Source organism: Thermobia domestica, chromosome 17 (assembly GCF_964235325.1).
Source record: "Thermobia domestica chromosome 17, izTheDome1.hap1.1, whole genome shotgun sequence".
NCBI classification, from domain to species: Eukaryota; Metazoa; Arthropoda; class Insecta; order Zygentoma; family Lepismatidae; genus Thermobia; species Thermobia domestica.
In genome coordinates, this window is record NC_137470.1 from 92,635,052 (window position 1) to 92,762,219 (window position 127,168).

General features: G+C 36.8%; 1 protein-coding gene across 1 annotated transcript; it reads right to left on the minus strand.

Annotated features, from left to right (window-relative positions):
- Positions 1-45,272: 45,272 nt before the first annotated feature.
- Positions 45,273-121,363, minus strand: LOC145674580 (leucine-rich repeat-containing protein 51-like). The gene is made up of 3 exons (XM_081744769.1): positions 121,189-121,363; positions 85,465-85,676; positions 45,273-45,688 (listed from the first exon to the last, which is right to left on the minus strand). The coding sequence occupies exons 1-3, from the start codon at positions 121,280-121,282 to the stop codon at positions 45,353-45,355; spliced, it is 642 nt and encodes a 213-aa protein (XP_081600895.1). The 5' UTR covers positions 121,283-121,363; the 3' UTR covers positions 45,273-45,352.
- Positions 121,364-127,168: the final 5,805 nt, after the last annotated feature.

Here is a 127,168-nt window from a genome sequence, read left to right on the forward strand (position 1 = left end):
GCTGAAATATGATTGGATAACCTAACGAGGTTAATTAATCTTATTTTGTGTGGAAGAGTGCCTCAAGATATACGAAAATATTTCTTTGGAGCCACACTTTATGCACTCCGTAAGAAAGAAGGCGGAATTCGTCCCGTAGTTGTAGGTTGCACCTTAAGAAGATTGGCTTCTAAGCTCGCATGCTCCAGTGTTTATCAGCAATGCTGTTCCTATTTTCAGCCCAACCAATTAGGGTTCGCAACGAAAAGAGGGTGTGAAGCAATTATTCATTCAACTCGAACTTTTATCAAAAACCATGAAAATTCACAGCACGTCATTCTCAAAATAGACTATAAAAATGCCTTTAATACGGTGAAACGTGATATCATGTTAAGTGAAATAAAGCAACAGCTCCCTGCCACCTACCCCGTTTTCTGGCAAAGCTATGTTTGTCCATCAATGCTGTTTTTTGGAGAGAAAACAATACTGTCCCAGGTCGGTTACCAACAAGGAGATCCCGCTGGCCCAATGCTCTTCTTTATCAATTCATCCTATAGTTCGCAAATTATCATCTGAACTAAAAATCTTTGACTTTTACATCCCACGATGATGCCGGTTAGGCTAAAGGAGACGGTGATGATGAGTGATGAAAGAAATGGTGGAATGAAGAAAGTGGGAGGAAACGGGAGAACCCCGAGAAAACCCACGTACATGGTGTTTGTCCACTCATCTGAACTAAACTTATTTTATCTGGATGATGGTACTTTGGTTGGTTCCCCACAATCCGTCTTTCAGGATGTGAATATTTTATTAGCAGAGTCTAAACGCGTTGGTTTAGAAGTTAATCCTTCTAAATGTGAACTGTTTTTCACATCTGGACAAGTAGACCTCACTATTGTATCACAATTTCAACAGCTTCTTCCTGGTCTTCGAGCAGTTAATGCGAACTAGTTATTTCTTCTAGGTGCTCCACTGCATGAAACAGGTTACGAAATAGCTTTTAATGATCACCTAAATCAGCTTAAAACTGTTATTGGACGGTTAAAAATTTTACCATCTCACTTGACATATTTCCTTCTAAAAAATTGCATGGGTATATCAAAGTTACAATATTTTCTTCGAACTACTCCAACATGATATATGCCATCCAAATGGATGCCATACTTCTCAAAATGGATGCCTGCCTCAAAAGAGCATTAGAGTCTATCGTAAATATATCTATGAATCAAATAAATGGATACAAGCTAGTCTTCCAATTCGTTTCGGAGGTTTGAAGATCCGCAGAGTCTCCGACCTCAGTCTTCCAGCTTTTGTTTCCTCGTGTTATGGGGTGAGACCACTCATCTCCAACATTCTAACATTCCCGTTGATGATGTGGTCATTCATCATTTGATAGAGGCAATTGACTTATGGAAGTTCTTATTTGGACAAGATATACCATCCACATTGGAAGTGCAGAAAAGCTGGGACCAAATAATCTTAAAATCAATTATTGAACAAGAGTTATTTTTGGTTAATGTATTTGATATAGCTCGCTTTAAGGCTTTACAAGAAAAGAATCTGGCGCATGGTTGCAATCAATTCCATCGAGGAATACTGGAACTTACATGGATAACAATTCTTTTCGTCTTTGTGTTGCTCTGCGCCTTGGCATGAGCCATGAACATATGTAAAAATTTACAAGCATTTGTCGGGAGGAAGTCAATGAAAAGTGTTTGCATTCATTGAGCTGTCCCAAAAGCGCAAGCAGAGTGTAACGTCATATTGAATTAAATAATATCCTAAAGCGTGCTTTGGCCAGCATAGACGTGCCTTCAATTTTAGGACATCAGATTTATCAAAGGATGATGGGAAAAGACCAGATGGCATCACTTTAATCTACTGGGAAAGTGGGCAAAGTCTAGTATGGGATGTCACTTGTGTTTATACTTTTGCAGCTTCTCATATCATATCAACATCTAAGGAAGCTGGAAGTGCGGCAGAAACAGCGTGCAGACGAAAACATTTAAAATATAAATGCTTAAAAGAGGAACATTTTTCGTTCCCTTTGCTGTTGAAACAATGGGTGTTTTCAGCAGAGGCAAAGAATCTAGTGCAGCGTTTCCCAACCTTTTTCAACTTGCGGCACACTACGGGTGTAACTTGAATTCTCGCGGCACACTCATAGATATTATTATTATTTTATTTGCAAATATAAAATACCATGGTATTTTTTTTTTCTGTGATTACCGATATCCTTCTCACAGAGATGAATGCTCGATTACTGGTTTTCCCCTATGCTAATTCATTAACCTTATTTTTTTGTTCTAATTTTAAAATAAAAAAACAATTGCAATGAAATATAGGACTCAGATTTTTAAAAATACGCTTTCTTTTTCGAAAACTTTATCCAACCTTTCACTAAGAACGAAGATCACTAAATAACGAACGTACAAACAAATGTCTTGTACTTTTAACTTTGCTGTTTTAACCAAAACCGGTGTATATTGTTGCAATCACACAGTTTGCGATGCGTCGAAGTCAAAACACACCTGTTGAACAAAATGTTGTTCTATCATTCACGTGCGAATGAGTGTTCTACGAACGTTCACTTGACGCCTATCGTACAAGTGCTTCCAATTCTCGGTAGTATGACTCTCAATTGAAGCGTAACATAGCAGCTAACTGTGGAAATGTGTACGAACCGAAATACTGTCTGGTACACAGTAATAGATGTAGAATAATATGTTACAATTACAGTAATTTTTCTATAGTAGAAATTCATAGTATTGTCAAATACAAAAATATACATTTTTCCTATGTCTTGCAATTTGGTTGCTACAGAACTAATAATTTTGTTTCGATTTCCTCGCGGCACACCAGCGGTCCATTCGCGGCACACCAGTGTGCCGCGGCACACCGGTTGGGAAACGCTGATCTAGTGAAACAAATAGGTTCACAGCTGGTTGTGAAAACAGGAGATCCGCGGAGCAAACAATTTTTAATGCAGAGACTCAGTTGAGCAATTCAGCGGGGAAACACAGCTTGTTTTTTTAAATCATTCCCCTCTGCTCCTATTATGGAAGAAGTTTTTTTATCTTAAATAGTTAATCCGTTCCACGCTAGCCACATCTACCATCAAGTACTGTTATATGAAGGTTCAATTATATCACATTGCACAGCACAGTGTTGCCTGGAATCTCGTATATTATGTAATGCATTGATTCTTTGTACATCATTTTGTATATTTCGATTAACTCTTTATCTATGACAGGTTGAGGATATTTCTTTTAATGTTTTTCATGTCTAATTTATTTTATGTTCTTTGGTTTGTCATTTAATTTACATTTTTATATTATGTATGTCGTTTATAACTTAATGCATCTTTGTGTACTGGAAATTGTAAGTGGACAGATTGTCTGTTTCCTGATAATAATAATAATAATAATAATAATAATAATAATAATAATAATAATAATAATAATAATAATAATAATAATAATAAAAATTCTGGATATATTGTTTTTATAAGGAATAAAGAGGCTTCAAAATCTGAAAAATACATTGTTAATGTAAGCCTCTTAAAGAGCTGTATTATAAATAAACTCAAAATATATTTATGGTAAAAAAAACTTATAATGAGAACACATTTATGAGTGGAGTACCTGAAACCACATGTCTAAAATGAAATTTATTCATGTGGATTGTATTCATGAAAAATGGGCTCAGAGGATCGTAATTCACCTAGTTTATTCAGGGACTATGTGAATTCCTTCCTTAAAATTAAGCAGTAAGCCTCAGGTTTTCTTGCATCATGTAGAATTGAAGAAGACAAGGGGAGGTATGTAAACGAGTATCGTGCCCATGAAGGCATTCAATTAAAATATGATAATATTGAGACGAACCCGGTTTTGAGATATATCACTAAGATATTCTTCAATTCACTTTATTGAGTCAGCGTACGGATCTGCCGCAGTCAAAAATAGTTGATAATGCAGAGACGTTTCTGACGTTTCGGCGCGATAAAGTGTCTAGACTGTTACACGCATAGGTGAAACTCATTTGATCATCACATACAAAGACATCGAGGACGAAAATAAGCCGTGGATGTTCTCGAATGCTGTTTGCTGCGTTTATTACGTCATGGGCAAGGCTACGCGTTCATGATCTATTGACATCTACCGGACATGATAAGGTATTATACTGTGTCACGGACACAGTATCATCTTTGTCCAAGGACATAATGATAAACCCAGGGTTACAACCGGTTCATACTTGGGAGTATAAACTAATGAAGTTCCGGAAGGGTAGGAAAGCTATTGTTTATCGAGTTAGGTGCTAAAAATTACGCGTATAGATGGAAGGAAATTGGGACGGAAAAATCAGGTTATGTATATAAGATAAGGGGAATTACTTTGGACTCTAGAACGAGGGAAAAAATAATTTCGAATATTTTTATAAATTAGTAACCGTGAAAATTGGAAAGAAAGAGTTAGAATTCTCAGGTAGGATTGTGCGTGCGTAAGTGTGGGTTTACCATTGTGTCGAGACTTGAAACCAAGACACATCGAAAGGTTGACAAGGAGAGACTACTATCGTAGTATCTCCTACGATTATCAAAGTCATAGTCTTGCCTACTAATGCGTTGTGCAAATGTATGAGTGTGTATTTGTGTAGAATTGTAATGTGTGTATGCATATAATTAATTGTTTTCATTATCACATGAAACTATAGAACAAAAATATAAAGAAAATGAAATATAACATTAAATCATATTTAAGTATAATAATTTCTCATATGTAAATATAATAATATTGTAGGTATTGTAAATAATAGTGTGAATGGCTGGAATCATCTATGGAAAGCATACATTTACGTTGACATCACTTGTATATATCATATTAATATTCTGGACTATAGTTTTTCTTTTGAACTTCGTAATACCCGATTAATATAACATCCTCATTTAATATACAGTAGCAAATACATCTACTTACACCACCGACTGATATGAAAATATTACATTGTAAATAATGTATCTAATGCAAATATTGTATATTGTAAATAGATAGTTAAATACAATTACTTATGATAATTATTTAAATAGTTATACACGAATTTATATAAAAATCATATTAATATACATGTAAATGAAAAACGTCAATCAACACGCTACCATGTATTCCCTTTATATTTAAAGAAGAAAAGACGTTTTACGATAATAAAAATTAACTCACATATCAATTAAATATTTTATTTCCAATTAAAAATACCTATATACAAACAGTAATACTCATATCATATTGTAAAATTCTGTTCCTTACAGTTTATAGATAGAGCAAGGTTGAATAATTGAGTGTCCAGAATCGACTCCCACTACCAGTTCATTTACCAATTCTCAAATAGATTACAAAAGTATTCACAAAAACTCATATACAATTCTGTAATATAAGGTTCTGGCTAAATACAGGTACGAGGGCTATCCAGAAAGTAGATTACGTTTTGGAATAAAAAATCAACAAAGTATAGGAAACAAATTTTATTATATACAGATGAAAGCCACACACAAATACTACTTTTCGACATAGTCACCATTCAAATTAAGGCATTTATCGTAGCGATGTACGAGCTTGGAAATTCCTTCGTCGAAAAATTCGGCCGCCTGCGACTTCAACCACTTCGTTACCTCTTCTTGCAGCTGTTCGTCGTCATCAAAACGCTGCATAGCCAGCCACTTCTTCATTGCTGGGAATAGGTGGAAGTCGCTCGGTGCCAGGTCGGGACTGTACGGCGGATGAGGAAACAACTCCCACTGAAAAGATTCAAGAACTTCACGCGTGACATTTGCCGTGTGGGGCCGGGCGTTGTCGTGAATCAACAAGATCTTAGAGCTCAACATTCCTTTGCGCTTGTTTTGAATTGCTCTTCTGAGGTTTTGCAGAGTTTGGCAATACCTTTGAGCGTTTATTGTAGTGCCTCTTTCCAGGAAGTCCACCAAAATCACACCTTTTCTGTCCCAAAAAACAGTCGCCATCATCTTCCTTGCCGACATTGTTTGCATGCATTTCTTGGGTTTTTGGGGAGAACCTGTGTGCCCCCACTGCATTGATTGCAATTTCGTTTCACAGTTCACGTGTTTCACCCATGTTTCGTCACCAGTAACGATGCGATCGAGTAAAGAGTCACCATCCTTATTGTAGGCGTCCAAAAAGTGCAACGCTGCAGCCATTCGCTGATTTTTATGGTCCTCTGTCAAGATTTTTGGAATCCATCTTGCACAAAACTTGTGGTAACCAAGCTTTTCGCTGATGATTTCGTGCAACAAACTTCGCGAAATTTGTGGAAAACTCAAAGAAAGTTCCGTTATTGTGAACTTTCGATTTTCACGGACTTTAACATCGACTTTTTCGACAAGTTCGGCAGTCACTTTGCTGGGTCTCCCACTTCGATCTTCGTCGTGAACATTGGTTCGGCCATTTTTAAATCTTATGACCCACTGTCGCACTCCACCTTCAGTGATAATGTTGTCCCCATACACTTCACACAGCTGCCGATAGATTTCTATCGGTTTACAGTTTTTTGCTGTCAGAAACCTTATTACTGCACGCACCTCGCAGCTCGCGGGATTTTCAATTAACGCAGACATTTCAAACCGTCACAGTATCTTAACGGAGCACAGCACGAACCTCTCACTAGCACGGCTAGATGCCGACTGAGCTGCGCAACGCTCTGACCCCAAGATGGCCGCGCTAGCCCCGCCCCTAGCGGACACAGACGAAAACGTAATCTACTTTCTGGATAGCCCTCGTATCTGTCACCTGAGGCCTCATGAGGGGTTGTAGGGCACACTCTACTCCGCTGTAAGCCAGGATAGGTTGTGGTTAGGATTCTCCCGCTGCTCCACTATAAGCAGCAAAGAGAGGCAAAGTCTACGGACCCTTAGCTTGCAGCTGCAAGTCTATAGAGAGGAGACCAGAAAACTTGTGAAGATCTGCCGGCAGCGTCTTATTATAGAGGCGTCTTGGCGGCGGTGGCGCTACAGCTCCCACGTCGTCATGTGGTTTGTAGGAGGCGCTGGTGGTCTGTCGTCTGCTTCCTATAGTATGTAAATTCACGTGAAGTGTAGAAGTCTGTTGTAAATCCATGTGGATTATTTACAAACAAGAGCGTGAAGTATTGTTTATATACAGAAGCACGTGGTACATTACAATATAAATAAGTATGTGTATTATATAAAGGATAACGGAAGAATACATATACTTCGTACAGCATCCCATCAAGTAACGAACTATAAAATAAATTTAGTCCTGCGTTTAGTAATACTTTATGTGTCGCATTTACAGTTTTTATTCCTCTAATATACATACATATTAAATGAATCATAACATGCAAAGCATCATGGGAATACACGAATGCTGCTCTTCATGTGATATCATGCTATCTTCTACAGGGATGATTCAACTAAATACGTAAGTATGCGGTAAGTATTATGAAACAAGTGGTCACTTTCAATATATCGCCCATAATATTCATGTTCTCCAACATACAGCAGATCTTACCATACATCTATTACTAAACATTTTACCATTTATGCGGCCATTCACTCACGGAACGAGTGATTCCTTAGTTTTCTGTGTTGTTGAGCCCTGCGGTCGGCCATATTTCTTCCGGCTCTTATGCTTCTCCATGTTGCCCCCAGCCGCTATAAATTTGCGTATGTACCACTATGTTCAAAAAATGGCGCATATACTGTAAGTCACAATTTGTCGCATTTATTCCATTTTCCTTACATTTATGGATAAAATTCTGTAATTACTAAGTGGAGATAATAGAAACCAACCCATTTATGGATATATTTTCAAAATATATAATAAGATAATAAAAATATAAGCAAAAAACAAAATTATACTCGATTTCGTGTATCCTGGCAAACATTCTTTCGAGGGATTTTTGCAGTAGCAGAGCACGATTGCGAAGGGAAATTGACAATTACCAGTAAAAAAAGCTGGAGCGATCAACTAGAAAGTGGAGTAAAATATTGAATTTATTGGTTCAAACCTAGTGTCTAGATTTCTGCCAAATATAAATTAGCGTCTGTAACCAAGATTTCGCACGCAAATATAGAAACAAACAGGAAATCTTTTGTCTTGTGGTTCGAAGTGACACTCTCCATGCTTATACAAGACAGAAAAAACCTAAAATAGAAATTAAACCTACAGAACTCTCCGTCATTAGGTGCTTAGAGTGGCGGTCTAGAAGTTTTCTAGTATTTTGGCACCAGGTCGAATCCCATCCCATCTTCGTTTTTTTAACAAAGCGTCACAGGAAGTATAATTTTCATGTTAATAAGAAACGAATCAATATAATAAGGAAGCAACTTACTGATGTTTTCCTTTAATCGACGTAATTTAGTCAGGATTAGAGTACTATTGGTAACAGAAGTTGTTTTCCGTATATGGTCTTGTATGCTTACTACTCCCTTCCCCGTTCTTGCACAGCAGACCAACTTCAACTAACTGAAGGTTTATGTGAGTAAGGAACAGAAAATATTCGTAACATGCAGCCTTCCCAAACATAGCGCTAAACAACGAATGAAATAGAAAACTTTGTGGTCATGAAAAAAGGATAAGCTGAGGTAAAATTATTCTTCTGTTGTTTAGGTTATTGAAAATACTTTGCTTTGGTAAATATCATACATAGATGTGCAAGAAATGCCATTATATTCGTAAGTCCGTGCAATGAATAAAGAATGCTTTCTTTGAACACAAATAAATTAAATTATACAGATGTTAGTGCGTGGAACATGAATACGAACTGGAATACGAACGTGTGTATCAAAGATAATCATACCATTCGTCTAAAATATACACTAGCGTGAACAATTGATATTAAAAGCATACAACAAACATAAGCTACTTTAATCTAGCATGACTTCACATTAAACATAAGTTATTAAACTTTCCGAATGACAGATTATCACCTCATGTATCGGTGTAGTTCTATTCATTTTCACCTTTGTGGCCGCAGTGGCTCAGTGGTAGAGCGTTCACCTCTGGTTCATGGAGTCCTTGGTTCGATCCCAGATCGTGCCTATTCTACTTTCTGGTGGACAAACACTACGTGTGTGGGTTTTCTCGGGTTTCTTCCGTTTCCTCCCACTTTCTTCATTCCAACCTTTTCATTCATTTCCCATCATCATCGTCTCCTTAAGCCTAAACGTGGGACGTAAAACCTAAAGATTTCATTTCATTTCATTTTCACATTTGAGCGACGAAAGAAGAAATTGTAGTGATAGTAATAAAATTCGAATTCGAGATTTCAATGAATTTACGTATGTTGGCCCCCAACATATCGGTAAAATGTTTTTTCCATATCTGTCCATCTCTTCGTCACGCTCTTACATGCACTCAACTAGAGGCCATGGCAGTCAACGTATCTGGACTTATTCTAGACATAATGAAACGAACGCGCCATTAGTACTTAAAGGAATATCCCTATACCTCAACTTCCTTTTTACAGGTCGTTTCGCCAATAACGGACCACGGTAGAACATGGATATTTAGATAGAGCGCATACTAGTTCCTTTGTAATTCCTTAAACCGCTTGGGATCGGTCCTCTAGTTTCTAAGGCAGAGCGTTTCGAAACGTGAATTTTCGAATTTTCGGCGGCTCATAACTCTGAAAGGAGACGTTTTTCGTCCCATGTTTATTAGAACTTTTTTCTTTCATTTCATATATGGAATCACCTCCCAAAGTTTGTCCGTGGAGTTACCTACCACCCTATATATATATATATATATACAGAGTGCTAATGAACTATACCATCAAACTTTAAGAGGTGATTCCTCACATCAAAATAAGTCAAAAAGTTCCCACGGACCTATGGGGAAAAGTGCATAGTTTCAGAGCTAGGGCTGTCCAAAATCGCGAAAGGGCCAAATTTCAAGAAGTCTTAGTTCTAATTTGAGAAACAGTGGATGCTGATCCTTATCAGCGTAAAGGAAGTCATGCATACGCAGTCCAAAAATGCACATTTCATTAATGTTCAATTTGTGTGCAAGGCACACCTTGCCGTAATTCTTATAGATTTGTGTATGCTAGTAACAAATAATTAGTAGATTAAGACGTACCAGGCCTGGTTAATAGTTTAGTAGTGTATATATTGTGTATATATGTACTTATCCATATTCATATTTTTTATTCTTGTAAATTTCTTGTATTCAATTTAGCGAGATTACTATAGTTGGAAACAGATAAGAACTGAAAGAGGTCTTTTTTTGCACTTTTCGTAAAACCAATTGATTTATTTTTGGCCTGACAAAGTGTAAATTCATTGAACTAATTCCACTGAAAAAAATTAATAAATGTTCGAAACGTGCCTATATTAATTATTCTTATTTGATCTTGCATCGTTCGGCCTAATCCTCGTTTCGCCTAACCAATTACCTGACACTTTTATGGCAGATAAAAAATAAGCTTTATGTCCGCCAGTTCAGGCGAAATAAGGATACTCGTTTGGCCTAATCCTCGTTTTGCCTAAAATGATTGGGCTATAAAAAAACGTGGAGATAAAACTGGAGGGAATTTTTTTCGAAAAAAAATATTCCCCACTATGTGAACAACTGAGATATACAAATTAGTTTTCCCATAACTAATTTGTGATAGGACTATTTGCTTTCGGAAAAATGTTTCGACAATTGTACAGTTACTTTTCCGTTCCATTTTGAGAATATTAATGCCCCCACAGGGTGTATAGTGACTATATTTGAGACGAGAGAAACACAAAAATTTACAGCTGTTATTAATTTTGTTTGAAGGTGAGTGCTGTTCAAAAGTAACTTTTAGTTTGCAGTTTGTTTCAAATATCTGATATTGTCAAATTGTACTGCTAATGGGTACGTTAAAGGAAATATAGTTTGTGTGTTTCTTCTTATGTAGGCGCAAAAGTTATTTTATTGTAGGTTTTGCTGATCTTTCAGATGATTTCATTCCAGTTTTAACGTTGTTTTGAAACTGTTAATGCATTATAAGAGATCCGATTGTGATTCTATTGTAATTACAATTCGTATGAAATTTGTAACTATTTCGAGCTAGATCTGACAAAAGATCCCTAAATATGCTCATAACTTAACAATGGACAATTGTGATCGCAATGAGTGATTTGTGACAAATCGCTCCGCTGACAAATTGCTCTTTGGATAATTCCACAATTCAAACATCTCAATGTGTTACTGACAAAGAAAGAAGAAAAATATATTTCATTTCTTATTATTACTTTTGAAATTACAACTTTTGAGTTGAATTTCCACTCCGTTTCACATACTACCGGGAATGTCCGTAGCATAAGTATCTGAGATGCACAATGAAATTGAAATCCGGGCTTCTCGGTGGTTGTTTCAGCAGGAAGAAGTTGAATGTTCCTCCAAACAGATGGTGGCCAACCGGGATCCGTTATGAGGATGGTTGTCCTGCTGCTACACTCCATTTCCACTCATATGACAGAAATAAAGATATAGTTGACTCTGGTGATCTTCGTACTTCGATACAATACAGGTGAATAGTAGGTACCAAAGGTCCAAAACATTGCTTACAGAAAAACATTATAAATCAACATGGTCTCCTTATCTTGTACAATTCCAATCTGACATGATTTCGTTGGGCTGGCACCAAATTATACATCACTATAATTTGACATTGATGACATTGAAATCGAGACTCATCGCATCAGGGTTTGCTGGTTTAAACCAGCTGTTAAAAAAATGGTTTAAACCAAAAAACGAAAAATGTTCGTAAAAGTGTAAGTGTTCGTAAAATCTTGATGAACACACAGTTACGGGTTATCACGTTTCACTCCCGTATATTATTCGTATTATATTCAGACCTAAATTTCCCATTCATTACTCAAAAAGATTATACTACAAAAGCAATTTTGTATTTTTTTATAAGTTTATGAATGCTTCTTTTGTGATTTTTTTATAGTTTGTTATTATTGTTATGCAATTTCAATCAAAGAAAAATTCTAAATATTGTTTCGTTTTAATAATGTTTACTATTGATAAAATACATCGAAATCCTGTAGTTTTCTGGGAAGAGGAGGGTTCATACAAATCCCACGAGAGGCATCTATTGAAATCATAAGTATATTTGGTATTTATTTATGAATAAATGGGTCAGAGCCAAAGTGGACTCAAATAATTCGTATCTTTATTCACTTTTCTTACAGATATGCAAATTAAGTCTATTTCTTCTTCTTCTCGTTGTATTTCTCTATCTTGGACTAATAAAAGTCGTATTGAACTAACTTGGACTAAATTAGTTCTTCTGTACTCTGCAGCATTTTGAAATTGTCCATATGTAATTCTGTATAATGGTTTCACTTGTGCAACTGGTTATCTTTTTGTTCTTCTGAAATGACTCTTGACAGTTACATTAACAAGTACCTAAAGACCAGCACAACGTATTTTTACCAAGAGTCCTTCATGAGTGAGTCGGCAGACATATCGCATTTGTGGTCAATTAGTCCCGGTTTCGAGTTCAAATGGAGGACAATTTCTCTCGGATGTAAGCCGAGAAGCGGTTTGATTCCGCTTTAAGCTTATGTGACCTCTTCCAGCATAACCCGGTTGTTGCATAATAACACCAAGATGAAACAAACTTATTTCTCTCCATATGTGATATAAATACATACAGCAAATTATTTAAACAAAAAACCTGGTTTAAACTAAAAAAAATGCCGTATTTAAAAAAACGGTTTTTTTAAAGCATGTTTTTTGCAAACCCTGCATCGCACCATGCTACTCGTTTTTATGATCCAGTCACGGCATTCTGTTGCCAGTGTAAAACATTAACCGTAGTGACATATAATGACAAGTAGTAGACTCATGGGTTATCGGTTTCTGAAGTCCATACGATGAAGCGAACGTTGTCTACTAACTATCCGGCTGAACCCCTTATTCAGTTGGGTGTCCGTCTTGGCTAAGGTTTACTGGTGCTCGGTGCAGTAAGCAAAGTTATGAAAACATTTATACCTTGTTCTCTTACATGTGAGTTTCTTTTTACCTTGTTAAATTATGCAGATTCAATATTGATACCGGAAATATATCTATAACTTACGGCAGGAATAGAGTGATAATGTGAGACATGCAACCTGTTTATTGGAAACTGAATTCTCATCAAACACGTTTTCACATTATCTCTTACGATTTTTAATATTTAGGAATCAATATTGAAACCGAAAGTTGTACTAGTTCTTACTTTAATAGAAGACTGAAGCTGAGATGAAATCTATTCTTAAGATTTGGAATCCATACCATAAATCGTTTGGGTCGTTAGAGAACGTGTTGATATATATACGATATATGAGTAGGCCAATGGCAAAACCCGTTAAATTCACTTTTTTTTTTTTCAAAAAATGAGATAGTGGTTGCTCTGGAAACCTTAGTTGGAAAGCTGTTATTTCCAAATAGTATTCAGTAGAAAAAGCCATTTTAACTAGTTGAAAATTCAGATTGAAATATGTGCCAATTACCAAAACTTGTTAAATCCATCATGGCAAACCCAGTAGATGCAAAACCAGTTAAATCCCTCTTCCATATTCAGTTTCATAAACTGTTAAATCCCAAACCTGCAAATAACCTCATGAGAAAAGCAGAATCAAACCCGGTTAATGCCATATTTCAAACAATTTGAGGTTTCGTACTGTATAGGATTAGTTTAGTAATCTGAATATTGATTGCAACTTTTCGTAAATCATTCGAAATTTTATTTGGCAGAATTTGAAGAGTGCGCTTTCATTATTTTTTTTAATTTTTGGACTGAAAATTGAAAAAAAAAAAGAAAATGAAATCTTTAGTTTTACGTCCCACGATTATGCCGGTTAGGCTAAAGGAGACGGTGATGATGAGAAATGAATGAAATGGTGGAATGAAGAAAGTGGGAGAAAACGGGAGAACGCCGAGAAAACCCACGAGCACGGTGTTTGTCCACCACAAAGTCCACATGGCGCGAGCTGGGATCGAACCAGGGACCCCAAGCACCGGAGTTGAACGCTCTACTACTGACTCGTGAGCCACCGCGCACCCTGGACTGAAAGTGGAGACACTATACGTCTTAACCTAACTGTTCGTGAAACTTTTCCGTGCTTATTTGCTTTTTTTTTAATAATTACTAGACAAATGCACGCAAAATCGAAAGAAAACGATACTCTAAGCAGCGATGATCATAATTTTGTTATCAGACAACACCAAAATTGTCTAGAAAACATACAAGACACATGAAAAACTGGAAACGAAATGTAGCCAAAAAGACAAGGTGAGGGGGCTATCTATGGTTAAAAGTCGTTTGTTTTGTATTTCAAGGTAACTCTTTACTTTGAACAGAACATTGTTGGATTAGGTTCTTCTCTAAACGGTCTCTTCAGCTTCAGCAGAACCTCTTTCTTAAAATGTCTCGTGTCAATTATCATTCAAAATTATAACATGCTTCTGGTACAACATGTTAAAAAATGTTGCCACTTATTTACCATTTCTGATTCTCTTTCTACCACTGTTTTGCTCAAACTCAACATTTGCACATTTTGTTTTGCTATATTTCAAATTCATATATTGGGATAATTGGCAAATTAATATTCTCCCTATGTTAGTCCATAAAAGGTTACAAACTCTTCCAAAATATAGTCATTCAGTTTAGAAATGTATACGGATAGGTATAATTAACTCCGCTTGTAGTTACGAAGGGTTTAACGATTGAAAGGAGTTCAAAGCTCACGTTTTACAAAGAGGTTTTTGAGGAATAGAAAACCGAGAAAATGGTGATGCACCAGAGGACGACGACGATATGGATATCCATTTAGTAGATGATGATGGAGAGGATTTTACATAATTCAATTTTTTGTACATTTGGATCCATTGTTTTCAATTTAGAACAAAATTAATGTAGCATTTATGTATCCATATTTGTTTGTGCCAATCTTGTGCAATGATAGTTGATAATACACCCCCCCCCCCAATATTTTAGTAGGCATAATACTGATTTCTGACTCTGACTCCCTTTCTTTTTGATAGGTTTAGTATCTTGAGCCTCAACAAAAATGGCCGCTCGTCCAGATGCAAAAGCTGTTATTTCCATTTACATACGCAAAACCTGTTAAATCTAAACTATTTTCTTCAATAACGCAATTCACAGACTAGTGTGATTATACAGCTTTCGACAGACCAACACTCACATTATTCTTAATTTTTAAATGTTCTCTAGTTTCTAATGTTATTTTACAATTATGACGTGTTTAAACAGGTTTTCTCGATTTGTCACAAATTTTAAAATGTGATTTTAACGGGTTTTGATATTTGCCTACTCATATATATTCGTATATATCCATGGTCCTAGTAAATAAATAAAGGAGTTTTGGTAATCCTAACTCCTCGAAAATAGTTAATATAATATTAATCTATACATTTTGCATTTCTTAATTCTTTATATACTAGGGAATTTTCTCATATAATTTCCCTTTAGTTGAATTTCCACGATTTTTTCTAATTGTCCTCCATTTTAGGCATAACGGGGATTAGGCCAAACGAGGATCCTTTTTTGCTTAAAATGGCGGACACAAATCTTATCATTTATCTGTCATAAAAGTCTCAGATAATTGGTTAGGCGAAAAAACGAGGATTAGGCCAAACGTGGTGACACGTTCTTATTTGACTCGTGTTCGTGGGTTTTCTCTGGGTTTTCCCGTTTCCTCCCACTTCCTTCACTCCACCAATCATCCCATGATCGTCTATAGGGCTGCCAAGTCCATCCCTGAGCTGCCAAGTCAAACTTGCCAACATTAATCTTGCATCGAAATGGCACCCCCTACATAGGCCTACTCTCAATCAGCTGCGCCCAAGTGAGCTTTGTGGTGGACAAACACCGTGTGCGTGGGTTTTCTCGGGGTTCTCCCGTTTCCTCCCACTTTCTTCATTCCACCATTCTTCATTCATTACTCATCATCACCGTCTCCTTTAGCCTAACCGGTATAACCGTGGGACGTAAAACTCAAAGATTTCATTTCATTTCATTTCAATCAGCTGCGCCCCGGGGCAAATGCGCCGAATTGCGCCCCCATCCATAGATCCGGCCCTGCCTATAGTTCCCGAAAACTCACTGTCCGTCGAAAGGATTGGACACAAACATATGAACATCCACATGCATGTAAACGTATGCAAACATATAAGCTTTTCTTGACCAGAAACATATAAACCTAACTTTTTAATATATAGATATATGATCTATTAAAATGTTAACAATGTTTACAACAGTAAATATACGAATTTAAATTAGTTTAATAAGTACGTTGTTATTGTTCGTTCTGCATTCATTCAGATTTTTTTTATATATATATAATGGCAAATATACGTGTTTTCTGTGTAAACATGTCTAACCACTTTATGCAGATCAACGCAAAATTTGTACATGAATGGAAGAGTCCATCTCCAATTCACGTGGGAAGAAAGCTAGCTAGCGCATATACCTATTGCCCGGAAGGAATGGAAGAAAAGTGTTTAAAAAGTGACACGCTTCTGCTAGAAACAACAATCTCGTACTGTTAACGCACAGGTGTCCTCTGTCTCCACATAGGCTTCTACTCAACTCTGCCCTGCGGCTAGTTACTCTTACCCCTCGCTCCAGTGCACGAGCAATGTATCCAACTTGTAATATGAATTAGTACTGGACACTGTTTAAACCGCTTCCTGTTTAGACGGATAGGCCCCGACTTTTTTAACTTTTCCAATGGGTGCTCACGCTTCGGTGCTTCTAAAATAAATCACATCTCGATTCTCATATTCTATTTCTTTCAATAGATTCAATAGACCAGTGGCTTTGAAAGTAAAGGGGGTTCTGATATGCATCAACAATCATCAAGGCGGCACAGGCTGCTGCAACGACATGAAAGGCGTAAGATTTTTTTTACATTAATTTAATATATTATTTATTTAGGTCTATGTATTTATTTTTACCACGGTTACCTAAACTTCGTATTGTACAGAACTCAAACATTGAAATTTTGTTTTTCTACCGCAAATATATTTAGCAATATTGGACAAAGGAAGATAAAAAAATCCAGTGGGTACAAGGCCGGCGCGAGGGGGGGTCGAGCCGTGCCTCCGCCCAGGGTGGCAAGTCTAATGGGCGGCAAAATTTGAAAAAGAAAACAATTCTATCAAAATATAATCTTTCGTAATGGGCCCACATGGAAAAATAAAATTGTGTTCATCTGAGAATGAATTGAACTTACTTCACTCACGTTCAATATTTCCCTTGCAGCGGAGTAGATAAGATTTTCAGCTAGGATAGATAAGATTATGGTGTCCTTTATACTTTTTCTATTGAGCAATGTTCTAACGCTCCACTCTAAGTATGCAAAAGGTACAATCCCACTTGAGACCCATAGGAGGATAAAATAAATACCACCATTATTTAGGAAAATATGTCCAAAATGGAATTATTCAGATTCTTAGTGAACAAATAAAAAGTAAAATACTGTTTTTGTTGAGAGCTGCAAAATATTATAGTATAATACTAGATTGTATGCCAGATATTTCTGTACAGAGCAAATAACAACAATCATTCGTTTTGTACAAATTATATACAGTAATGGAGAACGCCTTCAAAAATTTGCGAACAAGTTCTTGGTTTCGTAGCGGTAACAGGCACCACTAATCTAGGATTGACAGAAGTAATAATTAAACAGCTAAAGGAAATTAACATTCCTATCGAAAACATAAGGGGCCAGGGATATGACAATGATTCCAATATGAAAGGCAAACATTCAGGTATTCAGAATAGAATTTTTGAAATGAATTCCAGAGCCTTCTATGTTCCTTGTAGTAGTCATTCACGAAACGGTAACCTTGTCGTCATTGATGCAGCCACATCATTTGAGTACGCTGTTCCATGTTTTTATGTGTGAGTGTGTAGCTAAAAGAGTTCGAACGGTGATTTTAGAGAGTTGCCAACGGTTTAAAGCATTAGGAAACTAAATGTGCTAGAGACAAAACCAGAAAGTAATCGGGAGGGAGAGGCAGTGTCGATAGCAGATAACACATGTTGTTCGTGCTCGGTACAGTGATTTATCCAGAATTTTGAACTTAGGGGAGTGTTCAAAAAATCTGGGGGGTGGAATCTTGCATTTTTTTTTTTTTTTTTTTTTTTTTGCAAATTTTAAAATTCGTTGATGTAACGAACGATTGCATTGGATTTCCTTCCTCAGCCAGAGACAATTAGCGTCGACTTTCTATGCTTGGTGTGACGTCGAAATTAAATCGTTGGCAATCCATTTATCAAATGTTGTTGTGACAATCACAGCCGTGTAAAGGTTGATTTCCATTCAATCTTGCGTTGCGTGCTTTGCTTGAAAATTTATCTTGTCGAAGGTAAGTTGTTTTATTCTATTGGCACTTAAAAACAAGAACTCAAAATTTTAAAACAAGAATATAAACCAAAATATCAAGATTTTTGATGGGTCTTCTCGTTCTGCCTGAAGACCCTCCAGCACTTTGTAGAAAATATTTTAAATGATTTTATTTTTAGACAGAACGGAAATTCCCGTTATTTTTAGTCTCTCGAGACAAGGAATTATGTCCAGGGAGGGATTTCTTCAAGAAAATGTTTCTTTAGTAATTGTAACATATTCTGTAAGAAGAATAACTATTTCTTAATGTTTTCTCACAAATTTAGATGTTATTCTTCTCGGAAAAATGACTAGATACAGTTCTGTTATTAACAGTGTTATTCACATCTATTTCAGTAAAAATGAACGTGATTTAAAAATGCTACCTGCATAGAAATGAAAAATTGATTGACTCAGTTGCAAGAAAGCCGTTTGACATTTTAGCTGAAACGAAGATAAAACAAACTTACTTCGGTATAATATCAAGTCATTTCACAACAAAATTTTATTCAGTTTTCCAGTAGTTCACCTCCAACATGCTAAGGCTCGCAGTCAGGGGCGGCTTTAGGATTTTAATTTTGGGTAAGCCCGCACCCTCGCGTATGGATACATATGCACATTTGATTGATTAATGACAATAGGAAATTACTTTTACAGCAGTGGTTGATGCTGTTTATTAAATAATTATTTACCATTAATATAAAAAGTGGAAAATATATTTACTCTTTATTGTATCTTTTAGTGTTTATATATTTTTCAAAATTTTTTGGGTAGGCCTGTATCTACCCTGCCTACCCGCTAAAACCGACACTGCTCGCAGTACGTGAAAGGTGCCATAGTTCATATCCTTAAGACATGGTTGGCCATATATTAAGCAAACAATTCAAAGGGATGCGTAAGACGGCCCTTATCCCCGATTATCTGACCTTGTGATTTGATTGAAACTACAATTTCGATATTCATATTGATATTTTGTATTGCTGCTATTTACATTGACAATATAAATATGAAAATAGAAGTATATATGATTCTATTGCATATAGCATATAATTATGTCTATAAGACAAATCAGCTAATAAGGTGATGCCGGAAAAGGAGTTGTGATGTAGAACACTAACATTCTTTCTTAAAAGTCGTCTTATGCATCATCTTGCATTATTTGCTTAATATATGGCCAAACATGTCTTAAGGATGTGAACTGTGGCACCTTTTACGTACTGCGACTCTTAGCATGTTAGAGATGAACTACTGAAAAAGTGCAGAAAATCTTGATGTGAAATAATTTGATATTATACTGAATTAAGTTTATTTTATGTTTGTTTCAGTTATAATGTCAAAGGGCTTTCTTGCAACTGAGTCAATCAATTTTCTATTTGCCCGCGGGTATTTTTAAAAAATTACATCCATATTTACCAAAGTAGATGTGAATAACACTGCTGATAAAGGACTGTATCCTCGTCATTTTTCCGAGAAGAACAAGAAGAATAACATCTAAAATTTATGATCAAACTTTAAAAAATAGTTATTCTTCTTACAGCCTCTGTTAGAATTACCAAAGTGATTACTACGAATGCAGGACAAAATTCAAGAGGAGAAACCCAAAGGAACATTAGACAAAACTGACTAAATTCAAGCGACAGAATCATAGGCACAGATTAATAAAATAATGTTTATTTTTTTCTTCAACTATTATGCATCTAAAATGTTATCTGAAATGGTTTACTTCAAGGAAATAGCATTTTTTAAAAATGCTGAAAAACCAATAAAAGACGTATGATTGTTATAGTAAGTATATATTTCACATTTTGATCTTTGTTAAAAACAAAATATTGATCAGTATTTCAGAATTAAGATAAATATTTATACATTACTCAATATATAAGACTGCTATATGCTACCACACAAGAACGACTTTTTAAAAATCATATAGCATGACAATTACTTTTAGTAATTAAAATGAATGGTCTTACTATAACATGCTAAACGTATTTCAAATGTATTAAAGGTATAATAAATAGGAATACCCAGTACTTTTCATATTGGTATGTGTGAAAGTAATAATCTGCCCTTTTATTTAAAATTTTTACGCATTTTAAGAGGCTTCTGTATTTTCAAAGAAAGAAAAAGTTATTTCAGTTAAAAAATACAGATAAAATTTTAGAATATATGACAATTGAAGGGAAAAAATAATTATATAGGGTGTGCATTGATACATCCATATATATATATTAATATGATTTTGTCCTTTGGATTTTGCCCTCGTCAGAATTTTCCTTGCATTTTGACCGCTTGGATTTGGTTCCCGCTCTCGTTAGTACAGCCATTTTATACATGAGTTCCAATCTGTATACAAACACAGTAATAGTTAAGCTTCTCGGTGCTGCATCGCCCTAAAAATTTCCTCCTCGCATAGAATTCCGTCTCCAAAGATTAGACAGAACGGAAATTCCCGTTCTGCCTACAGGTAAGATCATTTAAAACATATTTTACAAAGTCCTGGAGGGCTTTCGGCAGAACGAGAATGAATCTTGTTAATATTGCACCCCCTAGTTCCGAAAATTTTAGGAGGGTGTCCGAAAATTTTTTGGGGGCGCTGGAGGGTGTTAGGGGGTGTAGATAAATCACTGGCTCGGTATCTCATCTTTCTTAAACGATAAGCATAAGAACTGCAGAAAGAATGATAATTTCATAAATAATAAAAACTTGTGCTTTCTTCTAATATTAAACAACACGGCATGACCATTTGAAAATAATAAAATAATTTATTATTAATAATAAAATTTAATAGTTATAATGCATTTGTTGTGTCAGTGGCGTCGCAAGCGGTGGGTGATGAGAGATGGGAGCCCTACGCTTTTAGAGCCCTCACAAAGCCAAAGAATGTATATACAATTTGACATTAATTTTATAAAGATCCATCGATTCAATGTAAGTACAAATAATTATGAATTGGGATTTGTTTACATAAAACGTTACATTATGGTGGCTTGAAACAAACTTATAATCTATTCTAGTAATATTAGGCCACTAACATAGGCGACACGCAGTGAGCTTACTTTAACTTTGCAATTATGAAAGCAAACAAATCTTTCATTTGTTTACCACTAATAACATCGTTGAGATTAACACATTCGAGTCTCAGCACGTCACATAGCCGTGGACGGATAACGTCTTCCCGTTGTGCTGAAATTTCCGTTAATTTGAACATTGGATAGCTATCCGTAGACAACTTTCGACTTCTCAGATATAATTTGTGATGCTTTTAGTACTTGTAAAGAATCCAGGTAGCAGTACATCTGGTGCAGAGCGAGTTAGAGCGATAACAGCATACGTTTCCCGCGTGTTTAGTATGTAACGAACCTAGAACCGGTGATTGTTTGACATCCTTCTCGATACAAAACAAATAAGTTAGAGACATATCAAGACCAGCCGAACTATCATTTGACTTGGTTCCAATTTCTAAAAAAGAGTAAGTTTTAGAAATTCCTCAATAATTTGGCTTCGAATCTCGAAAGAATTCTGATTTCTAATAAACAGATTTAAACCACAAGTAACCAGTATAATTCTACCAAAACTAATCACTTTCTAAATATAATGAGCATTTATGTGGTCAAATGGAAATGAAAAGAATTTTCCTATTGATTATTTTATTACAAAAATTTAGAATTTAATTTGAAAAAGAGAATAGCGCAATAAACAAGCTTTCGATAATATATTAATAACAAAATAAATTCAATCTCAATTATAACCAGAAAATTAAAAATATGTAGTTTAACAGATTTACTCGACAACAAAATTTTATCTAAATATAATAAGTGAATGTTCTAAATCTTTCAGATTTTTAACCATAAAGTTAAATATTATAACAATTCCAAAGGTTGCTCTTTTTAAATCGGAATAGAAAGGTCAAAAATCTGTTTAACAAATTTAACCACGACTTTACCTATATTTCAAACTTTCCCGTTAAACTAACTTCAGAATTAACAAAAACGCGAATAACGAAAGCAAGAACGTTTATATATTCAACGATATGTTAAATATATATCGAAACTAACAAAATCTCGAAAGACCAAACGTTAAGCCACAACTCCTAATACTATATTCAATTATATCTGAACAAACAGTAAATCTGAAACACGCTTCTTTTTTCTTTTTCTTTTATTTTCTTTTTTAAATTAGAGTTCGGTTTTCGGTTCGGTTTTCGTTTTCGGTTCTCTTTCCAAGAAAACTAAATCACTAATATTATTATCTAATTTACTCTCTATTTTGCTAATCGGTAAGACAATTAGTTTCCTTAATCAAACCAGGAATTAGGTTCTAATAAAAAATGCTACTATATCCGTATTTACCAATCAGATGCAGTCTCCATTTGATCTGGGAGTTTGCCTTTCTTTCCTCTCGACTACTCCAACAAAACCAAACCCAAATAAGCAGGTTACTTGTATAACTCTTGGAAGGAAAGCTCTGATTCTTCGTTTTCAAACAAAATTCAGCGAAAGAAAAAAACATTTAACATTGAAAATACGTTCCCATTTACTCTTCCAGTAACACCCGCTTTAAAAAGGACGTAACGTAAGACTATCATAAACGCTCCAACTTTCTCTCTATTCCAAGTGAATACGATACTTCCAGTAAAGATACGATATGACAAGAAAGGATAAGAGGTAACCAGAATTCGATGTTACTAGTAAGAAATTGAAGTAACTAGAAAGGATTCGACGCGGCAACTGCCCGTCAACCTAGCACGAGAAGCCACAAAAGCTAAGCCAACACACACAAGCAAACAACACAATTACGTCACGCCTTGCAACCTTGAAACTGTTATTCACAAATAACTCTTCTTTTTAAACTTTTCTCTCCCTCTTTTTCTCTTCTTTTTTAAAAAAAAAGCAAATCTAAAACATATTACAGACAAGATCTTCACATATTCAATAGGATTGCACACAATAAATGTAATTATTATTTTTCTTTTCTTTTTAGTCCATTTTTTAAAATACTAATTTTATTCTATTTTCCTCAGGCCAAAACATATAGGGTGATCCGAAAACTACACTGGAACACTTGACAGCTTCAAACTCAACGTAGCATTCTATGGACTGCTACATACCCCCCACTCCAAAAAAGTTCCCATTGAAAGAAATTTTTAAACGAGAACAGATCGGGAAGAATGGCAGTAACAACAAGCTGAAAACTCATAAAAATGTTAAACGAAAAGAGCATTAATATAAAGGATCACACACCAACTTTATATCTTTGTACATTTACAAATCTTTAACTATATTAAAAATTTTAATTTCAAATACAAATTATTCTGTTAAACTCCTTTTAATTGTTTATTTCTTATTCTCAAAATTGACTAGAATTTATCTCACATGATGTTCTTGATCTACAAATTCTCTTATCAAATTTTTGAATCTTTGGTCTAATTGATTTACTGATTTATTAAAAACTTACAAATATCGAAACATTTAAATTTTTATAATATTCTCAAACTTCTCAAACTTCTATAAAATTCTCAAACAAATTAAAAATTATTTCAACACATTATTTTTTTATTTTCAAATAGACAAATATTTATTAACAAAACATTTAACAAACAATTTTAAAAATACCTACAAATTCCTCCTTTATATTAAATTACATTTCTTACCAGATTTCTTTAAAAACATACCAAACATCCAATCAGCGAAGAATAAACTTCACCTTCTGAAGTTGTGGATCAAATAAATATTAAATATTTCGTCTCGGAAAAAAATCTTAACTTCGGACATACGACTCTTCTATACGAGTCCCGAGTATCGTCGAGATCAGAGACCAACAGTGTATTGGGAGTTAAAAATCTCCTTATAACAAACGGTCCATCCCACTTAAAACTAAATGATTTCGTAATCTTTTCCGCCATTCAAGATTTAATATGGGATTTTATTAAAACTTGATCATTCACAGAAATCACCACTGGACCTCTAATTTTAGAAAACAACGTTTTCGTCTTTAGCCAATCCTTTTCCACATTTAATAGAGCATTGCACCATAAATCAGCATTTTTCTGAGTAAATATTTCTTGATCACAAATCTTCCATCGAATCTCTAATGGGGTATTCAATGGACGTCCAAAGTACAATTCGAATGGAATAAATTTGAGACCAAAATGCTCGCATATATTTAAGGTATACTTTAATACAGGCACAAAATTCGACGACAGATGTTGCTTTTCCGCGCAATATGCTCTTAATGAAGATTTGTAAATTTTTATAAATCTTTCCGCAATATTTGCCTCGGCATGGTAAGGACTGATTTTTATTTGTTCTATACCTAATCCGAACTAAAAAGCTCGAAAATGAACAGATACAAATACTAATGCATTGTCAGTAGACACGGATTCCGGAATTCCTAGCCTACTAAAACATCTAATAAACGATTACTAATAATTGTCGAATTTAGGCTTCTCAGTTTTTCTAGGAAAACAAATCTGGAAGCAATGTCTACCACAATTAAAATAAATTTATAGGCATTAGAAAATGGCAATGGTAGAATTATATCTAACATTACATTTTGTCCTACTCTTGTCGAAAATTTGGATATTAATGGACCCATTTTCTTTTTGTTATTCTCGTTAACCAGCTGACAATTTTACATGTTCTTACGTACTCTTTTACATCAGCTACGACCAAGTCCGAGGTGTATCTTTGCATTACCTTTTTTAACGTGCGAAAAGCTGCAGTATGGCCTCCCGTCAATTGATGATCATGAAAGAATTCAATAATCATTTTTTCAAATTCTGTGGAATTACAATCCTATAAGGAAAATTTAAGGTCTTACTCTTTTTCATTAAAATACCATTATTCAAAATCTAATTACGAATATTTTCGCCATATTCTAACCTTTCTATAATATTCTTTAACTCAGGATCTTCCTTTTGTAATTCCGGTAAAGGTTCTTTTACCATTGGCAACTGCCAAGAATATGCCACCTTTAGGTTTTTCTTCATAATAGCCATAACTACAGGTCCATCTACCTGAACGAATTCAAACGGATCATACATCCTTGTTAAAGAAATCTGCAACCACGTTATCTTGGGACCTTAGGTGTTTAATGGTAAGCGAAAACTGGCATAATGTTTCAACTAATGGTTCATATTTTAACAACCGTTTAGAATTTCCTAAAATACAGGATAATGCTTTATCATCAGTAAAAACAACGAAATCATTAATGAGATAATGTCGAAACCTATAAATTGTTTTTACAAGACTGATGAACTCTGTCTCATATATACTCCTGTGTCTATCTGCTTCTGTTAACTTTTTACTAAAAACGACACGGGAACAAGGTTATTATTCCCGTCCATTTGGCTTACGCTTCCTCCAATCGCTTTTCCTCCCCCATCCACATGAATGAAGAATTTTTTTTGACAAACCAGGAGTTTTCAAAACGACATTATCTATTACCAATTGCTTTAAATGGTTCAAAATTTTTTGATGTTCAAGGGTCCATTCAAATTTCTTTTTTGTTGATTTTAATTCACTTAAAGGACCCATAAGTTCCTGAAGTCCACTACAAAATCTAGCATGAAAAGAAAAGAGCACAAATTTTTTGGACACCGCGTCTATTTCTAGGTGGAAAAATCTTTTTTATTGCTTCAACTTTGAATGGATCTATTTCTATAATATCTACATTTGTTATAAACCCAAGATACTTTACCTTTTTACAAAAGGAGACGATCCTATCTGGAGAGACTGTTATACCGGATTTTTCTTAGTCTTTCAAGTACCAATTTCAGAATTTGCTTGTGCGTTTCAATGTCAGCACTAACTATAAGGATGTCATCAAAATACGTTTTTACGCCTAAGTCTTTCATATCACCAAGAATTTTCTCAACTACCTTTGCTAAAATACAACTTCCGGGTTTTATACTAACAGGCACTCTTGTATAGTGAAAGCTGCCACGCGGGGTAACAATAGTAGTTATCTCGCGTGTTTATTTTTACAGTTGCAACTGAAAATACGCTTTGGTGAGATCTAAGGGCGTAAAGACTCTTTTCCTCGCTAAACTGGCTAAACATTCTTCTGAATTTGGTGCCGGAAAAACGTTATCCTTTATTAATCTATTAGCTTTAAAAATCCCAGCAATTCTGTGTACCATTTTTATTGCGTACTAAGAAGCAACTACTTCCATAATCCGAATGATCTACCTCTTTTATAATACCTTGAGACACTAAGCCATTAATACAATCATAAATTTTTCCCCTTATTTTTCGGAATTGGAAATGGATGCTCCTTAAATGGTTTTTCCTCTTTCAAATAAAGCTTAGCTTCAAATTCTTTGCACCAACCTATTTTCTCTGTAATCACATCCGAAAACTGTGATCGTAAGCAATCAATGAGCTTCAAAATATTTTTCTCTATACACTGAAAATCCGAACCCGAATTTCTAAAAAAAATTCTTATCATCATCTTTCGAAAAACAATCCAATTGTAATTCATCTTTAGGGTCTGCAAATAGTTTTTTTATTTTTTTTCACTTGATCATAAAACTTATTGGATTGTTCTATATCCATATCTGATGCCCCTGAATCAGTGTCTATAAAATCCACCTGTACTGCTGCAACACAATCACTTCTGTTATGTTCTCCCATACATCGTTCCTCAGATTCAAGTCCAACTTCAGAAGTTGAAGGTTTATCCTCATTTTTAACACGATGATGCCCCTTATTTCTCTTCTTCCTCTTCTTCTTCAAATGATTCCCAGATGAAGTCCCTTCACCATTGTTGCAATCAACATTAACTCCCTTATAAGTTTCTTCTTGTTGAACGGGAGTAGAAAATCCTGAAATGATGTTCACATCTCCATCTCCTACTTTGGAGAAAAATTCTTCCGTTGAGATCTTAAGATGTTTCAAAGGAAGTTGATTTAAACTAATATTCTGCGAACCATCCATATTCCGAACTATTTCAGCTGAAGCAAAATGTCTGGAATCTGTCAAATCTTCATTTAAGTCCATCTGCTGATTATGCTGTCTCAATCCAGGTATTTTTCGGATTTCCTTAATTTGATCTGAAGTGGGCACTTCTAATAATGGCCGCTCTATTTCTGATAGTTCAATATCACATTGAACCCCAACAACCAATGAACCGCTATTTTGATGAAGTGAATGTGCCATTTCCAACATCCCATGATGACTCAACTGGCCTACTGAGTTTCTTCATCTAAATCCTTTTTTCCATGCTGATGTAGTTCGAATAAACAACGAAATTGATTTACGAAGTCCACTGTCCTTCTGATCTATTTTTTATTAAGGCCTGCACAATCAACTGACTTAAATCTAGGATGCGACTTCTGGATGGATGAGTCTAAGTTTGAATTTTCTTCACTAAAATACAAAAATCACCGTTTTACGATTATTACGTAAATTTAATCTTCCACGAGAAAAGTCAACTGCTGAAAACGTACTCATCAAAAATGAAGTTCGTAGAAGACACTCACACGGCAAATCGTTCACCACCAAAAAACTGACTCTTTCATACCAACCAGAAAATTTAATATTGTTTTATCGCTTTACAAGACTAGTAAAGTGATCCCAATGGTGCTCGAATTGAAATTGGATTTGTTTCTTCAAGATAACGCGTGACCCTACAACGTTCTACTAATGGAAAGCTAATTAAATATTACAAAGACCCGCTATCCAAACAAGCGCGAATCAAGTTATTATTTATTTGAACATTTACAAATGTTGCTACTGCTCCGTTTAGTTGAGAAGGAATAACAACATTCCGTGAAAAATTCCCCTCACGCGATTAGAATAGATTGAAATTCAAAGTTTTTACTTCTAATAGGTTGTTAAGGTTTAACATGATCACTATTAATTTTTTAAAGAATACTCCTTATCTTTTCTATTCACTAAAGCTATTGAATTATTTTAGTAATTGCTTTATTTCCTTATCTCTTATTATAATCAGCTTGATCTCTAAAAATTTTTGAAAATTCATTTGAAATTCTCCTGAGATCTTCCAAATTTCGCAGAACAGAAAGACCAAACATTTTAAATCGCACCGCTGGACTCATTCCATCTAATATTATGCGTATCAATTGATCTTCATTTTCGAAACAGTCTAAAATTAGAGCTGTATAATAAATGTCATTAATGTACTGGTCTACTGACTCATTCAATTTTTGGTTTCGAAAAAGTCTTTCTGATATCAAAGTATGCCTAACAGAGTTAGTAATGAATTTCCGGAATCAAATTCGAGAATCCTGCGCCGAAGATGCTTTCGCCTAGCACATAGGCAATAAATAGCTTATAGACTATTTTGTGTTTACATAGCTTACAAGGGACATCACCCAATTGTCCGGCTCCGATTTCAATGATTTTTTTTGCTGATGTAGGACATGTATTCATTACTTGTGATGACAGAAATTTTTGCTATGGTGCATGTTCTCTATTTTTCTAAAATTTTTAAGAGTTGTGATGTGGTTAATAGAGATTATTGCAGAAGTCCCTTACGACCCTTTGTAAACGGAGTGTTAATGAAAGAACAACCATGCAGATATATATAAGGCCTTGGGAAAGTCGAATGGTACGTACAACCTTGACCGCAGCCATCTTGAAATCCGCCATTTTGAATTAAGGTCAAGGTTTTAAATGGGAATAGGGTAATATGATACATAATTTCGGGCTAGAATTTAATCACAAAGACAATGGTGAAGTTAGTTTTAAGATACGCCTATTTGGGGAAAAATTACAGGCATATTAATTGTTTATACTTACTATGTGCGTAAGACCATTACTTCCAGTTCTAACCCGCGTACTAATGATAACAAGTGGATATAAGCTTCGGTAATACATTTTATGCCTAGGGGGAAGTGATACGGTCAGAGTATCCTTGACGGCAGCTATCTTGAAATCCACAATTTTGAATTAAAGTGACGTTTGCAAAATGAAAACCATAGTATGTGACACCTCATTTTAATAGCAAATTTTCCCCAAAAGCCAAAGGTATGCTTATTTTTTGTTCTATAGTTAACCAGTATGAATTTAAGACTGCTTCTAATGTGCACCAAACGTCCATTATTCAATCTTCCAAATTGGCAACATTCCTAAATTTCACCGCATGTTTTACTGGCATTTTGCAATTGTTGCAATGGCTCATGTTATCTAAATTTATTACATTTTTTAAGAGTTGCGATTTGTCAGTACATGGATAGTGTTGGAACAAGCACGCAGTAATCTTTCTAAATTTTGAAGACTTGCAGTGTAATTATTTATTTTAACCCAGGGTACATGAGGAACCAATGGACCTATGTGAGGTAAAGACATACAAATAAAATTATAACAAATTGGTGTTATACGAACCCAGAATTATCATGAAATGTAGCCTACATGTTGCGCAAACGACAAACAGTAATTTTCTTAAAAAATAAATACAACTTTAAAGGAACAGCAGCAATGATAGCAAATATCAAAAGACATAATATGACTGTTCCCAACACGCTGTTTGTACTATGAACAAAATATGAAAACAGGTAACTTGTTTATAAAGAAGTGTAACTTAATCGAGTTCCCGATCAATACTGATTATAAATCTTACAAACATGAGCCATCGACAACAATCGCTAGAAAACGGATGACTTTTTTGTCTGACTAGCTAAAATATTGCCATAGAAAATAAATAAATAAATATATAATAAACAAACAAATATAAAACAAAACGAAAGACCATTGATTTACATAACAATCATATTTCGTTTTCTTTTTTGAAGTGAATTTACATTTGATTTCTCGTCTCATCTAATCTCCATTACAACCTACGTCACCGGTATTACCTGATTGCAAAGTAGGAGTTGTTTCGTTGTGCGATGATTCATGTCAGTAAACGAGTTTTTGAAGGGCAGGTATAGGAAATAAATAATTACATTGCCTAGGAAATTAATAATTACATGGCAAGTCTTCAAAATTCAGAAAGATTGCTGAATGCTTATCCCAACACTATTCATGAGCTGACAAATCGCAACTCTTAAAAAATGTAATAAATTTAGATAACATGAGCCATTGCAACAATTGCAAAGTGCCAGTTGGAATCTTAAAACATGCGGTGAAAATTAGGAGTGTTGCCAACCTGAATGATCGAATAATGGGCGTTTGGTACACATTAGAAAAGTCCTAAATTCATACTGGTTAACTATAGAACAAATATAAGCATACCATTGGCTTTTGGGGAAAATTTACTATTAAAATTAGGTGTCACATACTATGGTTTTTATTTTGAAAACTTCACTTTAATTCAAAATTGTGGATTTCAAGATATCTGCCGTAAAGGATACCCTTATCGTATCACTTCGCTTTAGGTATAATACCTATTACCGAAGTTTTTGTCCACTTATTATCATTAGTACGCGGGTTAGAAGCGAAGGTAAGGGACTTACGCACATAGCAAGTATAAACAATTAATATGCCTGTAACTTTTTCCGAAATGGGCATATCTTAAAACTAACTTCACCATTGTCTTTGTGATTAAATTCTAGCCCGAAATTATGTATCACAATACCCTATTCTTATTTAAAAAACTAGACATTAATTCAAATTTCGGATTTCAAGATGGCTGCGGTCAAGGTTGTACGTACCATTCGACTTTCCCAAGGCCTTATATATATATCTGCATGGTTGTTCTTTCATTAACACTCCGTTTACAAAGGGTCGTAAGGAACTTCTGCAGTAATCTCTATTAACCACATCACAATTTTTAAAAATTATTAAAAAAATAGAAAACATGCACCATGGGAAAAATTTCTGTTATCACAAGTAATGAATGCATGTCCTCTATCAGCAAAAAATATAATTGAAATCGGAGCCGGACAATCGGGTGATGCCCCTTGTTAGGCATATAGTATCTAAATTACTATTTGAAAAAGTGAATACACTGCAACAGCTCTTTACTCCATAAATACAACCCTGATGCCCACCGCTAATGCTTCATTGCATGTATTTACGTTACATGGTTTCTTAACAAAAAATCAACTTTACATCTTTCATTTTTTTAGCATCGCATAATGCATAGGAAGGGAGTTCATATATAAAAATATACTCTCTAACACAGCGTTTCTCAAAGTGTGGGTCGCGGGCCGTTTTAGGTGTGTTGGAGGAAGTTTATCCTTTTAATTATGAAAGTTTTATTTCGATGGAGAAACATATGTTATGAAGTACTATTCAATGTTATGAAGAAAATGAAAATTGGAAGTATTTGTTAATGAGGTGAAGAGTAGGGCCTAAAGTGGTTACTCAGGGCCCTACCCTGATGTGCAGTCAGTAGAGATGCTGGGCTAGGATGGAAAGAGAGTGGATGAGTCCAAATCGGTCACGGGATAGGGTATTTGTCGGGAGTACTGATAACTCTGTTTTACCTTTCTATGGAAACACTATAGCTTTTTCTGCGCATGCGTACAATTTCAAATGATACAGTTATTGAGAAAGAAATTTACATTACACTTGCTCGATCGTCACTGACTGATACTCTCGTACGAACAGAGACGTTTTATTCATAAATTTACATTACAATTTAGTTTGAAAGTGAGCTATTTACGATAGACTTAAAAGAATCCAATTAAATTTTGATTTATTAAAATTTCAGCAAAGAGCTCTACTTTGTATAAATAACACTCGTGGGCACTCGAGGTGTTCACAACATCCACAATAAATTACATGTTAATCACTCATACGAACTGTTATTGAACGAACTGGAATTAGAGATATCATTTACAAAATTTAATTGCTTTCAAATACACCAGTATTACGTAGAATGTGAATGTGTATTTGAATAAAAGTAGATGGGGCACAAAATACTTTTTATTATTTAATGTGGGTCGTGGTAACAACAAGTTTGAGAACCACTGCTCTAACATGTAAGAGTACAGATTTTATTCTAACAAGAAATCTCACTATACTTGTTTTCTTCATCCGAAAAATAATAAAAAGTACGAGTCTCGTTCCCCTTTCTTATATTTGCTGGTCGTGAGATTATGTTGGGTAATGGAATGCACTGTGAGAATCGATCTTTTATGTTGATCTATGCACTAGCCAATTACACAGCACTCAAGCCCCGTTTGTGGTTCTGAATTAATAGCTGGTTTCATATTTTATAATTTCTAAGTTGCATTGGTGCATAAGAACGAAAAAACAGAACTTCAAACCCAAACCGGTTTTTAAAATTAAATCAGAACTCCTGCAGTTAATACTGGAATATTACTTACGAAATATGAACAAAATCATAATAGACATTTTCCAAAAACTACGTGAGAAGAAAACTCGCCCTAAAGTGTATACTGCTCCTTTGCATGAGAACTTACGTAATACTGTGGGGAATCTAATGAAATATTTATTTACGAAGTGATTTGCTACAATTTATACATTGATATTTTGCTATTTTGCAAATAAGATACCACTCTACAATAGACTAAAAATTTACTCGCTTCTTTCTTTAATTCCAAGTATTTGATAACTATTGTATATTTGTAAATACAACACTACTCTCTCTCTCTCTCTCTCTCTCGCTAATTCTGCTTTTAAAGCTATTTTCTCTTTTTTTCTCTCTCTCTTTCTTATATTGTCTTCATCGCTAAATAGCGTTATGACTCCACACCGACAGTACGTAAAGTTTTAAAGGAGTAACGCATTTCAAAACTCCTATGCTGGATAAAGAATTCAAATTTATGTACTTTACCCGTTAATATATTGTACAAATCAATGGCATATGAACTTGGGTGCTTGAACTCCTCTCTATAACGTTGTGTGTACGACACTGGAGGTTCTTGTGTTCAATTTGAGTTGTCATTTATGACATCTTTGATTAAATCTGTGCTGAGTAAATGTGTATTAAATTGCAATTCCTGTATCATGTGAACAAAGACAAGCAATATACTGCAAATACAAAAAAAAGTACTTTCAGTAGGCCTCATCGGCATTTTCACTAATTCAGCGTTCTTTACAAGAAATGGCACGATTAGCTTCAAACTTCTTTACGCACAAGCTACAGATTATTGGACAGTGGTCAGTGGTATCGGGTTACTTAGAGGGATGGAGGTAGTAAAGAAAATTCTTACGGAGGTCGCAGACAAACGACATCCCACACCGGCTGCCCCACCCTTCGCGAGGGGGAAAACAATAAAGAAGGGGAGGTAAACTTCTAACTCAAAGGTCTTGTCCTATCTTCCAAAATGGGTTCGACAACACTGCCACCTATTTTTGTAAGTTTCGTAAAAACTGAAAACTATGCCCCCTGCGAACGAAAATTGTACTTCTTTCACACTATTTCGTGGCTTTAGACTAACATTAACAGAGCAGTCTTGGTGTAGTTTCTTCAGCATTTGTTTCGTAATTTAGTGGTCCGTGGTTCGATTCCTTCTGGGGAAATTAAGAAAATTTTTATCGTTTACAATGTTGATAATTTTGATGTATAATAACATGTAAAATTCTAAATTTCTCTCTTTCTTACAAGTTAGAGTTGAAACGACTTTCTTCACAGGGGAAATACTAACAATATGACGTCACAGTCTACAATTTTGCTTCGTACTGTTTGAAACCTTATCGTGTATAGAAAAACTTCTTCAATACATAAGGGTCATCCTTAGCGCCTAGTATGAATCATAAATGTGTCTGAAACGTTATTTTTTCATTGTGGCATTGTTTCTAAGTTTTTCCACTCTTACTTTTCGTTCGCCGTTTCCAACACGTTCCATATATCCGTTCAACCAAAATTTGTAAATAGGAACTATTCTTATTTATATTTGTATGTATATTTTGTTAAATTATCAATGTAACGCACACATAATCCAAGGTATTTTACCCAAAGAAAGGGCGTTAATATGTATCGTGATGAAGACAAATCCTATGTAGTTTCTCTTAAGGCATCCGAAGGTTCGATTTTCACATTTTCCAGGAGCTGACAAATTCTTTTCCCCCTCTTTTCCTTCCGTACACTAATCTTTTCAAAAGATCTCCTGAACAGGGTCCAAACAATTTCTTTTCATTTCTCTTAACTTCAGTACGTTTACTTGCATTGGAATAGGACGTAATATCGAGGTCTCAAATATTCAGTAATAATAATAATAATAATAATAATAATAATAATAATAATAATAATAATAATAATAATAATAATAATAATAATAATAATAATAATAACATAGAAGACAAATTCGGTATGAGGACAGATTGTATTAAAATCTGTAAAATCGCCCCTAGCGTTAGGCAAAAGTTACAAAATAGTCGGGATAGGAGAGAAGTGTCAGAAGCATCAAGACTTACGTATACCCTCTGGATACGTCCCTACAACTAGCTAAATGCTAAACGAAAATTTCCAGACAAATTTGATGTAGCAAGTAGGGCTACTAAACTCACAAGAGCTCTAAGAAAATTTGTTTCTAAGTAATGGTTATGCCGGCTAAGCTAAAGAAAACGTCGATGATGAGAATGAAAGAAATATTGGAATAAAGAAAGTTGGAAGAAGCGGAACCCGCAGAAAACCTACACACACGGCGTTTGTCCAGCACAATGCCCACTAGGCGGGAGCTGGGTAGAACAGAGTGAACAATTAAATTCACAATACTTCAGTAATAATAATAATAATAATAATAATAATAATAATAACAATAATAATAATAATAATAATAATAATAATAATAATAATAATAATAATAATAATAATAATAATAATGGTATTAGAAGTTCTAAAGTTGCCCGAAAAGTTGGAAAAACTTACTTTAAATTAGGGATTTCGGGGAAGGAGTTCCGTACCTTCGAGAGACATCTCTGTAGCTACCCAAATTTTAAACGAAAGCGTTCCACTAAGGTTCCATGTAGAAAGTATTCTACTGTACGTTTTAAGGAACATAACTGTAAATAAAAATAACTGAATGTCATTAAACAGAAGGCATATAATAAGCTAACTTTTAGGACATGGAGATGTAATTATAAAAGCTTTTCTATGAAAATACTTACACAGACCATAATTCAATGAGCTCTGAAATACAAAGTAACAAAATAGGGTATAAGATTCAGTATATAGAGCAATTGTTACTTAAAGAGTGGACATACACTATTTCGAGAATCGAGATAAGACGAGAAACGTTTACGATGCTTTTTGCCTTATCTCGATTCTCATCTCCAAAGCGAGACTATAATTTGAGTTAGGCTTGTCTCGTCTCGAATCTAAAATGTTAATCCTTATCCCAATTTTGTTTGTTTTGTTTTAGAAACGAGATGAGAAATTCCTCTCCTCGAGTGCAACTTACAATTTCCCAACGTGTCCATATGGACGCGCAAATAGGGACAACTTTTTATGCCTGACAGATTTTGTTTGTGGAATTTTGTGACCTGGCTACTCTGTTACGAGTGGCTAAACATATGTATCTTTTGTTTGCATAGTGCAGAGTCTAGATAGAAAGCTGTTAAAACCAGTCCAGCTGAATACTTTTGGCGGTGTTCCTTTACATTGGGAAAGTATGAGTGTAGATACCAGGTATGTATTAATTATGTAAGTATTACAATTGATTATTGGGCCATAACTGTTTATGTTATTCACCAACATTGTAGTCTAACATATTATGTTGTTAGAAATCACTTGTTCATAATTGTGTGCATTCAGAACGTAAACGAATTGATGCGTGTCCATATGGACACGCTGGGCAGTAATGATGTCAATTTGATCTAGTTATGAACGAAACTAACTGAAAATTGTACCTTATATGACGCACTCCATGTAAGGTTATCACAAAATAGAACCCTTTTACACTATGCATAAATTGTTAATTTATCGATTCATAATAGTTTTGTACCAACTACAGCAGGAAAGAAACCGCTAATTTAGTTTGTCATCTTGTATATAGTGTATAGAAATACTTGCGTAACCCTTTGAATGCACTCTATTAGGGATGCATTCGAGTCGAGTCGAGTCGAGATTTAAGCCTGTCTCGACTCGTCTCGAGAAAATGTTGTCTCGACTCGTGTCTCGACTCGAAAATATGTTTCTGTCTCGACTCGTGTCTCGACTCGACAGTCTCTGTCTCGACTCGACTCGAATTCGAGTCGAGACGTCTCGAAATTCGAGTCGAGACAAAATGTACGAGTTAAAATATACGCACACATCAGCCAGACCATCATGACTACCTACCTAATTGTCAGTATGTCGACTTTTGGCATGGATAAAAACGGCGACACGTCTTGGCATACACGCAATGATCCTTGATAGGTCGCTGGAGAGAGCTGGCACCACATGTGCTCACTCAGTCACCTAATTCCCGTAAATTCCGGGAAGGGGGGCGATGTGTTCTGACGTCACGTTCAATCACATCCCACAAGGGACATCACTCAAATGTCCGGCTCCAATTTCAATGAAACTTTTTTGCTGATAGAAGGCATGTATGCATCATTACTTGTGATGACAAATTTTTGCCATGGTGCATGTTTTCTATTTTTTTAAATAACTTTTAAGAGTTGTGATGTGGTTATTAGAGATTACTACAGAAGTCCCTTACTACCCTTTGTAAACGGAGCGTTAATGAAGAAAAGTGAAGAAAAACCATGTGGATACATATAAGTCCTGGGGGGAAGTCGTATGGTAGATATGACCTTGATGGCAGCCATCTTGAAATCCGCCATTTTGAATTAAGGTCAAGTTTTCAAAATGGGAATAGGGTAATATGATACATAATTTCGGGCTAGAATTTAATTAGAAAAATAATGGTGAGATTAGTTTTAAGATACACCCATTTGGGGGAAAGTTACCGGCATATTAATTGTTTTTACTTACTGTGTGCGTAAGACCCTTCTTACTTTCGTCTCAAGACCTGTAAATCGATCGCAACGGCAGAGCCCGGTTTCGCACTAGTGTTTAGAAATCTTTAAACTCACTTGAGGCAATATTTGTGGATTATTGTATTGTATTTTGCCTTTAATTAAATTTGAACCTACTTCATGATCTTGTGTAAAGTATCACTAAAAGAGAATTTCTGTTTTTATGGAGAACGTAAGCATAGCAATTATAAAAGGTGAGTAAGGTGCGTATGTATTTATAAGAAAGTTTATTTTACGAGTCTTTTGTGGTTCCGCCAACCTATTCTTTAGTTGTTTTTTTTTTTTCAAAATACTCATATCTCATAAATAAAAGAGCTATTGTAAAATCTCTTACCACTATTCTTTAATACTTATAAAATTGTATTTATTGTAAAAGCACTGGCGAGATATTTCTTATCGCCCACTAAAATTATGGTGGAGCTCCTTCGTGGCTAACGGTTAGCATACTTGCCTTTGGCGTGGGAAACCTGGGCTTGATTCCCGATGGGAGTTCATGAGGTTCGGATTCCACGTTAATCAGTAGGTCCACGTCTCACATAGCCTCGCTGCTGAACGGGACGTTAAAATCAGAATCAATTCAACTCAAAATTAGGGTTTTGACTTTATTATGATGTCATTAGTTTAAACACCCAGCTGCACAGTAATTATAAACATTGACTACATTATAAAATTGTAATTTGTGACGACTAAAATATCAGAAATTAAAGATTATTCTTTGGGTTTTGGAACATTTTGAAAAACGTGAAAAACTGGTACTGCACCGATACAACACACCTTTTGGATTTGTCATTGTGTAAAGTGATACAAACTAAAGAAGAATTACAACTTTATGAAATTGTATTAGGACTTATTATTTAGAAATAAACACCAAATAAGTGTAATAGTTCATATCCGTATCAAATACCAAGTTTATGATGAATCAACTACACAAAGTAGGATCCAAAAACGCTCATTGCAATTTGTTCCATCCTTCAGTCGAACCAGGAACTGAAACATAAAGAGTGACATTTTCTTTTTAAAGATACTTTGTCCAGCTAAGTACTGTGAAGGTTTATGTCAGTAGAAGGAATTGCATTACATTATACAAGCGCAATTTCACAACTTTATGTACACATTACTAAATATCGAACACCCTTGTCCATATGATTAGCGTACGCGTCTTTGGTGTGGGAGACCTAGGTTCGATTTCCGATGGGAACTCCTGTGGTTCTGAACCCACGTTAATTTGTAAGTCCACGTCTCATATAGCCTTGATGCTGAAAGGGACACTAAACTCTAATCTAATACTAAATACAAATATTTAAAGAAAAATGATGACGCACCAAGATGACGTGAATTTGGCTATCAAATCCATTTTGTGTTTTCAGTTATTTTCTAGTAGTATTTTTTCTAGGCATCCTTTCAAAAGACAGTGATGCAAATTTCGTAACTGCGAATTCCTGTTAGAAGCCATGAAATTATCCGATTAGATGCAAAATTTCCCGTCCACTAAAATAGATACCGTAAATTTACAATATCTAACAATAAATAATTTTGAAAGATATCGCTTTCGAGGGAAAAAATGAAGTGAAATCTTTGAGTTTTACGTCCCACGGATATGCCGGTTAGGCTAAAGGAGAGGGGTGATGATGAGAAATTAGTGAAATCGTGGAATGAAGAAAGTGGGAGGAACGGAAGAACCCCGAGGAAACCCACGCACACGGTGTTTGTCCACCACAAAGTTCACTTGGTACGAGCTGGGATCGAACCAGGGTCCCCAAGCACCAGAGGTGAACGATCTACCACTGAGCCACCGCGGCCCCGCTTTAGAGGGGCCATGACGTATAGTTGAACTCATTCTCGTAGTATGAAAGGCATTATTTATAATTATGCATGATAGGATCACAAACAAATTTTAAAAATATTATGTGCACTTTCTTTTAACAAACATTATATTTTCTTTTATGGTGTAGAAGGGATTGTTATGTTCGAAAAAAAAAGTCCTTAACACGATTCTTGTTGCTACACACTGCATGTTCCTAGCCACAGAAAAGATGCAGCGATAGATAGGCTATTTTTCAATTGCTTTACATTAGCTTGATGTTTCAAGTCTTTTGTGTGTTTCTGAAGTTCACTTTTACCACAAAAGAGCTCAATATTAACATGTCTTACATAGCTTTGGTTCGATTCTCAACACGGACTGCAATTACCCGTTAAATTGTGCATCCGAAAGGCACTCTTTGTTAAACCTCGCTTATCACCGCTCATCTTAATAATATATATAACTTCACCTCGAAGCAAATGTTGCATTTCTCTCTTTCATCCTAACACAAAACAAAACTAACCACAGCTGTGACACGAAGGAGCTATTTCGAAAAGAAACAAGCTGTGCTTCATAGAGATGTGTACCAAATGATAGAAGTATAAAGTATTGTTTTCTTTCCTGTTTATTGATATCAGAAGGTGTTCTTAATGAGTTTACTCATTAGTTTAGAAAGAGTATATATGGAATTTGGACATATGTTGTACGTATTCTCCTGAGAAATTGATGAGACCAGAAAAATTATAAGGACAGATGGAATAGGTTTAAGCGCATCTACGTGACTTTATCAAATATTTATTCTCCATAATGGTACCACGCGGAAAACTTGGTATAGGCCTACTTTTATCTTTGCCTCCCTCTGTTAGCTGTTTTGTATCATATATATCGGATGGTTTTGATATTTCTTCTGATCATTAAAACAACAATGGTACCTGTGTGCGTGCAGAAATGCAAAAGCACAAGGTAACTTCCTATTTGTTTTGGAAACAACAAACCCATTTCAAGTGTGCGAGAGAAATTGAGCACAGCGAGATCGGGTGTTTACTCACGGTCAGTTCGCAGCAGGAGTCCATGGTAAAAATTTGGCTATCTCGAAAACACTCGCAAAACCTTACAAATACAAAAGACTGCGCTTCAAAGAAAGTTTAGACACAGATGTTTCAATTTTCTTTTAGCATCGTTCTTCAGCAAAAGAGTCGGTTCATTGTATTCGAAAAAGAGAAGGGAGAAAGGGTGAATTTATATTTTATGTGGGGGTAACGTTGTAAGTAGTATAAACAATACATACCGCTTCCGACTATGTACGCATACACTAGCCGCGGAGTTCACACACACACACAGAATCAGAGTCCTCACACACCAAGGGTGAGAGCTGTGCCACTGAGTCACAGCGGCCACGGGGCTAGGTCGAGTCCACTTTACGTTCATAGTTTCTTAGTACATAAATGTTACGATTATGAAATAGATTTTCCTTAATGAGCTGCATAAAAACAAAAGCTTTCGAAATGCATTAAACAATTAGCTCGATTTGAGTGTGAACTTAAAGTTATATCAGAGTGTAAATACGGATACGCACCAAAGCTCGAAAACTTAATACACTATTTCTCCTATATAGTCAGCATGTATCAAGTAATCATTCAGCTTTCATTTGAGAGGATGGAAATCGAAGGCCCCTGAACAACTATGTTACTAATGTGCGGAATGTATTTATCTTACAGTGAACTGCTTTGATGCCAAGTGGCCTAACTCCAAAATTGAAATTTTCCAGGAGTGAAAGTTGAAGTTCAATATCTCATGAACAATCCATATTTCTTTTATGTTGGGAACCAAAACCATAACTACTGTATGTAGTTCATTGTTTTATAACTTAGTGTTTACAAAAATCCTTTTAAAAAATACCTATTCATAGAAGTGGATGGTACTTATCTGTACTAGTTCTTGGCATCCAAGCAGTCCATTCATTGTAATACTAGCTTAATATACCCATTCTTCGCGTGGAAGCTGTATTTGGAAGTCAACACCTGTGGAAGTATCACCATTCATTTCAGTGACCGCGAAAACTAAGGATTTGACACTAGTATCAATCAATATGGGCTATTTATACATGTCTCGGTATTCCTCACCCGCTGACACCCGGCCCGCATACAGTAGTAGCTGAATTTGCAAGTCATCGCTGATGGAAGTGTCACCATTGATCTCAGCGACCGTGAAAACTATGAATTTGACACTAATGTCGATCAATTTGGATTACTTTTACTACGTGTCTCGCTAAACGCCCCCCTGAGACACCCTGGTTCCAATTTTGACAAAAACGCTTCGCCTTAGACTGGGACCTGGACCAAGGTATCCGTGACCAAAATTTGGTAACTCTTGGTCAACTTGTCTGGTCCCCAGGTCGGTCCCAGTAAACGTCCCCCCCGAGACCCCCCTGGTTCGAAATTAAAAAAAAACGCTTCGTCTTGATCTGGGGCCTGGACTAAGGTACCCGTGACCAAATTTTGGGAACTCTCGGTCCACTCGTCTGGTCCCCAGGTCGCACAGACAGACAGACAAACACACAAACAAACTCTTTATTTTATTTATATTAGATAAGATATACTATGTAAAATAGTCTCGTGTCATAATATGTGATGTACAACAAATGTTACATTATATATTATCCGTAGCTCGTGATATGCTGCAACATATTAAAGCCTCAGAATAGTTGGGCAAGCGAATAATCCAGAAGTTACGTAACCCTATTGCGTTCATGGGAACGAAAACACAATAATTATAACTATGCTAAATTACTATAGACTACCAACTGCTCATTCAGAGAATTTATGAAGTTCACTCTATCGCAATAGTTTTATACAAACTAGATTTAGACTACGGATAATAGTTTTATACAAACTAGATAATCAATTATTATTATTATTATCATTATATTTACAGTACAACCAAATACAACGACATTAACTATTAGTTCTAATTAACTGAATTGAGCTGAAAATTAAATCTTGATCTTTAAAGATTAACTATTAATTTTATGCGTTCTGTACCTTTCTAAAGGAATAAAAGCTGGAATTGGTTTCAAGGCTGTTTCTGAGTGAATACTTTCTTCAAAATAATATTAAAAATTATAGAAAGATTTTCGAGACATTCGAGTCGAGTCGAGATTTTTAAGAGCCGTCTCGACTCGACTTGTGTCTCGACTCGAAAATTCGAGTCGAGAAATACGTTTGTCTCGACTCGTCTCGAATTTTACAAAGTGTGTCTCGACTCGAATCTCGACTCGAATTCGAGTCGAGTCGAGTCGAGATTCGAGACATGTCTCGACTCGAGCGCATCCCTACACTCTATAAAGTAAAAAGTGGGTCTAGTTAAATTATTGCAAACAATATTCACAGAAACATCTGTCGTTTATGAATCTAAAGCCATATATTATTACAACAATTAACAACTCTACGTATTTTTCCTTTTTTGTAATTATTGTAATTAAATGTGTAACAAGATGGAAGACCTCATAATTATGGAAGCAAATATTTTTTTTTTGGAGGGGGTAGGTTCTGGAACAGGTTTCCCAGAGGTCACTTCAATGTTTAATTTTTTTTAAATATAGGCCTAATTTTAGGTCTTAGGACATTTAAAACACTTCACATGCAGAACGAGCTAGAATTTTCGCAGACATCGCTGGACGCACTTCACAAGTACTTTCTGAATACATGTCTGGGTGGAAAATATGCATATTAAAGAGCCTTTTAGAATTAGTAGAGCAATTAGTTTGTCAAATGTAGGAGATATGTCGTAAAATATTTAACAGTTCTCAGTGTTTTAGTTGTTATTCTCTTTTATTACTGTTTTGAAACTAAACTACATGTAACCTACAGAAGTATCTTTTTTCTTTCAGTAGATTGTAGAGCTAAATCCTCCAGAAGTAACAGTCGAAGAAACAGTCGAAGAGAGATATACACTTCAGGCAGGAACACACAGATGCTCCAGTAGCTGATTCGCTTTTCATCTCTCCACTTGATCCTACCGTGCAGAGTGATGATGATTCTGCAGATGGAGACACTGGGGGAACGGCAGATAATCGCAGTGGGTCTGCTCCAAAAGAAGCTGGGCGTCCAATTGCTCATTTCGCCGCCTCATCTTCTCGACTTTCCGACAGTATCAAATTTGATGGTATCAACCACCTGATACAAAACATTGAAAGAAAAAGGAGGTGCGCCAGTGATGCTAGCAAGAAGTCATCGGCTGTTCGCACACAGTGCGGAAACTGAAATTTTGGATTGTGCGTCCCATTTTTTGAGGATTTTCACACATCCAAATAGTAAAAGGACATTGTTAGAGACAAGTGCGTTGATGTGCAATACATTGTTGTGAGCGATGCTCACAGAACAGTATGCTAGGAAGGATATTGTGTGTATTGTTGTCAATTTGACATTCATTTGTACACATACAGAAATAAACTATTCTTCAAAAATTACTATATTGATGTTTTCTATTTATGTTTATGTGTGCCTGTGTGTTTGCAAACACGCATGGGCTGGCTGTGTGTGAAAGTATAGGCAGAAGTTCTAATTCACATATTAAAACAAGTATCAGAATTATTTTTAAGATAAGCTGGAAATCTGCTCAAAATGCTCCCATAACTGCCGAGCGTGTCCATATGGCCCGCTCGCAGCGAACACATTAGAACAATAACATCAAAAATTCGCGTTATTTTCACATTTACTACGATCACATACAACAACCGTAACTGAAAATATTATTATTATAAAATCAGAAAAAAATTAATTCGGGCAGTTATGGGTTATACAAAACCGAAATATTTTTACCAAATGTCACGTTTGTGCTTGTAATGGTATGACCTGAGCGATGATATGTTCCCAATTTTTAATCTTCTGCGAGATTCTTCTTCTTCTTCTTCTTCTTCTTCTTCTTATTATTATTATTATTATTATTATTATTATTAGTAGTAGTAGTAGTAGTAGTAGTAGTAGTTTATTATTATTACCACTATTTTTCCTGAAGATTTGATAGTTCAAGTATTGAAACATCCGAGTATTCAAATATCTGGATATAATAAAACGTGTGTCATCGCCGATCAATCGGCATCAATAATCCTAAAGTAAAAAAAAATACTTGCACGACGTGGATTCGATTCAAAAATCTCCACATTGCTGGTCGAGCGCCTTGACCACTGAAGCACGATCATTACGCCTAAACCGATTCATCTTTAGTCTGGTTACGTTAAGATCTCTTTGCTTCCTTTTGCAAAATTGTATGTTTTATTTCTTCGTTTCAAAACGCCTTTCGTATTTCTTTTATGATGATATGAATCTATAATCTTCGGCATATGTAATAGAGTTGTTCTTAAACCTTTGGTTCACAAGTTTGTTTCTTCTCCACACGAAACTACAGATATGACAGATTTAATTCTCATACTCTCCATTTGTTTCAAAGCAGTCGTCATTACCTGGTCAATGACTTGTGTCCACCACGATAGAACACACAAATGACTCTTGCAACCCTCTCTTCAATTACCAGATGTCAATCACGTAGAAAATCTATTATGGGAATTAGAGATGAATGTGCAGCAGCAACAATTGAATAGCCTGACGGAACTGAAAACGTTCATGAAAGAAGAGTGGCTCAAGATTATACCTAGTGTTACAAAGAAGTTGGCACAATCAATGCTAAACAGACTAGCCGAGGTGATAAGAAGAAACGGGTTCGCAACTGAATTTTCCAGATTTGTAAATGGACAAGGTGTACGAATAATTTTGTGACTATACAAATAAGTTTTTGTATGAAAGTGTTTTGTTTCTACGTGCAAGGTGTGATTTTGTGTAAAGGAATGAAATAAGTATATTTGTTTATAAGATCCCTTGACATAACATATTCAATTTCTTGTAATATAAGCTATATAAAACATATTATTTATATTCATTTGTCTGTCAGCGCCAAGTTTACGATCAATTTTGTGAGTTATTGCATCTCCACGTCGGTTCTAGGGAACGCCCGAGTCTCAATGTTTCCTTTACGATTCTCCCTCACCCATAATGGATTTGTATCTTTTAGGACTGTACGCCCTCAATATTTACCCAGGCTTGGTTGGGACCGGCATTTCTTGCGGCTGAATTGACCAAAAGAGAATTTGTTCTGAAAATATGTTTATTGCTATTTAAAGATCACCATAGAACTTACAGAAAATAAAAGAAAATGAATTGTATTGATCTGACATTATTTACGTATTGGATTTGAATTTCAGAAGTAATTATAGAATTTTTGGTTTGAATGTGATAACACAAAATTTATCATTTGGGAAAGTGGTAGAGATTATAAGATTAAACGCCACCATTCACCTGGTGACCAATCATACGGACACCAGGATTCATAATGTCTCAAATCCTCCAGCTTAATGTCATTTATTTTCTTAGGTGGAAGTAGCTCTCTTTCGCTGGGAGTCACAATGGTATTATCCAGGATTTTAAGCTTCGGAAGCAATACGACGACACGACGTCTATAGTCAGGAATTATGACTTGAATTGGATTCTCACACAAAGTCAAACTTAGAAGCTTAGGGAAACGCTTTAATTTGGCAACAGTATTGAACGACGTTATGAAATTGGCATGTAGATATAATATGCGAAGGTTCTGAAAACTGAAAATTTCCTATTAAAAGAAGAAAGAAAATGAATTAGAATGATATTACTTTAGCAATATTTCTTACGGTTCATAAAAAGATCCAAACAGCTACAAGAAAGACATAATTAAATCCATTTTTACATCAATAACTCACAAATTCTACTATATGACCACTTCATAAAAATTGCAAATGTGCCTTTTGTTATAAGTTGTTAAAACTTGTTTTAATATTTTAATTTAATGTTTTAATTCAAAAATACTAACTAATAGTAAAATTAGTTGTAAACTCTTCTTTACATTTTTAACGCACACTCGTAATTTCACTATACTGCAAGGATGAGTCAGTTCTTTTCCAATACTCAGGACACATTTTAGCGCGTGAAGTTGCAACGAAATTGCCTAATACTTGAAGCAAAGGCTTTTGTGTTGGACCGTCTTCATTCACCCTTTGCCGGCTGTTGGATTCCACGCCGATAATAGATGTTATCCTTTAAGCCGATGATCTCACCGGCTGCAAATTTCACTCCCTTAATTGTTGAAGCATCACGGTCCCAGCAAGCAAGCTATGAATTGGAACAAGTAATAACTCAAAGGAGCGAGGTCTGCGCTGTATGCTAGGTGCATGAATGTCCGTAGAATTTTTCGCAATACGAGGCAAACTTTGTAGTCCATTATTTTTTTATTGTTGGAAAATTGTCTATGGCCTCTTGGCATATAAGCTCAGTCATAGCGGAAAAGGAAGCATGTGCAAAGGAGTCTCAAAGAGGCTGATTTGTATGGTACACTTTTGGTCACAAAAACCTAAACTGCCTTCCAGATTCTAAGCCCAAAAATTGATCGTAGATTCATTTTGCTACAAAGGAACATGCGAATTCTTTAAAAGAAATATATCATGTGGACATTGCAACCAAGTAAATATACAAGTGGTGTGTAGAAAACAATCATAAATTATGACCAAAAAAAAAAAAAAAAAAAAAGAAAATTTAGAAACTGGATACTGTATGATACCAGATTTAAGGAAGGTACACCGTTAACAGAAGAGTAAGAGGATGAAATAGTGAAGGCTAATAGTACTGTGCTCCTGATGTAGTCGTGTTGTAACAGCGGTGGAAAGCAGACCTATGGAGTATACTGTTACTTGTTATTATTATATATCATTCTTATGCGAGTTATTTATTTTCTTCTTCAGTCTAAATAATAGTGAAACGAGTTAATACCTTACGTGTGAACTTCAATTAATTATGGAATACATGATTTTATATTCGACAATTTCAAATTAGCAAATGACCAATTTCTGAGTATTAAACTAGTTAATTACCGACGTTGAATGTTTATTAAGTTGATATTCCAGCTGTTGTGTGAATACATCATTCAAGATACTAGTAATGCTCTACGATATACTGATGAAAGTGGAATATATACCGTGAATGTGGAGCTAGCAGATAAACCTCTTACTTTAGTCAAATTGTCTCCAGTACCTAGTGTAGTTGATGTTGAAACATTTAAATTGTTGATGTCATATGGTAGTATCAGGAATATAAAGAATGGATTTCCAAATAGCAAATAAACAGTATGCTACCTTGAGATCTGTAGATTCTGTTCGTTTTGAACACAAATCTGTTGTAGTAGGAAGTGCAACAAATACTACAACGTCTCCAAAACACATTCTTCTGAAAACTCAGATGTAACTACTATACCTAACTCTCTACCCTCATTTGTTGCTATTGCTGACATCGATGTTAATATAACCGCTGACAAGTGCTCTGGCAGGTGTTACCGTTTATATCAACAGTTGTTCTTCTGATTGTGAGAAATTTATTTCATCTTGCAATCCCGCCTTTGTCTTAGGCCAAGTTCCTTCTCAGAATAGTCCTAGCAAAAGCCCCTCTGAAGACGAGAAGAGACAGAAATGTGTTAAAAAGGTAAGCTTACTCTTTCTGTTAAGAAAATTCATTAAAAAAGCGCTAGTGATGTTTTTCACCAGATTACTCGTGCTAGTATTTCAAAGCAGTTACAGCTTGAGGTTACTTCTTCGGTGGAAGACGGTGCTTTAGTTTCCATAGACTCTACAATTTCTGATGTTACTCACATGTAGTGGATCTCCGTGTGATGTAAAAAAAATCTAGGTGTGCATTATTGTTGTTGCTCTCATTCTCTATCTATTTTGTGCCAATATGCCGTTTACAGTGTTTCTATCTCTCTACTTTTTCATGACAACTAGTACTACAATTTCTAGTGTTGACCTTAATGTTCACTGAGACAATATTAAGTTCTATCTGATTTTTTTGTTGCTAAAATCCGAAATCAAAGTGGCTTTCTACAAGACGTGGATTCAGAATTGGTGAGTGTGGATAATTCATATCAAGCTTAAAACAATTCAGCATGTAATCGTTTAGGTACTGCGATTTTGATTAGAGATGGGTTACAATTTAGGCATGTATACACGATTCCAAAAGTGCATTACCACTTGCAATTCTCCCTTTGCTGCAATAATAGGCAACCCCAAAACACAGTCGTTGGGGTGGTTGAGAATTGGAAAGGCGTTGGACCAAGCCTCAATTTTGTTGCAAATATAACAGTGTGGGAAACTGCAAATTAAAAAAAATAAAATAAATGGTTAAGAATGACTATTTTATTATCGTGAGGGCAATGGATGACATAAAAATTTACAAAATAATCTTACTTAAGCAGTTCAAACAAGACGAATGGTAAGAAATAGATATCAGAGGAAAGCAGTTTCTCTCCTTTTTCCAAAAAAAAAACTCATAAAAAATGAAAAAGGTTACATAATGTAAAGCTTAATATAAAAGCCTAACAGCGCAAAACAAACATCCACACGAGACGGAAAGAGAGACAAACACTGAATAATGGACATTAGTGGCATAGGTATTATTTTATGCGAAAAAAATGATACTGCCTGGCGGGGAATCAAACCTGCATTTTCCACGTGAAAGTCTCGCACGATAACCACTACTTCACGTTTGCTCTTCTCAAACTTTGTTTAACTAATTGTGAGGAGTTTCCTTCTGAGAACGATAACACGAAAAGTGCTTCTAATCAATGAAGTGTTTCGATTGTCCTGGTAATTTCCTTGCCCTTTTCCAACCAACATTCGTAAATCGTCTCTATCATGATACAGGTGTTTGCTTCCATATTCATAAGGATTGCTCGTCTAGTATGAGACATCGATTCTTCACGAACATTTTGTTAAAAAGCAACTTCGGCGTGAACAGGATTTAAGCTTAAGTTGGATACGTATACTGCTTGTAAGTCCGCTACGTTACCCCTACACTATCAGGCCACATGAATTTACACCCCAACTATTACTAACTTCACCTTTGGAACGAACTGGCTTCTTCTTGTAAGGTTATTTACACCAAAATGCACAACGAAATCCATTTATTCGACGATCTAGAGACAAATTAGTGCCCACTGATAAGCGAAATAGCATACAATCCAAAAAATTACAGAAATAATAACATATTATGTGAGTAATTTCTACGTGCAAACTCAAAAGTAGGGTAATAATAATAATAATAATAATAATAATAATAATAATAATAATAATAATAATAATAATAATAATAGACAACTATACTGTTAATGTAAACATTTATTATTATTAATTTATTAATATTATTAGTATTATTATTATTATTGTTCGCGTACTTTTGAACTTGCACGCAGAAATTACTGCTTAATATGTTATTTCTGTATTTTTTCTGGATTGTATGTTACTTCCTTTATTAGTGGGCACTAATTTCTCTCCAGTACGTTGAATAAATGGATTTAGTTGTATCGTGCAGAACATAAGTCCTTAACCAGGTAAGGGCGACTACTTAGGAACCAAATGCAGAGTACGAGAATTAAATCTGTCATATCTATAGTTTGGTGTAGAGAAGAAACTAAATTTCACTTTTGACTGGACTTACGATTCCCCATGTTTTTTCTCTATATATTTTTGTGAAAACACGTTAATTCCACTTTTTCGGTTCGCTTTGGTTACAGTTTGAAATTTCGTTTAATGTCCCACTATTATGCCTGTTAGCTTGAGGGAGACCATGATTAAAGCAAGTGAATTATCATGGATGAATTCGTGGAATGAGAAAGTGGAGGAAAAGGGAGGTCCCGTATGTTCCGGAAACCCACGAGCACGATGTTGTTCACCTCAAGCTTATTTACCTTAGGAACGAACCAGGTACCTTACCCATCAAACACTTCAGTGGTCGGGGTCCCGTCTTCGATTCCCGGTGGGAGAGCTTTTGAAATTTTAAATGTCCTTGATGTATCTGTGTTCGTGTCCCGTCATTCAAGGTTACTGAAAATAACACTAAAACGACTATAACCGAGTTACGGAGACAATAATAGAGACAAGTTACGGAGATACTTTCGGTGAACCTGAAAAAAGTGGTCTGAGGCACTAGGTTTCAGTTAAGGATTCGAATTACTTTTGAGTACAGTTTCTCTTCACGTCTTTGCGTGTTCGTATGTCTTTTTTAAATTTAAATTTGAATTCTCTGGACTATAGTATTTTATCGTGACCGAAATAAGTGTTTTATTGTTAGTAAAGTATTGGAAACGTAAACTTGTGCAATTTGCTATATACACGAGTGTTTTTTGACTCTTACTTAACAGAGCAGCCTTAGGGTACTGGATTGAGCATTTGCCTTGAAATTTAGGGTCCTGGGTTCGTTTCACGGTGAGGTAATTAAGAAATTTTTAATTATTTACGATGTTGATATTTCTGATGTATAATAACATGAAAAATATTCAATTTCTCTCGGTCTTACAAGTTAGACTTTCTTCACAGGGGAAATACTAACAACATGATGTTACGTTTCTGCAACCTTGATTTGTACTGTCTGAGAACATAACGTGTTTAGACAACAATTCATGATTACATAAGAGTCATCCTTAAGGCCTAGTATGAGTCATAAATGTGTCATGGGTCGCGAGAGAACATTTGAGTGGTTCAAGCTTTTGAAAGAAGGCCGGGAATCTGTGCAAGATGACAAATATTCTGGTCGACCGTCAACATGCACAACATCGGAAATGATCATGAAAGTGTATGATGTGATTCGCGAAGACAGAAGGCAGACAATTCACGATGTTTGTAACAAATTTCTATTGTCGTATGTACATGTGAATTAACTTCACATGTACCATAAGACGAATTGCAGCGAAGCTTGTCACTCGCCTTCTCAGCATAGACCAAAAAACCCTCAGGATTCAAACGTGCACTGAGCCGCGACAAAGAGTTCGAGAGTGTCCAAACGTCTTACCCAGAGTCATTACAGGTGATTAATCTTGGATCTGTCCCGGAAACGAATCAGCAATTATCACAATGGAAGACGCCCTCCCCTTCCAGGCCGAGAAAAGCTCGATAAGTTAGCAGCAACATCAAGTCGATGTTGATCATTTTTTTCGACATTCGATTAATTGTGCATAAGGAGTTTGTTCCATCTGATTAGAATGTCAACGGGAAGTTTTCCAGAGAGGTTTCGAAGAGACTGAAGGAAGATGTTCAGCGCAAACCGCAAGAGCTGTAGCAAACGAAAGATTCGTTGCTGCACCATGACAACGCGCCCGCGCATACCTCGTTCGTTGTAAGGGAATTCCGGGCCAAAAACAACATGGCAACAATTCCCCACCGTCCCTACTCCCCTGACATAGGCCTGTGCGACTTCTACTTGTTCTTGAAGGTGAAGCTCGCGTTGGAGAGGCGATGTTTTGACTCGATTGAATACATCCAAGTGGAATCGCAACGGGTCTTGAACGCCCTTTACCCTACAGACTTAAAGGAGTGTTTCCAAAAGTGGGAACAACACTGGAATCGTTGCATACATACCGGAGGGGACTACTTTGAAGGCAATGGAGAGCATTAAAACGTAAGTACAGTTTTCTGATTTTAACAATGACGTTCTTGGATATTTTGGGTAGCACCTCGTACTTGGAATGCCTATTAGATAAACTCGGTTGCGCAAATCAGTCATTATTTTCGTTTTGTATCGTCTTATAAGTACAATATCAGTTATTAGGATAAATAAAAAACATTGCTACTTTGTTATGAATATCTTTCCAGTTTTAAATTTGATCCTCATAGAACAAAGATTTCTTGAAATCGATTTAGAGTCCGAGAAAAATATATAATCTTTACCTGTATTACTCTACTAAAGACAGAAGTGGTAAAATATTTCTAGTACTTCTGGTTTCAAGATTCATCCCATAAAACAAGAACAGTAATAGATAGTTACAAGTGGCTCTTTGGATCAGCTGAAAAGATACCATTGCTATGTTTAATAACCTACTTAAAACGGAAATGTTAGAAAATTTATGAGTACTTCCAATTTGAAAATTGATCTCTATACAGCAAAAACGGTTATATATATCGGAAAGTGTTTTTAATTTATTGAGTGTTCCCAGAATAGCTTCTATTTCTCCATTAGTCCTGTATACAAACCAAAAGTGATAGAGATAAACCGGTTCCGGTTTCAACAATGATATCCATAGAACAAGAGAAGGTAATAGATAGTGACAAATGATTTTTGGAACCGATTTAGTACCTCTAAAAGGAATTATCCCGCTCATTTAATTCTACTAAATCCGGAAAGGGGAAAATTTACTGGTACTTGCGGTCTTAGTGTTGACCTCCATAGCGTGAAAACAATATAATACAGTGCAGTTAGGTTTGAACCAGGCCATTCAAAAAAACAAGCCGAAACATTTTCTAAAATCATCATGATACTCTATTCGGTAAGTTTAAAGAGTCCCAAAAAATCCCGCGTCGAGTTTGGTCACTGTGGACGCCATATTGGATAGCCGATTTCCAATGCTAAAAGTTTCGTGGAAACCATAGTATTCCCTTTAACTGACTATAATACAGGTTGTAAACACAGCAGAGATATGAACCATACCTCATTGAACAGATATTTAAATAATTGTTCTCATTGTGTAAAAAAATTGAGGAAATTTACTTTTTCCCGAAAGGGAAAAAACGGAAATTCTCCAAAATTTCTCAGAACAGAAGTGAAATATTGAGTTTTTGGATTTTTATTACAACATTGTAGGGAGATCAAGAAGAAAAGAAAAAGCCAAAACCTTTTCTAAAATGATCATGATATCCTATTCAGCAACCCAGAGAAAGTCTCATAAAATTCCGCGTCCGGTTTGATCACTATGACCGCCATATTGGCTACCCAATTTCCAAAAGTTTTCGTGGAAAACGTAGCATTTACTTTAACTGACTATAATACAGGTAAACATAGCAGATATATAAACTATACCTCATTGAAAAGATATTTAACTATTTTTCTTATTGCATGAAAATTGAGGAAATTCCAACTTTCCCTAGAGGGAAAATTGAGGAAATTTCACCTTTCCCTAGAGGGAAAAAGGGAAATTCCACAAACTTTCTCAGAACAGAAATGAAAAAAAATATCCTTATTACAATAACGTAGGGAGAAGAAACATAAAATATGCGCAAATTGTTTTCTAAACCTTTCTCAGTAAAACGTTAAAAATACACAATGTTAATACTTTCTAAAACTGGGATTTTAAACTTAGGTTTATGTAATGCTTAACGCTACAATTCTCTCCTGTAGAAATATTGCAAAATTTTCACCTGTGCATCCACAAGTTTTGAGTTAAATTATCAATGGATAGGCGTTTGAAAAGGCTTCAATATCTCTTACAAACCTCGATGTTGACTGTTTTTGGGAAGGGGAAAAAGGGAAAATACCAAAATTTGAGGGATGTTTGAAAAACAAAAAGGTTTATTCTTAGCAAGCGAAATTAGTCGGAGGAATTTGACGTGTATACAAAATTTTTGAAAAAAATCATGTTTAGTAACGTATAAAAATTCGTAAAGTTTGAACTAGGAAAAGGCCTAAAAGGTAATTCTTTATTATGTAAAGATTTTAAACTTAGATAATTTTGATGTGAAAGTAACTTACGTTTACTTGAATGTATTCCAGACGAGGATGATTCGCATCTTGGAATGTCTCTTCTTCGATTTCCTTTCCGGGAATTAACAAATCTCCATCCACTTCCATTTCATCTTCTATGTTCCTGTCGGTACGTCAATGTCATACGCAGTACATACACAATCTTGAGCATTTTAACATACCTCTCCGGCACTCAGAACTTTTTTCACAGGCGTCGGTTCAAGGAACATGAAGTAAGATGTAGTAAGTCTTCAAGAACAGCGGACTTCGAAGTTGGTGTGGGATACAGAAAACTATTGACTATCTTCAAACCTAGCGTAAAATGTTCATATTAACACCACGCCATTGCTGCACTTGATAAAAGCTCGGAGTGAATGCTCACGAGCGGCTCCTGTTGTAGGAGGAAGTACAGCTAAGTTAAACTGCAAATGTATAGACTGTTTGTCAGTTGTCTTCTCATATAGTTGGTGACATAAAATGTCCAAGTTCCAAACAGATATCCTTTGACCCACATAGTGACAGAAAGAAAGAGTTACCAGCTTAAGCCACAGCTTCAGCTGGTAATCGAGAATTATTGAAAATACCTAGGTACTTAATGGGATGGGATAAAACTGGTTTTATAACAACCGGAAACCGGTTTCTAGAAACCCGAAAAACCAACATTTCGGTTTTCAACAAAACCGGTTCTGCTTTTCATCGAAATCGGTTTCGGTTTTCTTCAAAAACCGGTTCGGTTTTTCACCGAAACCGAAATGGTTGCGGTGAAAACTTTTGGAAAAAACATAAATCTATTTCTGTGGAAACGGATTCGGTTTCTGGAGAACAACGAAACACTATTCTGGTCAGAAATAGAACAAATTTTGGAAAAACAAAAACCGTCTTTGAAGAAAACCGACACCGGATCCGGTGAGAAACCGAACCGGTTTTGAAGACCGGTTAAAAAATCATATCATCTATATCATCTTGAGTATTTCCAATATGATGAATGTTGTCTGGGTAAATCTTCCTTCCTGTCATCATCAGTTTTAAAGACGTGTGTCGTGGAGCAGGGGCAACTAGAAGAACTAATAAATCTTTGTCTTCACCCATCAAAATAACTCTGAGACCTTTCTTGGCCTCTGTAATAGCCGTGGTTGCAATCAGCATATCAACATCTGCCTTGGTCTGGAGTACTTTCCATCCTGTACATTTCATTTTGTTGCTGTAATTGCATATAAACTTATGAATTATCCTCCTTACATTTATCAGTAGCGAAATTTACTAAAAATTTAATTAAATCACAATTGTCTAGATTATTTTGAACATCGGAGGATTATAACAAGAAACGGGGAAGCAAATCCCCGAAGCGTAGCTTATTACTCTTCCATCATGTTTCCTTTGTTTAACACCATGATCGATATTTAAATAAACAACAGGAAGATTACCTTTAATTATTTAGCTGAAACCTGGCATTTGATTCTCTCCAGCGTTTCATTTATATTTTCTTTTCTTTTTTTTAATGACTTAGATAAAATCTCCAACAACTGAAAATTTATTCGTATTGTACCTTTTATTTTTCTTTCTTTTCTTTTCCAGTGTTGCTTCAAAGAAATGTTAATTAAGGAGATGAAATGGTTGCGTAAACTGAAATCAGCTTTTAGAATTTTAGGTACAGATTTGTAATACGGTTTCATCTTGATAAATGGCTTTAAACTTATAAAATAGAGAATTAATTAATAAGATTAATTATTAAAACATCTGTGCAACTACCTGAAAGGTAGAGCAGCAGAAGGTACATGGGAATGTGTCCAATATGTGCCTTATGTACCTATGAAAGAGAAATCATATAGAAGGCAAGTGATAGTCACAGTCTATGTCCACCCCTAGGCACATGCCTGACATGTACCTTGGGAACAGGGGCGTCATTCAGGGAGGGCAGGAGGGGGCAATTGCCCCCCAAGAGTTTGAGGAATACATATACTTTAATCGATTGTCTACTAATATACTAGTACAAAACGTAAAAGTCTTATGTCGGTGGTGCTCTTGCCCCCCCTCAAGCGAAGTGTGAAATGACGCCCCTGCTTGGGAACGTGCCTAATATGTTTTAGGTATGTTTCCCATGCTGTAAGCGTCAATGAACTACAAAATTACTCCCCCAAAATTTGTTAAATCGCCTATATGCGTAATGTGTTTACATTAAGGTGTGTCTAAAAAACACTTTCAACAAGTAAAAAAAGTAAACCCCGGTAGGGATGCGCTCGAGTCGAGACATGTCTCGAATCTCGACTCGACTCGACTCGAATTCGAGTCGAGATTCGAGTCGAGACACACTTTGTAAAATTCGAGACGAGTCGAGACAAACGTATTTCTCGACTCGAATTTTCGAGTCGAGACACGAGTCGAGTCGAGACGGCTCTTAAAAATCTCGACTCGACTCGAATGTCTCGAAAATCTTTCTATAATTTTTAATATTATTTTGAAGAAAGTATTCACTCAGAAACAGCCTTGAAACCAATTCCAGCTTTTATTCCTTCAGAAAGGTACAGAACGCATAAAATTAATAGTTAATCTTTAAAGATCAAGATTTAATTTTCAGCTCAATTCAGTTAATTAGAACTAATAGTTAATTTCGTTGTATTTGGTTGTACTGCAAATATAATGATAATAATAATAATAATTGATTATCTAGTTTGTATAAAACTATTATCCGTAGTCTAAATCTAGTTTGTATAAAACTATTGCGATAAAGTGAACTTCATAAATTCTCTGAATGAGCAGTTGGTAGTCTATAGTAATTTAGCATATTTATAATTATTGTGTTTTCGTTCCCATGAACGCAATAGGGTTACGTAACTTCTGGATTATTCGCTTGCCCAACTATTCTGAGCAGTGGCGTAGGGAAGGGGGGGGCAGAGGGGCCGGCCCCCCCCCAAAGCGGTCCGACAATGTACATTGGTACTTTGATGTTTGTAATTTTTTATATATTTTTATGTTTATATACTTTTTTGTTTGTAATGTTTCTACATGTACCTATAACAGCACTTGTCCCCCCCCCAAACACACATCCTGGCTACGCTACTGATTCTGAGGCTTTAATATGTTGCAGCATATCACGAGCTACGGATAATATATAATGTAACATTTGTTGTACATCACATATTATGATACGAGACTATTTTACATAGTATATCTTATCTATTATAAATAATATAAAGAGTTTGTTTGTGTGTTTGTCTGTCTGTTTGTGTGCGACCTGGGGACCAGACGAGTGGACCGAGAGTTCCCAAAATTTGGTCACGGGTGCCTTGGTCCAGGCCCCAGATCGAGACGAAGCGTTTTTTTTTAATTTCGAACCAGGGGGGTCTCGGGGGGGACGTTTACTGGGACCGACCTGGGGACCAGACAAGTTGACCGAGAGTTACCAAATTTTGGTCACGGATACCTTGGTCCAGGTCCCAGTCTAAGGCGAAGCATTTTTGTCAAAATTGGAACCAGGGTGTCTCAGGGGGGCGTTTAGCGAGACATGTAGTAAAAGTAATCCAAATTGATCGACATTAGTGTCAAATCCATAGTTTTCACGGTCGCTGAGATCAATGGTGACACTTCCATCAGCGATGACTTGCAAATTCAGCTACTACTGTATGCGGGCCGGGTGTCAGCGGGTGAGGAATACCGAGACATGTATAAATAGCCCATATTGATTGATACTAGTGTCAAATCCATAGTTTTCGCGGTCACTGAAATGAATGGTGATACTTCCACAGGTGTTGACTTCCAAATACAGCCCCCATGCGAAGAATGGGTATATTAAGTTAGTAATACAATAAATGGACTGCTTGGATGCCAAGAACTAGTACAGATAAGTACCATTCACTTCTATGAATAGGTATTTTTTAAAAGGATTTTTGTAAACACTAAGTTATAAAACAATGAACTACATACAGTAGTTATGGTTTTGGTTCCCAACATAAAAGAAATATGGATTGTTCATGAGATATTGAACTTCAACTTTCACTCCAGGAAAATTTCAATTTTGGAGTTAGGCCACTTGGCATCAAAGCAGTTCACTGTAATACATTCCGCACATTAGTAACATAGTTGTTCAGGGGCCTTCGATTTCCATCCTCTCAAATGAAAGCTGAACGATTGCTTGATACATGCTGATTATATAGGAGAAATAGTGTATTAAGTTTTCGAACTTTGGTGCGTATCCGTATTTACACTCTGATATAACTTTAAGTTCACACTCAAATCGAGCTAATTGTTTAATGCATTTCAAAAGCTTTTGTTTTTATGCAGCTCATTAAGGAAAATCTATTTCATAATCGTAACATTTATGTACTAAGAAACTATGAACGTAAAGTGGACTCGACCTAGCCCCGTGGCCGCTGTGACTCAGTGGCACAGCTCTCACCCTTGGTGTGTGAGGACTCTGATTCTGTGTGTGTGTGTGTGTGAGGCAATAATCCACAAATATTGCCTCAAGTGAGTTTAAAGATTTCTAAACACTAGTGCGAAACCGGGCTCTGCCGTTGCTATCGATTTACGGGTCTTGAGACGAAAGTAAGAAGGGACTTACGCACACAGTAAGTAAAAACAATTAATATGCCTGTAACTTTCCCCCAAATGGGTGTATCTTAAAACTAACCTCACCATTATTTTTCTAATTAAATTCTAGCCCGAAATTATGTATCATATTTCCCTATTCCCATTTTGAAAACTTGACCTTAATTCAAAATGGCGGATTTCAAGATGGCTGCCATCAAGGTCATATCTACCATACGACTTCCCCCCAGGACTTATATGTATCCACATGGTTTTTCTTCACTTTTCTTCATTAACGCTCCGTTTACAAAGGGTAGTAAGGGACTTCTGTAGTAATCTCTAATAACCACATCACAACTCTTAAAAGTTATTAAAAAAAAATAGAAAACATGCACCATGGCAAAAATTTGTCATCACAAGTAATGATACATACATGCCTTCTATCAGCAAAAAAAGTTTGATTGATGGAGCCGGACATTTGAGTGATGTCCCTTGTGGGATGTGATTGAACGTGACGTCAGAACACATCGCCCCCCTTCCCGGAATTTACGGGAATTAGGTAACTTGAGTGAGCACATGTGGTGCCAGCTCTCTCCAGCGACCTATCAAGGATCATTGCGTGTATGCCAAGACGTGTCGCCGTTTTTATCCATGCCAAAAGTCGACATACTGACAATTAGGTAGGTAGTCATGATGGTCTGGCTGATGTGTGCGTATATTTTAACTCGTACATTTTGTCTCGACTCGAATTTCGAGACGTCTCGACTCGAATTCGAGTCGAGTCGAGACAGAGACTGTCGAGTCGAGACACGAGTCGAGACAGAAACATATTTTCGAGTCGAGACACGAGTCGAGGCAACATTTTCTCGAGACGAGTCGAGACAGGCTTAAATCTCGACTCGACTCGACTCGAATGCATCCCTAAACCCCGGAGAGGGCGCGAACCACCAACCTTTGGATTACTAGCTGTCTGCTTTTCCGACTTGGCCACGGAGGCGATGAAAAGATCGTCGCTTGTAGAGGGATAAATTGTTGAGGTCTTTTGAATTTGGCTAATCAGAGTGCTCCTTTAACCGCGTATATTCTATGATAACCGTTTGGGATCAGGTAAAATTGCTCGCCATGTAATTTTATAACAAAATGACAAGTGTCTATTTACTTTATTTCATAGTTCTTCCATATTCACTTTCAAATGATCGGCGACAGTTGCCATATAATAAAGTTGGTCCGTTTGTTGCTCCCAGTACGCAATCGCTTAGAAAAAGAAGCAAAAAATGCATCAAATGTGGGAGATGAATTTAGAACACCTAAATGGAGCATGTCTAGCACATCTTGTGCTGTTAGGGTACAACACGATGCAAGAGATACCCATCATCAACAATGTAGGATACACCCTGTTTTGCGTCACTACTTGTTTTCTGGCTTGAACGAGGGTTCAGGGTTTCGGGTTCAGGACAAAACGGATATTGTCAATTTACTACCTTTCCTCATTAGATCTCCTTCACCAAATAAGGAGGGAAGATACGCAGATAGTTCATATTTGTAGATCTCAGATTTCTTCTGTGCTAACTGTGCATACCATGTAGTGGAGAAGCTAGGTTGTGTTTACACAGATTGCTTGATTACGCACAATTACTGATCTTGTTAAGCTGCCCAAAGACTTCACATTTGACTTGCGTTTCCGGTGAATTTCACTGAATTGCTTTCCCTCAATCTTCTTCATCACAGCAAATCTAACTTCTAATGCTTTATCACAATTTACATTTTCATCAGCTAGCAAATCAGTAGATATTGATGTAAGTTGGGGTGATTTCTCGAATGGTTTATGGTTTCGGAGCTAGTTGATGAAACAGACATCTTCGACGTCACGAGTTTGGCGAGACTCTCGCCAGTCAACATGCTGTTCGGAGAAGGCGGAGATAACATCAGTGGATTTCTCCACAGCTTCCACTATTCTTGAATATGCAGGCATGGAATGAACCCATGTAGTAATAGTTTAAGCATAATTCCTAATCCCCAGGTGAGGCCATCACTACTTTTCATAGCTCTCATCAAAGCCTGTTCAATTGTTAGGTCACTCCAAATTCCACATTAAAACTTTTCACTTTATCTAAGTATGAAATAGCTTTGTTTTACAAACTTCGGGAATTCTTGTTTTAGCAAAATAGATTCTAGTTTTACAGGATCATCATCTGAATTGATGATAATAATGATGCAGTGTTCTGCCTGAATGCAAGTCTTTGACTCGAAGATCCTGCTGGTGGTTTGCCATTGCCCTCCATAAGATGATGATGACTAAGTGGATGAATCAGTATGCGTTATTTAAAAATTTAATCAATATTACAACCACTAGAAAAAGTCTCAACCTGGGAATTGGATTGATTTTGTACATATATTAACATTTCCCTCAAATTATCGAAAATTTCCCGTTCTTCTTTTCTCCAAAGAAGCCAATATTTAGGTTTGTACAGGTTATTGAAGCCTCTGCAAATATCTATCCACTGATAACTTCACTCAAAACTTGTGGATGCAGAAGCGAAAATTTTAAAACATGGATCAAGAGGGAACTTAATGCATTATATGAATCTTCAAAATCCCAGGTTCTAGAAGATATTAATATTATGTACTTTTAATATTTTACTAAATAAGAAGGATGTAGCCAATAATTTTGTACATATTTTATGTTTCTTCTCCATACAATGTTGTAATAAAAATTTAAAAAACTCATTTTTTAACTTCTGTTCTGAGAAAATTTGTAGAATTTCCCTTCTTTCCTTTCGGGAAAATGTAAATTTCTTCAATTTTCAAACAATACGAACAACTAATTAAATATCTTTTCAACGAGGTATTATTAATATATCTGCTGTGTTTACAACCTGTATTATAATCAGTTAAATTGAATGCTCCGTCTCCACGAAAACTTTTGGCATTGGAAATCGGCTATCCAATATGGCGGCCATAGGGACCAAACCCGACGCGGGATTTTTTAGGACTTTCTCTCAGTTACTCTATGGGGTACCATGGTTATTTTAGAAAAGGTTTGGGATTGTTTCTTGAATGTCCGGGTTTTGCCCTTTTTTGGTCTAATTGCATTGGACTAATAATAAATAGTATCAAGTATTTTTTTTTAATCGATTGACCATCTGAAGAGAAGAAAACACCTACACCTGTAACACCCTACTAAAATCGGATTTATAGAAATTTACTAGTACTCCCGGTTATAATATTGGTCTCCATACGTCAAAATCGATAAGAGATATGAAGAAGTTTTATTTAAAATTGATTCAGTGTCTAAGAATAGATTCCAACTTCTTCATTAGTCCTCTATTCAAACTGGAAGTGGTTGAAATCAATTGTTGTTGGTTTCAACGTAAATCGCTAAGAACGAAAATGATAATAGATAGCGACACGAAGTTCTTTGGAATAGATTCAGAGTCTCGAGAAAAGACACCATCTCTACTTGTAACACTAGTTAAGAGTAGCATAAATTTTTTAGTACTTTCAATTTGAATAGGCCTGTTGATCTCTATATAGCGAAAATGTAAGAGATATCGAGAGGTGGTTTTCCAGGATTGACTTAGCGTCCCAACAAATTATTCCTTCACTAATGCGTAAGTAGGTGCGTGGGATATGGTTTACCCCACCTATTGTTTTCGTGATTTTTTCAATACACAGTTGGCTATACAACTGAAACATTCAGTACCTCCTAAAATAGAATAAATACAAGGGGGTCGTGAGCAACTGTTTTCACAACCGTAATCTTTAGTTGTATGTGACACCAAGTATATCATCTCAATCTACAGACTTTTCTTTCTTAACACACGTTGACGATATTTGTTGCTAGCACGTGACCAGAGGCATTATTTCCAACATGGTGGGGAGCGATGTTTCGTTTCGACAGCGTGCTATGATTGAATTCATTGTTAAAGAGGATCAATCTGCTTCTGAAATTCACCACAGACTGCAGCGTGCCTATAGAAATGTGTGCATAGATACCAGCAGTGTTAGGAGGCGGGTGAAACATTTTAAGGATGGAAACACAAGTATCGAAGATGAGCTTCGCAGCGGGCGCCCTATAACTGCCTCTACGGAACGCAACAGGGTAAGGGTTGATGAGCTGATTGGAGATAGGCGTATCACTGTGAATGAAATCGCTGCAAAACTTGGTGATGGACATAGTGTGGTGCAAGAAATGATTCACAGCTTAGGCTATCGGAAGGTTTGTGCCCGTTGGGTCCCACATTTATTAACCGAGACCCACAAACGTCAGAGACTAATAAATGCCCGAACCCATCTTCATATCAAACCTTTCGAAATGAAAATGATGACTTTATGATGAGTATTGTGACTGGAGATCAAAACTGGTCCCATCATTACGAACCTGAAACAAAACGACAGAGTTCCGAATGGTGCCACTATGGAGCAGATCAGGAGATTTGGGTGGGAAACACTTCCACATGCTCCCTACAACACTCTCCGACTACCATCATTTCGATTTTGTGAAGGAATAGATGCGAGGCCATCGCTACGAGACCCGCAGGATATTCGACAAGCAGCACGTCAGTGTTTACGGGCAGCTGGAACGGAATTCTATAGGAAGGGTATTTTCAATCTTGCAGAACGATAGGAAAAATGTGTGCGAAAAACGGAGACTATGTGGAAAAGTGAAAGAAAGATCTGTAGATTGAGATGATATATTTGATTTCACTTACATTCAAGATTACGGTTGTGAAAAAAAAAAATTGCTCACGACTTTCAGTATGCTCCTCGTATTCCATTAAGGCCAAATAAAACATTGTCCTATGGAACATGGGTATAGGTTGAGATTGGGAACATGGAATATTAGAAGTCATTATAGGGCAGGCGCGTTAAAATACGTAACGAGTGAATTAGAGAAATACAGGATGGACCTAGTAGGAGTTCAGGAAATTAGGTGGGATGGAAATGGATCTGTGAATTCCGGAAATTTTACGTTCTTTTACGGGGAAGGAAATAAAAACCACCAATTAGGAACAGGGTTTTTCATTCACAAACGAATGTTACCAGCGGGTTGAATTTGTTACTGACAGACTTTCTTTTATTACTCTTAAGGGTCGGTGGTGTGATATTATTGTTTTAAATGTACATGCCCCAACTGAAGATAAGGATGACGATATAAAAGACAGTTTTTACGAAGAAGTGGAACGGATATTTGACCAACTCCCGCTATAACATATGAAAATTCAATTAGGGGATTTCCATGTGAGGGTAGGACAACAGGATATTTTCAAACCGATTATAGGGAACGAAAGTCTGCATAAGGAAAGTAATGACAACGGTGTTAGACTCGTGAACTTTGCAACATCCAAAAACCTAATCGTGAAGAGTACAAAATTCCCACATCGCGACGTTCATAAATACACATGGACCTCACCAGACAGAAAAATACATAATCAAATTGATCACGTTTTAGAGATAAAAGAAGGCAATCTAGCATAATTGATGTCCGGTCGTTTAGAGAGGCTGATTGTGACACCGATCACTATCTGGTAGCAGCGATAATAAGTGAAAGATTATCGTTGAATAAAAGAAATATTCAATGTCCGAAAACGGAGAGATTTAATTTAAAGAAATTAGAAGAGAGCTAGGTAAGAGAGAAATACCAAATTGAAGTTTCGAATAGATTCTTGGCTTTAGAAGATTCGGAGTGCACTAGTGTTGAGGACACTTGGATTGAAATTAGAGATAGCATTAAAATTTCAACAAAAGAAAAATTGGGACACGCGGAAATACATAGGAACAAACCATGGTTCGACTAGGAATGCATTAAACTAGCAGAGAAGAGAAAACAGGCAAAATTACGTTGGCTACGAAATCCGAATGAAATAACTATACAAAATTTCGTAGATATCAAGCGGGAAACTTCCAAAACTTTTAGAACAAAGAAACGCGATTTTTTGAAAGATAAAATTAAGGAACTTGCAGATAATAGTAAAAATAAAATCATTTGGGACATGTATAAGGGGATAAACGAATTTAAGAAAGGCTAACAACCTCGTGCTTATATACTAAAGAAAGCTGACGGAACAGTTCTCACTGATACGGATAGCATCTTAAATAGATGGAAAGTTTTCTTTGACGATTTGCTGAACACGCAGCCAAAAAATAATGTGCGTGGATAAAAGGAGATACACACCGCAGAACCGTATATTCCAGAACCTAACCGAATAGAAATAGAAACCGCTATAAACAAATTAAAGAAACACAAATCTCCGGGTGTAGACGAAATTCCGGCTGAGTTAATTTTAGCTGGAGGCGAAAACTTGTGGAACAAGATACACAAACTCATTCTCCTTATCTGGAACAGAGATGGAGTGGGTCAGTGGGTCAAGTTTTCTGAGTGGGCGCATGTGACCCACCGTGACCCACCACCCACCGTGACCCACTGCGACCCACCACCCACCATGACCCACTGTGACCCACCACCCACCATGACCCACTGCGACCCACCACCCACCATGACCCACTGCGACCCACCGACTCAGTATGATCTACCGACCCTCTGCTCACTGCATTGTAGACAGTATCTTCTGAAGACTGGTAAATTTGTCTTCGTTTTACTTTCAAGACCTTCATTTCCCTTTCTTTTCCACTTGTTTCTGTCTACTTACGTGAGGTGAGTATATCTAACCAAGTGAAAAAAGAACTTCGGGCACTTTTGGATATTGATATTTTTAATTGTAATAATAGCAATAGGACCTCTACTACTACTTGGCTTTCGAGATCTGTGAGTTTTTAGAGGAACTAACTACTGGAAAAAATACATTTTCGAATCACTGTAATATATAAATTATTATATGAAAAATTGAATGTAACTATGTATGCCTGATCATCACGGTCAAATTGCAAAGTCAAATGAAATTACTTTTGGTATATAGTTAGGCCTTAATCCAAACTGGGATGTTATATTGCTTTTATTATAATGCATAATATCCTAAGGAGATAGAGAGGATCCGAATTTTTGCGAAAACAAGAAAATTAGTATCTCGCACGCCGTTAAACTTACGGAGCTGAAATTCAGTGTATTAACTCTTTATTGAAAATAAACAGAATGTGTCCTAGCATTTTTTTAAAATTCTCCTTTATGTGTGTGGGGGGAGGGGGCACTTTCTATATATGGAAAATTGGTAGTGAGTTGGTTTGTAAAAATGATCGAGAACGATCGATGTTATTTAAGAAAAAAAATCAGAAACAAAAAATACAGTGCTTGGCTTCATATATCCATTGCTTTCTACTATAATAATTGCTGAAGCTTATGTTTATTATATGGAGCGCTTACAGCACAGGGCAATCAACCCAAAAACGTGTGACTAAAATAGGCATAAAATTTGTACTGTAAGCTTAATTGCATGGAAATTTGAAGTTTGGGTTGTACGCATAATTATATGGAAAATTTTACACTTTTTTCCCTTTACGTTGGTCTACTTACCTTGATTTGGAACTTACAAATTTCATCCTTTTTTCCACTTAAAAGTATTGATAATTCAACAAGGAAATAATTATACTATGATAATTTAATTGAAATTCATCGTAATTTGGCCCATGGCAAACAGCAGTGTGGTAATTGAAGGGGTTAGAAGGAGGGAAATTCCCATTCACCTCTGAACACTTTGCAGGAACCTCGTTCCCTTTCGCTTTCTAGTCGGGGGAGGGAACTTGGTAATGGCATCAAACCTTCATGTGTAATTACAAAAATTAAATTTATAAACAAATAAGAAATCATCAGTTTATCAGGCTTTAATTGATAATTTATTCACAAGATTCCCTATCGAAGGCGTGGTAGATGAAGTTTCTGTTGTCCATGAGTCGACATTGCCAACTGACATGGTCGATATGGAAAAGATGTTGTATGGTGATAGAGAGATTATACTTCTTGCTGAGTATTTCAAAACTGACTAAGAAAAATCGTTATCAGACTTAAGTCTAACAAGCAGATTATCGATGAGGAGTTGCAGAAATCGGGTAGAAATATTATCAATTTCCACGACAGAGTACGAAGGGGATTTCCCCCTTATGAATTTACAGATGACTGATGTTAGAGATAGACTAAGTGCTCAAACATTGTCTAACTTGTTGTTCATAAACGTTAATGGCCCACCGCTAGACAAGCTCAAAGTACACGAGCTAGTTATTTCTTGGCTGAAGGATGGACATCATTCCGCTGCGGATGATTTACCACGAAAAAGTTACCAACAGGAAATAAACCCGATTTCAGATTTGTTTTAAGGTAGAAAATTACGAGTTATAGAAAATGTATACTTGTATTAGTAATGGCTTATTTGTGTTATTCAACTTTGTACCTACTTTTTTAGTAAGTCTCTTCTATGCTTTAAGTAAACTGCTTTGAATAAATTCATAATAATTGCAATTATGCATATTTGTAACTTAAATTTAACGTGGTATTTTAGTGATTACACAAATTACAATTATGAGCATACTTTATGGAGATGCTCTCACATAGGGTACCCGAGCACCTTTATAAACTATGAAAAACTGATTTTTCAAGTTTTTTTGTGAGAAAAATACTGTGAACTGAGAAACCATAACCTTTTCCATATTGTACAGGGATATTTTCCTGCGAATAGAAGTTCCTTTTGCAATGCGTTCAGAAATTAACACTTTCAAGAATACCCTCTTAGTGCAAGTATATTTTAGGCACACACTAATTTTCCCCCACCTCGAACTGTTTCAATTTTCTCACTGACAAACACTTTACCATTTGATATTGTAAAGGTCAGATCCACCGTTATTGTAACAGAGTGTTGCTTGAGCGTTTGACTAGAAATTCAAACTCCGATTAGTGACAATTTCACAGTCTTGTTTTATTTCAAGTGTAAACTCTTTAGTCAGTTCAGAAGAGGCCGTGGATCGTGTTCAGAGTTGACGACGATGGATTTTGTTGAGTCAGAATAGGTCATAGTGGATGAGAGTGGTTCATGGTGGATGGTGGATCACGGTGGGTGGTGGGTCAGAGTGGGTCATGGTGGGTGGTGGGTCATGGTGGGTCACAGTGGGTCATGGTGGGTGGTGGGTCACGGTGGGTAGTGGGTCACGGTGGGTAGTGGGTCAGTGGGTCGTGGGTCACGGTGGGTGGTGGGTCAGTGGGTCGTGGGTCAAGTTTTCATTGACCCACGCCAACTCTGACTGGAACAAGGAAGAATTGCCACAAGAGTGGAAAGAATCATTGTTCCAATTCACCAGAAAGGCGACAAAATTTACTGTAATAATTATCGAGACATTTCTATTCTGTCAACATGCTATAAAATCCTTTCAAATATTCTATTAACAAGATTGGCCCCATACTCAGATGAAATTATTGAAGATTATCAGTGCGGATTTAGACGAAATCGATCAACTGCCGACCAAATATTTACCATTTGCCAAATACTCGAAAAAAAGTGGGAATACAATACCCCAGGACATCAACTATTTATTGATTTTAGAAAGGCTTACGACTCGGTTAGAAGAGAAACATTATACAACGTTCTTACAGAACTTGGAATACCGAGAAAGCTAATTACATTAATTAAGATATGTTTAAACGCATTCCAAAGTAAATTCCGGGTAGGAAAATTTTTGTCCATGAGCTTTCACGTCGAAAATGACCTGAAACAAGGAGATGCGTTGTCGCCATTATTATTCAACTTTGTCCTGGAGTACGCTATAAGGAAAATCAAAGATAGCAATCAGGGCCTAGATTTGAACGCTATCCACCAGGTTATGGCATGGCTGATGATGTAAATTTAATAGGTGATGAGAGGAGAACAATAGAAAGAAATGCAGAGATCTTATTAAACCCTTGCAGGGACATTGGTTTAGAAGTAAATGCAGAGAAAACTAAATACATGGAAGTGCGTCGGGACCGTAATACAGCAAATTATAGATGCGTTAAAATATTAAATAATACTTTTGATAAAGTGGATACTTTCAAATATCTACGATCAACATTGACAGACGAAAATCATATTCACGAAGAAATTAAATGTCGAATATAAGCAGGGAATTCGTGTTATTATTCAGTTCAAAATATTTTGTCGTCGCGAATTCTGTCGAGGAATTTGAAACTTAAAATATATAAAAAGCTAATCATGCCTGTTGTTCTATATGGTTGCGAAACATAATCGCTTACTCTGAAAGAAGAACATAGACTGAAAGTATTTGAGAACAAGATCCTGAGACGAATATTCGGACCCAAGGGGAACGGGAATGGGGAATGGCGGAAAATTCATAACGAGGAACTACATAATTTTATACGGTTTACCAAACATTGTTAGGGTCGTCAAGTCGAGGCGGCTTAGGTGGGCAGGTCATGTAGCTAGAATGGAAGAAAGTAGAAACGCTTTCAAAGTCTTGACTGGAAGACCAATCGGAAAACGACCATTAGGAAGATCTAGGCGCAGATGGGAGGACAATATTAAGATGGATCTCGCAGAGATAGGAATACAAAGTAGAAACTGGATCCAGTTGGCTAAGGATAGAAGTCAGTGGAGAGCTTTTGTGGACGCGGCATTGAACCTCCGGGTTCCATAAGCCATAGAGTTAGTTAGTTTTTAGGTCATTGTCCAAGATGCGTGTAAACACTGAAAGCGCCCTCAGGTAGCGGGAGAGTACGTTATACCCCAACGCGCTTACTTACACTTGTGTTTCTATGAACAGGTTTTGTTTCTTTCTTGGTTTGAAGTACACATTTTATCTGTGATATGATTTAATGCCATCAATCTTTGTGATCTATTCTGTTGTGCAGTGTTGTACTTTCCGTTAGTATGAGTATTTTTATACAGAAATATCGTGTGATATAGAACAAGCTCATAGTAAACGACCTCTTGATTATTAAAAATATTTCACAATTCACCAGAAACTTTCCTACTTCATAAGTAAAGTGAAAAGCCTGATACTAATAATTATCGAAACATCTCCCTTTTGCCAGCATCCTATAAAATCCTCTCAAGCATTCTGTTAGCAAGATTAACTCCATACACAGATGAAATTATTGAAGATTATCAGTGAGGATTTGCCGAAATCGATCAACTATCGATCACATATTTAGTATTCGTCAAAAAAGAAAATAAATGATATTATATTAAACTGTTACATCAACTAATTATTGATTTCTGGTAATTTAATTTTGTTCTAGAATAGACAATAAGGAAAATCAAAGATAGTAACCAGGGCTTACAGCTCAATTGCACTCATCACACTTACACTGATGATTTAAATCTGATAAGGGATAATTTGAGAACAATAGAAAGAAATGCAGATATTTTACTAACACCTGCAAGAACAGAATAAAATGCAAAGAAAACTAAATATATGAGGTTTGCCGTGACCATAATACTGCAAATTATGAGTAAGTTAAAATATCAAATAATACTTTCGAAAAATGGGTACTTTCAAATATGTAGGATCAATAATAACAGATTAATTCTATGACCACGATGAAATTAAGTACTAACTGAAAGCAGGGTATTCGTGTCATTATTCAGTCCAAAATTTTTGTCTTCGCAAATCCTGTTGCATATATAAAATTATAATATAAATATACATATATAGGGGAAAATGGGGTAATGACACGCGTTTTTTTAATTGCTCAGAACAGCAATGAGAGAGCACCATGGAATCTACTGAATGGTGCTGTACATACCTACGTATGTTTACTATGAAATAACACGGAACTATTGCGTAGTTACTCTTCGTTGTAAGATAGCAGACGGAAATTTGAAACCTTACATTGCGTGCAGTTACCCTGCAGTTCAGGGTAATAGAACGCAACAGTTTAACTAAATTCTTTTGTAAACTTCCATATGATGATATTCTCTAAACGTATTTGCTTTCTTCGCTCTTTTTATTGCAGAAGAGCCTTACGACGCATTGCTGTTAGAATTTCTGAGCTTTGGTGCTTGCAATTCTGCTTCACTGACGATGGTTTTTGCCTAGGAATTGGAAGCGACTGACAGTTCAGAAACGTCACTAAATTTTTGTTTTGTCGAGTCCATTGTATCATGAGAAAGGTCTGCTTCCATATTATCCTCAGTTTGACTACAGCACTGATCACTTGCAGCAAAATCAGCATCTATAAAAACTCCTGGATTCATGGGGAACGTACCAACTTTTCAAAGCCTGATTAGGCATTTTTAATCACACGCACTCTTGTGTTCATGCGTGGTATTACCCCAAATCAGGCCATCTTGATTTTTTTGTTCTTGACTGGCATAACAAAATACTAACTCTATATTTATTCTAAATTGATTATTCATACATATTGACTACAAAAATGCCGTACCCCAGGAGTTAGTTTGAAAATACCTTTAAAGAAAACTGGTGGAATTTTCAAAGAAAAACAAGGATTTTCAATATATGGTCATACTCCACAGTACGTTCCCTGTAGCGCTCTCCCACTCAAGTGAAGTTCGTTGGGCACGTTGTTGGTAGGGTTGGTTGAGCACCATGCAGGCCTTCTCCTTCTGCTTCTTTGTAAACAGGAATGCGTGCAATTATACACAGCGTGCCATTACCCGGTTTTCCCCTATATATAAAATAATACACACACACACACACACACACATATATATATATATATATATATATATATATATATATATATATATATATATATATATATATATATATATATATATATATATATATATAGGCTTGTTATACTGTACAGTTGCGAAACACGGTCACTTACTTAAAAGGAAGACCACAGATTGAAAGTATTTGAAAATAAAATCCTAAAGCAAATATTCGGACCCAAGAGGGACGGGAATGGCCAAATCTTCATAACGAGGAATTAGATAATTTACACAGATTACCTAACGTTTTTAGGGTCATGAAGTCTAGAAGACTCAAGTGGGCAGGTCATGTAGCTACAATAGAAGAAAGTAGAAACACGTTCAAAATTTTAACTGGAAACCCAGTTGGAAAATAACCATTAGGAAGACCTAAGCACAGATGGGAAGAAGATGGATCCCGCAGAAATGGGAATATATAGTAAAAACCGGATCCAGTTGGTTAAGGACAGAAATCAATCGAGAGCTTCTCTGAATGTGTATTGAACGTGTGGGTTCCATAGATCATAGAGTTAGTTAGTTAGTTCTTGATTATGATTATGCTGGACACTTATATTCGGACTAGATTATAACCAAGAAAAAGATGAAGTTAACACATGATGAAAGTGAAAATACTTTACAAAAAGCGACAAAGAAATATGTGTCTCACATAAAAACTGTTTGTGATATTTGCCCTGAAAAGCGAAAAAGGAAATCTCTACGTGCATATATCAGTTTATAAGACTACTGAAGTACGACTACTCATTTTAATTGTTTATTTTATTTTTAGTGTTTTTATGTTACTGTATGTGAAGTGGTTTCATAAAACTCTGTGTTTTGATTATTGAAGTAGTTTCGTAAAAGGGATAATGAAAATACTATATTACGTATGAGCTCGAACTCCACCATTGCCGGTCCCGAGCCCGGATGAGAAAGGAGGAAGGTTAGACATTAATTCCCTGTTAAAAAAGAAGAAGAAGAAGAAGAAGAAGAAAAGTCTGGAGACCAACAGCCAGACAAAGGTGAGAGTGAACACCTAAAGAAGGCAACCTCCTCATCACTGGTGGCATAACAGACTGATAACCCGTATGTCCAAAGTCGTTAACCATCAAAAGAACAGGGAAACAGAGAGCCAGTTTGGATGATCTGATAGCAACAAGGCGAAGATTAGGATATATGGGGATTATGGGCAATATGGTGAAACAACACAAAATAACAACGGAACAAGAATCTTAGAGTTTTGCGTCGAAAATAACCTAGTAATAACAAACACAAAATGTAAGCTCAAGAACATCGACCTATATATTTAAATACAAATGAAAAACTATTGAAGAAACAGAAGTCTATAATATATTACATATTAATACCTAGAGAAGAATGAAAAGAAATCGAGGATATAAGTCATGAGAGGACCAGAAATAGGGAATGATCATTATCTTTTAGCGATGGAATTAATAGTTACTAGAGAAGATACAAGAAAAGCAGCCACTAGAAAAAGGAATGTTACAGAGAAAATAAAGATTAAGAAATTGTCAGTAGAAGGCTTTAGAAGAACATATACACAAGACACGGAAGAAGTGATCAAAAGGTTACTGCAAGAGGAAGAAATAGAGGGCGTAGAAGAACTTTGGAAGCAGTTTAAAACAACCATAAAAAATGCAGAGCAGGTATGCGGAAAATAAAAAAAATGGAGGATCACAAATTAAAGAATAACATGGTGGACAGTAGAAATCCAAGAGGAAGTCAAAGAGAAGAAGGAGAGATGGAATAACTATCTATCAATGAAAACAGAAAAAGACTATGAAAGATACAAAGAACAAAGGAAAAATATTAAGGATCTAGTAATAAAGAGTAAAAAGGAAGGTTGGGAATACTCCAGGAAAAGTTGAATTTTCAAGGAAACGTAAAGATATTCTATGGTGCACTAAACTCTATGAGAAAAGAACAAAAGGAACAAATAATTAAAATAATATATGATAAAGAGACGAAAGTATTGCTTAAGGAAGAGGGGATAATGAAAAAGTGGAGAGGATACTTCAGAGAAACACTGAAAGAGAAGGAGTACCCAATACAGGAAGGAAATTGAAGAACCGAAAATATAAGGCAAAGATTAAGGAAATATGCGCATACAGGAAACGAGAAAGAGACACAAGAAGACGACATACACAAGACAGAAGAAACGGAAATTAGCATCCAACAAAAAGAATTGGAGAGAGCAATAAAGAAAATGAAAGCCGGAAAAGCATCAGGACATTATGCAATTGCTCCCGAAATGACAAAGCATCTAGGAACGTTTGGAAGAAAAATGCTGTTAAAGTTAGTTAACTTGTTTTGGAAGAAGAAACAAGTGCCCAGCGATTGAAAAATTGCAGTAATAGCCCATTTATAAGAAATAAGGTAACAAAGACTGAAATAACTATAGAGGGCTTTTGCTTCTGAGTACAGTAGCTAAAATCTTTGGAAGGATTCTTGATGAAGAACTAAGGAAGGTAATCGAACTGCAATTAGATGATTCTCAAAGTGGACTCAGACCAATCAGAAGCACATAAGATCAAATATTTACGCTGAGACAAATCATAGGAAAAGGTATAAATCAAAATGAAGAAATCCACTTTTGCTTCATAGATAGAACGAAAGCATTTGACACTGTCCGAAGAGAAGAAATATGGAAAAGCCTCAAAAAAAGGAAAGTAAATAGTAAGTTAGCAAATGTAGTTCAGAGAATTATAGACAAAAAAGAACTACGTGAGGACTTGTAATGAAACATTCAAAGAATTTTGCACTACATCAACAGTAAGACAAAGCTGTGTACTCAGCCCTATTTTGTTCAACCTAGTACTAGACGACATTATGGAAGAATGCCGCAAGAAGAATAAATGGTACGAAGTAGGTTTTCGGAAATTGAAACCAATAAAAATCGCAGAATTAGCATTTGCAGACTATGTAGTTCTAATAGCCAAATCAGAAGAAAATTTGTATTTTAACTTACAGCTGTAGGAAGAGCAGTTGGAAAAGAGAAATCTTAAAAAAAAAGGCAAAACAAAATCGATGATAATTTCTAAAGAAGACAAAAAGCACCATATCGAAATCAGAAATGAAACAACAGAACAAGTGGGTAACTTCAAATACCTAGGAACCTGGATAAATAAAGAAGTAAAAATACACACAGAAATTTTTAACAGAGTAGCAGCTGCAGGAAGATGTTTTAATTGGTTAAAGACACAGCTCCTGAAGAGAAAGGAAGTAACAAAAAGAACAAAAACAACAGTATTCAAAATGATATAGAAGCCAATATTAACATATTTCTGTGTATCTTGGACCTTCAGCACAAACCAACAAAAGAAACTACAAGCAATGGAGATGAGGTTTATGCGAAAAATAGAGGGTATATATAACCAGGAGAAACAAGATAAGAAATGCTGAAAGTATCTCCATTGGAAGATGAAATATAGAAGATAAATTTTAGATGGTTTGGCCACTTAGAATAATGGATGAAAAGAGAATAGTGAGACAGCCATATGAGGCGAGAGTTATAGGAAAGAAACTGAAAGCAAGACCGAAGAAAACATGGTTGAAAGGTATTCCGAGAAATCGCAAAGAAGAAGGTTCGATGGAAGATGGTGCAGACAATAGCACGAAACAGAGATGCTTACAGACACATTACAGAAGAGGACGGCTTACGTAAGTAAGTAAGTACATATAAGTTCGACTTCTGATAATAGTAATTGTCACTACTACTACTACTACTACTAGTAGTAGTAGTAGTAGTAGTATCACTTTTACTATAACAACAACTGAGTTGTCCAGTTTCAAAACGGCTCTGGTCCATTTACAGCAAATCCCAGAAAACTTAGAAAAAATGTAGGATCTGCATGTTTTGTACAACTGGGAATACCTCAGTGTGTTCACGTGAAAAACTTGAACATCCTCAAATACTTCCAGTTCTACAAAATGCATCGATCCTACAGTTTTTCTCGGTTTTCTGGTATTTCATATAAATGAACAAGGACCGTTTGGGAAATGGACGACTCAACTGATAATACTGCATAAATTAGAAGTAAGATTTTAGGTTTTCACCACAAACGTAATATGAAACTAATTGTAAAATTGAAAAACAAAATGAAAAACTCACACATTCCTTTAATTAAAATTTCTGTAAAATTAAAATTTAAAATCACATTCATGTATAAAGTTTTAAAGGTTTTTCCTACTTTGATAACTCATCCGTACATGTAGAGTTAATAATTACCTCATTTTTTAGTTTCAAAACAATATTATTTTTGTATATCACTTTTATCTAATCTGTATGAACCAAACAGTGAAAACACTAAAAAAAAGCCACATATTTACATTTTGATTTTTGGGAGACAACTATTAAAATTTTAAGTTTTGTTAATCATTCACTTCAGAGGAATTGCTGTATAGATTACCCTTGAGAAAAATCTCATTAATAGTGTCATTAGTAACTGCAAAATACAAAGTAATTAATGAGGGCATCTGATACCTCCATGCGCCTACTTCATGTTACGCTACGAAATATGGCGCACCTACTTCAGTTTTAACATTTAAATCCAAGTAGAAATAATAGGAAACAACTGTCTGGTTTCGACATTGATCGACATAGAAAAAACGGTAATATATAGCGATAATCGGTTTCTTGAAACAGATTTAACGTATCAAAAATTACCAGCTTACCTGTATTACTCTACTAAAACTGGAAGATCTAAAAATCTACTAGTACTTCCGGTTTCAACGTTAATTGCCACAGAACAAAAACAGTAATAGATATTTGGAGTTAATTCAAAGCCTCAACGAAAGAAACTATATCCACCCGCATTACTATACTAGAACAGAAGTAGCGGAAATTTATTAGTACTTTCGGCTTCAACATTATCTTCATAAAAAAAGTTTAAGATATATCGACAGGCAGTTTTTTTGGAATCGATTAAACAACCTAAGAATAGATTCATCCTTTCTGTTAATCCACAAGTCAAACCGGAAGTGGTACAAATCAACAGTTTTCGATTTCAATGATCATCGCTATAAAATAAAAACGGTCATAGAAGTGACAGTCGTCTTTTCGGAATCGATTCATCGTATCCAGAAAATATACAGTTTTCATCCTATACATTAATAAACCTGGAAGTAGTAAAATTTACTAGTACATCCCCTTAATTGATCTTTATAAAGCGAAGAGGATAATAGACATTGGGAAGAGTCCTTTTATTTATTTATTTTTTATTTATTTATTTGCAATAGATTCAGTGTATAAAGAATAAGTTCTATCTCCTTCGCTACTCTCCTGTTCCAAGCAGAAAGGGTAAAAATCTTCTGTTTTCGGTTTGAAAACTTATCGCCATACCAAAAATGGCAACTAATAATGGCGAACGTTCAATGTTTCAGAAAAGATCTTATCTTCTCCCGGTTTCATCTACTAAGACCCAAAATAGTAGAAATTCACTAGCACTTTTGGTTTAAATATCGATCTCCATACAGAAAAAACGGCCAGAAATATCGAGAAGTCTTTTGGAACTAATTGAGCTTTCGAAGAAAAACACCTGTTTTCACTTTTATCCCTGCATGCCAACTAGAAGTAGTGGACATCTACGATTTCCTCTATGGCAACTGGAAGTGGTATAAATGCATTATTATTCCCGGTATTCAATATTGACGTCCATAGAGCAGAAAAAGCAAAATACAGTGGGTAATTGCTTTCTAATGTAGATTCAGCGCCCCAAGAAGAAACTTTGTTCCTGTCCCACTGAAACTGGAAATAGTAAAAACGTATTGTTATATCCTATTTTAGTATTGTTTCCAATGGGGCGAAAATGATAGTAGGAATTGACAAATGATTTTTATATGGATTCGTTATACGAAGAAAAGATTTCATCTCTGCTTTATTCTTCTACTGAAACCAAAAGTAGTAGGAAATAGTAGAACTTTCGGCTTCAATGTTGATTTCTATACAACAATAATTGAAAAGAGAGTAAGAAATTGTTTTTGATATGAATTCAGCGTCAGACAAAAGGATTCATCTCTCACAGTGTAATTTCAAGTTATATATGACAATGTTGAATTCGCATAGTTTGGAACTATACCGTAGTTTCACAATTCTGAAATGAAATTTACATGTTAGCCTTCCAAACTCGGGACGGAAGTCTCATAAAACAACTATGTCTGTCCGACCGTCGACAAGTATCAGGGTAAAAATGATCAGATATATCGAGAAATGTTTTATATAACCGAAACAGAGTCCCCACAACGGATTTCATCTACTCCCTTAATTCCCTCTTCAAACCAGAAATGATGTAAATCAACTGTTCCCAGTTTCAATGTTGATTGCCATAGAGGAAAACGGTAAGAAATAGCAACAAGCATTATTTTGGAATCGGTATCTCTCAGGAAGACATCATCTCCACCCAAGCTCGGATCCAAGGGGGGCTATAGCTCCCCCTTGAAGCTCAAATATACACTGGATAAAATGGGCTTCAATCCTGCTTTACACTGGATAAAGCGGCAAACTATGGTTTAGCCATTCCCTTCATCATATCCTGGATCCGCCACTGTCTCCACCCATATTACTCTTCTAAAAAAGCAAGCGGTCAAAATTTACTGGTAGTTCGGTTTCAACGTTGATTGTCATACAACAAATACGGTAAAAGATAGGTCAAGTTTTTTTAATCGACTCAACGTCTCAGGAATAGGTTTCGTTTCCTCTCTTAATTAACTATTCAAACCAGAAGTTAACTATTCAACATATCAATCATTCCTATTTTCAACATTGATCGCCATAGAACAAAACAGTAATAGAATGGATAGGGTCAATCAATTTTCTGGATTTGATTGAGCGTCACAATAAAATTGACCTTGTCAACCCATGGCAATCCACTAAAATCTGAAGTGGTGGAAACTTACTACTATTTCTCCACACAGCGAAAGCGGTTAGATATATCGAGAAACGGTTTGTTTGAATCGATCCCGTGTCCAAAGAATAAGCTTCATCTCCTCTAATCTTCTATTATAAAAGGAAGTGATGGAATCAAAATCTTCCACTTTCAACATTGATCGCCATAGAAGAAAAACGATGAAAGATAGCCATGAGCGCATTTTGGAATCTATTGAGTGTCTCAAGATACCCTCTCCACTCGTAGCACTCTGCTGAAACAAGAAATGGTAGAAATTTACTTGTACTTCCGCCCTTAATATTGACCTCCATAGAGCATAAACTGTAAGGGATAGCGAGAAGTTTTTTGCAATCGATTTGCATCCCAAGAATAGGATCCACTTCCTCCATTAACCCTTTACTCAAAGCGGGAATGGTAGAAATAACCATTTTCAGTTTCAAACTTGATCACCATAGAATAATCAAATGGTAATATCGGCGTTTCAAGAAGAGATATATATCTCAATCCGTATTGCACCACTAAAACTGCAAGGAGTAAAATTTTTCTAGAACTTCCGGTTTCAGTATTGATCTGTATGGAGTACAAATGGTAATAGTTTCGAGAAGCAGTTTCCAATAATAGGTTCGTTTCAGAAGTAATATTTCCTCCATTAACCCTCTATTTAAATTGGAAGTGGTAGATATAAACTATTTCTGGTTTCAACATTGATTGCCACAGAACAAAAGGGTCATAGATAGCGACAAACTTTTTTTTCGGAATTTAAAGGAAAGAATTTATCCTCTTTTTATAATCTTTCTACTAACAGCGGAAGTGGTAAATATTAATTGATAAATCATAACAGGAATGTGAAAAGGTAAGCCTAAAAGACTCAAAACGTAGTGTTCAGTGTTTGAAATAGTGCTTAATATATTATTGCTTTTCCTCAACAAAGTATCGATTTTATGAAGACGTTACATGTCGAGAAGATAGTTAAAAATCATTATTCCTCGTTTCATGAAGAAGTTTCTCTTTCTTTCTTTTAACTCACATTCCGAATCGGGCAGAGATGACACATTACGGAATCAATTAATATTTAAAACACCTTTACTAGAACTTTTGTTGAGATGTGGAGCAATATATTATATGGTATTAGAAGATATGATCATATCATTGTCTTATATTCGTAGAATTTCAAGCATTTTGTTATGTAGTTACCATGTTATGAATTTTGATTTTTTTTTGAAACTCAGTTCTTGATCCTTTCTTCTCATGTATCCATAATGTTTTTAGGAACTATGTCTAACGGCTCGTATCTTGCTTATTAAAAGCCTTATAGTTGATAATTAAATTATAATTATCAAAAACTTCTACGGTGGGCGAAACATTTAGTTCAACTAACAACCAATGGTTTAGATATAAAGTATATACAATAGGAAGTTCGTAAAATAAGTTCCGTTTCGTTTTTTCTCCGCGGCAGCGCTACGATCGCAGTTCCGTTCATACGCAATAGTACTCTGATTCAAGCAGAACAAAATGACGCCATTTTGAGATTGCTCTGTGTTGTGTGTCGTTCATAGTGATTGTTTATAATGGCAGCGTTGATCAAAAATCCCGCCGCTTGTGAAATTAGATCTGTGATTCGTGTTCTGAAAGCGAGGAACGTAAAACCAAGTGATATTCATCGACAAATCTGCGAGATTTAATGTGAAAATGTAATAAGTGATTTAATGGTGAGAAGATGGGTCCGACAATTTAAGGAAGGGCGGATCAAGTTCATGACGAAGAACGGCAGGGGTGCCCACAAAGGGGGGCTATGACGCAAACTGCGTCATTGAAATATTGGGGGGTTAAAAATCTATATAAATATGTTTGAGAGGGTGTAAAAATTAATCGAAAATATTTTTTTCATGGAAGAACACCTACGGATAGACAATTGGGGGGTTCGTAATGGACATAAGGGGGGTGAGCACCACTGAAGAACGGTGTGGGCGTACATATGTGGTTTCTGATGGGCTGGTGACTATAGTTGAAGGAAGGATTAAGGACAACAGCACGTTTGTGATTAATGCTCTTAGTCGTGAATTTCCACAAATTTCACGATGAGTACTTTAGGAGATTGTTACTGAAAAACTGGGTTTTCGCAAAACTTTGCACACGTTGGGAGTCTAAACTTCTTACTGAAGAACACAACAAACAGCGGATGGGCAGCGTACTTGATTTTCTGACACGTTATCATGATGATGGAGAAAACTTTTTATTGCAGATAGTCACGGGAAATGAATCTTGCGTTGCTTATGACAACCCTGAAACGAAACGCTAATCCATGTAACGAAGGCACACTTCGTCCTCAACAAAAGTTAAACCAAAGCAATTCTTAACACCGCAGAAAGTCATGTGCACAGTGTTTTGCGAAAAACAAGGTATTTTACTGATTGAATTTTTACCACGAGGTGCAACAATCAATAAAGATGTTTATTGCGAGACGCTTAAGAAACTGCGCCGTACAATACAGAACAAGCGCAGAGGAATGCTCTCAAAAGGTGTGGTTTTCATTCACGACAACGCCCGACCACACAATGCAAATGTGACCAAACAAATCCTTGAAAGCTTTGGCTGGGACGTTTCTGGCCATCCTCCGTTCAGTCCCGACCTTGCTCCTAGTGAATTTCATCTCTTTCTGTATCTGAAGACTTTCCTTGGTGCTAAGCGCTTCAACATGTTATCACATGGTTGACAAATCAGGCGGCAACATTCTATGACGCAGGAATACATAAACTTATACCGCGCTATGAAAAATGCCTGGAAAAGTGCGGGAGCTATGCGGAAAAGTAGTGTGAGTGTTATTGATTTTGTGCAATATATTGATTTCTTTATCTGTATTCGATTTCTTTTTTTTTATATATTACCAAACGGAACTAACTTTCCGAACAAACTTCGTAATTTATACAAGAGCAACGGTTTTCAATCAATGTCTTACCCTGGAGAGATCAGAATTATTGAGCAAGGTTTAAAAGCAACTGATGGGTTTTGAGATATGCTGCAAATAGGATAATTTAAGCTTTAACTGCATCAACCAGAAAAAAAAACATTTATTGAAGACTAAATGTTTAAATAACAAACCCACTTTTATGAATAGGAAGTTTTTTTATATAAAAAAAAGGATGCGCAGCTCGAGTTTGCTGAATATATCAACCATCTTCTTTTCCTTTTTCTTTCTTTCTTTTTTGTCAACAAAATAGGCGTGTTTGACTATGGCTGAGTAGTACTACCATACCAATAGCATGTAAATAATTATTATATTCTCATATTATGAATCTACTTTTAGTTTAAGCTGATAGTTAGCCTCTATGTGCTTATCGCATAGCACATTCCTTTGGAAGAAAAGTATCAAAAGGTATATTGACATTGAAATGATGTAGAAGGATGGAATTATTGTTATTTTGATTGGTTATTTCTTTGCTATAATTAACATCTCACGTTTATGCTTTGTATGGTAATATCTGCTTGAAGTTAAACGACTCTTTCTGCATCAAGGCTATACATGAGAAATGGATACGCAACTTCGAATCGGAACCACATGAACTGACATTGAGAGTCGAACTTGAATCTCCCTCGCCGAAGACGTAGAATGTTATCCATATAACAATGAGGAATTTGTAGAGTATAATATTATGAGAAAATTAGAAATGATCGCAACAGTACAGTAGTAGTCAATATAACATGTTACACAGGCATTCCTTCCCTAGCAAAGGGAATCGGAACTCTCGACTTCGTATTGTACTCACCATTCAGCGTCTCAGACCACTCGACTAGATATGATGCAGTGTTTGAGAATTGAGAAAATGGTGCACAATAACTTGTCATAAAATTATCTTTGAGAACACATGAAGAAGTACAAAGTATTTGTTGCAACGTTATTGACATAACACCCCGCAATTAGTTGGCAACACTAGCTTTCTAACCCATATTCTTCGACTGTGTTCTCTGGCCTGGTCAACACGCTTGTTGGGAGCTGCGAGTTGCTGCTGGTTACGTCTAGGTGCACTTTCTTGATAGTAAATGCAGTACCACAATAATAATTTCCATGTCCACTTTAGTTCTGTTTCCTAACATAAACTTGTAGAAATCTACTACTACTTCCAATTTTATGTTGATTTCGAAAGACGGTAATAGGAGGCAACAGATGATATGTTATATGGATTCAGCATCTCCAGAATACTGGGTGTTTCAAAACAACACCGACAACGTTTGGGAGAACCAACTTTGGTGCACAAATGCTTCCTTTCGGAGCTATAGGCTACCGAAAACATGAAAAAGAAAGAACTTTAAAGGTCCATAGCTCCACTACTATGGGACCTACCGTAGTCGGGTCAAGACTTCACTTAGGAACTAATATGCCCTATCCAAATGTCCATGTTTCAGAATCCTGCGGTACTTCCGCAACATGGAGCTATGAACCTTTAAAATTCTTTTTTTTTTTTTTTAATGTTTTCGTCAGCCTATAACTCCGAATTGAAGAATTTCTGCACCCAGGTTGGTCTATATTTTTTGTCTTATCTTGATGTCAGGAATCACTTCCCAAACGTTATCGGTGTTGCTTTGAACCACCCTATAGGCTATATATTTCATCTCAGATTTATTCTTCTCGTGAAACCGGGAGTAATAATTGAAATTTCAATTTTACGCGTAATATTGATTTCCATGTTGTAAGAATTGTAAGAGATAACAAGAAACAGTTTTTGATATAGATTCAGCACCACATGAACAGGTTGTATCTCTCACATTATTCCTCTATTGCAGCTCGAAGTGTGAAACAAAACTTACTTATTATATATGGTTTGCGTCTTAAAATTAAAACTTAGAATGAACTTATATCTCTTTCATTTCCAGTTTTTCGTTTTAATAACATTTTGTTGAAGGTGAGACACAGACTATTACGATAACTGTGATGCTTAGATTACAATGAGGAACAAAATGCAATTGAGATGGTTACATTTCCCAAAGTCACGATTTTCAGTGCGATCTTTAGTGAAGTGGAAGTGAGCAAGGAAAAATTGTGGAATAAAGACAGAGACAAGAAACGGGACAAAACAGAGAAAATTCACAGTTACGATTTTGTCTACAAGAAACTCACATGGTCTCATCAAATTAGGGACTTTTACAAAAAAAAAAAAAAAAAAAAAAAAGTAAACGATTTACGCATGTTCTGCATTAAAGTTCCTATTGAGTGCAAAAGAGACACAATTGTTTGAGACATTACAATAAAACAAATATTTGTGTATGGAATGACAATTCTTCTCGATGGACCCTTAGTTTTCGCACAACTATTCTAATTATACTTATCAGTCAATTGTTAGCTCGAAACTTGCAAGATGCTCCAAGACGGCAAAAGGGTTAGTTAGGCCTACAAGGCAAGTTCATGTCTAAAACGTGAGATGAAATACTACTAGGACGAAACGTGAGTTTTTCACATAATTCCCTCTTAGATAAAGAACAATAACTTTACACGATTGTAATGACTTTACCAGAATCTGGTAGTCCTACTAATTACCTTCTCGTTGGCGACACATAACACACAATGCCCGAAAGGGCCTGTGACACACCCATAAGGTGTCTGGGCCACAACAACCGATATTCATGAAACTTGGTAGACTAATAGAACACCTTGTAAAACTAATGTAACTAACAGGAATTTGTAGAAAAAGCTGTAGTTTCTGAGATACAGTCGATTCATTAAAGATGACATTTGTCGTGATAGCTTGAAAACGGATTCACCGAGATCAAGCGAACTTTGCAAGCCATAGTTGATACATGACAGCTGTAAAACGAAATTAAAACGTATTGTCTGCACCTGCGCAGAATGCGCAAATAAATGTGCGCATGCGCATATCTCGAAAACGTGAAGACTGCGATATATTTTTCTCTTGCTTAGTTTGAACTTTATGACTAGTATAACACAATGCAAGAAAAAAACTAGACTCAAAGGTGAGCGTTTTCAAGCAATTGAGGTGAGAAGATGTTGGAGTGATCTCCCCCGGACACCCGCCTCTAGTTACGCACTCTGTCTGGCTTCTCAGTCATACATTTCCATTACACCTGTGTAGAAGTCATATAGTTAACGTTAATAGTCACCATATTCGAGTCGTACGTAAGGATAAACTATCAGGCCTATTGTCGCGGTCTATTGGAACACGTCAGTGATGCAGGCATCTATGCTTCAAAGAAACTTGCAAAATCATACGGCATACGGCAGGGGCGGATCCAGGACCGACTTCTGGGGGGGGCGGTGTTTTTTTTTAAGGACTACTGCTTTTTTTAAGGAGTACTGCTACTTTTAAGGACTCCAAACTTTGGGATGGGTTTTATTTATATATATATAAAATAAGAAAGTCTCCTCTCCTGGGGGGGGGCGATCGCCCCGATCGCCCCCCGCTGGATCCGCCCCTGCCATACGATTACCTATATATAGTTAGTGTGGCCATGAGACGAGACCTTTGGGTTTGTCTCATCTCGTTGCGTAGAACAGTCTCGTCACAAAAAGCATAGCCTGGTTCCAATTAGGGATGGGCAAAACTGTTTTTTATAAAAACCGGAAACCGGTTTCTAGAAAAACCGATATTTCGGTTTTCTCCACAACCGTTCCGGTTTTCCCGAAACCGGTTCGGTTTTTCACCGAAACCGGTTTTATTTCCTCCAAAACCGGTTCGTTTTTCCACCGAAACCGGGTTCGTTTTTTCCAACACCGGTTCGTTTTTTTACGAAAACCGGTTTCGGTTTTCTCCAAAAACCGGTTCGGTTTCTCACCAAAACAGATTTCTGTGAAAACTTTTGGAAAACATAAAACTATTTCTGTGGAAACGGAATCGATTTCCGGAGAACAACGGATATTATTCTGGTCAGAAATAGAACCAATTTTGAAGAAAACCGGAACCGGGTTTGAAGAAAACCAAAACCGGATCCGGTGAAAAACCAAACTGCTTTGTAGAAAACGGATAACCGGTTTCGGTGGGAGCCGAACCGATTTCGGTTAAACCGGTTTCGGTAAAAATCGGGTTTTTGAAACTTTTCAAAACCCGGGTTCGGTTTTTGGGAAACCGAAAATCGGAAAACCTGTTTTTGTGCCCAACACTAGTTTCAATAGATCGCGACTATAGGCCTGATAGTTTATCCTTACGCTCTCTTATTACTATGTTACTGTTGTGCAACATTGATGACTTACAGTACTTGATATCACTACGACCAGAATATGGCGACTATTAACGTTAATTATGTGACTTCTACACAGATGTAATGGATATGTATAACTGAGAAACCAGACAGAGTGCGTAACTAGAGGCGGGTGTCCGGGGGCAGACCACTCCAACATCTCACCTCAATTGCTTGAAAACGCTCACCTTTGAGTCTAGTTTTTTTCTTGCATTATGTTATACTTGTCATGTAGTTCAAACTAAGCAAGAGGAAAATATATCGCAGTCTTCACGTTTTCGAGATATACGCATGCACACAATTATTTGCCCATTCTGCGCAGGTGCAGACAATACGTTTTAATTTCGTTTTGAAGTTATCGTGTATCTAGTATGGCTTGCAAAGTTCGCTTGATCTCGGTGGATCCGTTCTCGAGATATCACGACAAATGTCATCTTTAATGAATCGACTGTATCTCAGAAACTACAGCTTTTTCTACAAATTCCTTCTAATTGCATTAGTTTCACAAGGTGTCCTATTAGTCTACCAAGTTTCATGAATATCGGTTGTTGTGGCCCAGACACCTTATGGATGAGTCACAGGCCCTTTAGAAGTGGTCAACTACAAATGTTTAACGTTACTAAGGTAACTAAGCTATTGTAATTGTTGACTCAACTTACATCATCGATCTCATTGATCATATTGAAAGAGAGATCAAGCTTGGCCAGTTTACTTGGCTCAAATACTAGTCCATTGATAGCAGAGGTAATCCCAACTACAGTCCTCAATTTGTTGTAGTAGAAATAAACGTACGGAGTAATGTATTTTCCGTTGGCTGCTCGTTTCGGCCTTCCCCATATACCAGTTCTTAATTTAACTTTTGGAGTGACCTCTGCAACCAGACAAAAGTAATTATAAATGTGAAATGTGTCAAAAACTGAAAATTGATATTCAATACCAATCTAATTAATCCACTAAAAAGAATGGTAAATTTCTCCTACCTTATGGAAGCTCGTCAAAATAGTGATATTCCTAAAACCACATAAAGATCCTTCCAACATCGGCTTCTACCGACCAATCAATCTCGCAAATGTCTTCAATAAAACATTGAACGAATTCTGGTCAAATGACTCCACTCTTATCTGCATACTTATTTTCTTCTGCCATCTACAGAAGCCGGGTTTCGATCATTATTTAGTACTCCTGATCAACTTTTGAAACTATCTAGCTATATTATTAACCATTTCAATAAACGTCTGCCTGCTGTACTAATTTCATTTGATATTGAGCACGCATTCGATACAGTCTGGCCAGGGCTGGATTTCCATGTTTTGCGCTTTGGGGCCATAGCGAAATTGCCGCCCCTAACCACACTAATCGCATCGCTCTCTAAAACTTCCATTCTCCCGGATCCACTTCTTAAAATATTACTTTTACGTTTGCTACTAAATTATAATTACTATTACTAATTATTACTATTACTAGTTAGTACTGTTAATTTATGTTTCATTTTATGTAATATATTTTAATTCCTATATCTGGGCAGCATTTGGAGTAGAGTCGTTAAAACTTACCTGGCTTCTGCCTAACCTATTCAACATTACATGGTGCAAAAGACGGCAAAATATAAAACAATCTTAAATGATATAAATAGTTATACTGTTGTACCTAAAAATTTACAAAATGACGTTTCTGAAACTTCTGTGTATCAAAACTCTTTACGTCTTGATTTGGCATTGGCAAAATCATGAAGAACGTCATCAAAATCAAATTTAACAGGGGCCGCGGTGGCTCAGTGGTAGAGCGTTCACCTCTGGTGCTAAGGGTCTCGAGTTCAAACCCTGCTCCCGCCAAGTGAACTTTGTGGTTGATAAACACCGTTTGCGTGGGTTTTCTCGGGGTTCTCCCGTTTCCTTCCACTTTCTTCATTTCACCATTTCCTTCATTATTCATCATCACCGTCTCCTTTTGCCTAACCTGCATAACTGTTGGACGTAAAACTCGAAAATTTCATTTCATTTTTTCAAGTTTAACAGTCAAGTCATTTTCGATGGCTAAAAGAGCTAGATGAACCAGTCTATTCTGAGAAAAAGTAGATCACAAAAATAGTTTTTGATACTCGACAGTTTGGAAAATGATCTTTTCACCGCACAGTTAATTGCTGGTGTATGATCTGTCAGGAAAGTAAATGTACACCTATTTTTCGAGTCTGGCATTCCTTCGCTCCATCCGTGGAGAGTATGAGAATTAAATCAATCAAAAGTTTACTGAGGGGCAAAAAGAAAAGCTTAATCTGAATAAGACATTGCAGAGGGGCACAAGCTGTGAATACGAATAGTGCATTGTGTAAATAAAGGACGACACCGAAAGAGAAAGCCAGAAACAGCTGTTAAACTTACAAAAAAAGAGTAAAAATTGTCGAAGTGGGAACATAAAACACAAATAAAACAAATACGCCGACAACTAAACGGTCACCATGCCATGATCTTGGTGTAGTGGTTAAGGTGCTGGCTTACAAATGCAAAGGACCCAAGTTCAAATCCTCGACAAGGACATTTTTAAAATTTTTTGTTAATAATACATACAACTCATGAGAGATGGTAAAAGAGGTCGTATTTAGTTTTTCGTAGCAATTATTATTGGTAATGTTTAGTACTGATAATACTTTTTGTCTTTGCGTATTGCTTTCGTTCTTGTCTTCATTTCGAAAGAGAAGAATATCCGAACAAATGCCACCAAAATTCCTCATATTTTGAATGTAAACGCCATTTGCAATTAGTGAAGAAAAAAATTGAACGTTCCGATGTAGCTGCAAAAAGTAAAAAGAAAAACATGGAAGTGGACCATACTCATGGTTATTAAAAATACAATTTCTACATGCCTTACACCTCCCGACCACGTTTCTACGTTAGCAAGTAAGAGGTTTGTGTTTAGGTTAGGTTGGTCAATACGTTTTGCAAAGGGGCCCGGTTTAGCTCTGACGCACCACAGGTGCGAGAAGGGAGAAAAACACTTTTTCTCTCTCCCTCTGTGTGTCTACTTATCTATCTATTTGTATATATATAACGCTATTTGTGAATCCCATAACCACCCTAATTTTCAGCGGATTGAGACGAAACTTGGCACAAACATTAATTGTTGAAATATCTTGATGAGTTCGTTAACCAGAATAATCAGATGAAAATGTTCAAAATGGTGGCCCTTCAAACTCTTAAAAAGTTCCAAGGGAACCAAATCTCGCCCATAAATAGGTATTCAGAAAGTTTGAATAAATTTTCCTCTTTTACTGAAATATTTGTGTGCAGAAACTTATTTAAATATTGGACCCGATTAATCGCCTAAAGAAGGTTCACGCCCTTTCGCTACGGTCGTTTTTTTTTTTTTTTTGCAGGAGGTGGTTATCTTCCTATCGGAACAAGATGATTGTTACTGATGATATGAAATTACACATTGAAAGTGAAGTAACTTGTGTAACGTGTTATTTGAAAGAATAATATAATAAATGTGCATTCCTCTAACACAGAGAACTCATGTATTTCGAGTTTGGGAGCCTGAATGGAGAGAAGTGTTATTTGATTTGCTTTTTAGTAACACATTGCATTGCAAATAAAGGTAAGCAACATTAGTGGTAAGTAAAATAATAATAATAATAATAATAATAATAATAATAATAGGTGTTGTTTGTGGCAAGGTAATATCTTAATCAATTCTTCTTCAAACGTAATGATTGTAACGCCATATCTCCCTTACAAACAAAATATTAGCAATTTATATCGAGAGAACGAGAAACTGTAGAGCGATGGGAGCAACGTTGGACAGTATGCACTCATAGTACTCAGAAAAGTAAGCGATTTCAATGCAAAAGGAACGAAGAGTCATTGTCATGGGTACTCATGGGGCCACGGCAGAGCCCTCTTTAGGCAAAGTGTCAATAACTTATATCGAGAGGTGATACTGGGATGGGACCAACTTTGGACACCGTGGACCCATAAAGCGCATCGAAAAAAATAGGGGGGGGGGGCGCCAGCCAGCCTTACTTATTTCCACATAATAATATAAAATTATGTTGTCGAAATACACACACGAGTTAGCTGCTAATATTTCATATTATTATTATTATTATTATTATCGACAGCGTCTTTTCATTACGTGTGCGTGTTTGACATGAAGCCAAAGAGAAGATCCATCATTCGTAGAAAGAATAATAGTCAGTTACTTTAACTGTGAACGACAGCGAAAAATACGAAAAGAGTGGACTACCTGTAGCGTAAAGAAGCAATATTTTCTCTCAAATGGATAAAAAATCAAGCCGAGATTAATTCGAACTCGCATGGACGGCGCGAAAAGCCAGTGCTTTGTCCACTTTTTTTTTTAACTGACTCACTGAATGTGTTTCAGTAACCTACTTATTGCTAATTTTACTTGCTTCACTTGTTTAACTTGCTTTTTCTAATAACTTATAACGACAGAGACACGAACACAGAAACATCGATAACAGTTAAAAATCATAGTTGCTCTCCCGCCGGGAATCGAACCCGGAACTCTATACACCAAAGGCGCACGTGCTACCGACTAGACCAGCGGGAAGGGCACCACTCTCTCCCTGTGTCGTTAGGGATTACGACCACTGTCTTGCCAGCTATCACTTCTGTGGGTTGTATACTATGATCACATGTTTCTTCTCTGCTGGAAGAGTAAAACCTACATTATATGTAATACATGAGATATTTAGACCTACATGCTCTTCATATAATGTAATAAAAGGGTCATGCTGGGAATAAGAAAAAGAACATTCCTTGGACAAAACGGAAACTATTGGCATCAGAAATATTTATCTACGAGGCATGCGCAGTAGTATATTTCAGAATAGTTACTGTTTTGTTCAGTAAACGATGAAAGGGGTATAAAAAAGCAAATATGTCGCGTCAACGAGATCGACCAGATTTGACAGGGGCGGAAGCAGATGTATAGTAATACAACAACTTCGCTCAGTTGATACGAGCCGAGCCGGTTGATATTACTACCCGAGTTGGTCTTCTGCTTGGGCTCAAGAATTCGACCGTGCAGGTCTCAGCCTTAATTTTAAGAACTACAGTATAATTTTAAGTACTACAAGAAAAATACCTTTGACTCGACTCGGATTGAACTCGAGTCAAGTCGAATTTTGGCTCGACTCCTGCTCATCCCTATTCGTATTTGTATTTTGTTTCCCCTTCAACAATTTCTACTCTTTTTTTTCTTCGTTTACCTATTGTTTCTGGATTTCTCTGTCGGTGTCGTCCTTTATTAACACCATGCACTATTCTTATTCCCAGCTTGTGACCCGCTTCAATGTCTTATTCAGTTTAGGCTTTTCTCCTTACATTGACTTGACAAGTAATTGATTTAATTCTCACTTTCCGCGCACGACCGATGAAAATGTTTTATTATTATTATTATTATTATTATTATTATTATTATTATTATTATTATTATTATTATTATTATTATTATTATTATTATTATTTTATTATTATTATTATTATTATTATTATTATTATTATTATTATTATACTATTGAACTCGCACGGCGAAATTACTGTATAATACGATATCATTTCAATAATTTTATTCCATTGTATGTTATTTAATTTATTAATGGGCACTAAATTGTCTCCAGATCAACGAATAAATTAACTACGGCATGCACTTTGGTGGAAATATCATTACATGAACATGTTTGGAACGAACCAATAATCTTATTGCAATGATATTTCCACCAAAGTGCATGCCGTAGTTAATTTATTCGTTGATCTGGAGACAATTTAGTGCCCATTAATAAACTAAATAACATACAATGGAGTAAAATTACAGAAATGATATCGTATTATACAGTAATTTCGCCGTGCAAGTTCAATAGTATAATAATAATAATAATAATAATAATAATAATAATAATAATAATAATAATAATAATAATAATAATAATAATAATAAAACATTTTCATCGGTCGTGCGCGGAAAGTGAGAATTAAATCAATCACATGTGAAGTCAATGTAAGAAGTAATGCCTAAACTGAATAAGACATTGAAGCGGGTCACAAGCTGGGAATAAGAATAGTGCACGGTGTAAATAAAGGACGACACCGAAAGAGAAATCCAGAAACAGCAGGTAAAAGGAGAAAAAAGAGTAGACATTGTTGAAGCGGAAACATAAAATACAAACACGAATAGGGATGAGCACAAGTCGAGCCAAAATTCAATTCAACTCGAGTACAATTTGAGTCGAGTCAAAGGTAATTTTCTTGAATTGAGTTCCGAGCCAAGTCGCTGTTTTTGAGGTCTAGTTTCGAGTTGAGTTGAGTTTGATAATGGCTCTCTCGCTCGTTCAGCTCGTTTTAACTCGTTTTGAAATATTGGCCTGATCAGACTGGAAAGCAAAAGCCATGAGAAATGTAAGCAGTAATGTGGAATACTTTTAGTGTTGCTCACGACAGAGGTGCGTCTCATCTCGTAATTTTAGTGCATCTCGTGGGGCAATTTTAGAGTATCCCGTCTCGTCTAGATAACGAGAAGACAAGAGTTTATTATAATTATTATTATTATTATTATTATTATTATTATTATTATTATTATTATTATTATTATTACGAGACAGCCTCAAATGTCGTAATCACCAATATAAGTATATACTGTAGTTCTTAAAATCAAGGCTGAGATCTGCACGGTCGAATTCTTGAGCCCAAGCAGAAGACCAACTCGGGTAGTGATATCAACCGGCTCGGCTCGTATCAACTGAGCGAACAGCTCGAGTCGGCTCGGTTGGGATGAGCCGATGACCCGAGCCGGCTTAGTTGGAACAAGCCATCGACTCAGCTCAATTGAGCCGATGGCTCGAGCTTTCTCGGTTGGGATGGGTCACCTACTCGGCTCATGTGAACCGGTTCGAGCCAGCTAAGTTGAAATTAGTTCATCAGCACGTTTCGACTCAGCTCAACTAAGCCGATAGCTCAAATCGGCTCGGTGTGGTGAGCTGTTGGCTCGGCTCACTTCTCGATTCGGTTCGATATTGAATGAGCTGTAAGCCGAGCCGCTCGAGCCAGTTGAGAAGCCCAAACCCGGTCCCAGCTGTTTTGAATATGTTTGGATGAAGCCTATAACTTTTAACAATTTTTTGCTCGAGCCCGAATACTTACTCCTTCGGAACTCAAACCCAGAACGTGACCGATGTCCTTGCCTCCTGAAGACTTCCAGATGACCGAGATCGACAGTCAATTAGCTTTTACTATTCAGATACAAACCGTATATCTTTTAAAGATTATACATGGAGTTGATATAATAATAATAATAATAATAATAATAATAATAATAATAATAATAATAATAATAATAATAATAATAATAATAATAATAGTTTTAAACTTGCCCTGAAATTTGGCAAAACTTACTTAAAAGTAGAGATTTCGGGGAAAGGGTTCGTACCATAGAGAGACACCTCTGCAACTACCAACATTTAAAACTAGAACCTTTTATTGAAGTTTCATGTGAAAGTATGTTTTGAGGAAAATAACTGTAATAAATATAACTGAATATCACGCGACAGTAAGGCATATAATAAACTAATTTTTAGAATATGCAGAGGTAAATATAAAAGCTTTGCTACAAAAATACCTACACAGAGCATAATTCAATGAGCTCTGAAATACAATGTAACGAAATAGCTTATGAGATTCAGTCTACAGAGCAATTGTTACTTAAAGAATGGACATACACTATTTCGAGAATCGAGACAAGACGGGAAATGTTTACGATACTTTTCGTCTCGTCTCGATTCTCATCTCCAAAGAGAGACGAAAATTTTGATTTAGCCCTGACCCGTCTCGAATGTAAAATGTTAATTCTCATGTTATTTTATTTGTTTTAGAAACGAGATGAGAAACTCCTCTTCTCGTGAGCAACATTAAACCAAACCGAAATATTCTTTCCAAATGTCACGTTTCTCCTTGTAATGGTATGACCTGAGCGATAATTTGGCTTCTAGCTTTTAATCTTCTACGAGATAATAATAATTATTATTATTACTATTATTATTCCTGAAGATTTGATAGTTCAAGTATTGAAACATCCGAGTATTCAAATATCTGAATATAATAAAACGTATGTTATCGCTGATCAATCGCCATCAAAAATTCTAAAGTAAGAAAAAAAAATTGCAACGTGCATTCGCAGAAGCACCTTGACCACTGAACCGCGATCGCTACGCGGTAAACGATCCGTCTTTAGTCTGGTTACGTTAGGTTTCTTTGTCTCCGCTTGCAAACTTGTATGTTATATTTTTCGATTCAAAATGTCTTTCGTATTTCTTTTATGAAGTCGGCAAAGTTTATATTAATAACTTGAGTTTTTCTTAAACCACTGGTTCACAAGTTCGTTCTTTCTCCACACGAAACTACAAATATGACAGATTGAATTCTCATACTCCCCATTTCTTTCAAAGCAGTCGCCATTACCTGGTCAAAGACTTATTTTCGCCACGATTCATATTAACCAAAATAAATTCATTTTTCAGAAGCGGAACTTTCACTTTCCGGATTTCGCAAAATTATGGAATTCAGTTATACTCCGGAATTCAGAAGAATTTCGGAACTCGGAAAGAATCCGGAATTTAGAAAATTCCGGAATTGAGAAAAACTCCGACTTTCGAAAAAATCCGGATTTTCCGAATTCCGGAATGTTAACGAAATCAGAAATTTCTAAATTCCGGATTTTTCCGAATTCCGAAATTATTACAAAATTGGAATTTTCCGAATTCCGGAATTTGTCCGGCTTTACTTTCGGGAGTCCGAAAACTAATAATTCCGGAACGGGCTATCCCTAGTTTATACACAACCTTTCAGAACACTAAGCTAGTAGCTGTCTACAAACAAACAAGTAATGCAAAGCATGTTGTATACTGCAATACGTCATGTATTAAAATCCGACACCATGACCCTTTTATTACATTATATGAAGAGCATGTAGGTCTAAATACCTCATGTATTACATATAATGTAGGTTTTACTCTTCCAGCAAAGAAGAAACATGTGATCATAGTATACAACCCACAGAAGTGATAGCTGGCAATACAGTGGTCGTAATCCCTAACGACACAGGAAATGAGCGTTGCCATCGCCGCTGGTCTAGAGGCTAGCACGTGAGCCTTGGGTGTGTGGAGTCTCGGGTTCGATTCTCGGCAGGAGAGCATTTATCATTTTTAACTGTTATCGATGTTTCTGTGTTCGTGTCCCTGTCGTTATAAGTTATTAGAAAAAGCAAGTTAAACGAGTGAAGCAAGTAAAATTAGCAATAAGTAAGTTACTGAAACGCGTTCGGTGAGTCAGTTAAAAAAATAGTGGACAAAGCACTGGCTTTTCGCGCCGTCCATGCGAGTTCGAATCAATCTCGGCTTGATATTTTATCCATTTGAGAGAAAGTATTGTTTCTTTTCGCTACAGGATGGATTTTCTCTTTGGTTTCATGTCAAACATGCTCACGTAATGAAAAGACGCTGTAGATAATAATAATAATAATAATAATAATAATAATAATAATAATAATAATAATAATAATAATAATAATAATAATAATAATAATAACATAATAATAATAATAATAATAATAATAATAATAATAATAATAATAATAATAATAATAATATGAAATATTAGTAGCTAACTCGTGTGTGTATTTCGACAATATAATTTTATATTATTATGTGGAAATAAGTACGGCTGGCTGGCGCCCGCCTCCCTAATTTTTTCGATGCGCCTTATGGGTCCACGGTGTCCAACGTTGGTCCCATCCCACTATCACCTCCTGTTTTCTCGATATAAGCTATCGACATTTTGCCTAAAGAGGGCTCTGCCGTGGCCCCATGAGTACCCATGACAATCACTCTTCGTTCATTTTGAATTGAAATCGCTTACTTTTCTGAGTACTATGAGTGCATACTGTCCAACGTTGGTCCCATCGCTCTACAGTTTCCCGTTCTCTCGATATAAATTGCTAATATTTTGTTTGTAAGGGAGATATGGCGTTACAATCATTACGTTTGAAGAAGAACTGAGGAAGATATTGCCTTGCCACAAACAACACCTATTATTATTATTATTATTATTATTATTATTATTATTATTATTATTATTATTATTATTATTATTATTATTATTGTTTTACTTACCACTAATGTTGCCTACCTTTATTTGCAATGCAATGTGTTACTAAAAAGCAAATCAAATAACACTCCTCGCCATTCAGGCTCCCGAACTCGAAATACATGAGTTCTCTGTGTTAGAGGAATGCACATTTATTATATTATTCTTTCAAATAACACGTTACACAAGTTAATTCACTCTCAATGTGTAATTTCATATCATCAGTAACAATCATCTTGTTCCAATAGGAAGATAACCACCTCCTGCAAAAAAAAAAAAAAAAAAAAAACCTGACCGTAGCGAAAGGGCGTGAACCTTCTTTAGGCGATTAATCGGGTCCAATATTTAAATAAGTTTCTGCACACAAATATTTCAGTAAAAGAGGAAAATTTATTCAAACTTTCTAAATACCTATTTATGGGCGAAATTTGGTTCCCTTGGAACTTTTTAAGAGTTTGAAGGGCCACCATTTTGAACATTTTCATCTGATTATTCTGGTTAACGAACTCATCAAGATATTGCAGCAATTAATGTTTGTGCCAAGTTTTGTCTCAATCCGCTGAAAATTAGGGTGGTTATGGCATTCACAAATAGCGTTATATATATACAAATAGATAGATAAATAGACACACAGAGGGAGAGAGAAAAAGTGTTTTTCTCCCTTCTCGCACCTGTGGTGCGTCAGAGCTAAACCGTGCCCTTTTGCAAAACGTATTGACGAGCCTAACCTAAACACAAGCCTCTTACTTGCTAACGTAGAAACGTGGTCGGGAGGTGTAAGGCATGTAGAAATTGTATTTTTAGTAACCATGAGTATGGTCGACTTCTATGTTTTTCCTTTTACTTTTTGCAGCTACTTCGGAACGTTCAATTTTTATTCTTTACTAATTGCAAATGGCGTTTACATTCAAAATATGAGGAATTTTGGTGGCATTTGTTCGGATATTCTTCTCTTTCGAAATGAAGACAAGAACAAAAGCAATACGCAAAGACAAAAAGTATTATCAGTACTAAACATTACCAATAATAATTGCTATGAAAAACTAAATACGACCTCTTTTACCATCTCTCATGAGTTGTATGTATTATTAACAAAAAATTTTAAAAATGTCCTTGCCGAGGATTTGAACTTGGGTCCTTTGCATTTGTAAGCCAGCACCTTAACCACTACACCAAGATCATGGCATGGTGACCGTTTAGTTGTCGGCGTATTTGTTTTATTTGTGTTTTATGTTCCCACTTCGACAATTTTTACTCTTTTTTTGTAAGTTTAACAGCTGTTTCTGGCTTTCTCTTTCGGTGTCGTCCTTTATTTACACAATGCACTATTCGTATTCACAGCTTGTGCCCCTCTGCAATGTCTTATTCAGATTAAGCTTTTCTTTTTGCCCCTCAGTAAACATTTGATTGATTTAATTCTCATAGTCTCCACGGATGGAGCGCAGGAATGCCAGACTCGAAAAATAGGTGTACATTTACTTTCCTGACAGATCATACATAAAACCACTTCAAGGCAAATACTTGTTAGGATATATAAAATTAACCAAGAAAGTTCTGTCGCTTTGTCACCCATCGCCTTCGAACATCGATATGTCACCTAAGACGTACCTGGAAGATCAATAATAGTCCCTTCTTCAGCATCGATGACTTTCTGTCAACGTTCTGGAAGGCCATGGATTCCATCACGGTACAACTTGGTGGGTCGTGAAGCGAAGAAGGTATAAAGTGCATTTTGCACCTCTACTAGAAATTTGAACTGTCGTCCTTTAAGGTGATTGTCCAAGGAATGGAACAGGTGTTAATTGGATGATGCAATGTTCGGGGAGTATGGCGGATGCAATAATGTTTCTCATCCAAGGCGAAGAATGGTGTCCAGGGTCATCCTACTCAAGTGGGACTTAGCGTTATCCTGTAACAGGAGGACCCTTATGCAGGGTTTGAAAAAAACCGGGCTTTTTTGAAAAAGCCCAACCCACCTGGGCCCATATGGGTTTTTTCGGGTATTTTCGGGTTTAATTGGGTTTTTTCGGGTTTAATTGGTTTTTTTCGGGTTTAATCGGGTTTTTTCAAAATATTTCAATGTCTTTGGGGTAAAAGTGTTAAAATGTGATTTATATTTCAAGATCGTCATTGTCACAATTTGCAACAATTTTCTACTCTCTGCTGTTTTGAAAAAATGACTGCCATTTTGAAATTTTACATTCGATTTCTGAGAAAATCTATACAGCAAATTTAGCATATCTCGTGCTTCCACCGTCGAAATTTCAACTTAAAAGACTGAAAATTGCGCTTCGTAGCGTGGATACTCGCTGTTTTGAAAAAATGGCCGCCATTTTGATATTTTACGTTGGTATGCCGCCAAAATCTATACAGGAAATTTAGTGTGTCTCGTGCTTGTACTCTGAAAATTTTAACTTAAAAGGCCGAAAGTTGTACCCTGTAGTGTGTGTGGTAGAGGCAGACAAACGAGTTGAGTTGATTTTGTGTTTAACGTCCCTTTCAGCAGCGAGGCTATATGAGACGGAACCTACTGATTAACATGGAATCCGAACCACATGAGCTCCCTCCGGGAAGCAAACCCGGGTCTCCCACGCCGAAGACGCGTACACTAACCGCTTAGCCATGAAGGAGCTCGGCAGACAGATGTAGATCAAGTTATCTAGAAGCCTGACTGACGTTCGCCAAATATGAATAGCAAAAAGTGTCGATTAATTTAAAACAAAGATACAATTCATGTTATATGAAATAAATAAATGTTTCAAAATGTCTTGTATGAAATTAACATCTTCCAGCGTAAATAAACCTCCCATATTTTCTCCATGAGAATACGGGACACCTCAGATCCCCCCCCCCCTCAACTTTCCAACACAATGCTATGAACTGTAGTCTGGTTATGAACAAAAGTATAATAGGCCGCGGTGGCTCAGTGGTAGAGCGTTCATCTCTGGTGCATGGGGTCCCTATCCCAGCTTGCGTCAAGTGAGTTTTGTGGTGGACAAACACCTTGTGCGTGGGTTTTCTCGGGATTCTTATATTTCCTCCCACTGTTTTCATTCCGTCATTTCATTCATTTCTCATCATCACCGTCACCTTGAGCATAGCAGACATAACCGAGAGACTAAAACTAAAAGATTTCATTTCATTTATTTATTTATTTAATTATTTTTAAGAATATAATAGGCGAAACTTCGCTAAGCAGCAGCTGCTTTTCTCTGTTCGTACCCCGCAATTAATTGTACGGGCTGAAAATGCCTAAAAACTTAAGATGTGCTATAAAAATGCTTTACAGGGAAACAATTTGCAAATTATCTAAATCAGTGGTACAATCTACTTTCAATATTCTTCGCGCTTTTAGCAATATTTGTTTACATGGCTGTATTTGCCAAAATTACGTTTGTCAGTTTAATCTGATGAAAAGCTGATTTTTCTCCTTGTGTCGTGTGTAATTGTTAGGAACAGATTTACATTTTTTTTTAGACCTGGACCAAAGCACAATTCTATGCCCTAGCCTCTGAAAAAGATTATAATTCTTGTTAACTTATCTAATGTGTTGCTGGAGAAAAGGTCAGGCATCTTCCCTGCGTTTGTAAATGTAGAAACACTTAAAGCCCCCCCCCCCTTTTTTATTTTAAATATTCCGGAGAGTATCCGAGTTCCCATAAAGTGCAATGGAAAAAACAGCGTTGCAAATTTCGCTCGCTATAAAGTCGAACAGGGTGGTGTAACTTCCTCGAAACTGTTACATGCAACAGCATACTGTTCATTCACTAATTACAGGATTTCCAGCCAATGTCAGATTTTTTTTTTTTCACTTTTCGAAGAAACTGATATTGATAGCAGAAATGGAACAGAGTTTAAAAAACGGGACATTTCCCTGTCCCGACTAAATTTACGGGGACGCGGGACAATCGGGTCCAAAAACGGGACGTATGGCAGACTTAAGAGTAAAATAGTTTTATTGTTGAAGTATTCATTTCCGATCCTTCTGCGTTTAATTTACCGAGCACTTCTTTCACGGCGTGTACATCGAAACTTCCACTAGTACGGAAATTTGAACTCAGCACTTGAAATTCTGTAGTAAGCGTTACATAGTCTTCGGAACCACGAGCATTAAGCTTCTTAAATTTGACAAGAATTTTTATGCTGTTGCTGGTGTTGATTCTACAGAATAATTATTTGAAGAGTAGCAACAAATGACTGAACTAAACTGTTATTGTTGGAAAACCAAATTTTAGTTGAAGAAACTTGTGCTTTACATCAAAGGTAAGAAATAATACTAATAGTTTTACTAATGTATTTACATGTACTATTAGTACCGGCACCTATGACCTTAAACCCGTCAAACGTATGAGTGATAACGTCCCTCGGTGTCGCCGAGTCGACGAGCACACTATTCACGGAAAATATTTTCTAAAGTACAAAATTGCTTATTGCACTTCAAATAGGCTTTCAGCATAATCCATACATTAATTTGTTCTATAACTATCTCAAGCTAAGGTATTTTTTTTTAATTCATTCAGTGCATTCAGAACTTTATGAAGGTCGTATGTTGAATGTTGTTGTCTACCTTAACGTGAAAGCCTCTAATTCGCCCAAGGAAAATCTAAAATCCCATGAAAATCACTTACAATGTGATCACCTTAGTTGTACCAATAATATACTAACAAATAGGTCAAAAACCCAGGTGGGTTTTAAAGTGGGTTTTTTCAGGTGGGTCCAACCCGAAAAAACCCACCGGGTTTTTTCGGGCTGGGCCCACTTGGGCAAACCCTGCCCTTATGAGATTCAGAAGTGCTGGCCACAGAGTTTTGAGTTTTTGTTGAACATCGCTCAACTGCTGACAGTACACAGTTGCATTGATTCTCTGACTAGCTGGTAGCAGTTCCCGATGCACGAAGTGGCGAGTAGTCCACCAAACACACAGGAGGACCTTCTTCTGGTGGAGTGCTGGTTTTGGGTGCTTTTGGAATTGGCTGATGGGATACTAACTCATTATGACGGCGCCCTGGAGCTTCGTACAAGACCCACTTCTTATCACATGTCACACCTTGTCCAAAAATGGCTCCTTCCTCAGACGAGGCAGCAAAGAACCACAGGTGTCTGCTCGAGTTGCCTTCTGGCCCGGATTCAAATCATGTGGGGCCCTAACTTGCAGTGCTTCCTGCTACCGAATAGTATATCCACTCACACTGAATTGTAGTCCCAGTTCCTTACATGTCTGAACACTGCCTCAATTGCTGCCTGAAGATCTTTATTTTGTACATGTGTTGGTCTTCAAGCACATTGTGCGTATTCAAGTGTTTCTCACCGTCCTTAAACTTGTTAAAACACACTTCACTCTCTGCGTAGTCACGACACCCTCACCAAAGGCCTGGCATATCTTTCGCCCCGCTGCAGCGGCGTTTGACCCCAGTTTGAACTCATACAGCATACACGTCCTTGTGACGCTCCGTGGAGGTTCCATGTTCACTCTGTCCTTACGCAAGTTCACGGTGTAACTGAAGTGCTCCAACCAGGTAGAGTTGGATATACTCACACCAACAACTGACCTTCGTCTTATCTCAATTCTAATTCAACTCACGATGTGAGGGCCAATTGAACACAGACCTCCACAAAAAGCGACAGAATTTTCTTGGTTACCATTATAAGTTGTGAAGTTTTTTGGAGATGAGATATCTGTTAAGTTGCGATAGTGACATTCCTTCAACAGTTCTCAACTTCTCTTGAGCTAAAAGTCCTTTTAAATGAAGGCACTCAACAACAAACGAAGATTCCTCGATGTTGGCTGCATACACTTCTGCAGAGAAGTCGCTTTTGTGGTAATTTCTTTGGCACTCAAGTTGCATAGTTTTGAATGAAAAAAAAATCTGCCGAGAAATTCATTGTAGACCGCAATTCTCTTGTTCAATTCGGAAAGAAGCTTCTCAATGACCACAACAAAGGTTTCTTGAAGACGATGATCTGGGTCTTCTACTTCCTTTTCCTCTTCTGATTGAGATTATTCTAATTCATCAAATATTTTTTTTTTATTTTTCTTAATCTTTTAGGTCTGTTTCCTATACATTCACCATCAGTTTCAAGAACAGTTTGGGCAGTCTTTAGTTTTTCTCACCAGGAATCTTATAGAACTTAAACATACCTTTCAGTTCATCCACAAATATAATAATATATGTGCACAGACTCACAAGTGTATAGCTACAGTCAGATTATGGGTTGTATCTTCACTCACATAATTAAATCTACTAAGAATGTCTCCTCATACGGCTGACATAAACGAAGTTTCAGGAGAAACAAGTTTTCTTAAAAGCCCTTTAGCTTTGGTCCTTGTTTTTTCATTTTCACCTTGGCTGAGAATACACTTTAGAGCCTTTGAAATTGCCTCAAAATCTCTGCTGAAGATTGTGTATGCATCCTCTTTGGCAGACTATCTTGTTATGCACAGTGATTTGATAGAAATGTTCTTATCATCAGGCTTGAAAAATGATTCTAAAATATTCCCTCGATGGGTCGAGAAAGAAGAAAATAAAGTTCTTGTAGGCCCTAATAAGTCAAAAAATGATCTGGAGATATAACAACATTCTGCCGCGCCAGATTCTATCAAATTATGGGAATGGGCAGAGCATGGCACATAAAATATCAATGAATTTGCTTTTTTTAAGTTTAGTTTTAACCTAGGATATATTTCGGACATATTTGATGCACTATCGAACGATTGCCTGCGACAATTCTGAATGCCTAAGCCATGAACCTCAAGAAATACAAAAACTGATTCAGCCAGTTCTTTCACTGTATGACCTTGTTTTTTTAAAAAAAAAAAATTGTACAAAGCGTTCCTCAGGATTTCCGGATTCATTTATGTATCTTAGGATAAAAGATAATTGCTCATTGTGGGTAACATCAAGCGTTGAATCTACAATGATTGGAAAGTATTTTGATGTTTTCACTTGATAATAACCAACTAACTTATGACAATATTTGCTACGACTAATCTCCTACAATATTATCGAAGTCACGGCCATTACAAAAAACAGTCTTTCGCTTATTTTATTGAGTCGTTGGTGAAATATCTATTTTCAATAGTTTTATCGTTTTTTAAATATATTTTTTTAAATTGCCGCCCCTCAAAATTTGCCGCCCTGGTCCCGGGCCCATGTGGCCCATGCCTAAATCCGGCCCTGAGTCTGGCATCAAGAACTTCTTTTGAACGTTAATTCTACCTTCGCATTCTACCATTAACATACGTCTGACTTATATCCAATTTTCTTAATCACCGTTCAGCCTTCACCCAAATTAATCAGGCTCAATCCCACCACTTTCAGGCTCAATCCCACCACTTTGTACTTCTAGCATGAGTGCCGCAAGGCTCTGTTTTGTCACACCTACTTTACATCTTATATGTCGCTGATATGTCACAACTTCAATCACCAATATATTCTCTACAATTTGCTGATGACACTGCGTACGTAGTATCATGTTCCTCAGTGGATCGTATTAACGCTAAACTGTATGACTATATATGACTGTACTGGGGTTCGTTCTTATGGGCTATCGTTTGAATAAACAGATTTAATGGTATCGGGTTTGATCCTAGAACGTCCTTATACTGATTCATGTAAAAAAATAAAAAAAAAACAGAATTTTGGACTACGAAATACCAACCTATAAGTAAACATTAACCAACTAAGAACTAAACTGGTGAAACTCAGGATTCGAACCATAGACTATTAACATGTATCGTGTTCGTGATTACTCCCTGTATTCATCTCGGTTGGTCCAGCTGATTGTTCCGTTTGTGGTTACCCAGTATACGGTCAGTGTTCGGGGGACATTGGTTGCGACATATATTTCCTTTGTATTTCATGCAAAACAATATCAACCTGTTGCACTGCTGAAACTACAAACACAATAAATAAAATACATGCATAATACTTATCCTCTAACACAAAATATTTTTATATAACATGCACTTTTTTACGTCACTTGTATGTTAATTAATTCACACAAAAATATAATTAATGTGTATATTTTAAACTTTTCACATATTGTGGCACTTTACATTTTATCAGCACTAAGATACCTTTTCAAATTGCAATGATATGGCCCCGTATTACGCGACGACCGAATATTAATTTTTCCGCGCGCGTATTCACGGTTACGAAAGTCAGTTGACCGGCAAACACAAACATTGCTCACAAAAATGAGAAATCCATCCACACGTTGTTGGGATCCTTTTGCTTCTCCCACATGCTGGTTCCATTCTGACTGGCACAGACAATCCCGTTGCATTATTTTGTTGGTGATGGTAACTTAGATAACTTAGAGGCCTTTTTATGTCTATACGTTACTAGTGAGCTTAAAAATTGTAATAAAACTTATGGCACTTGTATTTAACGCTAGTTTAAAATTGGAGTGTTCGTCGAGTGCTCTCATCTCTTTGGATGTCCAAATTACACTCTCGCGCCAAGGCCTGGCTGCTCTCTTTGTTAACACAATGGAGGCTCATTGATACGTTATTGGCATAAAAAACAGTTCGCACAAAACATTTAGTTTTTATATAACTGCTTCGATAATAAGAAATAATTGATTAATTATCACTTGATTGAGAGTACATTAATCATATTTAAGCACATAATAGTGTAAATAATTAATAATTATTTGCAAAAATGCATATTATGACGTATGATCCACTGCTGTTGCTCAGAAAATCAGCTTTGCATGGATGTGAGTGAGGGAACGAACAAATACCTTCCCAAATACGGCTCGGCGAGAGGTGCTGAAATGTCTTGAGGAAAGAGGCACCTTCTGGGTAGAAAAATTCCACTGTTTCGCTCTTCTGCGAATTCCGACTGGCTAGGCGTTGGTTCCAAGAATTAACATGGAGAATACGAGGGTTGGTTAAAAGGTTGATATAATGATATCTTATAACTGTAACCGGCAATCGACAAACTTGTTAGTTGGTGTCTAAATGGAAACTGAAATTAAATCTCGAAATTCTGAGCGTTTACATCTCACACTCTTAGATTCCCCATTAACCTTAAAAAATACTATGAAGTATCTTAGCATCACCTTTGACAAACATCTCATTTGGAAAGCTTATCTCTCCAACATCGGAGCTAATATTTGTCCTCAATTTTGGACTAATACTTTATACTTACAAGAGTTTTGTACGCCCTACTATAACTCATAGAAATATCGCCTTGTTATTACCCCCGTAGCTGTACAAGTCCTGGAACGTCATGCTTTGCGCCTTGCATACTCTCTACCACCTAGCACTCCAATACAAGAAGTCTATCGCCACACCGATATACCGACAATTCTCCCACATCTCTACCGCCTTCGCTCTCGTTATATTCTCCAGGGCCGGCGAGAGCGATCGCGGGCCCCGGGGCTGAGCAATCCCGGGCCCCTTACATGTTCCCTTATGACTTTTTACGTACTTACCACTTTGGACGAAGGTAAACAAAAATGAACATTAAGGCTTATTTTGAACTATTTATTAGACCATCATTGCATTTAATTTACATGTTAAACAGTATTGCTACATCTCCAAATAAGTGAATAATAAGAACTCTGAACCTAACCTATGTTCGCTGTTCGCCGAAAAAGAAACCTCATTAATTCACTATTTATGATTTTGGTTAGACCCTATACTTGTTGGTTCTAAGATTTTTGAAGGCTTCAAAACTAAAATGAATAAAAAATAATATATTTAATACAATGGTATCAAAATACATAAAAAAAGTAACTTATCTATTTGTAATAGCTAAAGTTCTCCCCCAATGCTCAATCAATGCTCAAAACAAAATAATTTGTGAAGGAAATACAAAAAGAACGTATTAAATAGTTAATAAAAGTGAGAAAGTAAATGTTCTCAAACATCCAACCTACCCTGTACTATGAATATCTTTGCACAAATTGTTGTTATAAATAATTATATAGAAGTAAGCTATGCAGTTAGTTTTCCTTAACTAGAGACATGAGGCATTAGGCCTAATTTAGTTATTTTAATGAAATATTGCTCAAATTAACTATAGTGTGATTAATAATGTGATATTAATAGTAATTGTCTGTAGAAGAAATTTATTTTATGTATTACTCCAGACAACCGTTACAGTTACAATGTATCCTTTTCTACGTATAGCTACAACAAAATTCCCTTTCTGGCCTTTTCAGGGCGAATTCATCAATGATAGCATCCAGTTTGGTACACTTGACAAGTTCTGTCTCCACTGCCAACAAGCCTAAGCTTGATAATCTGTTTTGATACATTGCAGAGTGTAAAACATTTTTTACTCGATTTAACAGAGAGAAAGAGCACTCTGCACTAGCAACGGTAGCAGAGATTGTGGCGAATATACGAAGGGCCACTGTCAGATTTAGAAATAAAGTTTCTAGATTCAAAGTTTTGATGTTATGTAGGAGATCCCATGGTGAAAGCGTTTTCTAACTAAATTGGCCGAATATATCAATTTCAGGCTATGCAGTTCATCAGAAAGATCGTCTCCTAAATCTTTTGGGTATCGCTGGACTAGTGCAGCTGCTTGTTCTTGGATCTGGTCACCTGTCATTTCTTTGCAAGACCACAATACACAAAAATTGTTACCCAAAGAGCACAATGATTGGAAGCGAACTGAGTAAGAATATACAACATTTAGTAATTCTCTGTCCTCGGCCGCCGGGCCCCCTTTGGGGCCCCGGGCCCCAGGGCTCTGGCCCCTCCTGCCCTCCCCTCTCGCCGGCCCTGATATTCTCCACCGTATCAAAGACACTCATCCAACTTTCTATGAACTTCTCGAGCACACTCCAGCCTTACCACGTTACACTCATTCGCCAGTCGACCATCTTATTTTAATTTATGAACATAAACAGGCCACAGATTTCCATATCCCTCATCATCACATTTATGGTATAGTCATTCATACATCTCTAGCACATGATCTCATTACTGTACTCCTTCGCTTTCACTAACGGTAAAGACATACCAACGAGACTTCGCGATCGAGGTCGAGGTTTAAGTCGCGGTCGCTACCTCGATGTCTATGTCTAGATGGATGAAGGGTGCACATAGCGGAGAGGTCATATCTCACTGTAAGTTCTCGGTTTGAGGATAAACGTTAGTGTGACGCGTGTGAAATTATTGCATAAAAATCACTGCAAAACCACATTTTAAAATTGAAAGGACCAAACAGTTTATAAATAGGGATGGACGAGACATGAGACATGTCGAAGTCTCGTCCCTTGTTTCGCAAAAATATTTGAGTCTTATTTCTTGTCCATTTCTATCAATAAATCAAAGACTTTTAGCATTTTTCAATTTTCTGTGAAGAAATGCCCTCTTTCAGCACTCAGGCGAGAAATCATTTCCCAATAAAATAAAAAACAGGTATGTCTTCAGGTTTCCAGTGGAGGGGGTATTAACTTCACCAAATGAAGTTTCGCAACTGCAATTCTATTATTCGACGTTGCCTCTATATGGATACGTGCCTATCTTCACAAGTATTTCTTTACCGTGAATGCTCATGGTCCCAGACAAGGCGTTATGTTATACGGCCCACCCATCTTGGGATGGGAATGAAATTGCACATTAAAGAATTGTTGACTTTATTGTGAGTGGATCTGTAAAGAGGTATTTTATAAAGTGTGTTGTTCCTTGCAGTAGTATAGCGTCAAGTTTCGCAAAGGGTAGACATTATTTCTTCTTCTACTTGTAAATTTCAATTATTAAAGTTAAAACTCAATTATATATATATATATATATATATATATATATATATATATATATATATATATATATATATATATATATACACTATGTGATCAAAAGTATCCGGACACCTGGCTGAAAATTACAAATTAGTGGCGCCCTCCATCGGTACTGCAGGAATTCAATATGGTATTGGCTCATCCTTAGCCTTGATGATAGCTTCCACTCTCGCAGGCATACTTTCAATCAGGTGCTGGAAGTTTTCTTGGGGAATGGCAGCCCATTCTTCAGGGAGTGATGAACTGAGGAGAGGTATCGATGTAGGTCGGTGAGGCCTGGCACGAAGTCGGCGTTCCAAAACATCCCAAAGGTGTTCTATAGGATTCAAGTAACGACTCTGTGCAGGCCAGTCCATTACAGGGATGTTATGGTCGTGTAACCATTCCACCACAGGCCGTGCAGTATGAACAGGTGCTCGATCGTGTTGAAAGATGCAATCGCCAACCCCGAATTGCTCTTCAACAGTGGGAAGCAAGAAGGTGCTTAAAACATCAATGTAGGCCTGCGCTGTGAGAGTGCCACATAAAACAACAACGGGTGCATGCCCCCTCCAAGAAAAAGACGACCACACCATAACACCACCACCTCCGAATTTTACTGTTGGCACTACACAAGCTGACAGATGACGTTCACCGGGCATTCGCCATACCCACACCCTGCCATCGGATCGCCACATTGTGTATCGTGATTCGTCACTCCAGACAACGTTTTTCCACTGTTCAATTGTCCAATGTTTACGCTCCTTGCACCAAGCGAGACATCGTTTGGCATTTACTTGCATGATGTGTGGCTTATGAGCAGCCGCTCGACCATGAAATCCAAGTTTTTTCACCTCACACCTAACTGTCATAATACTTGGAGTGGATCCTGATGCAGTTTGGAATTCCTGTGTGATGGTCTGGATAGATGTCTGTCTATTACACTTTACGACCCTCTTCAACTGTCGGCGGTCTCTGTCAGTCAACAGTCGAGGTCGGCCTGTACGCTTTTGTGCTGTACGTGTCCCTTCACGTTTCCACTTCACTATCACATCAGACACAGTGGACCTAGGGATGTTTAGGAGTGTGGAAATCTCGCGTACAGACTTCTGACACAAGTGACACCCAATCACCTGACCACGTTCGAAGTTCGTGAGTTCCGCGGAGCGCTCCATTCTGCTTTCTCACGATGTCTAATGACGACTGAGGTCGCTGATAATGAGTGCCTGGCAGTAGGTGGCAGCGCAATGCACCTAATATGAAAAACGTATGTTTTTGGGGGTGTCCGGATACATTTAATCACATAGTATATATATATATATATATATATATATATATATATATATATATATATATATATATAGAGAGAGAGAGAGAGAGAGAGAGAGGCAAAAGTCTGGATATACACCCCTATAAAAGTCAAACGGTGTGAGGAATCATAATGTCGTTTGGTATGGGGTGTATATAGGTGGGGGCGTAACTTATAGGAGCTATGGCGACAGCGGCGGCCATCTTGAAATCCACGATCTTGCATTTGGTTTACGTTTTCCGAACGGGGAAGGGGTCACATTGCATATCATTTTAAACTGCATTTTTCTGAGGAATACAACTGTGTAATCCGTTTTGCGATTTGTGTAGAAGTTATTATCTCTTAAAATTTATAATTGCAAGGAGGTGATGAATTTTCTTTGCGGGTGATCCACAATTGATCCATAATGACACTTACATAGGAGGAACGCATTGAAATTGTGTTAATGAGTGATGGACGAAGTACCAAAGTGGTTGCTGCTGACTTCAATGCCCGGCATCCTGAGAGAAATGGCATTTTACATATGACAGTTTCCAAGTTATTGGACAAATTTTGTACAACAGGTTCTGTGGCGGACAACCCACGCAGTGGACGTCCAAGAATATCCACCGACGAACAGACTGTGACAGCAATTGTGGCATCTGTTGTGCAAATTCTACATCGCAGTACGCACCGCTTATCAGCAATATCCGGTGTCAGTCAGTGTTCAATCCTGAGTGTGTTGCACACACACAAACAGCACCCGTACAATTTACAGTTGCAACATAATCTCTCTAAGAATGACTCTGATCGGCGGCTACAGTTTGCAGAATGAGCTCTGTGTCAGTGTGACAGTAACCCAAAATTCATTGGACAGGTATTGTTCAGTGACGAAGCTAACTTTTATGTGCAAGGTGAGGTAAACAAACAGAATCAACATTACTGGTCGAATATAAAAATCTCGTGGGTGTATCCCTGTAAAGGTGCTGGTGGTGAAAAAAGTGATGGTTTGGTGTTGGATTTGGGACATGAGAATCGAGGGTCCGGTGTCTATTGATAGAGCCTTGGACGGGGAGAAGTATCTTAAGATGCTTCGTTATTATGTGTTTCCAACGTTGTTGAATCCGCAGGGTGGTTTTCCAACTTTCTTCCAACAGGACGGTGCACCTCCCCACTATGCTACTGAGGTAAGACAGTTTCTGGATGAACAGTCTCCAGGTCACTGGATAGGTACGAGGGGTCCTATGGAGTGGCCAAAGCGGTCCCCTAATCTCATACCTCTTAACTTTTATCTGTGGGGTTATTTAAAATCAATTGTGTATGAGGTAAAACTCAACAATGTAGCCTATCTCTGCAGGCATATTGAGGAGGCGTGTGCCTCTGTTGGCCCACAGACCCTGCAACGTGTGCAGCAGGACTGGCAAAAAATCCCCGATTGTGTATTCAGCGCAATGGAGGTCATATTAAGCATATGCTTTAATGCCGACTCTGACAAGTGTCTGAAACTTTAATAGGTCATAACCCCGACACAAGTAAAGATGTCGCCAAATGGATTGCACAGGTGTATTCCTTAGAAAAAGGTAGTGTAAAATGATATGTAACATTATCCCCTTCCCATTTAAAGAAACGTAACCCAAATCCAAGATTTTAAGATGGTCGCCGCTGTCGCCATAGCTCCTATAAGTTGCGGTCCTACCTATGGACACCTAATTCCAAACGACATTATTCCTCACGCCGTTCGACTTTTATACGGGTGTAGTATCCAGACTTTTGCCTCAGCCTGTATATATATATTGAGAGAGACGCTAAAGCAGGTGGTGATAATAGTGGAAAGTGGGGGAACGGAAGAACCTCGACGAAACTCGATTGTATGATGTTTGTCAAACTGTCAAAACCAAAAAGAACCATTCTACCACTAAGCCATCGTAGACCCAATTTAAATATTTATTAAAAATTTTCCATTTACAGCTTCTCATAATAATAATAATAGTTTTAGATTTTTCGACTTAATATTCTTTATTTTATTTTGGCATTATTTGTAGTTTAAGATGTCAATATTGAGCCCGTTTAAGTCTCTTTTAACGTGAAATCTACATGTTTACACTCCATATATATGAAAATTAAGTATTGTATGATCTATTATTAGAAAGAACATAGTGCAAAATATCGCATCGACATCCAGAACTGAGCTTGAGGTTTTTTACTTCCTGATGGAAACCTCATAGTGAATAAAATGGTAGGAGCTCTGTATTAATCAACATTTCTAGAAGGAACATGTTATTATCTTAATACTTTTTACGTTTTCCTATAATCATATATACACACTCTTAATGCTACGATCTTTTTTGTCGGCATTTCCTTTAAATCGTGCATCTAAACTCAAATCAATTGAATTCACGAATCCCACTGTGAATACCTCTCCTTCGATTAAGTTATAGTAGGTCGATAGCCTCAGTATTGGAAAGAAATGCGAGACTCCTATCAAAATTTCATTAAAAACCAATTATTGCAATATTTCACTATTGTATATAACATATAAAGATTTAATTTTGATTAACAATTTCTTAACGATTAAATTAAACCAGTATATAGATAATAATTCATTCTGACAAATTTGCTTCGCCTTTGTAAAAGTAAATGCGAATATTGGATTCCCTGCCGGGAGCATTTTCATGATCTCTGATTCAAAAACTAGACTCAGAAAATGGCTATTTTTAAAACTTGCTACTAATTTTTATGTGACAACTTAGAGATGCCATTTAATAACAACTGATACAATAAATCTATATCTAATCATTTGGTTTGCACATAATACATAATTAGCACACATACAAATACACACATATTTAGCTAACGATTTAAAAGCAGTAACAAAAGAGCAGACTACAAAACCTCCCGCGCTCACTTTTGCCTTTTGCAGTGTTGACACATTCTGGTATTGTGATTAAACAGAAGCCGAACTAGAACGTGGAAAGTTTATATGAATTACTGGTATCCATAAAACTTTCAGCAATTCTTAAGGTAGTTATTAATTTAGGTTTCCTTTTAATTTTTAATATTTTTTCTTGAAATGTTGTTGAATATCTAAAAGGAAGAGTATAAATCATGCTGGATTTAAATAGTATCATTACACTAAATATGGTACCACTGCTGCTGAAACATTTCTCCAAGTGTCCCTTTGCCAAGTTGTTTCAGGGAACGTAAAGACCACGGCCACATAAAGCGCGTTGCTTTCAAGTGGGAGATCCACTGATTTGTTTCAGCCGCATTGACACATCCCCATCAGGATCCTGCCGCCTACAGTCGGACAATTTGTCCATGCCGACCAGATGCTGCGGTCGGATTGCCGGCGCCGGACACCGGCGTCTTTCCGTGTGGTTTTTGACCGCGACGAGCAAAAACAGAGTCGTTCACCAAAAGAAAACAAAGAGAGTTAGAAGGTAATTTGTTGCTTTAAAATACGAATTAGGGCTTATATTTCCCTCTTATAAAGCTATCTCGAAACAGTCGGCAATCAGTCGGACGACGATTGTAAAAAGACACTGCCAGCAATTTCTTGAAAAACGACGTCGGCACAACGTCGGCGAAAGTTTCAATATCGCGTACCAGCGGGAGCGAGTCGAATTTTGGAAAATGAATAGAGCCTGTATCTTCTTTAATGACGAAGTAAAAATTGAAACTGTCCGAAGGTTTTTCTTGTGGGTGCTCTAATTCCATTTACTGTCTTGTGAAAACGGAGTCTGCAGAAAGTCGGCATACAGCGGACGGAACGATGGTTGTAAAGATGTCGAAACGCTGACGGCGTGCCGGCCATAATAAAGGTAAATGTATGAAAAGAAATGTAGTAAAGGGACTGCACGTAAAGAGTATATGAGAAGTAAATATTTAAAATTAAATTACAAGTACGAGAGGATCCTTGACAAACATTTTGGAAGAAGACGACAAACAGCGGACGGGCTACCGCGTCAAATGTTGTCAGAAAGACGCCGAAACACTGGCGGCGTGCAGACAAGTAAAGGAGCAGAAAGAAGGTCGACAAACAGCGGACGGACCGACCTCGGCGAAGATTCTCGGACAGGCGCCGAAACGTTGGCGGTTCGCCGATCAGTAAGATAATTCCTGTACTATAGGACCTGCAAGCGGAACAGTATATGAAAAGTAAGTTTTACAGCTAATACAGTAAGCTGATGATCCTTTTAAAACGAGTCTGTAAAGGGTCGGCAGACAGTGGACGAAACGACTGCGGCAGTTAATGCTCGTATATGCCTCCTCCATTGACAATTTTCCGCCGTCGATGGCGGACCGCCTCCTATTTCAGAGGTCAAGCCACCAACACAGGTGGCGTCAAAGCGGGATGTGGGCATTTTCCGCTAATGCCGTTTTGCAGCTCTTTCCCGATGACGGCCCGCCAGCGACGATAACACCTTTGCCGCTAAAAACCCTGATTGAAGAAATCGTCGTCTGGTCGCGCTGCCTGTATGTTCGGTTCGCGTTCTTCATTTGTCACATGGTGACGCAGTGTGGGTGGACTGCTTCAAACAAAGTTTGTTGATTCTTATAGTCAGTCCCCATCAGGATTCTGCCGCCTACACTCGGACAATTTGTCCATGCCGACCAGATGCCGCGGTCGAATTGCTGGCGCCGGACGCCGGCGTCTTTCAGCGCGATTTTCGACCGCGACGAATAGTTGCCTTGCCGAGCAGTCGGCAAACAGCCGAAAAGGCTCAGTAAATGTGCCGGCGCCGCCGTCGAAAAGAGGCTGGCATAAGGGGTGGGCAGAGGGTCGGAAAGAGGCCTTTCCTACTGCTTTGCCTACTCTGACGGTAGGCAACACAGGTTGATGCTAGTGGTCTACTAATCCACGCTTAATTGCATGCATGGAGAACATGCCCGCGACCGTTCGGACTATTTGATGGACGGGTTTCGCGAGAATATAACGCACCCCGCCCGTGGTTGCTCGTGCTTTGACTTAAGTCCTCGTGCACAAGTCACCGCCAAGATTTGTCCCTTAATCTTGACACCTAAGTGTGTAACCCCTATTCACTGAGGGAGTGGCATACGCCCACTGCGCGGCCAGACCAAAGTCCTGAGTGCCTACCAGTTGACCTATTGGTGGCGGCGGTCTTGCTAGCGAGTCAGGCCCTACCATACTCTGCAGGCACGGTGCCTGAGCGTTATAAGGCGAGCTCACCTTCCGCACATGTTCATCGTTGCCCAGGTTCCTGGGATTAGTTCCCACATGCTACCGAATCCCACGGTATGACCACAACCCGGCAGAGTCCAACCCAATCCGGCAACCCCAGGCAATGCCCGAGGGGGCTCGTGACCCGGCCCTGCCTACCTCTATCGTTCAACTGGCAACCGCCGTGTGTAGAGGTACCACACACACGTCGAGATGCTGTGCATCTCATCCCGGATCCAATGGTACGTGTTAAGTCACCATTTGAGTTTGGAGCCGGCCCATTTCCTACAGGGTTACCCCCCTTCCGCAGAATTAGTACCGTTGCCCAGATATCTGGGATTGGACCTTTCCCGTTTCCGTTTGGTCCTCCTAGCAGGCAGGAATCCGACTCTCCCCTCACGGTAGGATCGTCCAAGCAATACGGGACTACCTCTCTTTTACGTGTTGAGGTACCACGTACACGCCGAGATACTCAGTATCTCTTCCCAGACTTAACGGCACGTGTAGGTCGCCGTTTGGGAGAAGAGCCTTGGCCACTCGGCAACAGTATTTTTAAATGATTTTCGACAGCTTGCCGCCTCGGCAAAAGGTCGGCAACTTTGAACAAGTAGATCGTCCTGCCGCCGCGGACGGGTGCCGGCGGCGTGCCACCTCGACGGCGGCAATCTCTCTTGTCTACCGCGATTTTTTGATGGGGATATTTCTTTTTGTCTCTCTGCAGCCTGCTTGACGGAGACAGAACTTTTCTTTCCCCAGTTTTGAAAACTAAAGCTATTTACAAAGGGCATGAGTGGATAAGTAGAGTGAAATGGCCCCAGATGAATTTTTGGACGACAAGTGGGTGGTATGTAGGTACCCTAAAAGATACATTAATCCCTCTCGTTTCATACCTCAACTCTCATTGGTTCACGAGAAATGGCGCAAAATAGGAAAAGTGGGATTAATTTATTTCTCGAGAATGGCACGATCGATTTTGTTCAAACCTGGATGTATGTATGGGTGTATACAAGAACTTTGAAAAATTTTACAGCTCCCCCACCATTTTTCCCTTAAGAAAATCGATTCAATATTTTGAGCCCCTTTTGACCTATTATGGTCTGCTAGCACAATCATGAAAAAATAAATTTTAGGTGTCGATTTAACCCTACAATCACATATATTTTTTCCAAAATTGTATCACGTGTACGCCATGGTCAAAATTAGCCAAAACTAAGCATACCACACCTATAAGGGAGCAAATGCCAAAAGAACAGCTATTGATGTAGCTTTAACATATTTGATACAGGCCTAAGTGAATGAATGAGAAATCACACCTGAAGTGCCAAATTCAATGAAGCCCCATTTGATGGTCTGTGGCGTCCCCATCCCTAGTTTGGGATAAAGTGTAACTGTTGATATTTTACAATTTATTTGGAAATTAAACCCCTTGTCACTTTAAAACACCCTTGTCACCACACACAAGTGACAACACCCTTTTCACTTTAAAACAAACACGGAACGATGAATCTTTGTGACTGTGTGAATTTGTCTCGAAAAAAGGAATACTGACAACCAGGAGCGTCTGTTTCGATTTTTCTTGGGGGGAAAGACCCTAATCTACATAAGAATTGTACGTTTTATATTAGTCAATTAGTAGTCAATGGATTAAAATATAGACTCTCTAAAACTTATATTGAGAACAAAGGTTATGAAGTTCCTATGCCTGTATTTAAAGGCAAAAGATCACAATTGTCCACTGCAGAAGCAAACGATACCAGGTTTGTTACAAGAATTCGTTGGACAGTTGAAGCTACACATGGAATGCTGAAAGAAAAGTATCGTCTGTTGGATGCAATATTTGACAATGAAATGATAGCTAGTATCGGCCCGTATTATAGAATTGCTAGTTCTCTACACAATAAATTATCCATACGTGTGACACAAGGTGAAAACCACTCCGCAATCACTGCAATCATAAATATGCGAAAACGCTCATGCAGTTTGGGGGTTTCTGAAAATTGTCTCGGACATCTTGTGCCTCATTCCGTAGCGGTTTGCGTCAACGCAACGAAAATTTTGTATTTCATAGTATTTGGCGATAGTTGCCATAGCTGTTATAAATACTTTGTTTTTATCATTTGCGTTTCATTGACAAGCTCTTGCAGGCTGAGGCTCCTTCGTTGGCTAAGCTATTTCAGCGTTCTTTATTACTTGGACAGCTTCCATTTACTCTGGTGAGTAGGGTTACCGCTATCCAAAGCAAAATATAGGGATGGAACAAATGAAGGTAGAAATGTACGATCATTTTTCGTAATTCTAATTTATCCATCTATCTATCAATTAAAATGCTACAATAGCAATTAAGAGCGGCCGAGCTCCAACCTATAACTTAAGCTTTCAAACCTTTGATTTACGGTTATTTGCGATTTTACGTTTATAAAAAATATTTTTAAAAAGGTGTACTTTAAATAAATTACTTAAAGAGATCTTTTTCACAAACTTTATCCTTTTAAATTATTGTTCAAAGCCTTTACATTTTAATAAGCCTTCTCCGAAATAAATGCAAATGAATTATGCTGCCATCTCTGGAGTTTTTTAAACTATACGTTTGTGGCAAATCCTTTCGACAGTGAGATCTCGGAAACTACAGGCTCTAGAACAGCGTTTCCCAACCTTTTTCAACTTGTGGCACACTACGGGTGTAACTTGAATTCTCGCGGCACACTCATAGATATATTATTATTATTTTATTCTTAAATATAAAATACCGTTTTTTTCTGTGATTGCTGATCTCACAGGGAAGAAAGCTCGATCGCTGGTTTTCCCCCCGTGGTAAATCATTATGCTTATTTTTCATTCTAATTTTAAAATAGAGAACAATTGCACTGACATATAGGACTCAAGTTTTTTAAAAATACACTTTCTTTTTCGAAAACTGTATTCAACCTTTCACTAAGAAGGAAGATCACTAAGTAACGAACGAACAAACTAAGCTCTTGTACTTTAATAACACAAATGTAGGTAATTTGTATACATGTCTGCTTTACTGAAAGGAAAGAATGATATTTTAATACAAAATATTCTGCAACAATAACGAAGCAATAATAGTCATAACAATGATAACAAATACTTTTTTCAACGTTAAAAATGTATAGAAAACTAACACAGTATGAAACTTATAATTTATTAACATCGTTGATGTACGTTACAATTTTTAAATATTTTACGAAGGTTAGAATTGTTCAATAATATTAGTAATGTAACATTATTTCAGTAATATCTATTGAAGGTTGCAATTGTTTAATAACAATATATGAAGGTTACTGTTTTTTTCAGAAATAAGTGAAACAAGTTGGTGCACGAAGCAAAATTAATGAGCAACTTGAGCTTGATGTTCTTTTATAATCATATTCAATTGTGGACAGATAGTTGTTAAGCACACCCTCATGTCGTGTTCCGGAGTTAACAGTTGTGACCTGTTCTTACACTTGTGTTCATTGCAGAAAATCCTGCTTTACTTAAGTAGGATGTAGAAAAGGGAATATGAACTTTGTAGAAATAGCTGGATATTCTCTCCGGAGTGAAATCCAGAATGATGCCTTGTCTTGCTGTGAGTGCTGGAGCTTCAAACCTCGGTCATTCCTCACATCGACCAATTCACTTTTCTCCTGTACATTTAATTCTGCTGACTGTAGGACAGAAGGCGCAAAGGAGTCCCTCACCCAGTTAAATGAATTAAACTGAAGCGTAAGAAAATACTTCTCAACATTGGTACACAACAAAGACAATGTGTCTGAAATGAGTAGAGGTTAGCCCGGATGATGATACCCGCATCAAAACGGGTGTCTGCGGATATATATTTCGTTTCTGTGCGGATAGCGGATAAAGTTGTGGATATGGTTTCCTACTTCTTTCCCCTACCTAAGAAAACGCTATGAAATTTGTGATGATGGAGGAAAGAACACTAAGAAACGTTTGTTTTGAATTAGAAGTTTTAGAACCGGTTGAAAAATAACTAAAATCAAAATAAGTATATTTGAAGCTTGTGACTTAGTGACAGCAAAAGGACAAGAAATGGACACGAGAGAGTTGTCCTTTTATTATTTTTTTTAATAGCTATTTAAAATGTGTTTTAAAAATTTTTCGAAATCATGACTATTATAGAATATGTAAGTTGTATATACTTGCTACCTCATTATCTGCGGATGCAAGTGTGGATAGAAGATTGCGGATGCGGGTAGATGCTGCGGATGCGGGTGCGAATAGATGCTGCGGATGCGGATGCGATATTTTATATCCACGCAGACCTCTAGAAAAGAGTGTTGAGAGGTTTGTGTCTATTTTACAGCACTTTGTAATCTCAATTGTCACATTTGTATTGTTTTCTAATTCTGACCTCCCAAAATGAGAGTTTCTCCCTAAATGAGCAAATTTTGTCACTTAAGGTAGGATATTTTCCTTTTCCCCTGCATGCATTTGTTCAGCGTATTCAATGTTTGGAATATGTCGGTAAGAAAAGAAACTTTATTGCACCAAGAATCATCACTAAGGAAATCGACACTTTCACTTTCTTCTGACAGAAAGAAAAGAAGTTGTTCTTTAAGTGCATAAAATCTTGACAATACACGACTACGAGACAACCACCTTGATTTCGTCGCGGCACACCAGCGGCCCATTCGCGGCACACCAGTGTGCCGCGGCACACCAGTTGGGAAACGCTGCTCTAGAAAGATGACGTTTTCACTGATCGATTGCAAATTTTGCGTAGATTGTCCAGTTCTAACTCAATATTTAAAAAAAAACATGGCCATTATTTATTTATTACATTTTTACGGGTACACTGGAAGTGTTGAAATTAAAAAAAAAAAAAAAAAAAACTAAAGTATCACATCCTACCTATTATACATTCCAGCACCATAGAATTGTATATAGGGGCTGCATATCTCTCAGGTGTTTGTTTCATGGCCAAATTATAATGAAAAACGAAGGATAACCATTTCCCAATCTAAGTTGAATCTTTATTGTTTGGAGTGTTTTGCCCAATGAACACCATATATCACTGAAATTATAATTGATTGTATGTGTAATGTATTAGCTTATTTTAAAATGTATAAAACGATAATCATGCCTGATGTTCTATATGGTTGCAAAATACAGGGTCAATCCTTAAAGTAGTAGGACTGATTTTTTTCTTTTCTTTTTACAGACTGACGGCGGTTACTCCACCTGTTGTTGGTTGAGGTGGGTCTAAGGAAAGACAGGAAGAAGCGCCAGTCGGCTGCCAGCCATAGCAGGGTAAAGATCGCTCGTCATCGTAACCTCTGCGAGTGACCCTCATCACGCTGCGTCATGGCCAATCATTTGGAACAGCGTTACGCCATCAAATTTTGCGTGAAGCTCGGTAAAACTGGAAAAGAGACTCATGAAATGATCAAGACGGCGTACGGTGATAACGCCATTGGAAGATCGAGTGTGTTTGAGTGGCACAAGCTGTTAGGGAGGGGAGAGAAGAAGTTGAAGACGCTGCACGGTCAGGACGACCTTCGAGCTCCAAAACGGAGGAAAATGTTGCAAGAGTGAAGAATTTGCTGGACAGTGACCGAAGATTAACTATTCGCATGATTGCCGATGAACTTGGCATTGCTAAAACCCAAGTTCACGAAATTGTGCACGAACGATTGGAAATGAGGAAAATTTGTGCAAAGTTGGTGTCGCGAGTGCTGACAGGCGAGCAAAAGGACGTTCGTAAACAGATCTGCCAGGACCTTCTCGAAGAAGCGAGTGAAAATCCAAACTTGTTAGACAATGTGGTGACTGGGGCCGAGACGTGGACGTTTGAGTATGACCCTGCGACCAAACGTCAAAGCGCAGAATGGCACACCCGAAATTCCCCACGCCGCAAAAGGCGCGCATGACGAAATCAAAAGTGAAAAGCATGCTCATTTGCTTTTCGATTCACAAGGAGTGATCCACAGGGAATTTGTTCCACACGGACAGACTGTCAATGCAGTTTTTTTATCTCCAGGCCCTGGAACGGCTGAGGAAACGCATCGTCCGCGTCCGCCCAACCATCGCCAACTCCTGGCGACTGCATCATGACAATGCGCCGAGCCACACAGCCTTCCGAGTGGTGGCGTATCTGGCCCAACATAACATTGCAACCTTGCCTCAGCCACCCTACAGTCCCGACCTTGCCCCACCAGACTTATTCCTCTTCCACCGCCTCAAAACCACCCTGAAAGGGCATCATCACCGCTCAGTGGAAGCATTACAACAAGCCATGACGAGGCAGCTGAACAGCATTCCAGTTTCCACCTTCCAGGAAGCGTATGAAAACTGGAAATCCCGCTGGCAGCGGTGTGTGGATGTAGGAGGATCATATTTCGAAGAATATTAAGCGTAAGTGTTATTTCTGTCAATATCTTATTTTTAATTGACTCAGTCCTACTACTTTAAGGACTGACCCTGTATGGTCTCTTACTCGGAAAGAAGAACATAGACTGAAAGTATTTGAGAACAAGATCCTGAGACGAATATTCGGACCCAAGAGAAACGGGAAGAGGGAATGGTGGAATCTTCATTACGAGGAACTACATAATTTATACATTTTATCCAACATTGTTAGGGTCATCAAATCTAGGAGGCTCAGGTGGGCAGGTCATGTAGCCAGGATGGAAGAAAAACGAACGCTTTCAAAATCTTAACTGGAAGACCAGCCGGAAAACGACCATTAGGAAGACCTAGGTGCAGATGGGAGGACAATATTAAGATAAATTTCGCAGAAATAGAAATACAAAGTAGAAACTGGATCCAATTGGCTAAGGATAGAAGTAAGTGGAGAGCTTTTGTGAACGCGGCATTGAACCTCCGGGTTCCATAGGTCATAGAGTTACTTAGTTTATGTATTTGCTTATTACATACTACATGCAAGAAGACAGAAAACACAGATCATACATGAATTAAAAACTGCAACCAGAACTAGGCTCAAATCTTGCAAACGGTACGAGATATTGAAAAAGTAATCGAAAAAATCTCCCCTTTACGGTATCTCTTCTTCTTTCACTTGTGTCTGCAAAGGGACATGTACAGATGTGAAGAATAACAAGGAGAGTCATGCTCATATATGAATGATGCGCTGTGTAAAGATGCATAGATGCAGGTTCTAGCTAGTAATAATAATAATGTACAAAGTGTTACAAAGGTCAGTGGTAGCCCAAGTCATCAAACCGTTATACGCCACTGCTTTTAACCTGAATACCTTTCATTTTAGTTTGTAACTTCTTGTACACAATAAGAGACAAATTCTGACCAAAACATATATTATCTAATAAATAATAGCGTTGCAGTTTCAGGGAAGTGTTTTTGCTTTGATCAGACAGATTTCATGTGTCTGATGAAGGAAAAGGTACTTTGCCTAAACTGTAACGCTATTATTTATTAGAGTATATATGAAGGGCAACGGGAAAAAAACAAGGAATGTCCATGTATGTGCTTTTTCGGGTGCTTTGTCCTATCTGTTGGTGACTCTTGGTACTATTTCACTGCATATGCCATGCATACGTAGATGTAAAAATGTCCATGTAAAAAGGGGCAAAAGATGTATCTAACCCTATTCTTCTTACGCGGTTTTCAATATTAAATCGCAGTTTTCTCGAAAATGCAGTTTTGTGACATTCCTTCTTTTTCCCCCTTACCCTTCATATGTTTTGTTCAGAAATAAGTTTACGTCGCACGCTTATGTCGGGTAGGCTATAGGAGAGAGTGATGATGAGAAATGAAGGAAATGATGGAATGAAGAAAGTGGGAGGGAACGGGAAAATCCCGAAAAAATCCATGCACACCGTGTTTGTCCACCACAAAGCTCATTTGGCGCAAGCTGGGATCGAACCAAGGACCCCATACACTAGAGGTGAACGCTCTACCACTGATCCACCACGGTCCTGTGAAAGAGTTTAGTGCAGTGGCCCGTTGCTATTAATGCAAAACTACATAAATAACATTCTAAATTGGAAGCTAATCTGCTTGTAAAAAGGAAACTTACCACTGAACTTGGTGAAATCATAGAACGAAAGATCTATTGGACTACACAACACAAGATCATCTTTAGGACGTCGAGAGATACCTGTCTTTATCATTTTTAAACACTAAATAAATTTGCGGAATGCATTTACGTTGATATATATGTACCATGTATTTCCATTCAAAATGTTTGCCCATTGTTGTGCTGCTATGGAGATTCATTGTTAAAGATTAAAATAATAAAGAAATATATTGGAATAGCAATGGTAAATGTATTGTACGTAAATTTTCACTTAAAAATTATTACTTTCTAAAATAGTGTTATCGAGGACTGGTCCCAAGCTACAGCCTCAATAAAGTTTATGACCCACAAGGATTGAGAAGAAAGAAAGAAAAGATGTCACAAGTGCTACATATGTAAAACAAGAAGGTATGTATTAAAGAAATTTTTTTCATGTAGGCAGTGTTCCTAGTTTGAGGGAAATTTCATAGGTGAATTTAGCAGAAAGGGAAAAAGGGATTTTTTTATAAAACTCGAAAATCCAAGGAAATTCTAGCATTGAGTGGTTGACTAATATAAATGCTTAAATTTTTCTATGTTCTTCAGAAATAGACCAATACAATAGCAATAGTTTGTGTGTTTAAACTTAAAGTAGACTAATTTGCACCCGTTGTTGGCTGGATGTAGTTATGTATAGTTTTTATTTAAAACAATGAAGGAAAAAGTAAAGAAAAAAAGAAAAACGCAAATTAATAAAACAAATGAGGTTGATACTCACTTTAATATAGCTAAATTAATCTTATCACATAACTTCTGTCATAGAAATTGGATACTCAGCAAACTAGGGAAAATTTGATAAGAAAATGGAAATTTTGTGTCAGTCGAGGGAAATTTTCTTATGGAAACCTACGAACACTGCTTGTAGGTTAAATAGTGCAGAAATGTTGTCCGGATGAGGAGTAATGTGATCATAAGTAATGATTAATTAGAATTTTCCCGTTTTCGAGCAGAGGCAGCTCCTGAGGAATATCCATAAAAAATAGTGCTTTATCTCTTAAAAATATGGAAAAACAGTTGCCTGATATTGTAATTGTTGTATAACTATGCAAAACCTATTAGTTTTGTTTCATGCATTGACTTGGGTTACTTTCGTCACTCCATACAGAACGCCTTGATCCCAAGTTAATACGTACCGGTACTTTGAGACGTTTTATCTTTGTTGAGAGTGAGTTTTGGCACACTTCTTTGATGATTCATGGTTTTAAACACTGTGATTGATTGGTGTTGTACGATGCGTATGACATGTTGCCTGCGTAGTGATTGTCAAAGTTATTCGGTCATGGAATACAGTTACCACGTGGTTTCTCATTTAGTGTTTGTCCGAGTAAAGAGTAAATCACTTGGAAATTAAAATTATATTTTTAAATATCCAGTTCTGGTGTTGCAGTACACTGTAATATGAAATTACTATTAGAACTACAAACTTTGTAGTAATTTGTAGTACAAAATAACGTAAACATTATAAAACAGGCTACATAATCAAAGTAAAAAATAAGAAAATATATTTTTTCTACTTACTTGACTTCGAGTCAGAAATGGAAAGATAGAATTTTCACCAAAGACTTCATAAAATTTACGTATAAAATTCAATTACACAAATTATCGAGAGTTACTTGCAGTAGCGTAGCGTTAAGTTTCGCAATGGGTAGACAGCATATATATATATACAGAGAGACAGATAAATCAATGGTCCCAATTATGCTCCGAGACTAAGGCAAATGGTGACGAGTTGAATGATAGTGGTGGAGTGACGACACTGGGAGAGAACGGGAGAGAATCTCGAGAAAATCTACACACACAGTGTTTGTCCCCGTATAAAACCAACTTGGTAGGATTTGGAATCTAACCAGGGACCCTATGCGTCAGAGATGACTGCTCTCCCACGGAGCTATCGAGGCGTCTCTTTAAATACTTGTTACAAAAAGTTCTCATTTACATTATCCCATAATAGCAATAGCTTTAGACTTTTGGATTTAACTCGACCATTTTCTTTATTTATTTTGGAATTAATTGCAGTTTAAAACCTCATATCAATATTGAGATAGTTTGACGTCTCTTGTAACCTGAAAGCCACATGATTACACTTCACATATATCCAAATATATGAAAATTATCAATTATATAATCTATTATTCGGGGCCGCGGTGGCTCAGTGGTGCATGGGATTTTTGGTTCGATCCAAGTTCGCGCCAAGTGAATTTTGTGGTAGACAAACATCGTGTGTAGGGTTTTGTTGGGGTTCTGCAGTTTCCTCCCACTTTCTTCATTCCACCATTTCATTCATTTCTCATTATCACCGTCTCCTTTAGCCCAGTTGAGATAACCGTGGTACGTAAAACTCAGATTTCATTTCATTTTTACTCTATTATTAGAAAGAGCAGACACATGGTTCAAAATATCGCATCGATATACAGAACCTAATAAAATTCTCAGTTTAAGGTTTTTACATCCTGATGAAAACCTCTGAGTGAATAAAGTTATAGGAGCTGTGTTTTAATAATAATTTCCGAAAGGAACATTTTCAATATAACAGTTTTCATACTTTATATATATATATATATATATATATATATATATATATATATATATATATATATATATATATATATACAGGGGTGTAGCCAAGGGGGGCCCATCGGGGCCTGCCCCCCCAAATGGTTTCCTGCCCCCCCCAAATGACTCGCTTTTAAAACATCATAGTAAAATTATCTCGCTTCATTCATTTAAAAGTAACAAAGTTTATTGACAATTAATAATTTACGGTAAAATAATATGGAGAAATATTGTTTTTCCATACCGATCGAAAAATAGTATGGTATATCTTCTTTATACCGATCGAAAAATAGGATACTTTTTTGTGACAGCAGATTACACAATTTACTGCGATTTATATTTGACAACAAACATTTCAACAAGGTACTATAAATACAGGCATAAAACAAAGGTACTATACTAATTTGTAAGTACAGTATATTTTTATATGCTTTAACAAGTGTTTTAAAAGACATAGAGGATGGAAAATTTGGTGAGAAACAATGTTTTTATTTAATTTGGATTTCATTCGCTCTCTCATTTATTTCTACTCAGTGTAATAAAATAATTGTTTTTTTTTTTTTTTTTAGTCACGGATAATAAATAAATATTTTTGTCAGGAAACCCTAAAGAAATTAAGTGAAATTTCAAAGAAAATCAATCTTGTGTAGATAGGTTCTGTATACAAGGTCTTAAATTTAAATATAAAGGTAACCAAGAAAAGTTTTGTTGCTTTTTCACCCATCACCTTCGAACATCGATATATCACCTAACCTGGAAGATCAAAAATGGTCCCCATCAGCATCGACGACCTTCTGAAAACGTTCTAGGAGGCCATGGAATCCATCGCAGTAGAACTTGGTGGGCCGTGAAACGAAGAAGGTATCAAGTGCATTTTGGACTTTTACTAGGTATTTGAACTGGCGTCCTCTAAGGTGATTGTCCAAAGAATGGAACAGGTGATAATCGGACGGTGCAATACCCGGGGAATATAATGGTTGCAATATTGTTTCCCATCCAAGGCGGAGAATGGTGTCGTAAACGAGGACCCATTTGCAATTCAGAAGTGATGGCTCCAGAATTTTGAGTTTTTCTTAAGCACAGCTCAACTGCTGACACTACACAGTTGTATTGATACGCTGACCAGCTGGTAGCAGTTCCCGATGCATGATGGACCAAACACAGAGAAGGGTCTTCTGGTACAGTGCTGGTTTCTGCTGTTTTGGAATCGCTTCATGGGGTGCTAACCAATGATGACGGCGCCATGGAGCTTCGTATAGGACCTACTTTTTATCACATGTTAAGCCCTGTCCAGAAATTGCTCCGAAATAGTAAATAAACACAGGCGACTGCCGCGTTGCCTTCTGGCTCGGAATCAAAACATGTGAGACCCATCGACCCAATTTGTAGTGCTTCCCAAGTTGATGGATGTGCTGCCGAATGGTTTCTCCACACACTGAATTGTAGTCCCAGTTTCTCTTTGTATATGTGTTGGTCTTCCGGTACGTAATGTTTTCGGGTATTTCGTCATCGTTGTTAAACCATTGCTGCAATGTCCGCGTCGTCACGACACCCTCACCAAAGGCCTGGCACATCTTCTGTCCCGCTACAGCGGAGTTTGACCTCCATTTGAACTCGTTCAGCATACATGCTCTTATGACGCTCTGTGGATGTCCCATATTCCCTCTGTCTTTACGCAAGTTCACGGTGTATCTGAATTGCCACAACCAGGTAGTAAGTTGGATATACCCACACCAACAACTGACCTTCGCCTTATCTCCACTCGCATTCAACTCACGGTGTGAGGTCCAATTGAACACAGACCTCCACGAAAAGGGACAGAACTTTCTTGGTTACCTTTATAGTTATGCACAAAAGTATAGCGTCTGGTCCCGGACAGTAAGGTAAAAGCACCTGTAGTTGACACCCCCTCCAGTAGTTGACAATTAGAGAAACTTTTCAAATAATAAGGTAACCAGTGCTCAGAATCGTTTGAAAATTATGAAGCAACACGGCTACTACCCTCTACCGTGAAAACAAATAAACTAATTGGCAGTATTGCATTGTGGGTAGTCATGGCGGAGGATCTAACGAAGGTTGTGTGCGTTTGACGAGCGTTGTGAGTTTTTGTAAAGGATTTTGTTAAGCAGGTGAGTATTTCTCTTAAGGTTTTACTCTTGTGTTTTTGGTTCTATCTGGTTCAAAATTATTCTTTGTTATTTTCTGAAAAGTGCTTAATGTGTTGCAATAGAGATCTTTGTCCTACAACGAAGTTGTTGAAGTATGGCGTGGGTGTCAACTACTGACTATAATTTTTATAATGTTCACTAGTAATTGACATCCCCTGTCAACTTATAGCACAAACCAAAATTATAATAATATTGCTGTAAATACAATATTATTCTTGCTTTTGCTTCAAAAGACAGCCCTAGGATCGGCACCGTGTGAATCTACGTGGATCTAGTGGTTGACAGGGGTGTCAATTACTAGTTAACAGGGCATGTCAATTATTTGATTAACAGAAAAACACTTTTTTTTTTTCGAGAAGCGTCCCCATTCTTTCTTTGTCTGAGTTCCGAATACTTAAAGGAGCAGTTCGAGTTTAAAACAAGTTTGGTGCAATAGAAAGAGTAACAAAAAATAAGAGACCCGTATTTTTTTATATCTTGATAGGCCGTCTCGTTCAGCTTCTACAGACATTTGTTTTTGATGAATCGTAAATAGTGACGTCATTGGTGGGATAAGCGAGAAACTCAATGTGAGTCAGCAACCACTCCCTTGTACGCAGCTGATAAACCTTTAATAGTGCATTGGATTTAATAGATTGTGTTTTGGATTTGTTAGCAGTCTTGCTCTGTGTTGAATTTTTGATGGACGTTTTAGTTAGTTGTTTTTCCTATAGCATTAGTATAAAACAGAGTAGAGAGAGAGAGCAGTAATTACGTTTGTTGTGCGAAACAGTGTTTCTTCCAGACATGTTTTTAGGGTGGCACTGTCTCCCGGAGCTCTGAGAGATTCCCCCGGAGGAGACCAAAATAATACGTCTATAATGTAATAAATATAATAGTACTGTGTAAAAATAATGTGCCTCGCCGAATACTAAGTGTCCCTTTGCCTCCCTCCCTCCGGATTTTTTTTCTGAAAGAAACACTAGTGTGAAGTAGAAAACACGTGTTAGTACAGCGCGTGCTGTGTCTGTGAAGTGAAGTAGAAATGCCTAACACCTGCTGTGTTTTCGGTTGTAATTCTTGTGCAATTGAAGCTGAGGACGTAAAGTATCTTTTCTTACGTTTCTAAGTCGTGAGAAATCACCAGATCGATATAAATTATGGCTCAAGAAAATCAATGGAAAAAAAAAATGTACCAAATAAAATCACTCGCGTTCCAAACATCTTGAAGAGCCTGCCTT

Excerpts from the sequence above, each read along its gene's own strand:
- LOC145674580 (XM_081744769.1), bottom strand. The coding sequence starts at position 121,282 with ATGATAAAGACAGGTATCTCTCGACGTCCTAAAGATGATCTTGTGTTG. Across the intron at positions 85,677-121,188 it reads TGATTTCACCAAGTTCAGTG|AGGTCACTCCAAAAGTTAAA; the intron begins GTAAGTTTCCTT and ends GTCTGGTTGCAG. Across the intron at positions 45,689-85,464 it reads TGATCAATGAGATCGATGAT|GAAATTTTCAGTTTTCAGAA; the intron begins GTAAGTTGAGTC and ends TTCTTTTAATAG.